This window comes from Seriola dumerili, unplaced genomic scaffold, assembly GCF_002260705.1.
Source record: "Seriola dumerili isolate Sdu_G_001 unplaced genomic scaffold, Sdu_1.0 BDQW01000381.1, whole genome shotgun sequence".
In the NCBI taxonomy this organism is placed as follows: Eukaryota; Metazoa; Chordata; class Actinopteri; order Carangiformes; family Carangidae; genus Seriola; species Seriola dumerili.
In genome coordinates, this window is record NW_019174636.1 from 1 (window position 1) to 112260 (window position 112260).

At 40.0% G+C, this 112260-nt stretch overlaps 5 protein-coding genes and 3 gene segments (V, D, J or C); 7 read left to right on the forward strand and 1 right to left on the reverse strand.

Moving 5' to 3' along the window:
- The first annotated feature begins 1552 nt into the window (after window positions 1-1552).
- LOC111233222 lies at window positions 1553-2207 on the forward strand. The segment is given in 2 exon segments: window positions 1553-1753; window positions 1861-2207. Coding segments are annotated over 2 exon segments (423 nt in total).
- Window positions 2208-4870: 2663 nt separating this feature from the next.
- Window positions 4871-5528, forward strand: LOC111233221. The segment is given in 2 exon segments: window positions 4871-5056; window positions 5164-5528. Coding segments are annotated over 2 exon segments (423 nt in total).
- A 3120-nt stretch (window positions 5529-8648) lies between these two features.
- On the forward strand, window positions 8649-9279 carry LOC111233224. The segment is given in 2 exon segments: window positions 8649-8840; window positions 8948-9279. Coding segments are annotated over 2 exon segments (423 nt in total).
- An 8890-nt stretch (window positions 9280-18169) lies between these two features.
- On the forward strand, window positions 18170-28527 carry LOC111233216 (CD209 antigen-like protein C). Its single transcript, XM_022760982.1, has 6 exons — window positions 18170-18423; window positions 20908-21036; window positions 22154-22321; window positions 23148-23320; window positions 23981-24096; window positions 28054-28527. Exons 1-6 carry the CDS (start codon window positions 18315-18317, stop codon window positions 28232-28234), a joined length of 876 nt encoding a protein of 291 aa, XP_022616703.1. The 5' UTR covers window positions 18170-18314; the 3' UTR covers window positions 28235-28527.
- Window positions 28528-36228: 7701 nt separating this feature from the next.
- LOC111233212 (guanine nucleotide-binding protein G(I)/G(S)/G(T) subunit beta-3-like) lies at window positions 36229-44830 on the forward strand. Its single transcript, XM_022760977.1, has 9 exons — window positions 36229-36466; window positions 39283-39399; window positions 39868-40013; window positions 40588-40651; window positions 41335-41491; window positions 41579-41645; window positions 42242-42443; window positions 42954-43170; window positions 44089-44830. The coding sequence occupies exons 2-9, from the start codon at window positions 39331-39333 to the stop codon at window positions 44193-44195; spliced, it is 1029 nt and encodes a 342-aa protein (XP_022616698.1). The 5' UTR covers window positions 36229-36466; window positions 39283-39330; the 3' UTR covers window positions 44196-44830.
- Window positions 44831-46648: 1818 nt separating this feature from the next.
- On the forward strand, window positions 46649-51941 carry LOC111233213 (triosephosphate isomerase). The gene is made up of 7 exons (XM_022760978.1): window positions 46649-46870; window positions 48029-48152; window positions 48540-48639; window positions 49379-49496; window positions 50382-50467; window positions 51213-51300; window positions 51726-51941. The coding sequence occupies exons 1-7, from the start codon at window positions 46759-46761 to the stop codon at window positions 51842-51844; spliced, it is 747 nt and encodes a 248-aa protein (XP_022616699.1). The 5' UTR covers window positions 46649-46758; the 3' UTR covers window positions 51845-51941.
- A 2476-nt stretch (window positions 51942-54417) lies between these two features.
- On the reverse strand, window positions 54418-77359 carry LOC111233211 (gamma-enolase). The gene is made up of 13 exons (XM_022760976.1): window positions 77331-77359; window positions 66390-66475; window positions 65359-65454; window positions 64643-64701; window positions 62913-62982; window positions 61366-61499; window positions 61131-61222; window positions 60903-61033; window positions 60523-60720; window positions 60197-60398; window positions 57498-57606; window positions 57249-57307; window positions 54418-54623 (listed from the first exon to the last, which is right to left on the reverse strand). Exons 2-13 carry the CDS (start codon window positions 66472-66474, stop codon window positions 54554-54556), a joined length of 1305 nt encoding a protein of 434 aa, XP_022616697.1. The 5' UTR covers window position 66475; window positions 77331-77359; the 3' UTR covers window positions 54418-54553.
- Window positions 77360-82307: 4948 nt separating this feature from the next.
- On the forward strand, window positions 82308-99893 carry LOC111233205 (cell division control protein 42 homolog). Its single transcript, XM_022760966.1, has 6 exons — window positions 82308-82370; window positions 86291-86395; window positions 93925-93997; window positions 94270-94379; window positions 94907-95104; window positions 96527-99893. The coding sequence occupies exons 2-6, from the start codon at window positions 86291-86293 to the stop codon at window positions 96614-96616; spliced, it is 576 nt and encodes a 191-aa protein (XP_022616687.1). The 5' UTR covers window positions 82308-82370; the 3' UTR covers window positions 96617-99893.
- The last annotated feature ends 12367 nt before the right edge of the window (window positions 99894-112260 follow it).

Here is a 112260-nt window from a genome sequence, read left to right on the forward strand (position 1 = left end):
CCATCAGCTGTAGGACCAGTCAGAATGTTCATGTTTATAACAACAACCATTATTTAGCCTGGTACCAACAGAGAGATGAAGAAAAACCTAAACTGCTTATTTACCATGCTACCACTCGAGCATCAGGGATTCCAGGTCGTTTTACAGGCAGTGGATCAAACTCTGACTTCACTCTGACCATCAGTGGAGTCCAGACTGAAGATGCAGCAGTTTACTACTGTCAGAGTTATCACTATATCAACAGTCAGCATGTGTTCACACAGTGAAAAAGCGTCGTACAAAAACCTCCCTCAGTCAGACTGAACAGAAACTGAACTGACACAGTTCACTGAGGACACACACACACACACACACACACACACACACACCCTGTTTCATTATTTGTGAGGATCGTCATTACCGTGACCTCAATCATCACAAGAGAATGCCTAACCCTAAAACCGAGTCATACGTCTCAAACCGTCACTTAAACTCTCAACAACATTCAATTTTTCAGACATCACAAGTATGGTAAAATGTGTTAACATGACGCCACACATTCCCTAACCCCTTAACCTTACGCTAGCCTTCACAGATAAATGTCTAACGCCGACTTAATTCAAACCACAACCCTAAAACCAAGTCTTGGTCCTCACAAAGCACATTGAAGCTGAAGATCGGCCCAAATATCCTCACAAGTCTAACACGTCCTCACAACGACGAAATGTCCTGAACTGCTTGTGGAGATTAAACATCTTTTTTAACTCTACATTTTTAGCATTCATGTTCCCTCCTTTCACAGATTAGAAACTTTCTCATCAAAATCATTAAAGTCTTGAGTTTACATGACTTTAGTTTTCAGAGGAAACAAACAAAAACATTAAATAATCTGACCACCATCAAATGTTCTTCATCATCGTTTAACAAAATGAGTTCCAACTACATTGGAAACAATATATAACACAATAAAAGAAGTATAGAGTCTTTGAACATTTTCATAGAGGAATCTTACATGTAAAGTTTAATTGAAAAAAGTGAATCTTCATTAATTTAAAATAAAATTGTAAATTTAAAAAGTCATAATTAAAATAGAATAGAAGTTTGATCTTTTCTACAGTTGGACTTAAACTTCAGCACGACAGGAATGTGTAAAGAAATTTTAGCAAAGCTGCTCTGGTTCTCCTCCATGATGAAGGAGGAGAAATAAAAACATAAATACTGAGAGTCTTACAAATAAAACGAGATCATTTCATCTGCTGCAAATATTTAGGAACTGAATTTAAAAAAATATTGTAATCTTTCGTCTGCTGGCTTAAAAAGTGACAATAACACAGGAAAACAATTTTAAAATATGTAATTTTTCCATATTTATTCATTTGAAAGGCAAAGCAACCTTTTCCTGCAATTAATTAAAATACAAGAAAAGACAATCAGAATAAAAGTTACTCAAACACATAAAACCTTAACCACACTAAAATAAGTATTAACACTTCCTGATCAATACTCTGATCAGCTGATTGATCCATTGATAAACAGCATGATCAGAGTGATCCAAGTCCCTGCTGGAGTCAGTCAGAGCATTTCCATAGAGAGCCACTTTGCATCAGCAGCACCATGCTCCAGTGCTCTGGGAGAGTTTATAGTCCTGAGAGTTGAAGACTGGATGACTGACAGCTGTCCTTCATGACAACAGAAGACACAGAAATCCTCCTCATCAGAAACATGACTTTGGTCTCCGTCCTCATCTGGACTCTCCTCTGCTGCTGCTTCACAGGTAAAGTCCAGAGAATCAAACTCCTCTCCTCTATCAACATCCGTCCCTCTGAAATGAAGCCGACAAAACCATGACGCTGCTTTATGTTTCTGTCTCTGTGTCCTCAGAGTCCAGAGGACAGGTCACAGTGACTCAGTCTGGAGCAGTGAGCTCTGCTCTGGGAGGCTCCGTCACCATCAACTGTAGAACCAGTCAGGATGTTTATGTTTATAGCAACTACCATTTGTTAGCCTGGTACCAACAGAGAGATGGAGAAAAACCTAAACTCCTTATTTACTTTGCTACCACTCGAGCATCAGGGATTCCAGTTCGTTTTACAGGCAGTGGATCAAACTCTGACTTCACTCTGACCATCAGTGGAGTCCAGACTGAAGATGCAGCAGTTTACTACTGTCAGAGTCAACACTATATCAACAGTCAGCATGTGTTCACACAGTGAAAAAGCGTCGTACAAAAACCTCCCTCAGTCAGACTGAACAGAAACTGTACTGACTGCTGCAGCTGGAAGCTACTGCAGAGACTGATACAGTTCACTGAGGACACACACACATACACACACACACACACACACACACAACACACCACACAAACCCCCCACACAAACACACACACCACACACACACACACACACACACACACACTTGTACTTCTATCTTTGCGAGGACACTAATTGATATAATGCATTCCCTAACCCTAACCATCAGAACTAACCCTAAAACCGAGCCAACATTCACCTTCAACTGTATTAATCTGTGTATAAAGTTTCACTGACATCAGTATCTTTTTGATCCATGATGTATCTTATTATACACTGGTTCCCCTGTCTCTTCCATCATGATCTATACCAACCACTCAAGACCATTCACATTCTACTATTCATCACAACATAATCTTCTTCCCAACTCCCAGCCTCAAACCTGATCAGTAATCAAAGCAGGTCTTCTGGATACACTCACTGTTTTATATGGACAACATAGTTTAAACAGTCTGAAATACAGATGTTAAAATGTCATTCCTCTGACTATTTCTGACACTTCTTCTCCACATTGCTTTGAACTAAAAAAAAATCCATGACAAATGGACAAACTCAATCTGCTGAGGAAGATCATGTTATTTAATCCAAAGCTCCAGAACAGCTGGAGTGGACTTTTGTTGAAATAGTTTTCAACATGAACGAGACGTTGTTCAAGTGCAACGTGAAGACCTTCAGAAACCTCACGTTGCTGCTCACAGCTGTTGCTACATGAACTTGAGACAAAAAAATCTGTCCAGCTGTGACTGAAGATGACTTCCATGTGTTGTAGAAAAAAAGTCCAGGTCTGGGCCAGAGTTTCAGTCTAGACCTCTTCACAAACACTTTCTACAAAACTGCACTTTTACTGGAGTCAGAAAAGATTCAAAATAGAAGTCACTGGATATGATCAGAGTCCAATCCAATAGAATATATTCTTTCACAAGAACAAAAGTGAAATCAGATCCAGATCTGAACTGAAGACAGAGAGCCTGTGCATCATCATGTATAGTTCCTCTTTACCTATCAACACCTTGGGAACAATGGTGTTCAGCCCCATGTGGACCCTCCCCAAACCAGGCATGCCAGGGCATAGTAGTAGTGCCAGGTGTCCAGAAGCCTCCTATCTATCCCCAACCTAGGTCTCCTGTCTATCCTCAAAGTCTCCTGTCTACCCTAAAGCTAAGGCTCCTATCTATCCTCAACCTGGGCCTCGCTACAGCTGCTACTCCAACACCATTGCTCTCAGGGCCCTTCAGACCATTTCTTTTATTTTATTCCCTCCAGCTTCCGTTCTATAACAATCCTACTTCAGCAAAGGCTGGTTCACATACAAATCTAACCTCAGTTGTGAATATAGCTATTTCATTGGATTAATGTCAGTTTAACAGTCAGTATATTTATAATGCATAGTATATTTTAGTGAAAACTTCTGTCCCAGAGGTTGGTGGAGTATTTAAAAACTGCACTCACGTACAAGTACTGTTACTTTGTAAAAACAAGCACTCAGGTGAAAGTAGTCATCAGAGTAACTACTTGAGTTTGAGAACCAAAGTAATGACTGAAGAAACAACTTCAGCATCAAGCAATTTAATAAGAAAACATACCAGCACACCACCGTCTTTAGCTTTTCTTTTCTTTGATGTGGATATGACTGACATCAGCTCTCCCAGGTCCCCGCCTTAGCCTGCCTGTGTGGCAAAGAGACTGAACCCAATGCCAATGACATCCACATTTTCAGTGGGTGTTGGACTCCGTCAAGGCTGATCTTTGTTTCTGATGCTGTTTGTGACAGTGGACAGGATCTCAAGACACAGCAGGAGTGATGAGAGTGTCCGGTTTGGGAACCTCAGAATTGCATCTCTTCTCTTTGCAGACGATGTGGTTCTGTTGGCTTCATGAGACGGTGACCTTCAGCACTCGGGCAGATTGCAGGCGAGTGTGAAGCGGCCGAGATTAAAGTCAGCACCTTCAAGTCTGAGACCATGGTCCTCTGCTAGAAGACAGGATTGGGGGTTAGTAAAGGAGTTTAATCGGGGTCTTGTTCATGACTGATGGTGAAATGGAGCGCGAGAACAGAGTCATGAGGGGCGTGGCCTAGTGGAGTAGCAGCAGACCTGGGATCAGCAGATCCTCAGCCTCTTACTGGAATGTGCATGAGTGCATGAAGCAGTAAGTGAAAGCAACATAATGAATGTGTTGGCTGCATTAAAACTACTCCAACATGTAACAGATCTGTAAGTCGTTACCACCCACTTCTACTCACCACCATGAAATGAATTTATCTGCAGATGAGAATCAACAAAATATTGTGATACCATTATTTTCTCCTCTTTTAGCCCAGAATCTGATCAGGAACTAAAGCAGGTTTTCTGGCAACTACCATCTAATTTAAAATACACAGAGTTAAGATGTCCATCACACACACCTGTAATCTCAGCATAGTATTGGTTCTACTCTCTTTACAATGTACTGATCAGATCACTGGTCATGCTTACACCATTACCGTTGGCATTTTTTTCTTTCACGTGAATCATTTTACATGTAACACTGTGTCAGCAACAAACAACCAAGTCCCTGCTGGAGTCAGTCAGAGCATTTCCATAGAGAGCCACTTTGCATCAGCAGCACCATGCTCCAGTGCTCTGGGAGAGTTTATAGTCCTGAGAGTTGAAGACTGGATGACTGACAGCTGTCCTTCATGACAACAGAAGACACAGAAATCCTCCTCATCAGAAACATGACTTTGGTCTCCGTCCTCATCTGGACTCTCCTCTGCTGCTGCTTCACAGGTAAAGTCCAGAGAATCAAACTCCTCTCCTCTATCAACATCCGTCCCTCTGAAATGAAGCCGACAAAACCATGACGCTGCTTTATGTTTCTGTCTCTGTGTCCTCAGAGTCCAGAGGACAGGTCACAGTGACTCAGTCTGGAGCAGTGAGCTCTGCTCTGGGAGGCTCCGTCACCATCAGCTGTAGAACCAGTCAGGATGTTTATGTTTATAACAACAACCAGTATTTACACTGGTACCAACAGAGAGATGGAGAAAAACCTAAACTCCTTATTTACTTTGCTACCACTCGAGCATCAGGGATTCCAGTTCGTTTTACAGGCAGTGGATCAAACTCTGACTTCACTCTGACCATCAGTGGAGTCCAGACTGAAGATGCAGCAGTTTACTACTGTCAGAGTCAACACTATATCAACAGTCAGCATGTGTTCACACAGTGAAAAAGCGTCGTACAAAAACCTCCCTCAGTCAGACTGAACAGAAACTGAACTGACACAGTTCACTGAGGACACACACACACACACACACACACACACACACACACACACACACACACACACACTTGTACTTCTATCTTTGCGAGGACACTAATTGATATAATGCATTCCCTAACCCTAACCATCAGAACTAACCCCAAAACCAAGTCAACTTCACCTTCAACTGTATTAATCTGTTTATAAAGTTTAACTAGACATCAGTATCTTTTTGATCCATGATGCATCTTATTATACGCTGGTCCCCTGGTCTCTTCCATCATGATCTATACCAACCACTCAAGACCATTCACATTCTACTATTCATCACAACATAATCTTCTTCCCAACTCCCAGCCTCAAACCTGATCAGTAATCAAAGCAGGTCTTCTGGATACACTCACTGTTTTATATTGACAACATAGTTTAAACAGTCTGAAATACAGATGTTAAAATGTCATTCCTCTGACTATTTCTGACACTTCTTCTCCACATTGCTTTGAACTAAAAAAAATTCCATGACAAATGGACAAACTCAATCTGCTGAGGAAGATCATGTTATTTAATCCAAAGCTCCAGAACAGCTGGAGTGGACTTTTGTTGAAATAGTTTTCAACATGAACGAGACGTTGTTCAAGTGCAACGTGAAGACCTTCAGAAACCTCACGTTGCTGCTCACAGCTGTTGCTACATGAACTTGAGACAATAAGAAATCTGTCCAGCTGTGACTGAAGATGACTTCCATGTGTTGTAGAAAAAAAGTCCAGGTCTGGGCCAGAGTTTCAGTCTAGACCTCTTCACAAACACTTTCTACAAAACTGCACTTTTACTGGAGTCAGAAAAGATTCAAAATAGAAGTCACTGGATATGATCAGAGTCCAATCCAATAGAATATATTCTTTCACAAGAACAAAAGTGAAATCAGATCCAGATCTGAACTGAAGACAGAGAGCCTGTGCATCATCATGTATAGTTCCTCTTTACCTATCAACACCTTGGGAACAATGGTGTTCAGCCCCATGTGGACCCTCCCCAAACCAGGCATGCCAGGGCATAGTAGTAGTGCCAGGTGTCCAGAAGCCTCCTATCTATCCCCAACCTAGGTCTCCTGTCTATCCTCAAAGTCTCCTGTCTACCCTAAAGCTAAGGCTCCTATCTATCCTCAACCTGGGCCTCGCTACAGCTGCTACTCCAACACCATTGCTCTCAGGGCCCTTCAGACCATTTCTTTTATTTTATTCCCTCCAGCTTCCGTTCTATAACAATCCTACTTCAGCAAAGGCTGGTTCACATACAAATCTAACCTCAGTTCTGAATATAGCTATTTCATTGGATTAATGTCAGTTTAACATTCAGTATATTTATAATGCATAGTATATTTTAGTGAAAACTTCTGTCCCAGAGGTTGGTGGAGTATTTAAAAACTGCACTCACGTACAAGTACTGTTACTTTGTAAAAACAAGCACTCAGGTGAAAGTAGTCATCAGAGTAACTACTTGAGTTTGAGAACCAAAGTAATGACTGAAGAAACAACTTCAGCATCAAGCAATTTAATAAGAAAACATACCAGCACACCACCGTCTTTAGCTTTTCTTTTCTTTGATGTGGATATGACTGACATCAGCTCTCCCAGGTCCCCGCCTTAGCCTGCCTGTGTGGCAAAGAGACTGAACCCAATGCCAATGACATCCACATTTTCAGTGGGTGTTGGACTCCGTCAAGGCTGATCTTTGTTTCTGATGCTGTTTGTGACAGTGGACAGGATCTCAAGACACAGCAGGAGTGATGAGAGTGTCCGGTTTGGGAACCTCAGAATTGCATTTCTTCTCTTTGCAGATGATGTGGTTCTGTTGGCTTCATGAGACGGTGACCTTCAGCACTCGGACAGATTAATTTCACGACTGAGCAAGGACGTGAACCCAAATGCACGACTCAAGACCCACAAAGTACAAAATAAACAATCTTTTATTGATAAAGTAACAACACAAAATCACTCGTTCAGAGGAATCCAAAAAGGTAACAAAAGTAGCAACTCAAAATCACTCTCAAAGGAGGCAAAAACTACTAAGCAAAGTACAAACAAAAATCCCTCTTGATAGAGGAAAACAATTGCGTGACGGAAATAACAAGGCCAAAACAAGAACTCAAAAGAACCTGACATGACTTGGACTCAAGGTGAGGAATGGCTTGGCTCTCTGTATCCAAAAAGACGAACTAGCACAGGACAAAGGGAGACACAGACTCTAAATACACACAAGGTAAGGGGACACAGGTGGAGACAATCAGGGAGGGGCAGGCAATCAGACTGTCAGGAAAAACACTGGGGAAAGGAGCAAGTTATCTGAAATGAGAGGGAAGTAAGATTTCAAAATAAAACAGGAAGTCACGAGACAGCATGAAGACAGGACAACACAAAAGTAACTTCACATAATTTCTTGGACATGAAAATTACAGGTGAGTGTGAAGCGGCCCAGATTAAAGTCAGCACCTTCAAGTCTGAGACCATGGTCCTCTGCTAGAAGACAGGATTGGGGGTTAGTAAAGGAGTTTAATCGGGGTCTTGTTCATGACTGATGGTGAAATGGAGCGCGAGAACAGAGTCATGAGGGGCGTGGCCTAGTGGAGTAGCAGCAGACCTGGGATCAGCAGATCCTCAGCCTCTTACTGTAATGTGCATGAGTGCATGAAGCAGTAAGTGAAAGCAACATAATGAATGTGTTGGCTGCATTAAAACTACTCCAACATGTAACAGATCTGTAAGTCGTTACCACCCACTTCTACTCACCACCATGAAATGAATTTATCTGCAGATGAGAATCTACAAAATATTGTGATACCATTATTTTCTCCTCTTTTAGCCCAGAATCTGATCAGGAACTAAAGCAGGTTTTCTGGCAACTACCATCTAATTTAAAATACACAGAGTTAAGATGTCCATCACACACACCTGTAATCTCAGTATAGTATTGGTTCTACTCTCTTCACAATCTACTGATCAGATCACTGGTCATGCTTACACCATTAACGTTTTCATTTTTTCCTTTCACATGAATCATTTTACATGTAACACTGTGTCAGCAACAAACAACCAAGTCCCTGCTGGAGTCAGTCAGAGCATTTCCATAGAGAGCCACTTTGCATCAGCAGCACCATGCTCCAGTGCTCTGGGAGAGTTTATAGTCCTGAGAGTTGAAGACTGGATGACTGACAGCTGTCCTTCATGACAACAGAAGACACAGAAATCCTCCTCATCAGAAACATGACTTTGGTCTCCGTCCTCATCTGGACTCTCCTCTGCTGCTGCTTCACAGGTAAAGTCCAGAGAATCAAACTCCTCTCCTCTATCAACATCCGTCCCTCTGAAATGAAGCCGACAAAACCATGACGCTGCTTTATGTTTCTGTCTCTGTGTCCTCAGAGTCCAGAGGACAGGTCACAGTGACTCAGTCTGGAGCAGTGAGCTCTGCTCTGGGAGCCTCCGTCACCATCAGATGTAGTTTCAATCACAATGTTTATCTTTGGAGCAACCAATACCGTTTAGCCTGGTACCAACAGAAAGATGGACAACCTCCTAAACTGCTTATTTCCTATGCTACCACTCGAGCATCAGGGATTCCAGGTCGTTTTACAGGCAGTGGATCAAACTCTGACTTCACTCTGACCATCAGTGGAGTCCAGACTGAAGATGCAGCAGTTTACTACTGTCAGAGTTTTCACCGTGTGAACAGCAAAAATATGATCACACAGTGAAAAAACGTCGTACAAAAACCTCCCTCAGTCAGATAGAACACACACACACACACACAAACATACATTTGATTGATTAGATGACTGCTCTTCACGTCCTCTATCTGTAACAACAAACTGACTTACAACAGAGTCTTCAAAAAAATGTTCTCTATCTCCAAGAGACTTTGCACTTTTTTTAGGCCCTTTTCATTTTATTGAAGAATGAAAACAGTGCATAAAAAATAGAGACACAGTAGTTGTATACACAAACTAAATAAAAGTCACTAAAAATGTAGTTGTTTTGATGCTTTTTACCGCAGTTTCATCTTTTGTCCAGTGGGAGAGTTGCAAAGTTTTAAAGCCACAATCTTAAAGCCAAGTAATATTTATATTTAAAAACTGTATTTATGTAACACCAACAAGCTGTGATCATAGCAAAGCAGGACAGAATGATAAAGATACCATGAAGCACAGTGTTACCGCCCCCTGAATTTGCCTCCTTTCTAAAATACTCCCTTTTATATTTAGGGTGTTTCCTCATAACACCCCAAACATATTACATAAATTCTTGTAAATGTTGATTTGTCAATTGCATTGTGCATCATGGCTTGAAATTATTGAAATCAATAGACAACAATAGTGAAGATCTGCTAATATTTACTACTGCAATACTACTGCATTCAAAATTGAACTCAGCCTGCATATATTGGCTTACCTTCCTACATAGTATTGCTAATTCAGTTAGAAAAATGCAAATGGCTAAAGAATGTTTCCCTTATATTTAGTGATGCTCATAGTTCATTGTCATTAGTCCCTGAAAGCAAATAGACACATTAACTATTCATATAAAAACTGAATTTATTTTAAACCTGTGCTTGTAAAATGAAAACTTAGATCAGTACAGAGATATTTAACTGATACAGCCCACCTTAAAAAGTAAAATTAACTCTAGCATATATATTTCTGTCCCAAAAACAAACATGTTATGCCTGTTTTTATTTAACACATCAAAAGAACTCAACAATCATAATATTCAGGAACGATTGGCTCTCCGACCTCCACATGTGCATTGACTTTTATTGTGGAGACTCATAGGCTGTTTGCCTGGAGATTGGCTCACTTCTGAAAAGCTGCTAGGTAGCAAATGGCTTAGAGATACAAAGGTTTTGTGGTGAGAGGTGGCTGAGTTGTGATCCATGGCCTCTGTGAGTCGCTCCAGCCTCCTGCTCATGGACCACAGCAGGGAATGTGTATGGCTCTCCATCTGATGGAGGCTCCTCTCAAAGCTCAGCCTCATCTCCATCAGCTCCACCTGCAGTTTGTCAAACCAGGCATGCTGAATGTCCAAGAGCTGCCGATTATCCGGCCGTGTGTCCCTGTCCCTCTGTGTTAAGATGGTTTGTGAGAACGTGGTGGTATGTAGGGACATGAAGGTATCTGTGGATGTGGTTTTATATGGTGATGTGGTCATATGTGAGGACATGGTGGTGTATGGGGACGCGGTTGTTTGTTAGGACATGGTGGTATATGGGGCCATGGGGGTATGCAAAGACATAGTCACATGAGAAGTTCCTCACCTTCCTCCACTGGTAGTCCTTTGGGTGCCGCTGAAGCTAACAAGAACATTTGATCATTGTGTCAATATCATATCAGTATAAATTCTGATTTAGTGATTTTTTGGAATTTCAATTTAAAGCTGTTAAATAATAAATTAACCAGACAACTGTAAGTGTAAGTATCAACACAGTTATCAACTCAAAGTTAAATCTACTTTGATAGTTATGTTTTGGATAAAAGTTGAATCACACATATTGGTAGAATTAATTATTTGACTACTATAAAAGTTTTTTAATCTACTAGCTTTGAATAAGGGGTCACTCTGAAGAGTCAATAAAGATAGAGGTAAAGGTTTTTTTTAAAAAAAAGAACAAGAAATAATCTTTTCTTTACATAAATATATTTATATATTTACATTTATATATTTATGTAAGAAGATAAGAGGGAAGATAACGCACTGAAAATATTATAAACATTTAAATGGATATTGGATTGTTTGGGTGGGCGTCTTTTAAAAGTGTCTAAAACACTTTTTTTGTTGGCCCTATGCACAGCAGCACATCTCTCTGCTAGTGTGCTGTGTTCCCTGCTGGCTCTCCTAACTGGCAGCACGCTAATCCTAATCTACTGCAGATAATACATTCACTATGCAAGACTACCTCCTCGTCAAATAACCTGAAATATCCCATTAAGCAGATTTCACCAGTTTTAAATCTATATCTCATTGTTTTAATTATTTTTCCTAATACGTTTTGCTGTTGACCTGGCTTTTACCTAATATCTACAAGATTTTTTCTACATGATTTTTCTCTGAGGGAGTTTAGGTAATATTGTATATGTCATTACCAAAATACCTACCAGGTATAGCTGGAGGTTGTGTTGTCAGTACAGATGCAGGTGAAGGAACTGAAAAAAGGGACAGGAAATGATCTTAAGATTTCAGTTATTGAAACAGTGCAAACTAACTGTGGTAGTTTCCATCTGTAGTGCATCACATATGAATCCCATTTGTACCAAGCTGTCGCTGGAGTATCATTGTATCATAAATTGTTTGATGGTGACATCTTCTGGTCCAAAAGTATCATTGCAGATGTTTCAACAGGGCACACAAAGATCCCCACAGCAATGTGGTGAGTGAGCTGTTTTTATCAGACCGGACATTGTAGTATGTGGATACTTGTGTTGTACCAGCCATTACCAGTACCATCAGATAAAACTCTTGGTAAAACTCAAGAACTAAACTAGCTGTTAATGCAAACTGTAATGGAACCACAACAGAACAATCAAATTTTATACAGATAAAGTAACACTAAACATGCCTGAAAATCCTATTTAAAGCATATTTAACATCAAATTAACTAACACCTCTGGTTCTCTGGTTTAAAGTTTGATGTTTATAGCTTATCTAACCACATTTTTGTGTCAGTTCAGTCATGTCACATTGTACTGACACACCCTGGAGTACACTTGTATGTCACTTGAAAAGTTAAACCACTGGAGGTCAGATTTACAGCTTCTGTTGAGTTCATAAACTGTATAAATCTAGTAATTTACATATATGGTACTAAGGAATTGAAAATTGTATGCAAGCATTCTTACTTTAAATGTACGATATTTTATACTTTTCCACTGTTTTATTTCAAGTGTTGATCTATAAGAAGATATATTTATGGTTTTAAGAATCAAAAACCATCTCATTGCAGTTTTACATCTCCTCTCTCAGGCTTCTCTCTGGAGCTCTAGTAACAACAGGTGGGAAAGCCAATCACACAAGGGTTTGAACCTCTCTTCTGATTGGCTGACCAAATCAATCATTAAAATCATTGAGAAACCAAATCCTGCAAGGTGGGATGGTTGGCTGGGCTTGGGGTATGGCTGAGGGCAGTGACCTCTTTGTTGTGACATCACAAATTACAGAAGTCCTGATGGCTCATTTTAAGGCTCAGTTTCTGAATACAGGCTGTGTGCATTTCTCTGTGGACTGAGCGCTTTCATACTTTCGCAGTATTGATACAGAACCTAGACCTGCTTTGTAATCAAAAAAAGACATGGAAATGTGCCTTAATACTATATGGGACCTTTAAAGTATCTGAACTTTAAGTATCTATCATTATTTAAAACCACTGCTACAGATGACGTACTCACAGATGACAGTGAGGTGGAGAGGAGCGCTCCTCTCCACCTCCAGATGGTTGCCAGCAGTGCAGTAGATAGGACCAACCAGGTCTGAGGCCTGAATACCACAGATAGTCAGCGTACTGGATGTGGCTTCCTGCAGGATAGAAAATGAATAGAAGATAAATTGGCCAAATGATCAGGAAAATGAATAAATAAATTCTGATGTGATCAAAATGCACATGAAGTCTCACCTCTTTAATGGTGAATCGTGTTTTGTCTGCCACGATGGTATTGGTGCCATTGGCCCAGGAGAATCTGATGAATGAGCCCTTGGCAGAGCAAGTGAGAACCACAGTGCTGTTAAACTCTACTGTCTCAGACATGTCAGTCCTGATGGTCTATTTTAAGACCAGCTCTGCAGATAGAAACAAGGTAACTTGACTGGTGAGGTGGGGCTGAATGGTTCACTGCATGACACCAACATTTCCAAGGTTAGTGACTCCTCTTCTATACATAAACTCATTTTTGCTGTACTAAAACTGTATCATACCTTGTGGTGTAACTATTGGTTTACAGTAAAAAATAATAAGGAGGTCAGAACACACCCTTGTGAGAACCAGTGCAAGCTGCTTGTGTAATGACAAGACTAGACAAGCCTTGTTCAGCCGGGCGATGAACAGAGGCTGTGGGGAACAACATCAGATACAGAAACTTTTGACACATGACCTCCTGTGTATAATTGCTAATTGCCCTTCTTTATATGTAGGCTCCAAAAGATATTCCCTAAATATTTAAAGTGAACGTCAAAAGGGCAACATAGGACATGTTCCAAGGGTAATGTGGCGTGAAATGTGCATGTGCCAGATTTATAGATGCATTACAGATAGTTGAGTTGTACCTTTATAGAACTACAGATTCTTAATGATTCTTTCTTTTTAAGAAACCCTGGATCAGGATCCAGAACCAATAGCTAATTTGTTGTTGCAGGACTCCATCAACATCTTGATAACTAATAGTCAAACAGGTCTGAGAGTGAACAGTCAGGCTAGCAGCGCAGTGGTGCGTTGAAGTAAATGTTAGCGTTAGCATGCCATCAGTTTGTTATGTAGATAATGTTTACCATGTTCATCATCTCAGTTGAGAGTGTTAGTAAAGTGAAGGGAAAACCAAAGTCATTAGGATTCATCATCTGGGAACCATGAATGTCTGTACAAAATCTTTCATCAATCCATCCAGTAGATGTTGAGATATTCACTGGAAAAGTGAAAACTTTGACCTCCTGGTGGCACTAGAGAAAAGATCAGGGGGCCACCAAAGCTAATAGGATTCATCCTCTACATACCATGTATGCTGCATCAAATTTTATGGGCAACCCATCCAACAGTATTGAGATATTTCAGTCTGCACCAAGGCAGTGACCAACTGACTGAAATCGCCATCCCTAGAGTCCTGCAGCTAGCACAACTGACAACGAGACTGAATACACAGCCTCCCAGGTGGAGGTAAAACACAACAGCTCACCCAAGAAGTCTGAGATTGGTCTCTCCAGTCTTCACCCTTTTGGCGGTAAAGATGTTGACATAATAATTCCCGTTGTCCTTTGCCGCCAGAGACCCCAGTGTCGAGAACCCGCTGGTTTGGCTCGCCATCACTCTACCCTGGTAACCCTCGAACACAATGCTCTCACATTCTCTGTTCCCAGTGACGACGCAAATGAGCTCAGTCCCGTTATTGAAAAACCAGGCTATGGCATCAAACTCCTCTTTGGGATCAATCAGGGTTTTGAAAGTTACATTTTTCCCCGAGACTGCAGCCACTGGACCTTCAGTCAGTGCGTACCATTCAAAGCATCCTAAAATAAAGAACACCGGCTTTCAGGTTTTGGAAAATGAGTCAAATTCTACTCTGTACTGGTCTGTTATTAATTGACTCTCACTGATTGATTTGGGTCCCATATTTACTTTCCTTCTAAGCTCTGGTTTGGTTTCCATCTCCTGCTTAGCTGCTAGATGCTCTACTATGTTCACCAGCAAGTGACTAATTTATCTTTTCAGAAATAACCATGGTAGCATAATAATACCCCCTGTCCTTTGCCTCTATTCAAGAAACCATTGGTCCGGTTTACCAGCATTCGCCCCAGGTAACCTTCAGCCACTGTCTCCCCTGTTGGCGTCACAGTGACAATGGGTACAAGCTCACTCCTGCGGTTGAAAGACCAGACAAGGGTGATAAAGTCATCCTTGAGCTCAACCAGGGTTTGGAAAGTGATTTTTTTTCTCAGAGCTTCCTCCACTGGAGCCTCCAGCAGAATATCCTGTGGAGCATCCTGAAAGAAAGAACAGGGTCTGAGGGGAAAATTATTTTTGCTGATGGTGTCTCTAATGGCATCTGGAGGTTTCAGTCTTGATTCCAGGCTTACACAGAACCAAAAGTGAAATAATAATCTGATAAGAACATTGGATATGTGCCAGCAAAACCGAAACTAACTGACAACTATTTTCTTGTGACTTTAAATTCTTTTCTAATTCCCACAAAATATATAATTCACTTCATTATCAGTAAACAAATTACAGAGACCAGCAAAAGAAGAAACAAAACTTTACATAAAGCAGCTGTACAATTGAAAAGTGAGTGAATAAAAGTGTTATTTTTTACCAATAATGTAGATCAGACACAGAATAGACTTCATCATGAGCAGATCCACTGTGGACAACTTGTACCTTTCACCACAACCCTCTTCTTTTAGCAAGACACACCCAGGAAAGGTGAGCACACACACAAAGACATACTCACAGACACACATGCTTAATATAGCCTAAAAATATTCCATGTATAACACTTGATCTCACTTGATCTCATTTATTATCATTTATTGTCGTTCAGTTCACAACGCCCAACATGGGTGTGTTTTGGTGAAAGAAGATCCTGGGAACATTTCAAGTGGCGATGGTGATAAAAAAAAATAAATAAAAAAACAAGGAAATAAAGGTGAATAAGAGTGAAGTCCAAAAGCTGACGTTTCCTGCATGGAGTTTGGTTTGACTTTGACTAAAGACTTTTGACTGAATGGCTCATCCTGCTGTTCATGCATGATGAATTTAAATGGGGTTTTCTCTCATAATGGAGTGTAAACAACTACACAAGAAGAGTTGTATCCAAATCCATATGGTATATTCATGAGAGAGATCCTGTAAAATCTCAAAAAAAGTCAGTCCACATACTGTTGTCTCACAATACACTGCCTCGAAACTGAGGCTGTCCTCACATCAGCAAAATATAGAATAAATTGCAGGTTGTAATGAGACATGTCTCTAAATATCTTGAAAAACAAGTAAGTATAAAATGTTCTTTGCAACATTTGGTTGGTATAGTTAAGCTCTAAAGTCACAGTTTGATTGACATGTGAAGTTATTGCATCACATCACAAAAACTGTGCACTTGAAATGTGCACAATATATTTATTGCTTTATTGTGTGTGTAAATCTGTATGTGTGTATGTGTGTATGTATGTTTATGTTTGTGTGTATACATATGTATGTATGTGTGTAGCCTATATGTATGTGTGTGTGTGTGTGTGTGTATGTATGTGTGTCTGTGTGTGTGTCTGTGTGTGTGTGTGTGTGTGTGTGTGTGTGTGTGTGTGTGTGTGTGTGTGTGTGTCTGTGTGTGTGTGTGCATTATTTTATTATTTTTTTAAAAGCATATGTTGATTTTCCTCGTTCATGTTTCAGTTCCTGTGATATTTAGAGTAATATATATAATAATAAAGCAGCAGTTGTTTCTCATTAAAAGATTATTAACATATTACTTTCACAGCTCCTCTTCATCTTCATCAGTGCTCTTATTGTCACTGATTCTTTTTTATCTTTCACATCCACCCTTAAAAACAACATCCATTGTACATCCTGATCCAGATCCTGATCTCACTCCTCATCCTCAACTTTGGTTCTCTTCATCATCATCACTTTCATTTTCATCCACCTTCATCCTTCTCAACAGTCACATTATTTTGACCCTCATCTTCACTCTTATCCATTCAGTTTAGGGTTAATGGTTGTTTCTTAAAATTGTAAATTTAAATCACACAATTAATAATTTGAATATTTAACTATGTATTAAAGACGTGGATTTTCAAAAACAGATCAAATCAAGCAACCATTTATCACAACAGTGTATCACAACACAAGCATTTTCATTTCCATCCTCAGTCAAACTGATCCAAATTAATTTTCATTTATTCTTTATTCATTGAAAATTCATGTGATCATGAATTGATCATCAGGAGAGAATGAATTGTTTGAACAAGCCCTGACACAGACGGAAAATCCAACAACATATATTTGACTTACAAATACCACGACCTCTTACACATGTTCCCGCAAATCACACAGAATGGGGTTTACTGTCAACAATTGTTGAAAAATAATTAAATAAATAAATGAGCTACATCAAGCTCGACACAACAACACCGGAAAACATCCGAATTTACCTTCAAAATAATAGCCCTAAATGGAGCAGTAAAGCTTATATATAGCTTATATTTGTTGTGTAGGTCCATCTAAAATAATTGTGGGAAACAATATATGTAAATATATATGTGTCAATATTTCATCGCATCACTTTGTGCTCAAGGATATTATGATGAGCATTTTTCACTGGTGTTTTATAGACCAAATGATTGATCAATTAACAGACAGATATTTAGCAGATTAAAACAAAGCTCAGTATTTCATACTAGCCTACATATTCTGAAGGGCATGATAACAAAAAATGGATTTTCTTGTATTTTCTTGTACATAAAGGCTTATGTGGTAGTTCCTTTACTATTATTATTATTATTATTATTATTATTATTATTATTATTATTATTATCATTATTGTTATTATTCTGTTTTGTACTGTTCCTGTTTTATGTTATATTGTAACTGCATTTTTCTAGACAAAACAAAACAAAAAAAATTAAATGCAATATTTGCGTAACTGTCTAAAGTTGTTCATGGCCTAAAGCGTCATAGGCATCCATCCATTTGTACATCCTTTATTTTGTTTATAGCACCTCAAAATAGTGGAATATTTTTGTTGTTAATATCAATATTAATATTATTATTAGGCTATGTGTCTTCTCTGTTGATTATTATTATTAGGCTACATGATTAAATTAACAACCGCTTCTTGTTAGGGCTTTTATTTTGAAACTGCACCTTATTCAGTCTGTGGCGCTTGGCCGCAGCGCTGGGGCGTCAGAGACAGTTTATAAACAGCAGAGACTGAGCAGGGGGAGCAGTGATCCAGGGCCTGGCCGAAACTTTGTTGTCCACTCTTACGCTTCACTGCAACTTTATCAACTTTATTAACCGTCGCATTTTCCTTCCCGCGCTGACATGACGGCCACGGGGAGCTCTCCGGCCTTCGACGGGATCTACTCCCAGCTGATAGAGGACGAGGGCACTTACGACGAGCTCCACCGCAAGACAGATGTGAAACACAGCGGTAAGGACTCTTCACCACAGAGTAGCTGCAGCTGTGACAGCTGATTAAAACCACCTGTTGGTTTTCTCCCAGTTTATATTTGAGTTCATGATGAGCTTCTCTCTCTCACTCTCTCTCTCTCTCTCTCTCTCTCTCTCTCTCTCTCTCTCTCTTCTTCATTAACTTTCTCTTTTCATGCTGAAGACACAATCTGAGACTTAACTCACTTCACAAATCAAAACAAAGCACTGTGCACGGCTGCATTATGTAACCTAATAAGATTTAACACTGTTTAGATATAGTGCCAACTCTGACATCATTTTCTAGTTTAGAATAATTAGGGCTGTAATTAATGACGTTTAATTATGGAGTCATTGTTTACTATGATAAGAATTAATAGGATTAGGAAACAGATCATTAATCTTATACATCTTTTTATCAACGAATCATTAGTTTTCTTATATTTTATAGACCAAAGAAAAATCACTGTTTCCTCAAATTCAAGATGGCAAAGATATTAATATAACAAAAGCAGTACACCTTCACAGATACATCAAACCAGAACAGACAGTCACAACAAAATACTTATAAGACAGATTTAAAAAATGGTGGTGTAGTTTCTTAAAAATATGAAAATACAGAAAAATGCCCATCACAGCTTCCCAAAGTTCAAGGGGGCGTCTTCACACATCCTGTCTGAGCAACTGTCCAAAGTCCAAAGATGTTGCAGTTACAGTGTTATAAAGCAGATAATCGATTTGCTCCAGTAGAGTTCATATCCATCTGTTGAGGAGCTCACAACAGACTGTCAGAACGGGAAAATCAAATGTATTACAGTCATACATGAGAACCTGCACAGAGGTGCAGGCTGCTGAGAAAAAATGTAAATGTTAGTTGTTTCCCCTCAGTATATAGAAAGTGGATAGTGAATAGAAATACAACAACATATATATTTTTCAATGTATACATTGAAGAAAGTAGTCAAAAATATCACAGTTTCTCAGGAGTGAACACAACATCTTTAAATCACTTGTATATTTTCTGACCAACAGTCCAGAACACAGTTTACTGTAGAGAAGGAAATCCTCACAACTGTAAAGTTGGAACTGGGAAAAGTTTTGTATTTTTGCTTGAAAAATGACTTAAATAATTAATTGATTATCAAATACGATTTTTTGCCACTTATTAATCAATATTAATTAATAATAATGTTTACCTTTTATTTTGAAGTTTACTTTGTAAGTAAAGTTAACGTACATTCCAAAATAAACAAAAAACAGATGTGGTGATAGGAGAATTTTGTTTTCTATGGACTAGAAAACTAGAGCTAGAGCTAAACCAATAAATGAGTCTATATTTGCTTGTGTAAATGATTAATAACAAGAATTTGCTGGACGGAAATAGCAAACTAGTTTTGAGGTAACCAGAGAGCACTATAGAGTTGATCTTTTACACCATAAAAATGTTCATAAGTCCATTCATATGGTACTGTAACTAACAGACAACAACTAATAATAATTATAAATAAATAAATCTTCCTGTCCCATCCAAACAAAATAAAGTCACTTCCCTCACTGCTGTCTGCTTTGTTAGATAATTATGGTACCTTTCAGATTTCCCACGGCCCAGAAGCTTGTCTGACATGTCTGATATTTACAAGTCTGAACAGAGCAGAGGACATTCCTTTGTGAATAAAAGGCTCCGCTTCAACAAAATGTAAATATATTATACAGAGTTAAAGACACCATGAAATAGCATTATTTCATTATTTTTTGAAAGCACATGTTGATTTTCCTCGTTCATGTTTCAGTTCCTGTGATGCGACAGCACAGATGTGATGTTAATCCCATCAAACATCATCACGTCTTTCTTTCAGCTGACTGGACAGTTTCTGTCAGCACTGACGAATCAGGGGTTGATTAAGGGCATTTGTGTTTAAAACACTTATGCATACATTAAATATATAAAAAATACTCACTAGCATTATCTTAGAAGTGAGAAAACAAGAACAGTAAAATAAATGAATGTTCCTGCCCTGTTTTTTTTTGATGCAGTAATTGATTAATCTAAAGATTATTTTTGTGATTAACCGTTTGGCCTATGAAATGTTAGAAAATAGTGAAAAATGCAAAGTGACATCTTCAAATGTCTTGCTTTATCCGAACAAAAGTCCAAAATCTGAAAATATTCTGTTTATAATGATAATAAACAGAAACAAGCAGCAATTACTCACATTTAAAGAGATGAAACGAGGGAATTTTTGAAAAAAAATGATGATTTAAATCATTATTTGATCAAAATAATCAACTTTAGTCTATAATGAGGTATGTTGCTATAATGAGGCATTTTTGTGAAGACGATTTGTGATGAAGTAGCTTGATTTGTCAGGTATTTCATATGTCTGGACTAAACAGAAAACTGAAAAGAGGCTGAAAAGGCTGAAAAGAGAAAAGAAAAGTTGGTTTATTATTTTGATAACAATCTTTCCCTCTTTACCACCTCCAGCTCACCCAGTCTCCCGAGTCATGCTGCCCTCCGGGCTGAGCGGTTCCAGGCCCTACCGCCTCGCAACCATCTGCCTGGCTACGCTGTGTGCCATCCTGCTGATCTCCATCATAGCTGTTACTGCACACTGTGAGTACACAACTGTTGAGAAATGTCTTGATGAGTGGTGTCTTACATTGTTTCACCCGTTCGACCAGAGCACACATATGTACACCATGAGCAATGGAGATGGTGTGACGCACTTTTCTGCAGAATATTAAGCAATTAATTTAGATACTCAGTGGCAGTAATGCCCCTTTAAAAGACAGAAGTGCACCAGTTACAGAGGAGAAGAAGACTGCAAGCTGATGTAAAAAAGTGCAGGTTTCAAAACTTTAAAAAAAGTCTTCACAAAAAAGTGTTGTAGAAAATATAACAAAGGCCAATAACATGTTTGTTATCTCATAACTTTGCTTACTGTACATTGTACCATGGTAAATAAAACTGTTTAGTGGCAACATTGCTTATACCTGAATACAATAATGTAATTCTAAATTGTAAAACACCTGAAACATAAAATAGAACAATATAATTATGCATTATTAAAAAAGAATCATCTGAAACATGCACTGAAATACAATAATATAATTATGTATTGTTAAAAAAAACAACTGAAACATAAAATACAATAATATAATTATAAAAACGTAGGCAGCAAGAAAATATTTGACAGATAAAGAAAAGATATTCAAAAGCCTCCTGAGCATCCTGAGCTGTTGTTCATTAGATAGGCATTCATCATCTGACGCCATCACACTCTATTTCAAAGTAAGTACAGTGTTACCCAAGACATACAGTAATCACTGGTATATGTTGTTATCAGTGCACCCTGTGAAACAGGAAAGTTCAAAACTGCCAAATGAACAAGTTTCAGGTCAGAAAAGAGGATCCTGTGGTTTGAGTCTTGCAACACAGACTTTTCTAAGGAACATTGACCAATAGTATGACTTGAGTCTTGTGTGCTCGTTATGTTGAAAAAGTCACACAATTAGGAGGCTGAAAAGCTGCTCGTTAACCTTGGCCTACACTTGCAGACATTTGCACTTAGCTCAAAGCTCTGCTGTAAGTGCAGCCTCATGGACCTGTTTGTGTGTCTTAGCCTTGTTTCAACGACGTTCTTTCAGATAAATTGTACCCATAGACTGTATATAAAAAGACTGTACCGTGTCTATTTATTTACTCGTTAATCGTTCCACGTGTTCCACAGATAAAAACAAACCTCAGGTCAGTGGCCAAGTGGTACCAGAGATACAGAAGCATACGGAAGACAAGAACGTGTCGGATCTGACCGCTACCATCAACAAACTGCAGCAGGAGAAAAACCAGCTGCAGAAGGAGAGGGATGAACTGCTGGCCAAACTGGCTGCTACTAAAGGTACACAACTTCATATTTGAATATGGATGTCTGCTCGTTCTCACAGAGTCCTACTGTGACTGTCGCAGATTTAGATCTGTGAAATACAGATATTGGATCATTTGCTTTTTTCTTTTAAACAATGAAATTATGGCCATATTTAGCCAAGGCTGGATAACTAACCAGGCAAAGCAGTTAACTAACCAGGGTCCCCAGACCCCCGAGGGCCCCAAAAGCCCCAGGTTTAATCCGGTTTACATAATTTAGTTCCTCTGTTGTAAAGATATGTCTCAAATTGATTAATTTTTTTCTTTGTCAAGTATTTAATTCACCGAAAACCTTGGGCCAGGTGAGATTATGCGTCACATGAGAACTGTAAAGCTGCAACCAACCATCATTTTCATTATCAGCAGGTTAATTCATTCATCTTCATTAACTGATTGATTGCTTTGTCTATAAAATGGGTCAATAGGGGCCCAATAACAATTTTTTACCCCAGGGCCTCCTAGGAAAGTAATTGAAAATTTACCTTGGATTTTCTGATCTCATTTATGGAAACACAGATTTTCTGTATGTTCTTTTAAAAAGTCCATACAGTGGAATTAAGTTTTATGATATCTCTACCAGTCAGTATTTTATTATACTACAATAATTTAAAAGTTTAAACATTAAATTACTGCCCAGCCATAGTTTGGGGTGTGCAGAACTTTTTGTCAATTAGAATCCTTTTTCTCACCAGTCTCTGTTTGCGTGTGCGTGTGCGTGTGTGTGTGTGTGTGTGTGTGTGTGTGTGTGTGTGTGTGTGTGTGTGTGTGTGTGTGTGTGTGTGTTGCCTGTCATTCATCAGCTCCTCAGGTGATCAAACCGACAGAGGCCGCTATCGTCTGCCCCGTGGATTGGCAGCTCTTCAACAACAGCTGTTATTTCATCTCCAGAGTCCGAAGGGACTGGGCAGAGAGTCAGTCATACTGCCAGAGCAAAGGAGCTCACCTGGCCATCATCCACACGGCCGAGGAGCAGGTACATCATGACATGTTAATCCCAATGCTGCCATGTTCAGAGGATTGTCATTAGATTCTGTGTTGGCTGGAGTTTATTTAATCAGGAAGAGCCACTTCTATTCCTCTGTTCACTTCAGAAACATGTCAACAGCGCCAACAAAGCTTTTCAACTGGATATCTATAAACTTAAAAGTTGATACAGTGTGATCAAACACATAGCTATTTGTAAGTTTTGCTATTGCTCCATAGAGTAACATTAGCATTAGCAGCTGTTTACTTACCAGTCTAGAGGAGACGTTGCGAGTTTAGAAAGCCTCTTGTTTGGCTTCTATTTCTATCTAACGAGCTAGTCCTAGACGTTTTCATCACTTTCCGATACCGAGTCACTGTAGTGTCCAGGCTGCGCTGAATAAGGAGGGGCCCAATAACAAAACTTGTTAGTAGGATCAATTGATTGTTGATTCGTTACCAATAAGAAAAATATACTAGAATACCACTTACTTTTTTTCAAAAAACACAATCATCTTGGGCTTCGGCAGAATCAGATATCATCATCCTCTCTAGTGATAGAGCTGGGATATTAATCATCACTCTAATCACAAAGGTACAAAAACAATCAGTCATGATTGTCTTCTATGAATACACCTAAACATTTCCTTTTGTTTTTCTTTCCTCTCAGACGTTTCTATGGAATCTTCTTCCCAGAGGTCATTGGAACGCCTACTGGTTTGGGATCACAGATGCACAGACAGAGGATCAGTGGAAATGGGTGGATGGCACTCTACTGGTCGGAGGGTAGGTTCACTTCTTTCACAACCAACCATCCTCCAGCAGCACGTTAGTAAGTCTGAATCAGTCATAAAAACAGGGGATTTCAAAGGCAGAGAATTTGGTCCCATTGTAGCTAAAGTGAAGAATCTGGGTTTAATAGTACTACTAAAAATACTACTAAATACTAAAAGCCTTTTGTATGTTTTCGTGAACTGCAGCCTGGCCTTTGTTTTTGAGGTTTACAGGGGTTTGGATCTCGTAGTGAATCCTCTAAAGTTCTGATCATGAAGTCTTCTCATTAACAAGGAAACATGTCTGCCTAAATCCTGGAGAGCATTCTTGTTTTGTTGTGCAGTCATGAAGGTTTTTTTTTTTTTTTTTTACGCCAGACAAAGGATTTTCTAGTTTTCCTGTACAAACCTGCTTTTTCAGAAAGTACCCGACTGTTCACTGACCTTAAAAGTTGATACAGTGAATTATTTATTAGTATTAGTTATAGTATTAGTTTATTTAGTATTATTTGTAAATAATGTTCTGTTTGTCAAAACAAAAAAGGCATTGAACATTAAAGGAGCTAGCTGTAACTTTTGCTATAGCTACATAGCCAACATTAGCTTTAACAGCTGTTTATTTTCCAATCAAGAAGAAACATTGCGAGTTCAGAAAGCCTCTTGTTTGGCTTCTATTTCTATATGATTTTCCTGTCGTCCACATAATTTTCTAGTTTTGCTGTATTAGAAGGTATCTAAAGTGTCTCTGATAGCTTTTGTTTGAGCCTCATTATCTTCTTCTCTTGCATGTTCACCTCTACCCTCCTCATATTGACAGACGACTCCACCTCAATCTAAATGCCGATTCTCAACTCTCCGTTAACTCTGAGCCACGTCTAAGCTGCCCAACAAACACTTGGTGACCAAGTGTCTAATCACTTTTGAACCCTTGAAATTTGGGCACTATGTGTTAAAAGAGCTTTATCTCCCACACAGTTCATTCAATAGTGACATAAACCTACTCAAATTAAACCCAGGACTTGGAACATTAACGTAATATGCATTATTTTATTTCAAATTGAATTTGCTGAAGCTCAGAGCCTGAAGAACAAAGAGTGTGTAACTGTCCAAATACTTACGGCCTGGACTGTATTTCCCTCAGCAGTTGGTGGAAATCAAAAGAGAGCTAAAAGAGAATGAATATTGGACACAGATTGTTAGGCAACATATGAAGCTCAGCAGCACTGGATGTCAACTGAGGAGGATTAAATAAATATGAATAAAGGAGTAAATAGAGGGCAAGTGATGTACACGGACACTGTGTATACTCCATATACTCTGTGAAAAACTGTATTAATGCTAAACAATTAAAAGGACCATGAGGACCACTATGTACCACTAAAACCTACAAAATACACAAAAGTATACAATATATAAAAGTAACTCATTCAGTGTTATTATTAATATGAAGAAACAGAACAAATGGATTAAAAAAACACAAGACCTGAAAATTTGCCTTGAAAGATATGGAGGACTTTGACTCTGTTGGAGGACAAATGAGTTCATTTTTGCCCAAACTATGACTCTACTCCTATAGATCCAGATTGTTGTACACACAGACATAGACAAACACACACACACACATAGACTGAGAGACTGACTGACTGACTGACTGACCAGTGGACTTTAACATCTGTTGAACATTGATCTTTTACATGCCTGCAGCTGTAGCGCAGGTTCTGGCCTGTGAGCTGCACAGACACGACCGAAAAGGGGTGGTAAACTTCAATCCAGTACTTCCTATTTCACTGGAAAATCATCCCTCGGTGCAGAAAATCTTAGGAGGGAAGAAACCGAAATAGGAAGTGAAGTTTGTTGACAAAAATATAAAATTGAACTTCCTCAAAACTATTGTGGGTAAGAAAACAAAGCAGTAATACAGGGTGCACTATGGTGGCAATGTTGTTCCGTCGATCACTTTGGTTCAGACTGAGATCTCACCAGCTTCATTCATAGTTCCCAGATGATGAATCCTACTGACATTGCTGATTCCTTAATTCTTCCCGCTACTATCAGGTCAATCAAAATTTCAATTTGTCCTATAAAACTCGGCTTGGTTTATGACCAAACGCCTGCAAAAATGAATTACATTCCCATCAGCCTCAGCTATACTGTGTGTTTCGTGCCTTTTAAGTAAGATGGTGAACATGATTAGTATTATACCTGCTAAACATTAGCATGTTAGCATAGTTGTTTTGAGCATGCCAACGTTAGCATTTATCTCAAAGCACTGATGTGCCTAAGTGCAGCCTCGCAGAGATGCTAGCATGGCTGTACACTGTTAGGCTACGTCCACCCTAATATGATTTTATTTTAAAAGAAAAATGCTACTCTGGGCATACGCGAGTTGGTGTAAAGAGGGCGCAGATTGTGTTCTCTGCAATTAATTACTTGCCAAAATACTATGAACGAGGAACAGCAAAGGCTCTTGTAATTCGTTATCCATGTTGCTTTCACCACTGGTAGTCGTAACTGATAAGACCCGATCAGGGTGTGATGTTAGAGTGTCAACGTCATTGTTTCCAAAGGTCTCTGTTTTCTGCCCGTCCAGACAACAACACAACTCCTGAGTTTACAGCCTAAAACAGGACCAGCAGCATTTCCAGTTGTCTCCATTTTAGGTGTTTGAACTCCAGAGAAGAATGGACACTGCCTGTAAAAGTAGCAAAAGAGATTTTAAAACTAAAACGTAGTAGTGTGGATATAGCGTTAGTCTTTTACTTGATAAATTACTTAAAACAATCAATCAATTGATAACTTTGTTAAACAGCCTAACTCCTCCGCTTGTGCTTTATTCACCTTCTTTAAATATGATGAATTAATAACAGAGTATAGAAGATCAGTACAAAAACATGGAATAGGAAAGAGTCACTATAGAGTTAAAGGTTCAGGTTCCAGATGTGAGATAACAGCTGGAGGGAGGCCAGGATCTTGTCTGCCTGCACTGCACTGCAGGTGACCGTGACCTCTGCCTCTGATGAAAAACAAATGTGTCTGACCGCAAAGAGGGAACAGTGGAAAGAGCAGTTCCGCTTTAGTAGTGTAAAATCATGAGGCATTTTCATCTTCAGGTTTGTCTTCAGCTTGGCTCAATATTTCTTCTTCTGTGTTTGATTTGCTGCATATTTTTTTCTTCTGCCTCAGTTTTATTCATTTGCCTTTGGGGGTTTTACAGTCTGTACAGCAGCAGACAACTCCCTCTGTCCTTAGACCTAGAACTCTAAAGGGGGAAAAATGGAAGAAACCTCAGGAAGAGCGTCAGAGGAGGGATCCCTCTCCCAGGACAGACAGTAGGGACAATCAGGGTGACAACATTATAGATAAATTGTAAACATATATGCCAACGAGACCTTAGCCACACGACCTCTTCTCCACCATGAAGACCTGGACAGATCACACATAACATACAAGAGAAAAACTCAACCGGCCACACTAATATTTCCTTTCCTGTCAAGTGCCAACTCCACAGATTTTCTAATAAGCATCTGATTTTGCTTCCTCATTTTTGTAAACATTTGTTGATGACTAACCTTTTGTCATTCATCTTTGGCCCCCTCACTCCCTACCTCCCTCTTTTCCTGCTGAGATATTTGTGGTTCTGACTTGGCTCTGCCCTGATTCATCAGAATGATTTGACATTTAATTGTGATATTTAAGGTCCCACATTTTACACCTTTCCTTTGTTTGATTTTTAAGTCTATTTGAAGTTCCAATATCCACAAGTGTCCAACTTCCACATCTTCACGCTCCACATTGATATATAAAAGGCACACTACTTGCATTGGCTCTAAATGTTGGTACTGGATGTATATAATGAGTTTCATAATTCTTCTTGATTCTGGACAGCAGTTAAAGCTGAAGTGTTTAGTTCATTAATTTAAATATACTGTTGACCAAAGTGAATTCTCTCTCTCTTCCCTCCGAACTTTAGTTTCTGGGAGGTTGGTGAGCCCAACAACCACATCAACGAGGACTGCGGCTACATTGTGAAAACCCGCGTGTTGACACGAGTGCCGATAAAGAGCTGGTACGACGCCCCCTGCACAATGGACTTACCCTACATCTGTGAGAAAGAAATGAGCGCCGGTGCCAGTACCGCCATTCCACACTGAGATTTCAACGTCACTCTGATCATCTGAGGTAAACAAGGGAAGAAGTTTACCCATCCAGTTGTTCATCAGGCTAACAACCTGATGCGTGAATGGCTGATATTTTGCAAGTACAATTCCACCTACTTTTTTTGATTGATTTTGTCCAGGGTTTCTGCCTCTCAGGCAACACACAGGCTGCACTATCTTCTTGGTGGAGGTCTTTGGGGCTGTTTCCAGAATTAAAGGTCCCATTTTTTATATTTGTGGTTTTAAGAACCAAAAACCATCTCAATGTAGTTTCACATCTCCTTTCTCAGGTTTCTCTCTGGAGCTCTAGTAACAACAGGTCAGTGAGCCAATCAGAACAGAGGAGGCTCTGAGCATCGCTTCTGATTGGCTGACTGTTTTCTGAGTGATCCAATAAAAAATATAGCAGATTTCAGGTAAACACACAGGGAAAACAAATCCTGCAAGGTTGGATGGTGGGTCCCGGTGGGTGGGGCTTGGGGAGTGGCTGAGAGCAGTGACTGCTTTGTTGTGACATCACAAAATTACAGAAGTCCTGACGGCTCATTATAAGGCTCAGTGTCTGAATACAGACTGTGAGCATTTCTCTGTGGACTGAGCGCTTTGATACTTTCACAGTATTAATATAGAACCTAGACCTGCTTTATAATCAAACAACACATGGACATCTACCTTTATACTATATGGACCTTTAAATTGAAGGCAGGAATCAAGGCTAAAACAAAAAAGGTACTTCGACCTCATTTAATCTATACTATCATTTTCTATTAATATGATATACTACCATTATTATGAAAAGCAAAAAATTTGAATATTGACCGATTTCATTCATTTGTTATTTGGTAAATTGAAAAAAACATTGATAAATGCAAGAATAGCATTCAAATAGCATTTTAAGAACCCCTGACTTCATTGGGCCCCTCTTACTTTTCTACTGATAAAAAGTATCACAACTAACCTGAAGGTCAATGGCTGCACTTGGTTTAGTATTCATTGTAGATATATATTTTTTTCAACATATGAGATGCGTTTTAGCCCAAGAAAACCTCAGTTGAGTCACTTTCTGAAGGATTGCAGTGCCTTAGTGATTTAATATGGTCAAATGTATTACATGGTTGGGATACAACAATGTATTTGTGCCTTAAACCACATAATGCCATGTTTTTATGTTGTCATTTATTTCTTACATGTGAATGGGATTTTTAGGAATGAATAGTGTTAGATTTATATTAACTGTATATAAAGGAAGTGTCATGATGATAAATATATGGGAGTATGATTATCAGTAAAAATGATCAGTTTGAATTTGATACACTTTTGCTCAGTTGATTGAGTCTTAATTAATCGAATATGTGAAATTGCAGAAATGTGTCCTGTGGATCCTGTAAATAAATAATTAAAATATTGTTTTGTATATCTTAATTTTCCACCATACTTGACCCACTTATGAAATACCTTATCTGCTTAAATCTGCTTTAATCAGTATTTTCAGAAGATTAAAGTTTATGATGATTTATTGCAAGCTATTTTGCTGCCCCTAGTGGCCAAATAAAATCCAAATCCATCCATCCAAAATCCATTAGTGCAGCTTTAATGTGACACTAGATTTCTAGTAATTATACAACAAAGATGTGCAAACATGTTTGTTTAGTAAGGTCTAGTTTTTGTTTGTTTGTTTGTTTGTTAGTTTGTTTTTCATTTATATGTCCTGCACTTTTTTTTAAAACAGTTTTTTTCTAAGAGACTATTTGCACTAGACCTACCAAACTTTTATATAAATATAAACTTTCGTCCGTTAATAACCCATGCCATTTAAAGACAAAACATGTTTCTCATTCTCTGTGCTATTAACTTATGTTTACCAGTTTTTCGGCCTGATACAAAAGTGTGAAAATTGCAGATATTAAATAAAACATTAGGACACAAATCCTTGCATAGAGATCATCCTATAAAATCTGACACCATTTAACAACATGTAATGGTTCAGTGTCTTTAACGTCTCCTCTCCGCATTGTTGTTGTTGTGATTGTTATTGCCCAGCAGGTGGCACTGCACACACAAACAACCTGTAGTCAACATGTTGATATGTAATGGAGGTCTGCAGGTCACACTGACCAACGGAAGAGCTGGAGAGGAACTAAAGCTGATTTTAAAATTTTTCATTATGAATTAATGTTAAGTATTTCCCCCTGTTGTATTTTTAGATGAGAAAGTTTCAGTTTATCTGTATAAATGTAAAAAAGAAAAAGAAAATATAAAATATAAATTATTATTATATTATAATTATTATTATTATTGCAATTTAAACAACATAGAATCTCTTAACATTTTTCCATTTGATCTCAGATAAATAAAAATAAATTTAACTTAACTAATATTCAAATGAGGTCATTCGTTTGTTTGGAGTACAACAGAATACATGGAAGCAACACAAAAATACACCATCACACACAATCCATACAGGTAACAGTACTTTAACCTTCAACTTCAGCTTTTCTCGTGTAAATGTCTGCTTTTATGTTTTGTCTTTATTAATGAGAGCAGCTGTATACATTTTTTTTTTCATTTAAAAGGCATTAATGTAAATCCCCTATACAAACTAAGAGTGTCATCTCCCCCTGACATGTCATCTCTTCTTTGAGCTGAAAGACGTACATTCAGTCTTCCACTTCCTGTCTTGTTAAAGTGGGCTTAGAGCGTCCCTGAATGAAGAAACCAAAGGTGGAGGGGGTTTGTTGAGTTTATATTCCTGCCTCCCTCCTGAGCTCGTTACCTCAGGGAGTTATCAGGAAGTCAGCTAGCCCTCTTCTGTCACAGTTCATTAGCCCGGATTACAGGCCAAGACTTAGATGGAGAAACACTCAGGCTCGTTACTAAACTGTAATAATGTCCCATCGCCAAATCAAACAATGAACCAGTGAGCTGTAAAGACAGATTTAAGTTTTCAGTTTTAGGAACCCTCAACAACACTGGAAAGAGACAGAAAATGTCTGTATGTAAAGCAGAAAATTACACTGCACTGTGAAGCACAATTTATGATCATGAAAAACAGCAAAGAAGAAACCATCAAGTGATCACTAAAGAAGTCTGAAAAATTATGCTTCAGTAATTTAGTTGTTTCAGTCATCCAAACAGTCTCCTTTTGATTTTTCCTCTTTAAAATTGAAGAAACTTTTGTGTATTCTTTCTTTTTCTTTTTCTTTTTCTTTTTCTTTTTCTTTTTCTTTTTCTTTTTCTTTTTTTTCACCAAAGACAAAATGATGTGCACCTTTGTTTCAATATTTGAAAGATTTGTTCATAAATTACATTTTCACTGTAGAAAGGTAAAAGGAAAAACTAAAAGTAGAGAAAGACTAAGACAAACTACTGGTTGAGAGGAAGCTCATCTGTTTGTGTCAGCGAGTTGACTTCTAATATGAATATCATTACTTCATTAACTCACCCACAGTTTAATACACTTCCCAGAATCCTAGTTGAATATTAAATGTATTTTTTCTGGCCGTAGCTTTAATAATGTTGAAACAAATATCAGATACTGGGGTATTGGAGAATATTGGGACATTCAGCACACAGTGCACAACCTCATACAATGCAGCTCTCACCCAGAGAATAATTAAATATAAAGCTCAGATGAGGGTCTGTATTCTATATTTTCATTTTTTTTTTGTCTTTATTTATTCAGGTATGTTTCTCTCAGAGTAAACCTCTCCTTTCCAGAACGGTCCTGTAAAAAAAAAGAACCCCATAGGTCGTGTGTGCAAGCAGCTTGTTACAAACCATACTTAAGCGACCTCTAGTGGCCGTAGTGGTTATGGCAGGAACAAAGGAGAAAGTTTGGCAAGAAAGTTTGGATGAGGTTGGAGTTCGTGGATAGACCGTTCCACAGCCTTGACCGCCTGTATGGTGCTATGGGTTGTATTATTGTTACCATGACAATGAAGGTCGCTACTATACTCTTTATTCCCTGGGTTGTATCTGAGGGTAGGGACAAACAAATTCGGTCATTTCGGTTCGAGGACTTGTTGCCCTGGTAACAGCTACAGACTGTAGGTCCACACATTCACACCTGGAAGCTGCCCAGCACAGTCTGATCTGCTGGTCGCTGAGCAGCTTCACTGCAGCAGTAGTTTGACCTCAGGACACCTCACTTTTATGATCCCTGCTAATCCTGACAGTCCAGGGATTGATCCGGCGACCTTCAGGTCATAAGCCCTCTCAATAATACCAGATCATGATGAATGATGAAACAGTGGAGTAGCACAGCAACCTGCACAGAAACTTAAAGGACGTGGAGACAATAAATCAAATCCAGACAGAGTCAAAGAGGAGTCAAATCAAAGCGGGTTGACTCGTTGCTCATTAGAAATATCTGGTTTCATCCGTCCAATGATGGCGTGGGGTGGTTCCCAAATAAAAAAAAAAACAAAACATTAACAAAATCCAAAAAAAAGAAATAAAAAACTAAAAAGAAAAATACCTACCTGAAAGAGGAGAGGAGAGTAGTTCTGAGGCAGAAGCTGAGCTGTGGATCCCCACTGAGCTTCCTCGTTTCCCCAACTTAGTTTGAAATTCAAATTTACAAAAGAGTATTCAACAAGCAGACATAATATCAACCAAAATACTGAAAGTATTTAAACTGTATTTTGACATAGTGAAGGAGAGGTCTTCAAGATTAAGCACGGATGCAGAAGTCGTCTCAAAACCTTTTCCATTTTGGTTTATATTACCAAAGGTCCTCAGCTGGTTTTGACTTAGAGACTTTGCAATTGCAGTATTCGTTAGCTGCACTACTGTGATGCTGGACTTCAATTCAACACATTCTCATTACATAAAAATGTGCCTATATACGGAGTGTACTAACTTGATTCATTGATTTTACACTGGATGAGCTTCAGTGTCAGAGAGTTAAATAAACTTGAGTAGGAAGGAGTGAGCTGCCTTTGACAGAACAAATGTTTCATTTTGGACCCTGCAGGCATTAAAACTGTGTGTGTTTGACTTATGGATGAAACACCAGGTCAGACAGGGCTGCGTCACGGTGATGCTGCTGTATGATGTCACCAGGCCTGAGCCAAAAAACCTGTTGCTAAAAAAAGACGCAGCCGGAGGAGAGGCTTAATCTGAGGAGGCCATCAAACATCACCGACGATCTCAGCGTGTGCCCGTGATGCACGACGGCAAACGGTGGATAAGCAGGATATTGAACCAATGAGGACAAGACTCGGGACTCAGGGCTGCGGTGTAGTAACTGGGCTACATTACCTGAGCCTGAGCACTGAGGTAAACATTTCCCATGTGTTTTAGCATCTCAACCAGACAAACAGCCAAGTGGCACGATGCCAGTAAGAGACAGTTTAGCTCATCTAATGATTTCAGTTTACCCCTCAGTGTCCTTATGTGCACAAACACAGATCTGCAGAGCTCACTCCTTATATCACTTGACCTTAAATCTTCCTTTGTCTGCGATTTGTTCAGCAAATGTCATCACCCTTAAGGCTTCCAGTGCATTTTGAATATCTTCCAGATGATATTTAGATCAAGTTTCAATAGCGCGTTCAAAATAAATGTGTATTTTTCCATTCTGTGGTTTTGGGTTTGACACCGATAATCCTCCACCAAACAACCAGAGTAACTACTGTGATGTGAGCTCTTCACCGCAGAAAATGAACTTTGGATGTGTTAGTGCCACTTAAAATGAACCTGACTGCGACACATTTGTTGTTCAATGCTTTGTGACTTTTGAAGTTAAAAGCATTGAACAGCAAGTGCATAAATGTATTATAATACATGTATTATAATACATCTATGCACTTGCTGCGTCCCAGCCGGGTTCATCGCTTTTTCTGTCCCATGGAAACACTTTTGTTGTGTTTTGGGAATTTGCACTGCATGTGTTGTCAAATTGATAAAAATGTTTTTCAGAATTTCTTTGTGTTTTGTCCATTTGCATGTGTTTTTCTTAAGTTGCAGTGCGTTGAGCTCTCAGGGTCACCGTAGCTACAAGCTAACAAGCAACATAAACAAATAAAAGATGCCAACTACGCTAACGGTTCTGTTAAGTCTGCTAGCCGCCGATTTTGGTGCACAGGGCAACAACTCACAAACACGATCCAGGTTTATCAATGAGGAAGTAAGAGCAGATGTGTTTCCTGCCTCAAGTTTTTCACTTTTTATGTGGGAAAACCATGTTAAACAAAATATTAATCATAGCAGCGTATTTTTTGCATCGTTTAAAACATTTCTGGCGAGGAGCTTTAAACATATCAGGTCACGTCATGGTTTTTTCCTAATGAAAACAACGCTAACAACCATGCAGGTTAGTATTGGATTCAGTCTCTACTCCCAACACTCTTTGAATGTAATGGAGTGACTGGGAGCAGCCTCACATGTTGTCTCTGAACTGACTCTGATGTAACGTGACTCCGACAGCAGCAGCCACGGTTCTTCATTTAACAGGAAGAATGAACTTTTCAAACTGAGTAAACGAACAAAGACAAGCTTCACACAGCAGACTGCGTCTTGTTGAAAGAACTACTGACGGAAAACAGATTTAAATCAAATAAACTCAACAAAGGTTTACGCATCCAATTTAATGACGCTGCACCAGATTTGCAAGTTCAGACCATCAACCGAACTAGAGGAACAACTTAATTTTCAGTAATATTTTTATGTTGAAACAACACCTTATATTTCAGTGTGGAATGTGGCGACGGGCCAGAAAAAACTAAGTACTCCTTTGGAGATCTAATTAATATCACATTATGGCAGCTTATTACCCAGGTGGACTTCCCCACCACACACCTTTCCTAGGAAAAAAAAAAAAAAAAGGAAATCTCCTCACAAGCTACAAGTCAGATTACAGGATGTCAAGGGGGGGACGGGCCAAACCCAGATCATCTGTCATCAGAGACCAATCCCTGCTCTGCTTCGGGTTGTGGCTCGACCCAAAACCTCCCTCCTGTGCTACCTCACTTTTGGCTTCCAGGTTTATCCGACCTCCTGCGTTTCTACCTGTCTCCCTGACCATTTCATATCCCCATTCTTCAAGAGGTTATTATCTCCAAGGGGTGCAAGACTCAGTGTGTAAATTTGTGAAGTCATTCTTTACAAGGCGCCAGAACCTCTTTTAACTTTCAGCTATTGTTTAAAAGAGCAGCAGAACTCCGTGTTTGACTCTTGATCCACTTTTTCGTTCGTTTTTTCGTGTGACGCATGTTTAGCTTGACCTGCTCTAATTCCCTAACGAGATTGGCCGTCCCCGGATATCCCATTAGACCCTGATTAACTAGGCTCAGCTCATTAGCTCTGACAAACCAATTCACCCCTGTCAACCTCCGCCCCAGACTCTCCATCCCTGCTCCTGCATCATGACGAAAGAAACACGCACCGCAATGCCGGGAACCCGGCACATAATGTCATACATGTGTCCTGCAGATCAAACAAGAAATAAAAATAATGTCTTAAAGGTGGGAATAAGTTTCTTGTTCTGCTTCCTAAATCAATAAGAGGTTGTTTGAATCCGACTCATTTTGCCTTCTCACTTTATCCAGGCTTTTGATTTGCTGTCTTTGCACCTGAAACTCATCAAAACTGCCTGGTTATAGCTTTTAAACAAGAGCATGTTCTATCATATTTAAATATGTGCATGGCTGATGTGTCAGTTTCCTTCCTCTGGCACCGACTCATTGTGCAACAGGTGTAATTTGTCTGCAAACCTCCACAACCCTTTTCCCTCCTCGCCTCATATTCTCACATTTCATCTCCACCTGTTCCCTTTCTCTTCCTGCCTTGTTCTTTCATTTCTTCACCTGCTCTTGTCTTTTGACCTCATAACCTGATTTTCTGCCACCAATTGGTTTACCAACCACCTCTCGCCATGCTCCCTCTCCCTGTCTCTCTCTCTCGCTCTCTCTCTCTCTCTCTCTCTCCTTCCCTCTCTATTTCCATCTTTGAGCTTTATCCCTTCATCCCTTATCTCCTTCATCCCCTCCAATCCTCATCTGTTCTTCACTGTTGGAGGAAGGGAGAGAGAAAGAGAGAGTTTTTCACAAGTAAGCTGATAGCAGTCTGCCGGGTGAGAGCGTCGGAGGAGCCAGCGAGCAGGTTGTGCGCCCTGGGACTGTTGGGATCTAAAAAAGCTCACAGGGGAAAACGCAGAGCCGGAGGTGTCTGGAACCAGGAGCTGCAGAAGAAGAGGAGAAGGGACCACGCTGTGTGTGGGAAAAGGTGAGTTTCTTACTTTTTTGCCCCTGTAGCTGCACTCTCTTCAGCTGCTTCCTCTTGCTGTTGGAGATCATTTGGAGCTGCACTGAGCTGCTCTGAGGCAACTTTTTTTTTTTTTTTTTTTTTTTAAAAGAAAGACAGAAGAAGAGTTTTTTTTTCAAAAAACTGTTGTTGGACTTTTGCCTAAATGTGCAACACAGGGGATTTGTGGGAAACTTAATAGGACTCTTCTGCACATGCCTCCAAACCAAGAGCTGTAGTTCCATTTGCATTTGCAGTGATTTGCAGGAGCTTTCCACCTTCACTTCTGAGTTGTTTTATAAAATGCAGCTTTCATGCACGAGGGCTGCTCTACTCCAAACTCTCCCTGCATCTTGAAGCATCAATTCCTTGTTGTGAACAGAATAATTTATCAGTCCTGTGTAAGATTGAATCCAATGTAATGATTACTTAAACCCTTTGAAGGTGATCTTTGGATTGTGGGGGAGCTGCCAAAGAGGATTGGTGCCTCAGGTGTAGCAGCAGTAAGCTGCAGCCTGATCTGTCACACAAGGCCAAACCTCATCCAGCTCACTTTGTCTGCACATATCCTCCATCGTGTTTTGGTTTTTCTACGGCTGCTACTTCAAACTTTTGTCTCTTTCTAGCACAAAAAAAAAAAAAATCCTGATGATTTCCAGCTCTGGGAATTCATTTCAACTGAGGTTGTACAGTAAATACAATTGTTGAAACATAAAGGTGTCATTAATTCAAATGAGAGAACAGGCAGAGCAGAGGAGGAGCTGCCTGACGTTTGGACTATAACAGACCCTCCACATCTCCCACCGTCCACATCGCCCTCCCTCCTTCTCTCTCTCTCTCTCTCTCTCTGATCCCGAGGTAAAGAGCGGTCGGTAATCGGATGACAGGAGATTTGACCGGTAAAGCTTCCCTTAAGATCTCCTGCCGGGATTTAAAACCCTGTAGCAACCCACCCCAAACCCCACCGCTCCCACTGTCACCACCGACACTGGCCCCTCTTGTATCCTCTACATCCTGTATCCTGCCACAGGTACCTGCACATAGGCCACGTCCTGAACCTTCACCTCTGCTGTTAAATGGATCTGACCTTGTCATGCAAGACACATATGTGGGGCTACGAGTTTGTATTTTAAGCATTTAGTCTGTGAAATATCACATTTTGCCTTCATCATGTGTTAAACTTAAGCTAGTTTTGTTTGACAAACAGTCTGAAACTTACAAATATTTAATTTGCAATGATATAAAACAGAAAATCATCAAACCTGAGAAGCTGGAGCCAGTGAATGTTTGATAATTTTGCTTGATAATTTTCAAAATTGCTGAGGCTTCATTCCCAAATCATGTAAAAGTTTTTTTTTAAAGTGTCTCTGGAAACTATAGTGTTGCAACAGTTGCAAAGAGCATTTAAATGGGAAGTGGTTGAAGCTCTGTGTTCACTTCCTGTAAGACACAGATTTCATTTTTTGCATTTTAACCTTGTCACCATGCTAGCAAATGATACTCTTTGAGCTGTCTAGTGCTGGACAAAGTTCCTTGGCAAGAGCAGACTCAGCGTTAAATGAGTCCGACGTCAGTATCCTATTACAGAGTATAAGGCACTTACACTGAACTGCAGCAAGGCTTTTAAGAAATGATGATTATGTCAAAATAAAAGAACCACAGGACGATGAAGACACTGAATATGAGGTGAGGAGTTTAAGGTTTTGTCTACGTTAAATATTAGAGACTTGACCACTTGACTCCTCACTCTTTGTTGTGGCTTGACTGTGATGCTGCTGACTGAAAACTTGGCTGACACCAAAGAGGAGAGGGACACAGATTCCTCACAGGGAAAACTGTGATGCAAAACTTTGACTGAAAGAAATTCAAGTGTAACGTTCGAGACAGTTAACGAAAGCTAAAGAGTCTCAGTTCTTAAATGAGCATAAAAAGTCAGAGATTACTTTTATATCACACACTGCATGTGTTTTATATCCAGGGACAAATCTTCTAGTTTCCTTCTTCACTTCCTCCCTTTCTTCCTTCCTAATTCATTCATACTCATTCCCCTCCTTCGTTCCCCTTCCTGCTTTCCTTTAGTTCCTTCTTTCACTCCTTTGCTTCTTTCCTCCATAAACCTAGTTCTTCTCTTTCCTCTCCTTCCCGTCTCTTCTACATTTACACTTTAAAGTTATTTCCTATTCTCTGAGCAATCTTTCCTTTCAGCCTTCCAACCATGAAGACTATTTTCCCTCCTTCCTCCTCCCTCACCCTGTCTTGCTCTTCCTCACCTCTCCCTCCCTTCACCCTCTGCACATCATACCTGGGCATTTGTATGAGAGCTAACAGCATTACAATTTTGGTTCAGGGGAGGGATTACACCTGTCAGGTATGTGTCTAATCTTTGCTCTAGATTTGATGGTGTAACGGCAACCCAAGTGATCCAGATCAAGGTATCAGGGCCACTGAGTGATGTGCAGGCCGGTCAGTGGATCTGTGCGTACCTGTGCAGGACTGTAATGTACTGCAGGGTCAGAGCCGAGCTGTCAGGGTCACACGTGAGAAGGAAGTGGTCTCATTTCCAAACTGGAGCTTCATTATTGTTGTTGTTGTGATGACATGCTGATTTCTAGCATAATTAGCTTCATGCAGGAACAAATACAGATGTTCTCGCAGTTTGTATATGCAAATATGTCCCATCCATACGCAACTGAATTTGAGTTCAATCTAGGGTTTTCGCACTGCCCCCCCCCCCCCGAGCAAGAATGAACTCGTGTTTTTTGTCCTTTTCCTCTTTTTTTCCCTGTTTTCTGTTACAGAGTGACAGTTTCGTTTTCCGTCAGTAACATCCCCTAGCAACTGTCGCCATGGCAGCTGAGAAAGCTGAAATAGATGCACTGAAAAAGGAGTGCGATGGCCTCCGCACGCAGATTGAGGTGAGTACTTCCTGTTGCGGGTTAACAAAATATGTTGATGCGTCACAAGGACGCAGACAAAGCAGCTCTGGATATTTTCATTTACTTGACAAGTTCAATATAATCAAAACTGGAGATACATGGTTTTTTTCCTGGACAAAGAAATACCTAAAACTGACCTAAACTGGAGATACATGCTTCTGACTGCACAGGGATGATAAGTAAAATAAACTAATACCTCTAAACTACCACTAGTACAGTTACCATCTACTACTGCTGATGCTCCTCTACCGCCTCTAGTCAAGAGCTTTAACTAAAAACAGAAACAAAAACAACACAACAAGCAAATCTTTTCAATTATTTTCTATTGCAAAACACAGAAAAATTAAGCCTTGATGAAATTTGTAGACCTGAACATCAAACTGGAGTTTGACCTCCCTCACTCTCTGATCTCTTTCCCTTGCTTGTCGTTCCCTGTGTGGCCACCAGGCGGCCCGTAAGGCCGTGAATGACGGCAGCATGTCAGCATCTGCAGGGGGCGTGGCCGCGGTGGGCCGAGTGCAGCTGAAGCTCAGGAAGACGCTCAAGGGTCACCTGGCCAAAATCTATGCCATGCACTGGTCAGCTGACTCCAGGTGAGTGGTACTTATACAGGTGCGGTTCTCCTGGTTTGCTGCAGCTTTGACAGTTCAAGTCCCCTGTTAGCTGCCTGTGCTCAGTTAAATGTCAGAGAACTAGCAACATCTGAGCAGGTCAACAGCCTAACAAGACTAGACAGGTGCTTGACATTTGAAACCTCAGATCAGCTCAGATCATTTATCTTGGCTACATGTTCAACTCATGTTTTGGTCCAAAGAAAAACCCTAGCGGGTCTGTCTGTGTGGAGCTTAACATTTAAACAGGTTTACTGCTACATTATAAGAAAACAGATGATTGATGTGAATTTATTCATGAATGAAGTGAGATGTAATGTATTTGGCAGCAAAGATGAGCTGCACTGCCGATAACAGTGACTGATTGATGTTGATTTGTGTTTGAATCAATAATCGAGAGCCAAATCTTAGTCTGCAGTGGTGTTTTTGCTCTTTTATAACATCTTTTGTGACATTAAAGAGAAAAACAAAACACGACTCTCCTTATTTAAAATGATACACATTTTTAAAAAATCTTCACACAAACTCGTATGGTATCATCCTGTCTGTGTTGCAGGTCAATGGTCAGTGCATCACAGGATGGTAAGCTGCTCATCTGGGACACCTTCACAGGGAACAAGGTGAGATCATCTATGCTGGGCAGACACTGGAATTTAGGGTGTTTCTATTCCCAGTTAATTTTATTTGTGACGTAGATTCTGACATTGCGCTAGTGGGTGCAGTAAACAAAACAGGACAATAATGGAGAGGTGCATGAGATTGTTTATTGTACAGCATGCCTCTAAAATGAGCATCATGGCTCTTCTATGTATTCCTCAGCAGTCACAGCATTTTTAGATGAGGTTCAAGTAAGAAATGGGAAGTTACTTCGCTTGCTGAAATTGTTTTATTTCAAATTCACTTTGCAGGACATTTGTTTGTTGCGAGCAGCGTTAGACATGCAAGAGATGTGCCTTTCTTTGCTAATTTTATTTAGTTAAATATCTCCTTCATCGTGTTTTTGAAAATCAGTAGTTAAAGGAGCTGAACTGAAGCTTCTGATTGGCTGGAGCAGTTTACCCGCAGGAGCTTCTAATCCTGAAATAATTACATTAGTCTGGATTTGAGTGGTGAGTTAAGTATGGAGTGATGGTTTAACTTCTGTTTCCAGCCTGTCAGGAATGAAATCATGGTGGGGAAAAGTGACTTATAATAAACTTTTGAAGATGTTGAATATAAACCGCTCTGGTTTCAGTCACTCCATATCAGTTATACCCTGATATGTGAAGCAGCCTGTAAATCAACTGCACCTTTTGCTCCACAGTTGGTTGCTGTCCCACTAAAGTCAGCCTGGGTGATGAGCGTCGCCTTCGCCCCCTCTGGTAACCTGGTGGCCAGTGGTGGTCTGGACAACATGTGCACAGTCTACAACATCAAGTCCGCCAGCCCCAAGACCCTCAGGGAGCTGGATGCACACACAGGTGAGGGTGATGATACGGCCTGGATGAACTGATGGATGGACGGATGAGGATGCTGACTGAATGCTCGGCTGTCTCTCTCCCTCTCAGGTTACCTGTCTTGCTGCCGTTTCCTTAGCGACACCGAGATCCTGACAGCCTCTGGTGACACCACCTGGTGAGTTTATCACAGATCATTTTTGCTTCTTGTAGCCATGTGTTTCATATATACAGTATATACAGTACATATATATATATATACAGTATGTACTGAAATTACACTGTGCTATCAGCACCCTAGTAATAAACTTAGTTTTGTCTTTTAAAGAAAATTTGAATCAAACTATAACTTTTTTTAACTAAAATACTTGTTTGTTTATGTTTGTGCAATCTTACAGTCCAACAATTTTTCCCAGCTTTCAGTACATGTTTCATTTTGTTGCATTTTAAGACAAAACACACAAAGAACTAGTGATTTTTATAACGATTGACGTATAGAATATCTAAATATACAAAAATATGAATGTTTAAATATGACTTTGGTGCAGCTGAAGTTACTTTTTCATGGCATGGTATGCTAGAGAGTGAAGGTGTTTTGAACCTGATGCATAATGGACTCACTCAAAACTGTAAAGTTATAAAGTAATTTTCACACAAAAAGAAATCTGATCCAGAACAGTCAGACCAGAGCCAAAAATAGACCCAATGGTCCAAAACGCAGTTCCCTCCTCTATACCCCTCTGTTTCACACCTCCTCTCCCTCTCTCCTCCCAGCTGCCTGTGGGACCTGGAGACTGGCAAGCAGAAGATTATCTTCACCAACCACATTGGAGACTGCATGTCGCTGGCTATGTCCTCCGACATGAACACCTTCATCTCTGGAGCCTGCGACTCTCTGGCCAAGCTGTGGGACCTGAGGGAAGGGACCTGCAAGCAGACCTTCAGCGGACACACCAGCGACATCAACGCCATCTCTGTGAGCATCCTACCAACCATCACACACACACACATGAGAAAATAGAAACCCTTCTGCTGCTTCTGCTTGTTAAAGCAGGGTTGGGGGGGGGGGGAGTTAAGATTTAGTCAAGAGCTTTAACTTACAGAAAAAAAAACCTGCACAAATTCATGACTAAACTCCTGTGGTACTTTGTTTGATGACATTTTGCATCGGGTTTGTGTTACTGGATGTAAACACACAACAGACAATCCATGTAACTAGGTGACATCATCTTACCAACAAACCAATAAAAAAATAAAGAAACGATCATCAATAAAAAAGAATACTTAGATTTTTAATGTACAAAGGTAAATTTAATCTAGTTTCTAGAACCGCAAAAGCTAAAAGAACATAAAAAAATCTAAGACAATGAAAGACAATGGAAACTTCAACCGATGTATTTGGTGACTGGTGCAGAAAGAGGCAGGTCAATAACAACCAAACGTGCTGATAAACACCCATCGTTTATCTTTTTCTCCCCTGCCTCAGTTCTTCCCCAGTGGAAACGCCATCATCACAGGCTCCGACGACTGCAGCTGCAAGATGTACGACCTGCGTTCCGACCAGGAGGTGATCGGTTACCAGGACAGCAGCCTGAACGCCGGCGTCACGTCTTTGGCTCTCTCCAACTCAGGCCGCCTTATCTTTGCCGGTTATGACGACTTCAACTGCCACATCTGGGACTCACTGAAGGGAGAAAAAGTTGGTGAGTAATAAATAACAGCGATGGCCATTTTACACTATTTTTTATTTTTATTTTTATTTTTTTAAATCAGGAACTAACAACAAAATCAACAGGAAGATGAAGAGGAGTCATAAACAGCTGAAGTTTTAACAAAATAAATAATAGAAATAAAATAAAAAAGACACACAAAGATGATGAAAGCCTGGTTGTATTTTTGAAATATCTTTTAAAATCAACATCTTGATCTCCTGAGCTGAGGGAAAAACTCAGTCGAGGTTGTAGTGTCCTGGTAGCAAATTCATACGGAGGCCCTGAGAGCTCAACGCCCCGCAACTTAAGATAACACATGCAAAGACACAAACGCGCCGCAAATTTCAGAAAAACTATTTGACAACACATTGTGCTGCAAATTCTCACAACACAACGGAAGTGTTTCCAGGATTCACTAAAAAGTGATAAAAGCATTGAATAACACGTGCGTCCCAGCATGGTTCATCACTTTTTCTTTTTTTTTTTGCCTTAATTCCGATAGCAAGAGTGAGAGAGAGAGAGAGAGGACAGGAAAGGGCCACGGGTTGGACTTGAACCCGGGTCGCTGCGGTCAGGATTAGGCCTTCATGGTTTTTATCTAAATCTGTCATTTTCAAAAGACCTGATGATGAAAAAGTCCAATTACTCACAGATAAATACAGTAAACATGTCTAGATAAAGTTCTCTCCATTCCTTCTCTCTCTTTTTTTTGTCTCCTTTCCTTTAATACTTTCCTTTTATTTTCCGTTGCCTTGTGTGTTTCTTTTCCTCTCCTCTTTCCTCTTCTTTGCCTGTCCTTTTCTTTCTTTTGGGTTCTTTTCTCTTTACTTTCATTTTTTTCATTTCCATGCTCTCCCGTCTTCTCTCATTTCTTTCCTCTCATTCCTCTCCTCTCCCCTCCTCCTCCAGGTGTGCTGTCTGGCCATGACAACAGGGTGAGCTGCACTGGTGTCCCCGAAGACGGTATGGGCGTCTGCACAGGATCCTGGGACAGCTTCCTCAAACTCTGGAACTGAGGCATCCCAGCGGAGGAAAACACCAGGAGGAGAGGAGGAGGAGGGGGAGGAGAGAAAGAGGAAGAGGAGGAGGAGAGGAACTGGAGGAAAGGGGGAGTAAAAGGCTGAAGACAGGGAAGGGAAGTGAGGTTGGAGATGTTTGGTGCAGATGTTCGAGGACAGGCCTTCCTCTCTTCCTCTCCCCCTCTCTTCCTCTTCCCCTCTTACTCATTCATGTATGCAAAATATGAGAGGCTGCGAGTGAGTCACATTGTATAAATGGCATCAGGTGAACAGTGAGCGATGCATCCTGCTGTATGTACAACAGAGTTTTATTATGACGAGACGATGATTTAAACACTGAAAAAATAAAAGCGTTAAAAAAAAAATAGCACCTAATTCAAAATGATTACTGAGCAGAAAAGAAGCTCTTATTGAGAATGTCAATTAAACACAAATAGATTTTTGACAATAAAAAAAATAAAGAACACAAGAATATTGAAAATAAGACTATAGCATTACAGATTTATTTTTATTGTCTTTGACCTGTAAAAGAGCCCTGGACTTATTTAGATGAAAGATTGATATGTACATTTATTTCTATTTTATAGGTTAACACACTAGTTTATGTACAGTGTCTTTTCTTTTTCTTTTTTTTTTTCCTTTTTTTTTTTTTTTTTTGGGGCTGCACATATCCAGAATATATGTGTACGGTAGGGCCGCCATCTTGGGTTCCCCTGCTAACAACCAGCAGACTTTGATCAAAGATGGCCGCCTGGCCGCCACTGTTATCTGTCTCAGCATGAAAAATAAAAATCCGATGATGAATAAAGGTTTAAAGATGGAGCCGGGTTGCCAGGCGGAGGTCTGGTCCCCCCTGTTGAAACACTCTGTAAAGACCTGTAAACTTTGTTTTGCTCCCCTGGGTTCAGCTGCATTTTGTAGGACTTTTACACTTGTGCAGTTCCTCTGTAAAAAGACAAAATGTTTGTTGAAAATCTTTATAATAAACATAGAATTATGCATTAACACCATGTCAGAGTCTGTGTGTTTGTGTGATTTTAAAGTGTTACACTCGTGATAAGTGACATTATTGTGAGTGTACAGTCCTCTGACCTGCCGCTGGAACAGGACGTACAGTACGTGTGCAAAATAAAAGCAGCCTTTTTCATTTGTTCCTTTAGTTGCAGAGCTCTTGATCTGGAGGACGAAACAGTCTGGAGGGAAGTTTTATTAACAAGGTCGACAAACATCGGCTGCATGAGTCACACCTGCACACGACAACACACAGGGTGAACACACACATCGGTGCAAAATCGGGCAAGAAAACACAGCAAGGCCTAATATTTATGTTTTATCTTCGGTCTGAAATCTGTTGCAACATGTCCAGTGGGAATAAAAGAAGATACACAACCAAACAAAAACATGGACTCATAAAGCACACATCACCAAAACCTTTTTATATAAGTGTTGATTTGTGTCAAACTCTAGCAATAGGTGGATATTTTACAGGTTGATTCCAGTATTATCCGAATGTTGTGTATGTTATATAGATTTGACAGAATATAAATATACATAGATCAAATATTTTTCCACCAAACAGCGTCTGTTTTTATGTTGGGGAATGAAATTTATAGAAACTTTTCTGAGTGGGAGGAGGAAATCTGTGTCACAATATGAGAAAATAATGGACTATATGAGCAAAAGAATGTTATTTATTATAATGTTATTTCCTCTGCTGAGTTAATCATGTTTACTGATTACACAGCATGAGGTATCACTATTGTTAATACCCGCTGTGTAATGACTCAAATAATCACTGCATCTGCTGAATAGTCACTATAGTGAAGAGACAAATATTTTCATCTGACCGTTAAATATTTTTGGTAACACTGACCTTATAGCTGATAAATACAGGGACCTAAAGTCCCAGTTTATTCTATTTATTCATCATCAATTCAATGCTTGATGTTCATGTTATAAGGAAAATGTTTAATTTCTTTGGTTTTACACATTGTTATTGTCCATAAAAAGACATATGTCATTACAAAGCTGTGTATTTTACTTTAATAGGGACATAACTGACCTGTGAAATTTCAAACTATGATTTCCAACAAAATATTATTTCCTCGAGAAACATGGAGTGGTTATATAAAGTAGTAATAGTAGTAGTAGAGTATAGACAATAAGAAAAATAGACATACTGATTTGAGGAAAATTGACCTACAAACAGTAAAAAAAAACAAAAAAAAACAAACGTACAGCATCAGAATAAATAAATTTAATTACTGTGTGTGTGTGTGGGTGTGTGTGTGTGTGTTTGTGGGGGTGGGGGGGTCATCCTTCCTAGAGGACATCATGTCACCAGCAGGGGGCAGTAATGGGCCTTAAAGTTGTTTGACTCGTTATAAACCCAAACCAGAAGAAGAGAGATTTTTTTTTTTTTTCCCCGGTGATGAAATTTCCGACGGCACCTGACATACACACCAGCGCCTGACTCATCATCATCCTGCAGCAGCAGCTGATCCTGCTCCGGACCTCCACCGCCTCTCTTCACCGGGTCTCAGCCACCGTCAGCCGGGCCATGGCGTCCAGGAGCTTCTTCGTGGGAGGAAACTGGAAGATGAACGGGAACAAGGAGAGTCTGGGAGAGCTGATCACCACCCTGAACACCGCCAGCCTCCACGACCAGACCGGTGAGTGGCGGATCCGGGTCCGGTAAAGTCGCTGCTGCAGGTTAACTGTCATCAGCTGGTGAAGGTTTTCTGGTGCAGAGATACACATGTGATCGATACCGTGGGATTCAGATAGACACCGGGGGGGGTGTAGGGGTGATGCTGCTCAGATGACACGGTGACATTGGGACTCATGTGACCAGGATGAGTTGCGTAAAGGCCTCTGACGTAAAATAACTACGTATATTTACTCAACTACTGTCCTTTTAAGTTTATCTCCATTCCTGCCTCTTCAAACTTCCACTCTCACTTATTTCAAATGACATTTTTACTCAGCTATTTTTAGTGGTTAATTTTCAAAGTAAGATTTTTTACATAAGTGGTAGCTTTGGTTTGCGGCCCCTTACAAAATAAATGTCTGTACATAAAAGATCAATTTTACCTTTTCAGTGACAAACTTCTTATTTTGTTTTTCCATTTAATTTGGTGAGGGTATAAATGAGACTAAATACAAGCACCTCTGTCTTAGCCCTTCACAATAAGGCCTCTCCCCCTATAGCCCACACCTGTACCCCATGGCTGCAGAAAGGTGCCTAGCTGCTGAGCCAAAGAGTAATATTTACACTTATATTAGGTTTTAACAATCAATTGCAATATTACTGAAATCACTATATGGCCAAGTGCAATATCCAAATCACAGGAGCGGCAATTTTTTTAAATAAAGGCCAAATGTGTCACATCCATTCTAAATGAAGCATTGTGGTGCTGCAGAAACACCACCGACGGAACATGGTTGTTTGGTTTAGACCCCAGAAAAAACCAAATCATCATCTTTATGTTTTTTTTAAGTGGAAATCATCATTCCCATTAAAATGTGGGTCATATCGCAATATCTGTCAAAATAATTGTAATATGTTTTTTCTGCATGTGTTCAGCCCTGATTTATATGATGTGTTGCAAACAAACAAACAAACAAAACCTCTTCTTATGTAAAAGCTTTGTGTTAATTAGTCATTAACATGAAATGTGGAAGAACTTTTTCATCTTTACAAGAGAGGTTTCACCTGTAAACCTCAAATAGTCTCATTTAAATAAAGAGGAAAAGGAAAAGACAAATGGAAAAAAAACGTAAAAAAAATAAATAAATAGATCAATCTTTTTCTTTTTTCTACTTTGCAGAGGTGGTGTGTGCTGCTCCCTCCATCTACCTGGACTTTGCTCGGTCCAGTCTGGATCCCAAGATCGGGGTCGCCGCCCAGAACTGCTACAAAGTGGCCAAGGGAGCGTTCACAGGGGAGATCAGGTTTCTGACCCACTGACTGAACACACTCACATACAGTATTCATGACGCGACCGGGTTTTATTAACTGGCCTGTAGACTTATACACAATCTCAAAATGTAAAAATCTGCTGCTTTCATGTGATTTATGTCGTAATTGAAATAAATCTTTAAGTTGAAGATGGTCAGACAAAACAAGTAGTTGATTCATTGATTTATGTAAAGAATTATTACCAAATTAACTGATAAGGAAATGAATCGTTGGTTGCAGACGTACATGGATGGATTTGTAACTTTGGCGTAGATACAGAATATTTATATATTCAAACATGTCAACTCCACATATGACTTTTTACACCAGCTGAACAGGTGACGTGCCAGAGATCACTAACACGTCTGCTGTCCCTGCAGCCCGGCTATGATAAAGGACTGTGGGGCAGACTGGGTGGTCCTGGGACACTCGGAGCGCCGTCATGTGTTCGGGGAAAGTGACGAGCTGATTGGCCAGAAGGTGAGACGCTCGCTTTCTCTCGTTGCAGAAAAATTTCTTCTCCGGCTGAAGATGTTTGCATCCGTGCATCAGAATTATTTGTGTGGCAGCAGCAGGAAAGAGAAAAAGGCCACAGACACCAGAAACTATAAGCTCCGTCTTTATGTAGGCTGATATTTAAAGATAAGGATGATATCACTGATCTTAATTTGGAGTTTTATAAGTTTATTCTCATGCCAGCAGCTGCATCTGCAACTGTTCAAACATTAGTGTTGATCTGAGGTTCAGTCTCTTCAGGTTTTTGCCTTCACAGTCAAGTCAAGTCAGGTGGTCTCAACTTAGACGAGTCCAAGTCGAGTCTCGAGTCTGCAGCAACTAGTCATCCATCGTTTCTTGTAAACTGGACCGAACTTGGTTCATACTCATCTAGATCATATATATAACTCGTCAATGTCAGTAGTTGAACATGTTTTAGGTTCCACAGAATTTCCTGCACGTATTTCCTGACAAAAGCTGTATCATAACAATTAAACTGTTAATGATGTAGCACACCTGTGCAGGTTTATATATCTGATGCAAACACAGTAATGGCAGCGTGTCTACTTCCACCTGCGCTCCACAGATTAAGAGGTTCCACTGCTAATCTCCTGAAGTATTCTTTTTTTTTTTTTTCGTCAGGGAATTAAAACCTGTGTGTCGTCACATGTTGCTCATGTCTCAGGTGTGCAGGTCCAGGTAAATCTCTGCTGTTGGTTCTCAGGTGGCTCACGCTCTGGAGAGCGGTCTGGGTGTGATCGCCTGCATCGGGGAGAAGCTGGAGGAGCGGGAGGGCGGCACCACAGAAGAAGTCGTCTACGCTCAGACGCAGGTCATTGCAGGTAAACAACAACTTTTTTTTGTCTTTTTTTTTAAATCTAATTTTGTTTTATTCTTTCATATTCCTTTTTTTTCTTTCAGCTTCACGCCGATGCTCACAGATTTGTACGTCCATTAGTTGTAAATAAAGTTCTTGGAAATATTTTTTTTACATTATTATTTTTTCTTGAATATATTTTGGAGGAAACTGAAGCAATAACTTAAAGTTGATCAATCAGAAAATAATAATCAGGAACAATCTTGATGGACTGTGTGAGTCATTTAAGCAAAAGGTTCATTGGTTTCAGTGTCTCCACTGTGAATATTTGCTGGTTTTCCTAGTTGCCTGTGATGGTTAAATTGAATATTATTGGCTTTTATAGTGTTGGTTTATTATAGACCTAAATATTACATCAATTAATTAAAGAAATAACAATAATCATCAGAATAATTGATGATGAAAACAACAATAATGGTCAGAAATATGCTCATTATTCAGTCCTCTTGTATCCGATAGTAAAACAACCTCCACAGCTCAGACATCACAGGATTTAACTGATGCTCCTTCCTCTGGTCTCAGCTCGGCCTCTTGTAGCCTACTTCTGTGCTCAAAGTAGGCTACACCCTGATTTAAAATGCAAATGGGTCAGTGGTCTCTGCTGCTGCAGAAACTTAGAGAGACACAGTCGGTCGTCTTGTTCCTCTGTTCACGCAGGATTTTCTGCTCCGACAGAACTGACGGATCTTTGTGGTGCTGCTCTGCCTTCAGGATGTTTCTCGATCTCAAAGTGAACAAAATAAAATACTTGCTGTTGTGAAAGGCTCCTTGTTGATTCTCCCTCGGTGCCGGTGTTTGCGTGGCTGCGTCACCGCGTCGAATGTGACGGAGGTTTTTTGTTGTGTTGCAGAGAACGTGAAGGACTGGGGGAAGGTGGTGCTGGCATATGAACCCGTGTGGGCCATCGGCACAGGAAAGACAGCCACACCCGAACAGGTAACACTGACACCTTCGTCGGCGTCAGTCCAACACTGACCTGGTTAAAGCCAAAATAACCATGAATCAAAAGATGATGACTCACAGTTTGATTCGCACTGAGGTCATTCAAACACACAGTGATTTTTTTTTTTCCAGTTTACACATTTATTTATTTATTTTTAGTCTGTCAGAAATGAAAAGTACAGGCTCAGAGGTTAAAGGAGCAGCATCATTAAACACCAGCTTATTTGATCACATTTATTCAATCATTTTTTGACATTTTTTATTATTAAAATCTGTCATTATTTAAAGTGACAGACTTTAACAGACTTCAGAGGATCATCACGGTGTGTTTACTGTGACGGTGGGTGCGTTCAGTCTTCCTGTTTTCATCCCGTCAGTAACAGCGCTCAGATCTGACTCCTGCAGATCCAGTATCTCCAGTAAAACTCCGGGTGGCTGCCACAGTTTTCTTCACCTCAACCGGAAACACGCAGAGCGCCGCAGGCTGCGCTATTCAGCTGCTGTTGTTTAAGATCATTTATTTTCGCCCACATTCATTACTGGAATGAATCTGAGTCTCAAACTGACAGAACAAATGTCACATTTGACAGTTTACAGCGCTCGTCAATACCTTAACATGTTGGACTGTAGATATTTAAACAATGGGCTTGTTGCATTTTGCAGTTGTTTCATTGACTTTAATACAAGTTAGTCTCCATGAAATTAATGTGTGTGTGTGTGTGTGTGTGTGTGTGTCCAGGCTCAGGAGGTCCATGAGAAGCTGAGGGCGTGGCTGAGAGCCAACGTCTCAGACGACGTGGCCGACTCCGTGCGCATCATCTACGGAGGTCAGAGATGATTCTTCATCACAGTCGTCAGCTGTACTTTGTGTGGAGGATGTAAACGTTCGTGACTGTGTATCATGTTTGTCTATTGTCAAATGTCGATCCTTTTTCTGGGGTGGAGGTTCAGTTTGAGACGATCAAGGTCCACCAGTCACATAAAAAAGCCATATGTAGCCTGGCAACCATAACCCAGGGCAGAAGAGTTTAAAATGTCCTTGCTGCTCGTATGGTAATCCCACTGGGTGTACGAACATTTTTATCAACTCCTAGCCTAGATTTTAGTTTTTCATTAACAAAAGAAACGTGTCATTAAAGGAAATTAGTTTAATTTTTGTGCATTTTTTAACATAGTAAATAAAGTTTGATCTAACTGGTTGAATTTAGTCTTAATTTCCCACGTATTGATCCTTTTCCTCTCCGTCCTCCAGGTTCAGTGACAGGAGGGAACTGCAGGGAATTGGCGTCTCAGGGCGACGTGGACGGATTCCTGGTGGGCGGAGCTTCTCTGAAACCGGAGTTTGTCGACATCATCAACGCACGTGCCTAACGGAAACACGAACAACGGCTCCAGCAGGACCAATCAAAACCACTTTGCCCTTTAGATCATCATGTGTCACTGTGTGTCTGCAGCCGGGGCCGACTGATCCACAGACAGATGCTTCACAAAAACACTGATAGAATAAAGGAAATAGTAAAAGTTTTTTTCTCTTCTTTTATTCTTCATTTGTGGGAATTTTATTTGTCATATTAAACAGTAAAACTATTTTTTTCCTTTTTACCATTAAGGCTAACACTTAAAATACATCTAAATTTTAATATCTGTGTTGATTTTAAGGATTTAGTTTTTCCCATAGCAGATCAGAGAAGTGTTACTGTGTTGTTTCCTAATGTCAGTTTTGTGGTAAAATGACAGATATAGAGGATCAGTCAGTCCAGGTTGTTTTGTGTGTTTGCTAACATAAAGTGTGTCTCACCTAACTGCACTAACTGTTACTCCAGGGTCTGTAAAAAAAAAAGCTGTGGACAGAATGTAATTAAATATATAATGCAATGTGTATACAGAGACAATCTGTCTGCTGGTACTCGGTTTTGAAGAGTCAGGGACTTTTATTGTGAAGTCGTCACAACAGACACTAAAGATTTATGTGGTTTAACACTTAACATTGCTGCTGTATGTTTAACACTGATTAATGGGGGGGATCAGGATGTCTGAGCAATGGAGGAAGTAAACAAATAAAATGATAATGAGGAAAAACTAAAATTTAATTTTATCTTTCATTGACTCTTTGTATATATATGTGTATGTATGTATGACTGTATATATAGTATATATGTAAACTACCAGTGAACCCAAGTCTTAATGAGTTGTGAGCAAGTCATGCAATCCTATGTTTATATGTAAACTTAGAAGCAAACCAAGTGCAGCCATTGACCTTCAGCTTAAGTGTGATAGTTTTTATCAGTAGAAAAGTAAAAGGGGCCCATTGAAGTCAGGGGTTCTTAAAATGCTATTTGAATGCTATTCTTGCATTCATATGTTTATTTCAATTTACCAAACAAGAGATTGTCATACAGTTAGTTAGTGTTCAAATTGTTTGCTTTTCATAATAATGGTAGTATATCATATGAATAGAAAATGATAGAAGAAAGAGAGAGAAATGCACACAGCCTGTATTCAGAAACTGAGCCTTAAAACCAGCTGTAACTTTGTGATGTCACAACAAAGCTGCTATATTTTTATTGGATCACCCAGAAATCAGAAGAGAGGCTCAGATCCTCCTCTCTTCTGATTGGCTTACTGACCTGTTATTAATAGAGCTCCAGGAAGAAGCCTGAGAGAGGAGATAAATAATATATATATATTATATTATAACTAATAAAACTACACTGAGATGGTTTTTGGTTCTTAAAACCACAACTATATCTTCCTATGGATCAACACTTCAAATAAAACACAGGAAAAGTGTAAAATATAGGACTTTTAAGGAAATTTATCAGCATCTTTTCATCAGTCCCCGCAAAGTTTTAATGTCACACTCAACTCATAAGAACAAAAGACCACAGGTGTTTGATTATGAGGGAGTCAAATTCATTTTTACTGTTTTGTTGGTTTCCTCAGCAGTTGGAATTTTTTTTAATGACCACAGTTTAAAAAAAAGAAAGAAAATTTGGGTCTGTCAAAGGTTTTAGAGATGGAAATCACGGGTTCTGCAAAGGTGTCACTGGATTGTAGGAAAAGCTTCTGAGTAACAAACAGACACACAAAAAAGACAAACACCTTATTTGTGATTGAAATTGTAAATTACCATCTTTTTATTTCACATATTTTCACATTATTTTCAATGACAAGCGTTCTGTAAGTTTATTTTTTTTAAATTCTCTTTCTTCTTTTTCAACACAGCTATTCTATGGACATTCAGGAAGAACCGAAGGAACAAAGGGACTCGAGGTTTAGTGCTTTTTTTTTTTCTTTCTTTCTTTTTTTTTCTTGAGGACAGAGTTGGGACTTCGAGCATGAAGAACAAATAATCAGAATCACATCAGGGCGATAAAGAGAGTTTGAAACTGAGAAACAGACACGACGAGAAGAAAAAGGAGACAAAAAGAGAGAGATAGGGTAGAAGGTCAGAAGTGGGTGGAGTGCAGGTACGTCAGTGTCCAGGTGAGTGTGTGACACCACTGAGTGTGTGAGTGTTCAGGTGTTTGTGTAGTTTTTGTTGTTTTCTTCACTCAGTCCCTGAAACGTCTGTTTTGTGTTTCTTTCTGCAAATGCATTGTTGTTGTTTTTTTTGGTGTTGAAAGTTTTATTCATTTTTTATTTTTCATTTTTATCTCTTTCAGTTGCGTGCTTCAGTCTACATGATTCTATAATATTTCTACTTTTGTATCCCTCTGTTTTTACAACAATAATCTTTATTTTTGCAGGTCTGTGCTCTGACTGTACATGAACTATTCCTTTAAAACTACAGTAACAGTGCATGTCTGGCTTATAAATTTTAATATTTTTTATAATATTCCCCTGCATGTGTGTGAGCGTGTGTTGCATCTTCGTACTCTGTGCATGTGTGTGTGCATACAGCATCACTTCCCCTACCTATACGTCCAGTGCATATTTTATTCTTTTTTTTTTTTTTTCATGTGATCGTTCTTTGTAAATGGCTCGATCCCTGTTTGTCATGTGTCAGTTTTTATGTCTCCGCGTGCACGTGTGTTTGGGTGTGGGTGTGTGTTTGAGTCATTCGTCTATCTGTCAGTTTCACAGGGCGCTGGGGTTCCTGAAGTTATGGCCTGCAAAGCGAGCCTGGTCTCCTAACTCCTCCTCAATCCTGCAGAGAAGAACAGACAAAAAGAAAGAGTGGAGGGAGATTCTAAATATCGAAATCAAAAGTCGCTCTACAACAGAGAAAAGTTCCTCATTTTAAGCTCTTTAGTGACAGATGGTTGGAGATCTCTGAGAAAGTGACAAATCAAAACTTCCTGACTTCACCCTGTCCGTGGCTCTCAGCTCCAGCCTCACTGGTTACTACTGAAGATGTAAAATTTAAAAAAAAAAACAGTTCACAAGTACATAGTTTCATTTTTGAAAAAGTCTCAGTAATTTCTGGTTCAGCATCTGGTGACTAATTTTTGTTCCTCAAACTGCAGGAAATCAGGCATTTATTGGGGACTATTTTCAATGGAGGATGAATCCACATTTGTTGCTCTACTTAGTATACAGGGTAGCAGGACAGTGTGTGTAGGACTGAGTCAGAATCATCAACTGTATATAAAGATGGACGTACTCTCTGTGACGTTTCTGAAGAGCGGTTTTGAAGCTCAGAGTGAGCTGCTCCACCGTTGCCATCTTGGCAGCACCTGACTCCACCTAAGGAATCCCAGCTAATCCAAAAATGAGCAAAGAGGTGGGGCATGTGTGGAGCCAAGACTTTGTGCATGCCGGTTTATAGCAAACATACGCTCACCCACCTGTCACTCAAAGCAGCCATGCCCTCAATTATGCAAAACTCTAAGCATGATTAAAAATTTAAACTGGGGAATTCACCTCCCGTACAGTTGTCATGAAGGAGGAAATGAGTTACAAAGGCCAAAACTGTCTTTGAACCAGGCTGTAAACATGTTTATTTCTTCGTTGGACATTTGGGGATTGAGCCTCAAGTGGTCATTAGAAGAACTGCAGTTTTTGGCACTTCCATGTTGGCTGCATTTTTCAGCCCCGCAGGTTGCTGTCTGGTCAGAATGAACAGTGTGTGTGTTCATGGTGATGGAGGAACATGTCACTCAATGCAACAGTGAATATAATATATAATCTATTTTCATTGCACAAGGAAATTTGCGTGCACCTCCTGAGAACGTTTCACACATTCATCCATCAATACACACACCTGTCCATGCAGGTGAGCGACAGCAAAGCATCCAAAAAGCAGAATTAAAGAAGTTTTAAAAGATTAAATGATGTACCTAAATGACGTGCAATTGCATCTATGAGATGTATAAATGCAAAGTGTGCAGATGTTATTGCACATTCACGATTATGTGGCTCATTGATGTGTTTCTACTAGTTTCTGGACAACAATGGAGCTCTATGGCTCAGAGGAATAAGACATGTCAGGCTGTGAGACACACACAATACTTTTAGGAGACAGTCAGTGATGGTTTGGGTCTTTTCATTTAAGCAAAATGCAGAATATGACCCTTCCTCAGGAATCGAGAACAAGAATAAAGCTTTTGTTTTCAGTCTTTCTCTGTACATCTTTTTGTTTGCACCTGTTGGTATGGCACTGAATTTGAATTTAGCACCACATTTCCAATAATTGTGTTTACATATCTGTTACTGTATAACAACTTCCTACAGTATAAATAGCTAATTTCCTTCTGGTGCGTGTGTGCACGCGTGTGTGTGTGCACATGCTTGACTGCAGAGATTAGCGTTTATCGTTGGTTAATGCTCCGTAAATCTCTCCACCCTCCACCTCTCCTGCGTCTTCTCAGCAGTCCGATGGGATTACAGCAGTTGAGCTGATCCCACCTCCTCCTCCTCCTCCTCCTCCTACTCCTCCTCCTCCTCCACCTCCACCTCCCCCTGCTGCTGACTGGCTCTTACGCATGGGGTGACACCAGCGCCGTTGTCGCCTGTCACGTCAATTAGCTCTCTGATGCTAAGCGCTAAGACAGGGCGGGCACCTGAGGAGCGTAGTTATAGCTCGGCTACTGCCGGATTGGGAGCCAGAAGAGGATCCAAGCAGTGATGAATGGCAAACAAAGTGAGAGTTAAATATTAAATCAGGCGGGATGGAGTACGCACTGTAACTTTAAAGCAATGCTAAAGATGTGATTTAATAATAGATCCAAAAGACTCCAATAGGAGTTACTATATGTAGGTTTGACAAGTTTTATCAAGTCTTGATCCTGGAAAGACAAAGTTTTTCTCTATTGTAAGTATTATTGTGACCTTCCACCTGGTGCATCGTCAAGGCAACTGGTTGCACCTGACAGATGGGAGTGGCCACGTGTATATAAGCCCTGCTGCCCCTGGGTTTTTCCAGACAACATCATCGTCCTGTAGCTTGTTGGTTCCCCTCTCATTGTATTTTCTTTGCTCAATAAGTTTAATTAGCAACAGTTAGCATGAAGTAATTAACATGTAAAGAAAAAAAAAATCTACATGAAGTGGTTGGAAAAGGAGTCTGTGCCCAATGATCACAAAATGTGGAGAGGGAAGCCACTTAAAATGGCCAAATTCTGAAAGATTTAGAAAACACTATTTCCAACAGAGCTTATTAAAGCCACCAGAGCAGACAGGAAACAACATAACTAGTATTTCTCACTTCATTAAACCCTCACTGACCTGCCAGTGGGTCCGTCATTACCAAACATCCCAATAAAGCTTGACTGAGCTGAAGAATTGAACTGATAAGTTTACATGTGTGTTTCAGAGGAAGAAAGAGACTGACCTCATGAGCTGGTTGTACTTGGCCAGTCTCTCAGATCTGCAGGGGGCGCCGGTCTTAATCTGCAAGAAAGAGAGAGAGACAGAGAGAGAGAGATACTGAACATACTGACCTTTTACACTGATCTTTTATTATGTTATGTGTGTGTGTGTGTGTGTGTGTGTGTGTGTGTGTGTGTGTGTGTGTGTGTGTGTGTGTGTGTGTGTTTGTTTGTTTGTTTGTTTGTGTGCGTGCGTGCATGTATGTGTGTACCTGTCCAGTGCACAGGCCCACCACCAGGTCAGCGATGAAGGTGTCCTCTGTCTCTCCTGAGCGATGGCTGACCATCACACCCCAACCATTCGCTTGAGCCAGTTTACACCTGAGCGACAGAGACAGAGAGGGGACAGATAAGACTTTATGGGTCCCTGGAATCAGGCATTACCATAGCTGAGCTAGAATGTGAAAGTATATACCTAGAATAAGACTAAAAATATGATAAAATATAGAATAAAATACAGAATATAATACAAAATAAAACACAAAGTGTGCAAGAAATGCAACAGTCATGCAGGAGGGTGGGAGGTGTTGTCCATAATGACAACCGTCCTTCTTTCTCACACCTCCCTTAATGACCAGAAAGCATCCCATGACATTACAAGGCAGTTTTATTTGTAAATTCTCTTTTCTGATGGGTAGACGCAAAAACAGAACATATTTTAAACAGGAAGCAACGCAATGGACATGTGACTGAAAACCTGCAAACATCTCCTGTCACAAGATCCACAACCAAGTCCCTCTGGCTCCCGGTCTGTCGAGTCCACTGTGAGATTTTTTGCCCCATTTCATTAACTTCATTTTCACAAGACTGTGGAGGGATGAGTTAAGGACATACGCAGATGCAGATTGTGAGTGAGTACAGATAGTAAAAACATCTCAAAAACAAGTTGTCAAGATGTTTCAGTAAAAAAAACTTACTAATGGTGGCAGGAGAAAAAGTCAAGGAATTATCAGGATTCATCATCTGGGGACCATGAATCTCTGCACCAAATAATCTATCTAATAGTTGTCGAGATATTTCATTCTAAAAAATATGGTGAAAATAAATTGACTTCACTACTTTGAAAGCAGCCTAGCAGTCCAACAGTATCATCAATACCCGAAGACTAGCATGTCTACTTATAGCACTAGCACAGACTGTAAATAAAGATGGGCGTGGCCTCGGTGACGTCACCCATAGGTTTCTGAGGAGCGGTTTTGAAGCTCCACCACTGCCATCTTGGCAGCGCCTGACTCCGCCTAACTCCCAGCTAATCCAAATATGAGCAAAGAGGTGGGGCGTGTGTGGAGCCGAGACTTTGGTGCATGCCAGTTTGTGGCAAGCATTCACTCGCCCACCTGTCGCTCAAAGCAGCCATGCTCTCAATTCTGCCTTAATAAAATGTAAACAGGTGAGTTATATAAACATTCAGTCATCATGAAGAAGGAAAGTAGCTATAGAGACCAAAACTGTTTTTTGTACCAGGTTGTAAACATGTTTATTTCTGCTGTGGGAGTCTGTGGGGATTGACTCACTGTTGGAGCCAGACTCTAGTGGTCATTTGAGGACCTGCAGCCCTGGAGGTCGCCACTTGAGTACAAGATGTAAAACTGTGTTTCACCTTCATTTTACCTCTGCTAACTGGATGACAGCATGTCTTATTATTATTTTATGTTTATTGCACAGGTTGATGAATCTGATTGTGACTTATGCTTAACTGCAGCTCATCTGACACATTACTCTGCTAACGACAGGAAAATGAGAATCGTGCGTTGATGCCTCGGGTCATATTCCAAACTCCTGCAGTCCTGTTGAGATACTAGAGGAATATATCAGATTAACGACGTAGGAAGCTTTTAATGTGACAGACACAATACATCACTTTTACTGTCATCAGCTCCATCATTTAATTTTTCTCACCCCCTCCTCCTTCTCCTCCTCCTCCTCCTCCCACCTCCTGCTATATTCCTGCTTCACTGTCATGACTGATAGCTTCATAACCCTGAGTGACGTTCTGTTACGTCTGAGACTGATGACACACACAGTCAGGACTGGAGTACCACTCTCTCCACAAAAATATCAACAAATAAAAGATCGGTCTCGGTCGGCTGAATCAATCCAATTGATTGACAGCTAATCTTCATACTAAAATCCCATCACTTCCTGTCCCTCATTTATCTTCTGTTAAGGTCTGTTTGTCACTCCACGTCTGTGACACAAGGTCAACACGGCTGACAGGTACCGAGTGATGTGACTGACAACATGCTGACTGCCTCTGTGTGTGTGTGTGTGTGTGTGTGTGTGTGTGTGTGTGTGTGTGTGTGTGTGTGTGTGTGTGTGTGTGAGTGAAGGCAGAGCAGCTGTGTCTCTCTGTATCTCCCTACAGGCCTCTGTGTCGTCTCAGCCAAGATGGACGACCTTCTTTGGCCAGTCCAAGGTCGCCGACCTGCCCTAGGCGGCCATATTGGTTTCTTTTTCTTACTGAGAAGAGATTAACAGTTTGTGGAACATGAGGCCCATGCTGCGTTCACGGCATGTTGGACTGATCATGATGAGTCGTGTCTGTAGCTTTCATTTATCATTACAGTAAAATATTGAATCTGTTTCTACATTAAGTGGTTTTATGTCGGTCCACACAAGAATTTGTTTTCTTGTGATTACTTTCTACAGCGTAAATGGTCCCAAGTATAATTGCTGAAGATGTGTTTTTAAATGTTTTTCAAATTTGTGTGTACTAATTTCTTTGCTTTGAGATATTTTCTCAACCCTAGACAAATAAAACCAAACCTACCCAAGGGAGAAAAGGTTTTTGATACCTTCACCTACAGTTTAACTGCTCTGACATCTGAGACCTGACAGCCACTTGTCCAGTCTCTGATCTCGAGCCTTCTCATCTAAAAATCTCGTTAACTGTTAAATAAAGCGGACGTACGCCTGTATGGCCTCGGTGACGGAGCCAATCTGGTTGACTTTGAGCAGCAGGCAGTTACAGGCTCGCTCCTCAGCAGCTTTCTCTATCCTCTTGGGATTGGTCACCGTCAGGTCGTCCCCGACAACCTGGATCCCAACCAGGGCTGTCAGACGGGACCAGGCCTCCCAGTCGTCCTGGTCAAACGGGTCCTCGATGGACACCACTGGGAACGGGGGAGGAAAGGAAAAATGTTTCATTATATTATCATCATTTTCAAGTCATTAAATGTCATGAATGATTTTTATGTCTCTGACTGAAGATTAACAAATCCAACAAAGATCATCCACCTGGGTAGTTGTTGACAAAGCCCTGGTAAATGTCAGCCAGCTCCTCTGCAGTGATGTGTCTCTCCGGATCTGGAGGGGATTTGAAGTCCAGGTCGTACTTGCCCTCGCGGTAAAACTCTGAGGCGGCCACATCCATCCCGACCACCACCTTGTCTGTGAAGCCGGCCTTCTCTATGGCTGTCTGCAGCAGCTCCAGAGCTGAGGAGGGAAGATGGACACACAAAGAAATGAAAGGTAAGAAATTGTTGAAATGTCAGATTTTTTTTGCCAATGTCTTCAAATCAAAGTTTTTCAACAACTTCATAACGATAACTCTCGTAATCAAAGAGCATTAGTGGTGATGTGTGACAGCGACAGTGGATTTTACATTGGAAACTCACCCTCGCTGTTCTCAAGGATGTTGGGAGCGAAGCCACCCTCGTCTCCCACATTGGTGGCATCCTGGCCGTATTTCTCCTGAATCACCCCCTTCAGCGTGTGGTACAGCTCCGACCCTATCCTCAACGCCTCCCTGAGGGACGGAGCGAGGAAGGGAAGAAGAGAGGATTGTATGTGATATAGAAAATATACAAAGTTCACGCAATAATTTGTAAAAATTTAATTTTTACTTGAAAGACTCGGCTCCAACAGGAAGAACCATGAACTCCTGCATGGCCAGTTTGTTTCCAGCATGAGATCCTCCATTTATCACATTAAAGGCCTGAAGAGGAGAGGAGAGGAGAGGAGAGGAGAGGAGAGGAGAGGAGAAGAGAGGAGAGGAGAGGAGTATTAGTATCAGTTAAAAAGGTGTAGAGACGTTTGCAGCTCTGTGTGTAGATGTTGTGCAGTGAGTTCGCGTCTTACAGGAACCGGAAGCACCAGCTCTGTGTTTCCAGCTAGGTCGGCTATGTGGCGGTACAGGGGGACATCTTTCTCTGCTGCACCAGCCTTGCAGATGGCGAGAGACACCCCCAGGATGGCGTTCGCCCCAAACTGAGCTGTTTGACACAACAAGAGACAGGAAGTGATTCATGTTAGCTTTTTTTATTTTTACTCGTCAGTCTGTATTTGTAAAATGTTGGACTGTTTGTATTATATTTCAATTCCAGTTTGATTTAACTTTCTGTATATCACGGTTTTGGACCTCCAGGTTTACGTCAGGTCCAGTTTTAGCATTTTAAAAGTCCCATATAGTATAAAGGTAGATTTCCATATGTCGTTTGATTATAAAGCAGGTCTAGGTTCTATATTAATACTGTGAAAGTATCAAAGCGCTCAGTCCACAGAGAAATGCACACAGCCTGTATTCAGACACTGAGCCTTAAAACAAGCCGTCAGGACTTCTGTAACTTTGTGATGTCATAAAAAGCAGTAACCTCCCTCAGCCACGCCCCAAGCCCCACCCACCTGGACCCATCCAACCTTGCAGGATTTGGTTTCTCTGAGTGTTTACCTATATTTTTATTCAATCACTCAGAAAACAGTGAGCCAATCAGAAGAGAGGCTCAGAGCCTCCTCTCTTCTGATTGGCCCACTGACCTGTTGTTACTAGAGCTCCAGTGTAAAATAAATTAGGTAAAATATAGGACCTTTAAACCTGTAATACACATTGTTGGAGTTGTTAAATCAGATCTTCAGATCTTCAGGTAATGTGTGATACTAATTTAAGTGTTGTTGGTTTTTCTCTTTTCTTTTTTTTTCTTTTGTATTTTTTAATTAGTTGGAAAGTAGTAGTGAAGGACAATAATCTTCCCCTACAAGTAAACTCTTAAGACTTGTTGCCATGGATATATGGTCAGCTAAATTAATGACAAGAATTTTTTTTTTTTGTTTGTATCATTAAATAATAAGTAAGGAATTTCCAAAGTAGTTGTTTGTTTACCTTTCACATTCATACCTCACATTATAAACTGAGATAAAACTTCAAGCTGTTTGTGTTTGTGTAAATCCTGATATAATTGTATTTATTTGTACATGGACTTTTCACAACACATTCAGTCTGACAGGCTTCCTGTTCTGGCTGAAATTAATTCCCAACACCATCACTTTCACGGCTGTTTACCTCCCTGCCTGAAACGATTAGCCAGCATGATTAAAATAAATGAACACTGCATTTATTTATTAAGGATGTGAGTTTGCTTTGATCCTGCCAAAACCTGTTTGGAACAGGGATCTATTTGCTCTGTCTTGTTGCGTCTGTATTTATGCCTCCTGTTGCTCTGCGCACCACTTTGTCACCACGGTGCCTTTGGTAAAAACATTTTGTCAAAGTGTGTGCGTGTGTTTGTGAATGTGTGTGTGTGTGTGTGTGTGTGTGTGTCTGCGGCGGGGAGGTTTCCAGCTGGCTGGTACACACTATGATGATGCAGAGTTAAGTCATCCCGACTCGCTCCCGTCTTGTTTTGACTCACACTTGTTTTCTGTGCCGTCCATCTCGATCATCATGTTGTCCAACTGCTCCTGCTCTACCACACTGATGCCCTGCACACACACAAACACAGACACACACTGTGAGACTACACACACACAACAGAGGCACATCTTTCATATTAAATTCACAAAATGTTATGACAGTATTTTTCCTAATATCCTAATTGTGTTTGTAAATTCATTCACTCAGTTTTTCCAGACACTTACTTGATTAAGTGTTGCTTCTGTTTTTGTTCTTTATGGAATTATGCTCAGATATGTTGTACTAACTTATGTGTGTATTATTATCACACATCATGTTCATGTTGTACGGATCTTTGCTCTAAGTATAGCGACTGTATGGATCCTTTAAAGCCAGAAATCATATATATGATACCACTCAAGGCTGCACAGGTAACTTAACCACCGGAAGTCACAGTTTTTCTCTTTTAGGCTGTAACTCATTGTAATGTTGCAGGTACATGTCATATAATGGTAATATGAGATAGGAGAGAGAACAAATGTTCTTTCTCATCTTAAAATCTGATTTGATGTTACTGTATTAAGTATTACAATACTTCTGTATTGTAGTAAAAATACAATCACAGACATCACTAATAAAACTAGTTTTCTGTACAAATGCAAATTTACAACAGTACCATAAAGTTAATATCCTATAACATGCAATCATGTGTGTCAAGCTCAATATGCATTTTCCATCTTTGTCAGAAAGAAGGTTTTGGTTTTAAAGGAAGAAAATATTTAAGTAAATGCTTTTTATTGCTGTGAGAGATCTGTTTTAAACCAACAGTTTTGTTGCTGGTTTAGTTTTCAGACTGTAGTTAAATGCTGCACCTTCCAGCCTGTTCTGAGACTCTTGAAATGCATCCTGGGAAAACAATCACTTCCACACAAAAGTTTACAAAAAGCAGGCTGAGTGTAACAGCAATCAGATTAGTCATTTCTTCTTGAACTACCTTAGTATTTAGCTTTATTATTTTAATATCATAAACTTTTCATTATGACTTTGACAGGCTTTTCAAATTTCTGGTTGTTTTGATCTTTTTGTTTGTTTGACAAGTGCTGTAAAGAATAATGACACCACAGGCGCACACACACACACACACACACACACACACACCAGTGTGCAGTACCGATCAGTCTCCCTGATCTGCTCTGATGCGATGTTCAGGAGCTCAGGCACTCGGCTGTTTTTTCCCGCCTGGCTGATCAACGAGATTAATTTCCCAGCATCTGCTACTGGAGCAAATTACCCATGCTGCACTGCTTCAGATGTCTGAACCATACTATTGTACACTTCCTCCTGAATCTACTCTTAATGTCAATCTGACCATAAACAGTAAAGGCACATGAATACAGCATCCCTGACATCACCCAAAGGTCTCTAGAAGGACATTTGGAAGTCTAGAGTTTCAGTTTAGTTACTAGAGCCTGAGTAAAAACATTGTGCAGCCTGGGTGGAGCTGAGCTGAGGACCAGGACATCAGATGAAAAACCTCTTAAAAAATGCAGATGTCCCCATGCATATCTTTCTTTTACCAACCTAACAACCTGTATCTACGACCTGAAAAAACCACCCAGTTCCCAAAAGTTGTTCCTTTGACAACAACAACTAAAAACCCAATTTGAGTCTCAGCCCTTTAACCGAGTCATTATAGCTTTAAATATGATTAATGACAAATTTACTGTGTGAATATTTTCAGTGACTTACAGAGGCTATAAGAGCTGGACCCAGAGTATCATTGATGTGTCCGACTGCCTTCAAAACACCTAAAAGAGGGAACAAATAAAAACCAAGTGAGTCAGAAAATCAACCAGAAGAGAAAAACAGAAATGAGGTTGTTCATGTTTGTTCATGTAAATCTGCTCTTTATCTAAAGCCAGCGTTCACAGATCCTTTTGATTAACACTGACTCTGGTAGGACCAATCCCACAAAGAATTAATACAAGCTCTGCAGCTTAAGGCAGGTTTTAGTCTTTTTTTAGCTTCATATTTTGGATTTTCAGATTCAGTCCCAAATGTTAAGCCATACACAGCAACTTACACCGGAAAGTAGGAAAACATGTTCCTGAAACCTTAATAAAGGTAAATTTATGTTTTCTCCTGAACTGGACAGTAAAAGTTCAACTGAAGTGAAATTTTCTTATTTTAACCAAAAGAAAACAATAAATATTTTGTTAGCATAAAGTATCCTTTAGCTATTAGCCATTCGAATGCTGTTGGAGAGTCATGGGAGTCACAGTTGTTCAATGCTGACACATTTTAAAGTTGCATGGGACTGACATGTTCAAGCTTTAGTAGATGTAAATGAAAACCTTCTAGCTAGTAGAGGGCTGAATCAGTAACAAATCCATTTAATGTAGCTTCACGTTTTTTTTTAAAGAATGCAAACACAACACATTCCCACAGCTGATTTGTCTTCATACCTTTGCCCTTGTAGCGGCTCTTGTCTCCATCTCGGAGCTCCAGAGCTTCATAGATACCTGTGGACGCCCCGCTCGGCACTGCAGCCCTGAACAGACCTGACGGACAGGCAAAGAGAGGGATAAAGTACATGTTTGAAGGAGAGATGACTTGTTTGGATTAAAGCTCAGCTCCATATCTTATATAGACAAAGATCTATATAAGATAAATCTTATATGCAAGATCTGGAAATCAAGCTAACGCAAGCCAGAGATTTGAAACAGTTGGTGCAGTACATTTTCTCACACAACTGGTATTAAAGGTTTTATTAGAGGTTTTATTTATATTTGGACCGGATTTGAACAGCATTTTAAAGGAGCTCTTTTTAAGTTTTGCTATTACAAAACTTACCAAGAAGAAATTTGCAATGAATGTAATTACTTCCAACCTGCTGAGCATGACAACAATGAAAGACTCCTCCCTCTGTCTTTAACATGTTTTTGTTACCTGTCTTGTGTAAAACTCACTAAGAAGATTGACTCCCACCCAGTGAGTTTGTATCTTCATCATTATTATTATATGACGGTTGTGGATCCGAGCTAATTTATTATTCTCTGCACCGATTTCATCCTCAACTGTAACTTCATTCATCATTTAGAGAAATCTTACTAGTTCTTGGTAAATAAAATCTTAAGGAAAACTGATTTCATCCATTTTAAAATCCATTTAACTGTTTTATTATCATACTTATTATTTCTTTTGATGTGGTTGAGGTTATGGAAGCATATTTATAGTGTTTACTGTCAGCAAGCAAGAAGAGTCTTAGCCCCAATCCTCCCTTAACTGAGAACTGATCAGTCTGGACAGAGGTCAAATGAAGGTCATTTGATGTCAGAAACAATCCACATTTACAGCAGAGATGCGGTTGTGTTGCGAAGCTTTCTTAACGCTTTTAGGCAAATTTCTGACATGATGAATCTTAGCAGACGTCCTTGTGGTGAAGACTGTGTTTATTTTCCCTTGGATATTTGCAGACAGGCTTGTCCACGGTCACCTTTCTCTGTGCGAAGGTCCACTTCCACGGTGGGGTTTCCCCGGGAGTCCAAGATCTCCCTGGCAACGATGCTGACGATCGACATCCTAAGAGACAGAGAGACACACAGAGGGAAAGCGGCTGTTATGTAACTGCTTCACAGGTGAACTCTGCTGGAGACATGGTTAATTTTTGAGAGCTGTATTGGTTATGTCAGCATCAGAGGGAATGAGAATAATAGAGGACTCATGGGTAAAAAGATGTTTCGACACTGCACCTATACAGAGAGCAACCTGTCAGAAGAGACGACATCACTGCAGATTCACTGTGAAAATCAAAGCTCACCACACAGGACTGGGTAACCTCACACACACACACACACACACACACACTGCAGTTACTGTTTCTGGAAGCAGGTTGCAGTAAAAGTCCTCAGCAACAGAGAGCAGTAAATTATGCATCAGTTTGCCACTGCTTTCATCCAGACTGGAAGCTGCCATTGGTCGTGATCTGGGGAAGCTGCATTGAACTGTTCTTTATTTTTTCTTCAAACCAACAATGAATTGATCGCACTAACAAGTTACTGTGTGTGTATCTAAGCTGATACAGTACATCTTATTCCTCTGAGCCACAGAGCTCCACTGTTGTCCAGAAGATATTAACAACACATCAGTGAGCCACACTGTTGCACTGGGTGACATGTTCCCACACACACACGCTGCAGTTTACTTTGACTCAGTCTCACACACACACACACACACACACACACACACACACACACACACACACACACACACAGCATCCTGCTGCCCCAAATACTCACTAGAGCACCAAATGTGGATTAATCGGCCGCTCAAGAGAGTCTCCAGCAAACGCACTATTTAGTCCTTTTTGATAAAAGCTACAGTGACTAGCTGCTTTAGGGGTCTGAAAATGAAACCATATATGTTTGAGACGCATTTAAAGATTTACGTCTAAAATGGAAACCAACATGCTCAACAAGCAGAGGGCCACAGACAGGGAGGCAAAGTCAGAAAGTATTGAGCGACAGATTTAATACATTATCGTAAGTCAAGTAATGGCACCTTTATCCTTAAAAGCAACAAGCGCTTGTTAGCTCAGATTAGGCAGCCAACACTAATCAAATGAAAGCTGCTTCTGTGTTTGAATGTAAAACAATGACGATTCTGCAGTTGAACTTTACTTTACTTTTTGCTTCTTCACACCTGAAATCCACAAGAAAACATTTTAACTTGCTGGCTGCCTCTCCCTGTGTCTTTACCATATGTATTTATTTCTAAAGCAACTTTCTTACACCAGAAACCAACAAAACTATCACAGACTCTCAAACATCCACCTGTGCTTCTCGTATCAGGTAAAACTTCCCACCTCACGCCTGCTGAGGTGGCACGGTGGTGTCAAGTCAGCTACACCTAACTATGCAAGACTGTCACTTTCTTTCCTTTCCAACAGCCCAACCGCTGAAACTGCTCTTGCCTGTGTTATGTCACAACCATCAGGGGATGTATTAAATTATGGCTGGATGAAACTATCAAAATGCTGTTTTTTTTTTTTATGACTGTGGTAAAAAAAAACGAAAAAAGGGCCAAGGATTGTTGCTACAAACTCAAACCAGTGACCTTTCAGTTACACGACAGTCTAAAAGCAGTTCTGTGCTTCAGACTGAGTGCTTGTCAGCTCGTCACACAGAAACCTCCCTCAACCTTTCCAAAGTCAGGACTAGGGGGGGTGGGGGTGGGGGTACACTGTCCAAGAACTTCTACGACTCTCTGAAAGTGACAATCACCTCCTCTTCTCGCAGCAACTGGCTGTAGTCGGCTTTTGAAGGGTTCTCTGAAGATGTGTACAACCAAGTGCAACGCCACGAATACCTGTGAGGAAAGCTTGTCCCAGAGTGTGGGTCATGATCCTCATTTGTGTGATTCATCTTGTCTCCCCACTCCTTATGACGGCCGTTTTTTTTCACCTCGCCTTTGACTGTACCCACTGTGAGACATATTGAAATGGACTGTGTATGAAATGCTTTATATATACACAAATTTACCTGCCCTTGCCAATGTTCTCTACATCACTATTTCCTCTATCAGGTATGGTTCATACCTTAGATATCAGCTGAAAACCCCCATTTGCAGTCCAGAATACATTTAAATATCGTATTTGAACAGGTCTTTCTTTATGTGGTGAGATACAGGTAGAGGTTCTGAGGGTGAATCTGATCCGTCTGACCCTGGTTCTGTTTTCACAGTCATTGTAGGTTCTTCTTTCTATCACTGCTGTTTACTGTTGCTGCTTCTTCTCTCCCAGGAGAGACCGATCGGAAAATCCTGCAGTGCTAATGCAGGAAAGATGTATCTCTGGGTGCCATTCAGCTCTTTGAAAAACAGCTCCATCACAAAGAGCATCCACCTAAGTGGGCCAGTGTATGGCAGCACCAATCTCGCACTGTTTTTTCTAAAAACAAAAACCACCCAGCAAGTAGGCCACCTTTATACAGTGCTGCAATGGCCCCAAGCTGCATCTCCATGTTTTTGCTTGAATCATTTTTTTGATCGTTGTTTATTCAGTTGCGTCATAAAAAAAAAAAAAAATGAGTACGATGAAAAAAAAACTGTTACTAAGTGGAGATTTATTCTTTGTTAAATTAAAACTAGTTGTACCACATAACAACATACATTTAATCTTGTTAGTAATTATTTGCAACTGCTAACTGTTGAGTAGCTAACTGAACCAAATGCCAAAAGGAGCGCTAATGCTAATATGGTCGACACACAGATCTGATTCTTCATCAAAATACTTTATGCTATGTAAACTGGTAATATTTTAAATTACATGTCACAATTAAAGAATTACTAAACGTTAAGCTAACAACATTAAACTCAGCAACTGTCAGTAACTTTAGCGTACAGTAATCAAATTCAATTTAACCTGCACAAATACTTAAATACTAAATCTGAAACATATATATTTGTCCACGTATGCATAACTAACAAAGTCATACCTACATTTACAGACTTACAGTTAAGATTAATTTGTCACATTAGCCTACAGCTTGTGATGCTGCTGTGACTTCATATGGTTGATTGCTACATCCTAAACAACCATTTTCACCGTAAAGTACATTCTCACATTCATTTCTACTGGACGACATGAAAGGAGTCATTTCTCTGTCATATCTCTCTCTTAACAACTGTATTAATTCTGTGCAAAGATGCATTCAAATTTCTGGATCACCGTGACATCATTAACTTTCACGAACATAAACTCCAAAACACCGGGAGACTCCATCCTCATTGTCATTTCACTATCATCCATATTAATCTACTCCATGGGTGTTTTCCCTCTTCCCCCCCGATTGATATTCCAGGCACGCAGCGCTGCAACAATATGTCAAAAGAAAAAGGCCTTTTATGCCGTCCTCGTCTCCGTACGGTATGAATACTTCATTGATCTGTGAGGAGCTAAATCTGGCTCGTTGCTAGCTTGCAGAAACCTGTCACTGCTCTTTCCATATAGGCCTACTAAGTCAGAGCAATGTGCAGTAAATTCAAAGAGGGTAGAGGGTGTGTTGACTGCTTTTACAGCGTATTCATCAATGCAGCACTGCACTGTGTTGACTAAAGAATGCACATGAATTTATAGAAACACAGTGTAAATAGGTGAATGGTTCAATTCCACTTAGGGTGTGAGTCCCTGCCAGCTCACACCACCTCCATCACTATCACTGAGTGGTGAAACAAACTAATAGGTGTCTGCAGTGTCTGTTTGTTGAATGGTCATGGTTTTTCTCATGGACACAGTATACGACTCACTCTCCACTGCTCTGGTCCTGCTTGGTAACAGAGGCATTCTGGGATGGAAGCTCCTCAGTGTCAGTTTATAGCTTATCATGGAAGTGACTATAGGGATGCTTCTGGCCCCATGTTTAAACATCCCACTGTGATCACTGCTTCTGATTATTATCTCAATTAATTGATTATGTCAGAACATATCACATCACAACTTCCTAGAGCCCAAGGTGTCGTCCGGAAGTATCTTGTTTTGTCCGTCCAACAAACCCAAATATATTCCATCTACTATCAGACAAATATTTATATCTGTTATGTAACGCCATTAGTTTTTGCTGGTCCTGGTTTTTTTTTTTTTGTGAAACTTCCAGTTTGTACAAAACTTTAAAACATAAAAGACAAACTTGTCAAAACGATACCGATTGTTGTCTCTACAAAGAAACAGAAATATCTAGATCACTGTCTCTTCTTCTGTGTCTTCTTCTGTGACTTTATAGGCCGTTCCTCGTCGCTTTCACTTCTACTCAGGCTTCTGAATTTATGTCTGAGCTGAGAGGATGAGGTGACTTAAAGTTATAATGTTCGTTAATTTCACATTGGCTACCATTTGCTCAAAGTAGGTGTACCTTTTTATCAGAACAAATTACGAATATCATATCGTGTTCTTTTTATGTCTTTAAACCCATTCAAATCCTTATTGAGTCAATCTACAGTGTACAGTCGTATATAAATAAATATAGATACATATCTATATTTATATATATGTGTGTGTGTGTGTACATATACATATCACTTGTAGTACTCTTGTGTAAGATCTTTTCCTTATATAATCTCTTTTTTCTTTTCTTTCTGTGTCTTTCTGTCCTGTAACCTGACTACCAACACAGATACATGCATATTTATGTTTATGGATATTTATGGATATTAAAACAGTTTTCATGTGATCTGAAACTAATGATATTCTCGTTGGGCTTTGTAGCTTTTTTAAATTTCTCTTTCTCTGCATAATATTTGTTCCTTTGTTGTCTCGTCGCCTCTGTGATTTCCCCCTGGTGTTGATCTGACTCTCAGCCTGAAAGCAAACACACACACTGTTTTATGTGAAACCTTCCTGAAGCCACATTTCTTTCTTTTAATAGTCTCCCTGTCACCTTTCTTCTCCTCCGCTGGGACATAAATTCCCCCGTGTGTTCCTTTTAACCTGCTGGAAAATCACATTACTCCATCTGTCTCTGCTCCTGTCCTCTCAGCACTCCTCTATCATACGGTACACGATCTTTCTGAGCGACTCAGGGATATTTTCCCTCCATTGTCACAGCGGCCTTGTCTTCCGTCGATTACAACACTGACGACCTGCGAATTTGTGCTTATTCAGTTCTTGTACTCGTTGTAAGTCACAGGGGATGAAAGCGTCAGCAAAATGTGTAAAATGTATAAATGGTGCTCAGCATAAGAAGGAGCAGATAAGGTGCGTGAGTCGCCTCCAGGATGCTGGAACATCCACACACTCAAGAGTAAAGGGGATTGATGCGTGGGTGATTTTCTCTCCTGGCCTCTATTAATTTTTGTTTGTTTTTTTATTCTCTCTCTCTCTCTTTCTCTCTGTCTCTCTCTCTCTTTTGATGCTGTTTTGAAGCCCCACCCTGCAGTACTGCAGTTTTTCCAAACAGTATCTCCTGAGGGTGGAGCAGCAGCAGTACAGCGGGAGCATATTAGAAATTCTGCTATTTCTGCTCTTTTTCTTCTTTCCGATCACATCCTCCAAGCATCAAAGCAGCACGCTGATACATATTCATTAATATTTCTGCACCAATGAAACTTTAGACAGCATGCACAAATCTCTCTGAATGCCACCTGGACCTGAAGTTTACTGTCATGCTTGTGGCTCTGTGAGGCTGGACTCAGTGCTAGTGCACTGAGCTAAATGCTAACATCAGCATGCTAACATGCTCGCAAATATAATGCTAACATGTCGATTTTTTGCCAATAATATTTACTACTGTCACCGTCTTAGTTGAGTGTGGTAGCATGCTAACTTTCGCACCGAAGAAAGTACTAATGAGACCGGTGGGAATGTCGTTAGTTTTGCAGATATTTGGCCATAAACCAAAGAACTAGACAAACTAAAGTAGCATTTAAATCGATTAGAAATGTCCAGTAAAGAGTTGAATCATCTGTTCAGCTGCGAGAGTGTGATCCTTTCCCTAAGTTTTCGAAAAAACCAACAATCCAACATTCACACCCACCTAACTCTTTGGTTATTGGTCAGCTGTGTGGGCGTGAGCAACTTGTTTCTCTGGTTCTCTTTATTCATTCTTTACACAGTTATTTCTGTCACTTTCCATGTGAACAGCTGACTACAACACTATGAGTATCCTCCCATACAGAAATGTAATATATGACATATATGCCCCTACATCAAGAGCGATGTAGCCGTATATGTTAACTGTGAGGGGATATATTATTATCATATATATATATACATCCTCTGGATATATTAAGACACAATTTTTTAACATACATGAAACACCCACATAAAGGGTCATATTTGTATGTGTGTATATCTACAGTATATGATGAATTTTTATATGGTATAACATGTTGCAGCCATATATGTTAGTGATATATATATTTAATTTATATGCAAATTTCTTAAAACAACATCCATATAAAAATCTATACTGTTCCAATTTCTTATAGGTTTCATATATAATTTGTTTTTATTTTATATGTTTTATATTTCATATATATACATGTATATATATATATATATATATATATACATATAATTATTATTATTATTACATTATATATTGGTTCCTGGAGAGACAGTCTGACTATATGCTCTGTTATCTTCTTATTTAATCAATATCACATCTTCCCCTGTCTACAACAACCGGCTCAATACAAGCATAATACAACACTTATGGTTCCTGTAATCCTGTAGAAACCTCGACACCTTTGATAAGCGATGGCTCAGTTTACAAATCTGTATAATTATTTCTTAAAAACATCATAACACTCATTTAGTTCACCTTTAGGTCTTTCTGGCCTAAATGAAGGGAAACTGGTTGCGGTTTGAGGAAACAGTCATACGTCCTTTTCTTTATCTCATAAAATGGTAACGTAACCTTATTCCAAACACAGGTGGTGGCTCATTGTGCCACTGAAAAAAAAATTGAATTATCTTGTCATGTTTGAAAAGATTTTCTCGAAACTTTCATGATCTTGTAGATATATCAGAAACATCAGATTGACACTAAGGTGACTGATTTTAGTAAAAGCCTTTAACATTTACAGATAAAATAATGAAACAGGCTTGTGATTTAAAATACTTTGAAGCCTCAACATTTTGTGCCATTTCATGCAGTGGAGCAGTAGAACCTTATTTATTTCCATTTTAATAATAAGCTATTTGAATCCTTATCAAATGAAACTTATGTATTCATGACACAGTGTTTCTCAATATTATCTCATCTCATATCCATAAACACATGTTCTTCCTTCCCAATCTGTCTCTATAACTCTCTCATCTCCATCCCTCTATGTCTCTCTCACCTCTCTCTTTCTCCCTCTATGTCTGTGTCTCTCGCCCGGCGCTGTTTGTGCACGTTGCCGTGTGTGTGTTACGTAAGCTCTACAGCAGCAGCGGCAGCAGCAGCAGCAGAGAGAGGGAGGACACCCATGAACGCACCACACCACACCTACCAGAGACTGCAGTGCTCAGCAGAAAATACACCAGCACTGAAAACACACACACACACACACACACACACATATGAGTGGGCGAGTCAGGCAGAGAACGAATGAGGGAGAGAGAGAGAGAGAGAGAGAGAGAGGGATGACGGCACGCAAGGAAAAGGAACAGGGAGAACAACATGTATATCATCCACAGTGTATCATCTAGCTGGGTTAGAGAGGGAGGATGGAGGGATGAAGAGGGAAAGAAATGAACATACAGTAAAGAAAGAAAGAAAGAAAAGATAGGGGGGAGCAGAGGGAAATTTGGATATATATATTAGGATGGATATTGGCTCTGATCTCCTTGTTTGTTTCTAATCAATTCGGTTTTGAGTCTTTAAGATTAAAGGGAGAGTCCACCAGTGTTTCACATCAAGACCAGTTCACCCATCATGAGGAGACTTTCTCCTCAGACTGGGACAGTTGTATAATGTATAAAGCTTTCCGTGTCTCTGAAGGGAGCTCTCCGAAGAAGCTTGGAGACTTTATAGCAGAGAGCCTCACAAACTGGGACATTGAGTTTGAAAGGTGTGGCTATTTACCATGGGTCATTTACTGTATATGGCCATTTATGCAGCAAGTTGCATTGTGGGAAATGTAGGACCCTATGTGTGGCGCTTAACCTGAGTGAACGCCAGAATATCTCGGCCTTTTGACCGTTCTGTCGTTTGCTAATCCTTCTTTTATCAAAGTGCAAAAGTGGAATCAGATAAACACATAAAGCATATGTGAAAGCAACTCTGAGAGTTTGTTGATTTAGATTTGACTTTGATTTATTTACAAATATGCAAAAATGTCTAATTGACATGTACATAGACAACAGAGAATGTAATGGAGAGGTGCAATAAACCTGGATCAGGACACTGTTCTGAGAACTTGCATTTCTTCAAGCAAGAACCTTGTTTTCTGTGGAATGTAAACTTGATTAAAGGCGCATTTCACAATAAAGTTATTGAAGCGTGAGCAGTCACTGGTTTGACAAGTGTTTCTTTCTTTTTTTTTTGTGATATCATCAACGTTCCTCAAAATGTTTTAGCACTTTTGTACAAAACACAAAGTCATAGTTGCTAAATTCATCCAAAACTGACCCAGGATCCTAGAGTGAACTGATATTTAAGTGTTTAAGTTTAAATGTTGCCCCAACAAAGTGTCATCTTTCACTTCCACTAGCAGTTAGTGGTTCACACCACAGACCAATTATAAGCCATTATTAATAACAGTTTTGGATTGCGATTGGTTGGTCGCAGATGCACAATATGAATTGGACTTTTATTTCTGTAAGCCTGGACATCTATAATTCTTCCACCTCAGAGCTTTGATGGTAAAAAATAAAAGTGGACCATTTATGACAAGTAACCACAGTCTAATTTAATGGAGAAAAGTCAACGATGCAAAGATTAATTCTGGGATTATAAGAGTCAGTATTGTATTATTCAATTAATAAGAAATTCTTTTTTTGTACCCAGTCCAAGTAAATGTTTGAAAGGGAAGAGAGAGTTAGAGAAAGACCAGGAGGAAAGAGAGAGAGAGAGAGAGAGAGAGAGAGGAGAGCTGTGGAGGATGAAATGGGGAGTGGAAACGAGGCAGGGCGAGAGAGATAGCGAGATAAAGAGAGGAGGAGAGAGAGAGAGATAAATAATTAAATGACCTTGTTTGGCTGAAGAAGAGAGAAGTGGAGGGATGAAGAGAGGGAGGAGGAAGAGGAGGAAGAGGGGGAACAGAAGGCTGATCATCGCACGCAGTCACACTCATACACACACACACACACACACACACACAGAAGTGGAGCAGTCTTACACATACATGATGCTAATAATGTGTCCACAGTTACACACACACACATATAGCTTCAACTCGCAAATTATCACAAGTACTGTCACACACACACACACACACACACACACACACACACACACACTTCATCCACCCACACATCACATTTATGTGTCTGCTGTGTAACACACTCACACATTTGATAGACCGGGGACTTGACCATAATTGAGCGTGGGATCACACACACAATTTTCTGCTGCCAAAACACACACACACAAACACACACTTTACAGCCAATTTTTTCCCATTTGAAGAAAGTGAATGAAGCAAAATCACACATACACACACATATATATGTGTATATTTTTTACGCCTACCATATTAAAGGAAATTAACTATCTAACACACACACACTTCATATCAGGACTTGATCATAACCAAAACACATAAACAAGCATGACTACACAAACATAAACATAAACATGCAAACACACACACATGCACGCACACGCACACAAACACAAACATACATTTGACAGCCGTTTTCCAAGAAATCAGAGAAAAAAAAGGACACAAAAAACACACAAACACTAAAAAATGAAGCACGTACCTCTCTGACACACACACACACACACATGCACACACATATATCCCAGTGCTACCCATATACACACATTCCTGTCTCTGTCATATTGAAAAACATACACCATCTAACACACACACACACACACACACACACATATGATAGACCAAGGACTCGATTATAATTGACTGCAGGATCCCCTCACACACACACACGGACTCGAACATAAGTCACTGCATGATCCACTCACACACACTCACATAATATTCCTGACACACAGAAACAAGATACACACACACACATATTCCTGTTTCTTCCATATTAAAACACATCAGCCATCTAACACACACACAAGGAGACGACCACTGTCGACTTCACAATCCCTCACACACACCATATTTCTGCAGACAAAACACACCCGACCACACACACACACACGCGCACACACACACACACACACACACGTTCCCGTGCCTGCCATATTAAAAGACATTCACCATCTAACACACACACACACTTGACTGCAGGATCCACTCGAACACACATATAATGTAACTGCTGCCAAAACATGCACTCATATCTTCATCTTCCTCCTTTCACACACACACAAACACATTCACACACATACATTTGACAGCCGTGAAGCAAAATTGCATTCATGCACGCACAGCGGCACCTAAAACTGACACACATATATGCACACACACATATGTTTTCCTGTTTGTTTTCACACACAAACACACACACTCCTGACAGCCATTTTCAGAGGTGTCAGAGAAAATGCATGCATCAAAATCACACACACACACACACCACACACACACACACACACACACACACAGGTACAATCACACCTAAAACTGAAGAATTTCTGTCTCACACACACACACACACACACACACACACACACACACACAAGCAGCATCCTCCTGCATCCTCTCTGCACTGAGCAGCAGCCGATCAATACGAGATCAAAGGAGAGAGAAAAAAACAATGGATGGAAAAACACAAAACCTCTTGTGCAGATGAAAAGAGGAAGAGAGGGTTTCCTGCCTTTACCTGCCGCCTGCGTGTGTGCGCTCTGCCTTTCACGGCCACCGAGAGAATACTGGAGAGCCAGAGCGAGAGAGAGGGAGAGGAAAACAGGAGGGGGGGGGGGGGGGGGGGGGGGGTGGTGAGATGTGTGACAGAGGGGGGAGGGGAGATGACTCAGAGGGAGATGGAGAGAGGAAGAGGAGGAGAAGAGGAGGGTTAATTAAAAAGGAGGAGATGGACGGAGGGTGGGATGAAGGGATAAGGATGGGGTGCAGAGGTAAAAATAGACAGAGGGGAGGACGGGTTCTCTCCCTCTGTGTCTCCCTGTCTTTCTCTGGTGCTGCAGTGGGGTTCAGTCGATGTATATACAGTTACATAATCCATCCTACTCCAACACACTCAGACATGATGATGTCTAGGTGTGTGTGTGTGTGTGTGTGTGTGTGTGTGTGATCTGAAAACAAAGCAGCAGCAGAAACCTCTTTGAAAGCAGTAAAGGTGCCAAATGATCGATTTATTTTGATTTTGGCAGGCTGCTCTGTTGGTCCAGTGATGTCCAGTCATGCTCAGCGTGACCTTTACACAAGGCACCTGGCTGTTCCAGGTGAGCTACTGACAACCTCAAAGACCAAAATTAGCATGACTGTCAACGTACAATCTTCATAAAGGATAAACTCCGACTGTACGTTCAGACCGAAAAGAGGCGAAAACGTCAAAAGTGACCGGAAGTCATTGATTTTCTGTGAGTCGGCATCTTTTGGCGGCGAACAGTGGCGCAGCAGCCAGCCCAGGCAACCTTCTGGAATGTATAAGTATAAGTGTATAAGTCCTTCGCTCTGAAGAACACTAGAGCACACAATCGTGTAAACTTTAGTTCCCATCAAACATTTGTTCCCAAGCACAACGGAGGAGATTCTATAACTGTGGCAGCGGGTCTCCCCATCCTTTACGTCCTGTCCTGTCCCTGTTTGCTTACAGGGACAAATTCAACAAAACAATGCGTGGACAAAGGTGTCTGACATTGTAGGTGGTGAAGTGTAGTCTATAATATATTTAGTAAGAACAGGAGACAATCGCATGCTAACTAGCGTCATAGCATGCAAAACAGTTTCCCGAACGTCTTATACGTCAGAGCCCACACAAACTTCAACAGCGTCCTTGAACATGCGTTTGGTGTGAACGTGCGTGAACAGGAAATCTTCACTGTGAACTATCGCTTTTCCACAATGCACACAGAAAACGGCCGTGGCAACGTCGTCGATGGTACGTCAGACGTATTCAAAGCTTTCTGTTATTGCTGTGATAAATCCAAAACTCGCTGCCGATCTTACGTCCTGATACTGATTTCTGAGGGCATCCACAGCCAAGGCTTTCCAAGGTCGTGCAAGGTAGCCAGAATGTGCACGTGAAAGCGTCGTTTGAAGCAAGTGTATCATTGACCCGGCTTACAGAGGAAGCAACACACACAGAGACTGTCGACACCATCTGTCATTTCAGCAAGTGCCTAAAAGTGACAAAAAAGGCACACAGCATGTTTTTGCTCGAAGTCGTAGGAGTGATGACTCTCGTTTGTTGGGACCAAAAGGAAACATCCAAAATGTTGAACTTTTACACAGGAGACCGTTTGTTTCCTGTTTCCTTCTGACAGTCACCGTTGGTCTCTTGTAGCTCCATCACACCATGGTCGATCTCCAACTTTAAGTGTTTATTGCCGTAACCACGACAACAACCGTCCCCTAACCTTAACAAAGTAGCTATTTTGACCCTAAGCAGTTGTGTTTTGACTTGAGCCTAAACAAACCTTAATGGTGGCGTGGTCACGTCGCCTTCACAGCCTACGACAGTGGCCTTCGTTGACCGGGTCCTCCGAAAGATACGTCCCCTGAATTGGGACACAGCTAGTGAATGCAGAAAAAAAGTATTGTTGCTATGGTAACCTGCATTTGCTGACTTACTATTTTGGTTGAGCTGTTAACCAGAACTACATTTAAGAGTGCCCTCTTAAACCATCTAATTGGAAATCTATATGTCTCATTGCTTTGCTGTTTTTACATAGGCCTACTAATGTAATAGATACTAGTTTCTTATATTCATTATAACTTACATAACTCACAACAGAGCTATAATGATGTATTGATGTTTGTGTGCTCTTTGAACACAGCACACAAACTGTAGCCCTCAACACCTATCAGCTGTAATAAAACTGTCTTCAGTGTGTCTGAAGATTCCTGCACATTTATCCTGTTTGTTAGTGTAAACCAGTAACAGCCAATGAGCTCTGTGGAGCTGTGACCTCCTTTGTTTTACTTCCTCTGTGTAGCGCAGAGTCGCGTAGTGCTCTGTCCTTGCTGCTCTAAAAACAGACTGGTGAAGTTGTTAATGCCGACTGGAGGGTGACACTGATACACACTGACAGGGCAACAGGGTGAAGCTAGTGTGTGTTTAGCGTGTGTGTGTGTGTGTGTGTGTGTGTGTGTGTCTACATGTCTTTGTGTGGGTTAAAATGTCTTTGCATTAGTGAGTATTATCTTGGCGAAGCAGTCTCTGCATTTTTATATTTTTATGCATGCACATGTGTTTGTGTGTACCTGGATTGTGTGCACAAGGCAAGTGCGGAAGTCTACTTGTGTGCATGTTTCTGGGTGTGCATGCATGTGTGTATGCCTGTGTGTGTGTGTGTGTGTGTGTGTGTGTGTGTGTGTGTGTGTGTGTGTGTGAGTGTGTGTGTTTATGTCTGTTTGTGTGTGAGATAATCTATAATTAAATTCCTGAGTTTAATGGGATTATCTTTGGGAGACAAGCAGCACAACGTCCTTGACATCCATCCCCCTGGTTAGCCACGGGTGAGCGACTGATAGAGACACACACATACAGAGAGAGAGAGAGAGAAGGGGGAGAGAGAGAGAGACGAGGAGGTAGCAACAAAGAGAAGAGCGGTGAGGAGACCAAAGTGCAACGAAATGCTTGTGAAGTGGGAGAAAGAGAGAAGCCATCCGGAGGGAAAGGGTAATGGAGAAGTGCTTTGCATTGTAATTATCTCATTTTCTGCTGCGTTACCACTGAAGGTCGACTGGCCTTTCCCTCAGCAAGATCCCCCCTCCACCTACAGCACATCCCTGCTGCCCAGGCCGGCCAAAACAAAAGAACATAATACAGAGGGTCTTTCTTATGTTCTCTCTGCTTTTCATATTGTTCCACTGATTCCCAGTTGATGAACATGCTATCACTGCTCATCCTAAACACTCACTTCCTTTTTTAGTTTAACCAAAATAAACCACCTGACAATCTCTTTTATTTTCTACTTTTATTTCCTACAATATTCAACAAAAAATATGTCCTGAATATGAAGTTATTTTTATCATTTTGTAGTCATTCAAGGGAAAACTCGAGGATAGAATCACAGTTATATGTAGTTTATGCATACAGTACACACACATATGATGTGAACTGTTTATCCACAGTTGAACAATAATCTATGAAGATGCCTGAAGCTGATATCAAATGAATGCCCTGTATCTCAGGTTGTCAAAACTGCATGTCGGTACTGTAAACAATGCAGTGCGTTAACCCTGAAAATACCAATAGTGCGCTTCATCTCCCTCTGGTGGTCATTCAGAGACAAGCCTGTCTTTCAGTCTGTAGCGGTACTCAATAGACACTGCATCAGAATGACTGTGGAAATACTGTAAATATCCATTTTTGTTATGTTTACTGTTATGAGTGGATAATTGTTATAATACATAATCAAATCAAAGGCGAATTATTTATGTCAAGCAGCTGAGCAATAACCAGAGCATTTAATCAAAAATATTTGGTTTAAAAACTGAAGTGAACCAACGTAAATGTTAAATAGATCCACAGATGTTGCTGACCAGACCAGCCCTGATGCTGCCTTCAGGGACTGTTCTACCACACCAAATTGGGACAACTATTTAGGTTCAAAGACTTTTTATTATTCCACCATTTTTTTGATTCATATTTCCTTCTACATGCTTCAACACAGAAACTCCATTCAAACCTGATAGTTTTGTTCATCTTAATTGGGACATTATCATCACAGTTTAGCTTCAGCTTGAGCAGTGGTAACAATTCTTTCTAGCTCTTTATGGAGCTGGTTTGTGTACAGGGGCATTTTTGGCATGTAGAAAGAGAGAAAGAGCAAAACACAGACTGCTGCCACAAGGTTATAAACATGTCTAACAGATCATGTTGTGGCCACATAGAGGTTTATTCTCAGTCTTTGGAATTTAAATGGGGGTGGACAAAATGTTAAAGACACCTCTCAGGATAATCTAAAACAATTCAACAGCACCACAAACTACAGCTGCCAATTAGTTTTCTGAAATAGTTTCAACAAAAAATGAAAATTTGGCCATAATTGTTATTGTTATTGTTATTGTAATATTGTATCTGGCCATATATTGTAAGTGCATCTACACAATTAAATGGTTCCTTGCTCTATAATGTAGTTGTAGGCAGACATGACATTCTCCTATGAAGATATATTTTGTACTCTTACAAGTGTGTTTTACTAGGCCTATATTGTAATTCATATCAGTCTATAAACCACCCTCCACTCTGTTCCCACAGGATTTTAGTTGTTGATAAATAGATTAATAAACAATTAAATCTGTTTACAACTACATAGTATGTTATAAAACATTGATTGATTATATACTGCTTTAAAATTCTTTATAGGGGACTTAAAGTACAGGGATACCAAGCAAATTGAACAGTTATGTAAACAAAAATAAGACAAAAAAAATCAGGGGGTTTAAAGCCTTTTTAAAGTCATAAGTTTTAATGATATAAAAGTAAAGGTTAAATTCTTTTTTTGAATTTACAAGGTGAAATTATTTGTCTTTTTGTGAAAATAACGTGAACCAGACACCACGTGTTGAAAATACCAAGTCATTACTTTTATTAGCAACAATAAAACCAGAGGAACTCGAACATACCACAAGTAACATTTCCGACTTCCGCACTGGGGGAAGTGGGAGTTTACAGGAAGCACCTGAACGTCGCACCACATTACCAGCACTCCGGCGGCTGAGAACAGAGAAGGTAGGAACTGTCACAGTTTTTAACTGTGATTTACCGACGTTAAATACTGAAATATCACCGCTGAAATACTGTGATTCTTCAGAGTGACTCTTGTCATTGTAAAATCTGTGACTGTTAGCCCGCCGACGGCTAACTCTGCTAACCGGCAGCTGTCAAAACAAACCATTTCCTTTAGCTAACTTTCCGCTAGCTTGGCTGTTAAATCTCTGCTGAAATTTACCGGTCTGTTTTCACTGGTTAACCACAGCAACAGCAAGGCTAATTGTCTCTTAGGCAACACTTATGTAGGCCTTCAAGGTGTTATTTTGTGAACGTGTTTATTTTTAACTCATTTCAAACAGGCCTTTTTGTTGTGGGTGGGGGTCTGGCGGATGTAAATTAGCTACCGACCCAACTTCGCTAACGTTAGCTAGGTTCGTAGGAGTGAACTTTTCAACATTTAGTTGCTTATAAATCCTGTCAACAGGTTGTAACATACTTTAATAACTTTTAATTATATACAAACAAACTAACCGACAAGCTGATCTGCGAGAAAGGCATTAATTATGTTTTTTGTAGGTTATCGCCACAGTTTTCTATGCGGAAGTGAGCGAAAAGAAATAAAACTTGTTTCGAATGAGATGGATATCAGACAATGTGTGGCTTAACAACAAAAATAAATAAGTTAGCCGTCTGTGAGACTATTAAAATTCGTATACGATATGTCAGTCAATTAACAGCAATGTTGAAGGAAATACAGCTTTTATTTATTTTCCTATAAGTAATATCTTACCGAAAATTGATTGATTCCAGTTTTGATTATTGATTTCATGTACATATATAGATTCATATGCAAAACGTTTGCTTCTGTCTAACATTGTGACGATTTACTTGCTGTTTTCATTATGAATTTATGGAGCTGCAACAATTAATCGAGTAGATGATATATGGAAAATTAAACTGCAAGTATTTTGATAATCAATTAAGCCTTTTAATTTGAAAATTTCTTCAGGCTTGAACTGTAAGTCAGACATAATAAAATATTTGAAGACGTCACCCTTGGAGTTTGGGGAATTTCGATGGGTAATTTTTGCAGTTTTTTGACATTTTATACACTAATTGATTGAGAAGTTAATGATCAGATTAATTGATAATGCCAATAATCATTAGTTGCAGCTGGAAAGGAATGCTTTCGATTTTTTGGCTGTAGATCAAAGTTAATTAGAGCTGAAAATGTTTTGGTTGATTTATCAGCAAGATGATTGATAGAAAATGAATTGGCAACTATTCTCATAATCAGTGAATTGTTTTTGTCATTTTTCCACCAGAAATGCCAAACATTCTCTGGTTCCAGCTTCTCAGACACATGAACGTTTAGTTTTTCTCTGTTTTTTTGTATAACAGTGAGCACATTATTTTTGAGTTTGAAATTCTGGGTGGAATTTGTTTTCACAGCCTCAGTGGTGCAGATACATGCAGTAGGCTACTTGCAGGCAGTTATTGTCATCATCAATTAATCTACATATTTTCTCGGTTAACTGCTGGTTAAATAGCTTTGTCTATAAAATGTCAAAATAGTGTAAAATTGCGCATTAAAATTCCCCAGAGTGCAAGGTGACAAATTCACATTTCTTAAAAATTGGGTCTGGTAATTATATTTTCAGATATTTTGTGAAGAAATCAATGGATCAGATTAATCAAGAATATAATCCTAAATTAGTTTGATTTATTTTTGGATTGAAAAATTACTTTCACCTGATATCTTTTAAATCATAGTTCATAGTTGTAGACAAACAAAGTAGGAGAAAATCCTCACATTTGAGAATCTGAAAATGACAAGTGCGACATTTTATGTCACATTTATGTCACAGTTACTTTTCTGTCATTGCACAAATCGATTAATCATCTAATCTTTTCATCAGTAAGCCGCTGGTAAATTTCATAAGAGTTGGTGAGCAGTTGTTCAATTTCAAAAAAATTAACCCCTATCCAGTTAAAGAGTGGTTCATTAATTAAAATAAATGCTGAGCCAGTAGTGAAAATAATCTCTTTCTGCATCTCCAAGCGCTGCTGATTGCAAAACAGAACCACCTCGATGAAGATAATAGTGTGTAGAAGAAACAATAGTGCATTTAAAAGACATGGCTGCCACTAACCGCCGCATTAAAAATGATCACTGTGGAGTGAATTGTTCTGACATAACTGGTGTCATCGTCCCTGCAGATGACCAGTTAACTTGTCCCTGACTCATCAGAGTTCAGCTGAGTGCTGCCACTGCCAAATGGCTCAAACAAAGAGCCAGTGATGAAGTGGCAGACCATACCCCTTTACCATTGTGCCCCTTAATGAAGCAGCAGCGTGGGTATGCGAGCTGCTCGGCGTCAGGGTGGTCACAGGATCTCCAGACAGTGTGTAGTAAACACTGCATTACACAGCTACCACTGTTTCCATCAACTGTCTCTCACTCAGTCTGCTTACAGATGCTCATGTCACCCCAGGTAACCTTGACACAGACAGACAGAAGGCTGCAGCTTGTTTACATGAAACTTACAAGACAAGACGAGGAAAAGTGGAGAAGGAATTTTACTATCTGTATACAGGCTACCCGCTTTAGTTACCAAGTATTTTCTTGATTGATAAATGTATTGTTTGGTCCATGAGATGTCAGAAAATGCTCATCACACTTTCTTAAAGCCCAAGTTGACAAGTCTTCAATTCATGTTTTTCCCTGCCAAGAGTCCAAATCCCAAATTGATTCATTTTAAAAGCATAGGAAACTAAGAAAACTTCCAAATATTCACGTTTGAGAAGCTGCTTAAAAATGACTTGAAGGATTAATCGTTTATTAAAACATTATTTTTCTGTCAGGTCCCTGTAGGGTGACTGACTAATCATGTCAGTTCTGCGAAAGTCAGAAGTTTCAAATGGGACGAAAAAGGAGAGATCATACTTTTAACCTTAAAACAATAAATAATCACTTACACGCTGCTTTTAACTTGCAAATGTTATCTGTGATTTTGGATTTTAAGAGTGTCTGGGACATTTTGAGAGCAAAGAAATAAAACACAGAAACTGCGCAACACTGGATACAGTGTTCACTTATGAAAAGGAAAAAGATTCATTTGGTTGAGTGTTGAAAAGGAAGCCTCTGGCACAATTATGTAATCTAATTATTAAATCCCAACTGGAGCAAATGATTACTTTAATTACCAATTAATCCAGTGATTATCCTCTTGATTATTCTGGTAGTTGTATATTAGTATGAAAAGCAAAGTGCCTATTACAAGTTATAGGGTGTTGAAATTGCTTATTTTTCCTTTCTTACTGCCTTAAAGACAAATTGCAGAGAACTCAAATCAACCAATATGAAAGTGAAAAATCAAGAACCTCTCTCCATATGTGAAGCTGTAATTATCAAATATTTGTCTGTTTAGAATTTACTTCTTCAAATTATAATTTACTATGAAATTTCTCTTACTCAAGTAATCAGTTGAACTAATTTCCATCAGTAAATTTCATATTATTCATGTATTTTGGAATAAGTGTCTTAAATTCAGCAGATGTAAATAAAACCATTAGATGAAATAAAATGAATGGTTCAGATAGGTTATGGTTTGATAATTTACATGTAGGAGTAGTATAATCTGTTTTAGCATAAAACAAAAACAGTGTTTTATTCAGGCAAAGTTCTTGTACAAGAGTCTGACCAAGCACTTGATGCCAGCTTTTGTACTTGACGGTTTTTGATACTTAAAGTTACTGACACTTTTCAGTCAGTCATCAAAAAGTAGTAGTGAAGTCCGACGTCAGCCCGAGCTATGGACGGTTTTTGTCTCCTCGCCTAATTAGAGCTTTTCAGTCAAAAAGTGTGAATGACCTTCTTCTCTTTCCCTGACCTCCCTGCCTCACCTTCACTCTTCCTCTACCTTCCTCCTCCTCAGATGCAGACTATAAAGTGCGTGGTGGTGGGTGACGGTGCGGTGGGGAAGACCTGCCTGCTCATCTCCTACACCACCAACAAGTTTCCCTCTGAATACGTCCCCACGGTGAGTAGAACTAATAACGCAAACAAATCACCTGACACTTTTCATTTCACTGCGGCAAACTGATCATGACTGACATAGAAGTGACACTCTGAAGTAGTTACGTCAAAGTCCTTATAGGTGGGTCTTGCCACTCGGCAGCCATCTTGGCACCGCCCTGAGGCAGTTATTTCAGGCTAACAAGACCAGGGGAGAGAGTAGGGATGGGTATCGTTAAGACTTTAACAGTACTACTGCTTTTATCAATACCATTGTACTTTAACAGTACTCTTATCGGTGCTTTTTGTTATGTTGTAAGGGGAAAAAAAACTAAGAACAGAATTAATATTGCTTATTTTTCTCATTTATACTCGATTAACATTAACTCCAGGGTGACCCAGAGCTGCCCCCGCCCCTCACACACCCAGGGTCAGAGAGAGAGAGAGAGAAAGAGAAGTCTCTCCTCTGGATTAGGAACAGCGAAAATGCATCGTTCATAGACGAATGTCTTGATCAGAAACGGAGTTGGCGAGATAAAATTTGCGAGAACTTTAATGTCGCATCATATGACGCAATAAATTTTCTTAATTTCTCAAGTACTGAGAGCAGACACCGATAATGTCGGAGCTTATCGATACTCCTGTGTTTAAAAATTTAGCCCGGGGGCCCGTTTTTAATTCCAGGTTTCGGTACCCATCCCTAGGAGAGAGCCATAACGTCACTTTCAATGGTCACCAGGACATAAAAACCACATGTACAAAATCACCTCAAACCTGATTTAAAAAACTGCTTGAATAGTTTGGTGACTTTGCCCCAAAATAAGGTTTAGACTTCTACTACACTACTGTTACAACTGTTGTAAACCTCATCTGTGCACTTGCATCAGTGCAAGAACACGATTGGCTTGATATCGGCTGTTATAAGGCACATGATTGGATGTTTCAGAGGCGGGGCGAGACTTGTCATACAACAGCCATCTTTGGGGACTTTTCTCTTCTTTAAGTTTGTTTCCTCCCTAATAATATCTCTGATAACGTTTTCCATTTACTGCTCTGAACACTCTGTAGCTAACACCTGTAGCTGTTTCCTGTCACACAGGAAGTTGTGCTTGTTTATAGTTTGTCTGGACTGAACAGACATGAAAAGGACGGTGTAGTGTCACCGAAACTAAAAAGGCCTTTACAGTAAATCTAACCAGTACCAGCACTGCTGTACAGCACGCACACAGCTTACTGTTCAATGAGGGATTGTTACTCACTTCTCAGATGTACTAACATTTGGTTTTACCTTCAATAAAAATTGTGCAGAGCACCGATAGGAAGAAGATTGATACCGCTATCATGTCTGCTCATTAAATATGAAACTACAGCCAGGGGATGATGAGCTTAGCTTAGCATAAAGACTAGAAAAGGGGCAACAGCTGGCCTTGCTCTCTCCAAAACTATCACAATCTGTTTCGGCATCTCTAAAACTCATTCATTTTAAACAAGGAAAATGTTGAACAATTCCTTTAATGTTACATTGTCAGAAGGCTGGACCATGTCTGTGCTTTTGAGAGACATACATTTATGAAACAGGAACAGCATTTGAAAAAAAGAAGTTGCTGTTTTTCTCACTCACAAGTGTGTTGGTGATGTTTTCCCAGTGTGTTTGGTTCTTGCTGTTTGGGTGGATTCTTAGGACTGCAGCCTGTTTTTGTGTGTTTGTGTGGGTTTATATATGTGTATGTACAGGACTGTGCGAAAGCTTCTGGCCCTACAAGCAAACTGAGGACATGCTTTCAAAAATAATGTCATGAATAGTTTTTATTGATCAGTTAACTTCATACAAAGAGCAGCAAACAGAAAAAAAAACAAATCAAATCAGCACCAGTTCTCTTCAGTACACCTGCACTCACTTCTTCAGGTTCTTGGCAGGTAGGTTGTTCCAGCATCTGCCACAGTTCTTCTGTGGATTCATGTGATCCCAGACTGACTTCATGATGTTGAGATCAGGGCTCTGTGGGGGTCAGACCATCTTCTGCATGACTCCTTGTTCTTTTTGTCTATGAAGATTGTTCTTTATGACTCTGGCTGTGAGTTCTGGGCTCATTTGTCCTGCTGCAGAATGAATCTGAGACCTCCTGATGATGGAATAGAATCTAAACATCTAAAGTGCCTTAATATTTTGCACAGGACTGTATATGTATGTGTACATGTACAGTTGTTTACTTTCATGTACCAGCAAGTTACATCATCTGAGATCCTCTGGAGTTTGTCTCCCTACACTTCCTGTTTGACTCTTCACTATTCAGAAGTGTTGTGTCATGCTGAAGCAGCACAATGAGGGTGCAGCAGCCTCAAAGCCTCTGGAGACTGATATAAAATCCAGACTGTCGCCTCAGCCTCATCGATCCTGCAAACTCTGACTTTTTGGTTTGGGACAGTCAGAAAACAGCTGACCGACTGTTGACATGCAGGACCGTGCTGCTGGAAATATCTGAAGTATCCCCAATTGATGGGCAGCTTCACCGAGCGGTGGCTGCTAACTGATGAGTAATTCTCTACTGTTTTCTATTGGTACCACATCGCTCCATCTGTCAGTGGTCAGCACAGTGTGATCAGAGGATTACAGAACCAACAGTGCTGACTCAGCTTTATCTTCTTCTTCCTGTCTGACTGTCTCACGCACCTCGTTCCTCCTACCACTGTTTTTAACCATTTGCTTTAAATGTGTCAATACACTCTTGGTTTTTCATCAGTGATAAATTCATAGTTGGATTTAAATATGGAGACATGTCACTTATTCATATTTACTATTTGAAATGGGCAACTAGATAAAGTACATTTACTCACAATACGTAATAATATTGTAATATAATAAAAGAATAAAGTTACAGTACTTTAAAAATAAAGTTGAAATATTTTGAGAAGTAAGTTGTAACGTTATAAGAATAAAGTCATAATCTCAAGAAAAACGTCATAAACATCAACTTTATTCTGGAGAGTTTGAATCATTCTTGTCTTATCAACAAGCAAAAGTTGAAAATAACAAATAATTAAAAAATAATAAAATAAAAAAGTTTTATTATTGCGGGATGTTTATTTTGATACTTTGTCATAGTGAACAATTAAAAAATTCTTTACTTTTAAAAACTTTATTCTTGAAATAAATGAATATTGTCGCATTGTTTTGTGACCCATTATTATTTTTATTGCACACTTAACATCCTGCTCCTGCCTGTTGTATCCCGTTGTCCCCATGACAAATATTGTAGATTTATCTTAAACCTTTGAAACCAACAATCACAACTGATGATTTGATTCGTTGTCGTGCAGCCCTGAGCTGACTGACCAGCAGCGCTGAACAGAACACTAAAAACTTTCAACCTTTCAGCTGCTCGCCCTTTAAAAAAGATTATTGTATTTAGCGAGAGCTGCTAATGTTTTTACACACTGTCATCCTCTTCTTCATCCTTCTGGCAGTCTCAGCACAGTGTCAGATATCAGTAGAGGAAGACACTGACTTCTGCTCATTCTCCTTAAGTGTGAACAGCTGTTACAGAAATAAATTCATACCTGTGAACATACACAAACTTTTTATTTCGTCTTAACGCTATTGTGTGTTTGTGTTGTTTCCTGTCAGTCAGCTGACAGCCACCACAATAACAAATCAGGAGAGAGGAAGAGGAAGTCTCCTCTAGGAAATAATTCCTCAAAAACATGTGGCCTCACAAGAATCTAATGTCACATCTGTAACGTTTCATCTGGACCTTTGCAGCTCTAAATAACACAAATACTCTCTGGCTTGTGTTCTGTGTGGCTGCAGCTCTTTTCCACAGTGACTCGTCTGTGTTGTGATCAGACTGTTTCCAGCAGCTTCTGTAGTCTGAGCTCCATCCAAACACATTATCATCACAAAACTGTATCTGCTTCTGTGTGTGTGTGTGTGTGTGTGTGTGTGGCTTGTATTTTTATTGAACTCTATGAGTGTGTGTGTGTGTGTCTCAGTGCCTCACCCCTCCGCCGTGCCTCAACATATCACACTATGTTTCTGCTAAACTTGAACTGACTTGTACTTCGTCCTCTGTGTGTTTGTGTGTATGTTGCTGTGCATGTTTGTGCGTTACAACCTGAACTGTCTTGTCGTTCTTTCTGAGTGAAGTCCAAAGCTTTCTCTTAGTCTGGAAAAACAAAACCTGCAAGTTGTTATGATGATATATTTTTTAGTCATGCTTGCAGCACAGCTCTAAGGATGGTGATGTCTGTCAGTCGGTTGGTCCACTTCTTTGGTCCAGACTGAAATATCTCAACAGCTATTACCATGAAATTTTATACAGACGTTTACAGTCCCCTGAGGATGAATTTTAACAACTTAAATGATCCTATGAGATCTAGCACCACCAGAGGGCCAACATTTTAATTTGTCCATTTTTTTGTGTAAAAAAAACCTGCCAACCTAATTCTCGTCATTCCCCTTCAGCCTCAGCTGCACTTTGTGTTTAGTGCTAATTAGCAAATGATGGCATGCTAACAGCCTAAAGTATGATGGTCAACATGATAATCATGACAGCTAAACGGCACTTCAGCATTCATTGTGAGCATGTTAGCATTAGCTTGGTACAGCCTTATGGACCATGCTGGTTTTAACTCTGGACAGGTATGATTGACAGGTATGGATCTTCTCATTAAACTCCAATAAATGTATGCCCCTAAATGATGAAACTTTCATTTTGAAATCAGGTTTAAAACGATGAGGCTTTGTTTGAAGATGCTGGAACTTTTCAGTGCTGGTGCCGATAGCATGCCTCACCAGCTGACAGAAAATCATCAGCCAGCTATTCTGACATTTTATTAATTGTTTGTCATGTTTTAAAGGAAAATGCCAAAATTAGTTTTTCTCAAATTTGTTTGTCCCCCAGTTTTCAATGCTAGTAAATCCTAAATGTTTTTTTTTTTTTTTTTACTGTTGATCAGGTGAAAAAAAGACATTTAATTATGTTCATTTGAACTTCGGTGAATATTCTCTGACATTTGATAGACTAAACAATCAATTATTATCAAAGAAAATATTATAAATCTGAAAAATATAAATAATCATAATATGAAAATACTTGATAATTAAAACAAATAAATTGCAGTTTCATAAAACAAAACTTTACAGCAAACGTAAACAAAAGCAATAAAGGTCCTAATAGTGGATTTTGACAAGAGAAGGCAACAACATGGAGGACCTGTCACTGTTAATATTCTACTTCAGTGGTACAAATTACATGGCCCCAAATCATATGGAGTAAATCTGAGGCTTTTGAGGCCCCTGGGAAGTTGCCCACTTTGCCTGGTTGGTAATCTAGCCTCGTCCAAAATTCTAATTTAGCAAGTGCAGAAGAACTTGCCAAAAGAAAATCTTAAACTGGCAAAATAATCATTTAAATCAGAGACTATCTGATTAAAGATGCCAGCTTTCAGTGTGTTGATAGCTGCTGCTACAGACAAACTGTGCAACCAGCATTTCCAGTCACCCACTGTGAGCCTGCCTCTGTAAATAAAGACCAAACAGATACAGGAGGAAACACAGCTTAAATCCATGTTTGTAACACTTGATGTACTTTCCTATCCTACAGGCTACATCCTGTAGTTCATCCGGAGCCTGCCTGTGCTTACGGAGCGTCATTAAAATCAAACGGTGTCTGCAGGTTACAGCGGGCCACAGCAGGTCGACATGTCGAAGCCGTGCTGTGTATTCAAGCAAGGCACAGCGACTATAAAACCCTCCCTGCTTCAGTTCACCGCCCCGCTCACAAAGCTGAGGTTAGCAGGCACGTCGGGGCCGTGCTGTTTGTTATTGCACATGGCAGCAGCCTGAAGGTACGACGCTGATGAAACAGGGAGGAGGGGAGCGAGTCTGTTCACCTGAACAGCACCACAGCAGTACTCCCTTTGCCAGCATTCAGCTTGTTCACATTCTTCAACACCACACGGATTCTCTAATCGTTCTGTAATGTGGATATTTACAGACATTTAAAATGGTTTGAACTTGATTATGGTCAATTTAGCTGCTGAATTGAATAAGATAATACGTTTACATGCCTTATTAGTTATTGAGGCCCTACCTTTGGAAACAGGTTATGTCCCCTATTCCCACAAGCCAGTAACAATTTAAGAACATAATTGCGATTTTGTCAGATTTATGTTGCCAGAGAGACACACCACTGTTACTGTGAAATCAAGCAGCAGCCTGATTGCAGACCTCTAAACGCCCACATCGCTAAATGTGGTCAGTGATTCAAGCAGGTCTGAGGTTGAGCTCCTTGACTGTTGTTTCCCACAGATGATGAAATAATTGACCATATAATCGGAGCTTTGTAGGCAGAATTAAGACCATAGGTCATGTGTGTGTGTTTGTGTTTGTGGGTGTGTTTGTGTGTGTGTGTGTGTGCGCACGTGTGTGTGTGTGTGTGTGTATGTATGTGTGTGCGCCAAAGCCAAAACAATAGCAGCTGATTAATCACCACAAGTGTGGATGTTACTGTCGCAGCTGTGCAGGTTGTTGAAACTCCATTTACAGAAATGTCAGCGCTTAAATCAGCCTGTCTTTGCTTATTGTGAAAAGTGTTAATTGCCCCTAGCACCAGTTACACAATTTATGAATCAACTGAATATGACACATCCGTCCCACAAATGCTGCATCATGTGTTATTCATTGTTTAGGATTATTGAAAACACCCCATCCCGTAACAGCGAACATGAACACATCGGTCCTGTTGAATGAATAAAGTGGGAAAAAAATGATAAATAATTCAGATTATCAGGCTACTGAAGAAGCAGACTTGATTTGCTTTAATTTTATTTTAATATTAAAACACACCCATAGATAGATTACTGTTATTAATATTTGGAGAAATAAATTGACTGTTAATAAATCTTGATCAGTTTGAAAGAAAAAAACAACAACTTTTTTTTCTATCTTTTTGGAAAAGACACTGATAAATATTGTTGCATTGTCCCAGTATTTACACACCTACACACTTCTGTGAATTTACATAATTAAGGTTTAAAACCAAAAGTAAGAACCAGCTACTCCAACACTTCCTGTCCTTTCTTGTACAAAAAAGGGGAAAACAACAATGGGGGGGCTACAGTGATGTGAAACCGTGTGTGTGTGTGTGTGTGTGCGTGCGCACGTGTGTGTGCTGCCATCATTGTCAAGCATGAGTTTCAGACCTTGACAGAATGGACATTTTTGGAAAGTGAAGACATTTTGTCTGGTCCTCACTTCTTCTTCAAAGACTGTTTTATGTAGATTTAAATTTAAGGAGTGAATGCTTCATGTCATTCAAAGTCCTTACAAGTACAAGTACAGAACAATGTGTGTGTTTAAAAATGAGAAAAATATTTCCTGTTTTGTTCTGAAGAAGATCTTAAGTCATACATCTTTTCACATATGTACTTCCTGTTTCCCCCCTTTCCTTTGTGCTCTCTCTCTCTGTCTTTCTCTCCAACCTTTACCTTCTTATTATTCCTCATTCTGCCCCCCTCCTCACCCCTCTCTCCTCACCCCTCTCTTTCTCTCAGGTGTTTGATAACTATGCAGTGACTGTGATGATCGGTGGGGAGCCATACACTCTGGGACTGTTTGACACTGCAGGTAAAAAATAAAGCCTGCTTACAGTTTATAAGGTTGTGTGTTGATTAATATTAATTAATAGAGCATTATTAATATTAGATATTAATGGAGTATCTGTTGTAGTAGCAGAAAGCTAAAATGCTGGAGCAGGTTTCATCAGCTAATCTCAGGATGCTCTTGTTTCAGCTGTAAAAGCGCTGTCTCTGTATTTTAGCTTTACTTGCTACATTTCGTTCAGTGTTTGTTGTTGTTTGCTGTTAATCAGAGTTTGTTGTTGTTGTCTCCCCCTTCAGGCCAGGAGGACTACGACAGACTGCGACCCCTCAGCTACCCTCAGACCGACGTCTTCCTCGTCTGTTTCTCCGTCGTATCACCCTCCTCCTTTGAGAACGTCAGAGAGAAGGTTTGTTTAGTCACTCTCTGTCACCTGGTCACCTTTTCAATAACCAATAATTTCCTGTTTAGTTTTGTGTTGTGTCCGGATACAAGATAAAATGAATAATCCCACAGGGAGGAAGACAGAAATTCTAAAAAGTGGACTAGAACAACAATCTGTTTTTTAACTAGTTGTTTTTTCGAACTGTTTTGCTGTTTAACAACCACAGAAACAACTTTAAGTTTAACTTTCTTACTTATTTACTGTCTCAGTGTGTGAAAGTTACTGTCAACATCTCTGCACATGTGGATGATTTAGCTTTCCATTAGCATTTAGCTAATCAATGATCCAGATTTGGAGCAGGGATTTTCAGTAGTTGCAGTAAACCTTCAGCACAGGTACAGTGAAATTACTATTTATTATAAATTAAATTTCCTCAAGCAGGAAAACTGAAAACATTAGGGGAATAGAGAACAGTATGTTGGAGCAGAGTTGTGCTAGATGGCTAGAGACAGAAACTGTGCCCCAACATAATCTGACATCTGTCTTCACAGTGGGTGCCAGAGATTTCACACCACTGCCCGCGGACGCCATTCCTGCTGGTCGGGACTCAGGTGGATCTGAGAGACGACAGCAACACTCTGGAGAAACTGGCCAAGAACAAACAGCGAGCCCTGACCTGTGAGAGCGGAGAGAAGCTGGCTCGAGAGCTCAAGGCCGTCAAATACGTGGAGTGTTCAGCTCTCACGCAGGTAGAATCTGCAGCTGTTCTCTTGTAGGCAGGTCATTAAAAGACAGTAAAAAGAAATATCTTCAACAATAACAATGTCACAAGAATTTATTACACACTTTTGTGAATTAAGAAGCGGATAATTCAGGTTTCAAAAGCCAAGTGTTTAGTTAGTGTGGAAACATCTAGTTACTAAACTGATTGCAAGAAGAGACAGGTGTGGATTAGACTGACTTAATGCAGCAGACAGTGATTGATTGATCACGTCTTATATTTGCTTTGCACGGTGTCAGAATAAACAGGAAATATTCTGACGTTTTTTATTTATTTAGAAAAAAATTCTGACAAACGTCTCCATCAGTTACAGTTCGTCCGGGGTGGGAGAGGAAAAACTCGGCTGCACAAACAAAAGAGGCAACGCCAACTATTGTAGATTCTTACAGTCTTACAGTCTGCAGCTGTCTTAATAATGATTAATTGCTTACGCCGTTTTTCAAGATAAAATGCCAAACATTTGATTGTTCACTCTCTATAACTGAAGATTTGCTGCTTTTTATTGTTTTACTTTTCAATGAATTACTGTTGATGAGACAAAACATGACATTTGAAGACATCACACCGGATGCTAGATGACTATGAGGGACATTCTTCACTAATTTCTTCTTTTTTTTTTTTTTATCAACCTAATCATGACTCGTGGTTAATACGTGTAACACATGGGCGTAAAAACACTGAGCAGCAAGTTCCCAGTTCAACTCCAGTCTGACCAGACCATTTACTGCATGTCACGCCCCCGCTCTCTCTCTCCCCACATTTCCTGTCTGTCGTAACTGCCACTGTCAAATAAAGACATAAAATGCCCAGGAAAATAGCTTCCAAATGTACTGTATATATAACAATAATTGGCAGATTAATCAGATTAATCAGTGATTGAAATAATAAATTACAGACCTCATAGTGAGTTTCAATGTCATTGAATGAGGATGATCAGTCACCCTTTAGATTGTTGCATGAAGTTGCTAAATTTCAACAGAGAGAACTGAAAGATACTGAAGGACTTTCAGAATGATTCGTAGAGCTCCTGTCTGGAATAAAACCAGCTGTTCTGTACTCACCTGACACATCTGCTCCTTTTATACTTTATGTTTTCTAATGGAATACAGGTCTGTGATGATCCGTAGCAGAATGACATGAACGCTTTGTCTGCGGTAGAGGAAGAAGAAACGGGCACGACAGAGTCAAAGTGTCCTTGTAAAACATTTTTCTGTCAGCCTTTATCACAGTTTATCTTTAATGATGAACTTTTCCACCTGAGCCAAACGGAAAAATATTTTTGCTATATTTTGTCTTTTCTTGTTATTTCTGGCGTTTCCACTCAGTTCTTTGTTTTATTTTTACGAGCAAACAAAGCTCATCAGTTTTTCTCTCTCTGTCTTTGTCTCAGAGGGGACTGAAGAACGTTTTCGATGAGGCCATCCTGGCAGCTCTGGAGCCTCCAGACAACAAACCCAAGAAGCGCTGTGTCCTGCTATAGACGCCACAGGAGGAGGAGGAGGAGGAGGAGGAGGAGGAAGTGGAAGTGGAGGTGGACGGGGGGGAAGAGATAAACCCAGACGGGAACAGAGGGAGGGAGTACCGAAGGGAGGGGGGAGGGTGTGAAGGTGGATGTGGCAGACACATGTTTTAACAGTGCCTTCAGCCTTAGTGACTTAATGCGGGTGTGGTGTTGGAACGGACACAGGCTTTATTTTTCGTCATAGATACGTGTCGCCATAACAAAACTAACACATTTGAAAAGCACGCCTAACCAGGAAACAGGCTTTTTGTTAATAGGAGGAGGCAGGTCGCGCAGTAGAGAGGTTTGAATCTCAGATTAAAGATACAGACAGTGGATGGAGTCACGGTTACAGCTGAACCTGGGAACCACCTCAGAAACTCTCTTAAGCTTTCAAAAGCTTCCAACACAAATTATAAACATCTTCAAGCTAAAGAATTGTATAAAATACGTGGAATAAATTTCAGAGGGAAAAAATGTGTTTGTTCAGTGAACACAGCTGTAGATCACACTCCTTTTTTGCCGTTGATGTGAGTCCTGCACCAATCAAATTTAGAGAACTAATTTAGGTCTTTCAATATTAACAAAAATAACATGTTTCTGATATTTTGTCTTTTCCACTGCAAACTGACCCACTATCATGGAAACATAGTCCAGAAGCAGAGAATGGCTGCTTAGATCATAACCATTATAATTCTAATCACAATTAAACCCAAGTAGTTAAGTCCTTTCAAAAAGTTTGAAATCGAGCAAGCTGCTGTCATCACATTTACAACTGACCAAAGTTAGAAAAATAATTCTTTGAAGCATAACACACATACTGGTGTAATCGCATCCTTTCCACCTCTGCTTCTGTTAGAGTTTACATTTAGAAGATAAAATCTGGACAGTCAGAAGAGAAGGCATCATCAGTGATATTTGTTACCAGCACAAAGTCGGATTAAAACGAGAGAAAGGACACAGTCCTTAAGCAAAAAATAATGGTGCTTAATTTAAAGATGCCCGAAGCGGAGACATGATCCAGCTGATCTACATTCCCTGCAGCCTCGTAGACCAGAGGTTCAACAGTCGACAGTGTTGTTGTTAAAAAAAAAACAAAAAAAAAAACATATCTACTAATCAGTGGTGACTATAACCTGACTTCATCTATATCAGTAGAAAGAGACCAGAACTGGTAACCAGTGGGGCTTAACTGACATCTGCTTTGCAGTATAAAAGACAGGTACATGATGCAGTAGTTAATGATGATGAATATGCGTATTTGCAGTAATCTAACAACAAGAGAGATGAGCGTTACAAGTTACAAACCTGACTTCCTTGCTGTCATGTGATAAATGCTGCTTTCCAAAATGTCAGAAATAAATAATTCAAACCTCAGAATTTCCTTCAAATGTCTGGAAACATGAAAAACGTGTTGAAGTCACAGGGTTTTCACGTGACAACACAGAGGGTGATTATTTGGCAATTCAAACATTTGCACATAACAGCACTTTTTTTTTTTTCTTTTCTTTTTTTTTTTAACTTCTCTGTCCTGACGTCTCGCTGGGGACACGTCCCATCCTGAACCGAACACTCCAGCTCCACTGAGCTGTGAGTCACACTGTCAGTGGAGATCCAGTACGTGTTTTCCTGAAAGCTAACAACCACATACAACCTAATATAGAGCATTGACTGAAGGTGTTACACGAGGAATTTTAACATCATTAATCAACACAACATGAGTTTTGCTGCAGACAAACAGAAGTCTCAGAGCTGGACTTTCTGCTGCACGTAAACTTTCAGAGTTTCTGGTGGCGAAGAAGAGTGACGGCCTGAAAGTCCAGAATTGCATGCTTTTCTAATCTGTAATTGAATGCTCCAAGTGGTAATTAACCCCAGGAATTGCAGATAAAAGGACATCATCTGATAAAAGTAGTCATTTTTAAAGTGCAAAAAAAAAAATTAGAAATGCCTTCATGTTACTGCATCATCAGTGACAGTCTTAACTTGTTTTGTTTGTCCATTAAAACTTCCAGCTGCTACAGAAGTTGACTGTAAATGCCTTAAAATATGCCTTACTGCTGAAAACCAGTCAAATCCTACAAAGTCAGTCCACACAGCAAAAGGTTTGAGGCTTAAATCGAATCTGCTAATTGAAATGTTTGTCACTTTTATTTTGAAATCCATATGTAAAGCTGTTGTAGTAGATGTGGCTGAGAAGCAAACATTTCACACCCACACGCGTGCACACACACACACACACACACACAGGACCTCCTCAAACATTGTCCACTCCTTCTTCTCTCTCCTGGCCCTACTGGAACCTCAAGTGCTCGTTGGTGTGTTAGCACCTCCCGGAGGCCTTAAAGGGGAAATGCGGCTCAGTTTAAAGGTTCATCTGTGTTGTGCCTCTGGTAGATCATCAGTGTTTGAAGCTCAGATCTCAGACCTGAATTCATAATGTCACAAGAAGCAGCTTCACAGACAGTAACTTTAGATTTGTGTGAGGAGTTTTTGCACAGATGAGCCTTGTTTAAGTTGCTCTTATAATTTTCAAATAAGAAAATGCAGGTGATAATAAGATCATACATTTCTACAGTAGATTCCTAACACTGATTGTCCTGTACCGAGGTGGTAACAATTTCAATCTTTAAACTGAGGGTATTTCCCATTAAAATGAACTAAACTTCCACTCTGCTTATATATTTTTTCCATTGTTTTGGAGATGACGGTTTATTCTGATTCATGTATGAATGATTACAAGTATTATATTTTTTTTTTTCTTTGCTCCTAATTGTTTCTTGAGGAACATTATTTTAGCTTCTTTTTTTCTTTTTTTTTGGACACTTGAGTTTTTATTTTCCTTTTTCTTTTTAGATATTTGTACCATTTACTTGACAGTTGAGTGCCAACAGCTTGAGTGAGTATCACTGGCCTGGTTTGTCAAACTAAACAATCCTGATAATAAGCTTCTAATCGCAGAAAAAAACAACAACATAATAACAGCTGAAGCAATAATTACAGATGTGGAAAACTCTGTATTGAAAGATGAATGTTGGAACTGGTGGGTGTTTGGAAATAATAAAAACAGTACTTGAATGTTGTTTCACTTTGACTTGATTCTATTTTTCTTATCTTACAGTTTAACCACATTCCTCTGCTCCACCTTTTCTTATCATCTGCATCAGGCAACTCACGCCTGATCACTTGTTGATTGTGTCTGTTTTGTTTTCTTTCATTCTTTATTTGAAATAAAACTTTCTTTTCATGAACAAAATGCATAAGACGTTGACTAGTATTGTTGTATTGGGTAATTAGTTAGAAATCAGAAAACGTGTCCAATGACTTTTAATAACCCTCCAATTTAAAAAGAATTCAAAATGTGTCTTTTTTTTTTATAGTCAAAGACAATTTTCATATTCAAGAACTTTCCACAGCAACGGGAAGACAACATTTTTGGTTGTGAATTTGTTTTAAAGAATTCTCAAACTCAAAATTTAAAAAAGAAATTTTAGCACAAGCCCAAAAATAATGTTCACGAAATAATTTTCATTGCAGTTATAACCATGGTCAGACTAGAAAGGTAACCTTTAAAGATTTACAACTGATGGTGACTTGACTTTATTCTTTCTCTATGAGGCCTGTAGTAGTATATTTTGTGTAGAAAACACTTAAGAACTAAAACCACCAGTCTGAACCAGTGATATGCGGATCCTAAAATGCTTTAGAGTTCTCAAGATTGTGTGGAGACTGAGTTAAGAGTGTGTTTTTAAAAGGCAAAAAAAAAAAAAAAAAAGGATTAAGCACTTTAGAAGTCATAACGGAAGATACAGAGAAACGCAAATTTAATGCTATGACAGAAGGGCACGTTTGGAAATAGATTAACAAAAGTAAAATTTTAGTGTTTTAAAAGGGGAAGGGGAAATTTGTCTTGAAGCTCAATGAAATGAAACGCAAAGACACAAACACAAAAGATTTTTAAAAATACATAAATCGTATAATAAAAATATATGTGATGTAAAATAATCTCTCAATTAATAGTTCTTCAACTACATCATTTAATTCCCTGATCATAACTAATTATTTTAAAGTGTACAATAATTTCAGTGGCACCTTTCAGACTCCATACTGTCTGCTCACATGTGGTCGGTGGCTGGAGGGTTAATGCAGTACCCCATAGTGAACACTAGGGGGAGGTGTTCCACTGGTTTTAAGTGGGCCTCGGTGAATACAGTATGTAAATGACCTGGGCTCATTTTGATTGGCAGTCTAAAATGGATCCTTCAGACCGACATGGCGTGGAGGATCCGAGCCACTCGATCCTTTGTCTGACTGACGGCAGCGACTGAGCCTGAAGCAGACTGAAGGAAACTGTTGACTGTTCATTCACACCGCAGTCCGGTCTGTCTTTCCCCCCTGCCCTCCTCTCCAGCCCCCTTTTCCCATCATCCCTCTCTTTCTTCTTCTTCTTCTTCTTCATCTCTGATTGTTTGAGGTTGGAGTCTCCTCAGCTTCACTAAAACCTTGAGTCGCCCCCATTTCACAACAGTCCCAGTCCACAGCGCTCAAAGGGAGTTATTCTTATTATTGTAACACTTATTGTTCACAGGCATTTTATTTGCACTTAATCCCAGTGTTGTGTGTTGATTTGGGAATATGACTGTAGCTCTGTTGTTATATTAAAAGACAATAATCAGGTTATTTCATCCATCTAAATATTTGACTATAGCCTCCAAAAAATTATTTTATTCATTAATTTAACATGTTAACTACTTCCTGTACATTTTATCTCCCTATCCCAAATGTTGCTTTTCTATTGTCATGTATTCTGTTGTAGAATACTAAAACTCTTTCATTCTGATTTAATAATATATCTTCAATTATCTGTCTAAAACCAGTCAGATTTGAATATATTTAGTCTAAAAACTAGTTTCTCTCTTGTCTGTTAATTTCTCTTTTTTAAAAAAGATTTTGAACTTGATGATAAAATAAACTTTGTATGTCAGTTTTCTCAGATGCAAAACAGAATTTAGTGTTTCCTGCGTTTTTGGCCGCGGCGTTCTCTTTTTAAAGTTTGGGGATTTGATTTTTAAATCAGGCAGACGTTTGGTCTCCAATCTTTTGATTCATGGCATGAAAATCATTTAACAGATTCTTTACCACTTGAAAACGAACATTTAAGTCTGCACCCATCTGTTTGTTGGACAAGGACTGTGACTGTATTTTCCTTACAGACAGTGTTTTTCTGCTGAGTCATTGTTCCTCCTGTCTTCACCTGTTCCGTGTTGAGGTCTGATGTCTTGCTCTTTTCAAGAGGACGACACTTCCTGAAGCAAAACACTTGACTTTTTAATGAACTGGTTAAAAGTAACTAATTACTTTCATTCTAATTGAATAATTATTTCCACTTGAATGCGACACTTTCTGCTCTGTATTTAAGAAGGAAATATTTTTACTCCACTACTTTTATTTAATAGTTACATTTCAGATTAATTTGTTCATCTTAAAACGTTTGATAATCTAATCCAGCTCAAGCTTTTTAACATCAAGGACCATAAACCGACACAAATGAGACCACAGACCCCCATCTAACAAGAGCTTTGCTTTTGGATGTTTTATTACAGAAAGTGTTTGAAACTCACGACCAAAAGAGTCCTTCATTCTGTCATTGTGTTACTTTATTATATTGAGTAATTACTTTGAGAAACCACTGATCCGATCAAATCCAATGCATTGTAATAGATTAAACTACCCTTCAGTATAAAAACTAGTTAAATCGGCTCCACCTTAACCAGTTACAACAGTAAAATGCTGCTTACACATTAATGCATCAATATTTATGACATTACAATATTTGTCTACTTCTACTTTTGATACATTTTCCTGATAATGCGTTTAATTTTTTTCCACAGTAAAATGTTCCGCTTGTAATGGAGTGTTTTCATTGGCTTGTATTGGTGATAATAAGTAAGTTTTCACATATGCAACATGCAGTTCTCAGATTTCAGTTAAATAACTTCTGAGTCTTGATGCTGGGTCTGAAAATAAAGACAAGAAAATGTATTCAATCAATAATTTAAACTTTGATTTTGGTTCCACGTCAGTGTTGATCGCTTAAACCGTCTACATTTAAGTCATTTAAAGTTTTGCTCAAAAGAACAAAAAAAAAACAAACAAACATTCTGAACATTTTTTTGAAATAAAAAGAAAAGTTTTTAAACTGAAACTAAACCGGACAAGTCTGTCACATTTTCAAAGGTGGTTAACCAGCAGGTTAAATCAAAGGAGAGCTACAGTGAACTGACTGACGCTGGATCAGTTTCAGTTTTACTTTGTGAGACTTTATTTATGTGGCGGCCATCTTGTCTTGTTGCTGATTCAGCCTCTGACACTTTGACTGCTGTCTGTCCCAGCGCGCCTCGCTCTCTGCTGCTGCTGGTTCGCCTGGTGCATATTATTGGATGTCCATCTGACCTCATTATAAGTGCGTTGCCACAGGCAACCAGCCTGGAGAAGAGGAAGGACGGGGTGAGGGTGCGTGGACGGGGGGGAGAAGAGTTGCATCATGGGATAGAAACCTGACCTCTCTCTTTCTCTTTTTTTTTTCTTCCTTTTTTTTCTTGCTCTTCTCTCAGAGGACGCACATGTGCACAAATGCACATGTGTACACGTGCACACATGCAGCTCATGCAACTGCACACACGCGCACACACACACACACACACACAGACATACACACTTTGTCTAAACAAAGATACATCAGGGAGGAGGAGAAACAGTGTGTCGAGCCTCTTCATTCTGAGTCTGAGCAACAATACAACATTTGTTTCTGGCTGAATGTAAAGAAAAAACACAACAACAATGTACAGACACACTATGAACACTATTGTTGAAGAAAACCGACTCTGCATGTGTCCGTGTTTGTGTATTTTATGTGTCTGTTCAAGGTCAGTTTAATCTAGTTCTCAAGTTGAACTTATTTGTCCTTTAAACTTTTGTCTTTGTGATCGTACGATAAACTTAGCGTGTCTGCGTTTGCATTTGGTGTGTGAGTGAGTCTGCATGTGCAGAGTCTGTATGTGATATTGTGTGTTCAGCGCTGTAGTCGTGATTATACGTGTGTGTTCAATTAAACCCAAAAGTGTTAAATAAAGCACGGTGTAGTGGAGAAAAGTTGTGCGACGTGTTTTAATGTTGATGCACGTGGTCTGCAGCTCTTGTGGTTGTGTGTCACAGTTCAGTTTATTTTGTGTGTCTGCGCGTCATGAATTTTATGTTTTATTGCGTCTTCAGTTTTATTTCCGTGTGCGTTTGCCTTTCGTGTGATACAGCACCTTTAAATCTGTGTAGATGTGTGTGTAATGTTGTGTGTCTGTGTGTGTTTCCTGTAGTTTTTGTATTGTGTATTTGCGTTGTGAACTTTGTGTATGAGTTTGCCTTGAATTCTGAATTCTTTATGTGTCTACGCTTTTGCCGTAATGCTTTTATTTGTGTGGTGTTTTGTTTTATGAAATTTGCGTATTCATGTGTTTTAATAGTCAGAGTGTCTGTGTGTTGTGTGTCCACCTCTTGTCTGTGTGTTCAGTTTTGTAGTTGGTGACCCGTATACTCCATATTTCATTTTGTGTCTCTGTTTATCCTTGTTAATGTATATTTTTGAGTGTGTATTTTGTTGTGTACTTTTGTGTGTTTGTGTTATGTTCATGTCTTTAATCTTGTGTGTCCGCCCTTAGTCTGTGTTGGGCTCGTGTTTTCTTATGCGTCTGTGTTCATGTATGTTTTTTGGGTGTATAGAATACTTTTGTGTCTTTCTTTTGTTAACATGTTTCATTTTGTGTGTCCAGCATATGTGTGTGTGTGTGTCTTCATATTGTGTACTTCTTTTTGTCTGTCTGTGTCCGTGTATTGTTACTGAGTGTGTACGTTTGTTTCTTTGTGTTGTGCTCACATCTATAATTTTGTGTGTTCGCCTCTTGTCAGTGTGTTTGTAACCCACATACTGTATATTTCATGTTGTGTATCTGTTTATCTTTTGAATGGAGATTTTCGAGTGTGTGCTTGTGTTTATACGCTGTATATATTGTGCGTCTACATTGTGTCTTTGTTGATTTTGTGTCTGTTTTTTCATCTCTATTGTCTGTTTGTCTTCATGCTCTCTTTGTGTCCATGTGTTTAGTTTTGTGTGTGTGTGTTGTGTTCTTTCCTCAGCTTCAATGTTCTTGTTCATGTGTGTCATTATTTATATGGTTGTATACTTTTATGTGTGTGTTTCTGGGTGTGCACATGTGGCTGCGTGAACGCTTGTGTGTGTGTGGATGAATACCCGTTAGCCTGTAATTTTGTATGTCTGTATGTTTTCGTGTGTTTGTGTGTGTGTGTGTGTGTGTGGGAGGTGTGTATATGTGGGTTTGTGGAATGTTTGTGTCTAAATTTGTGTATCCTCAGTGTGTGTATGTGTGTGTGTGTGTGTGTTTATTTATGTATGAACAGAGCATTATCTGCAGACACACATCTGTATGTATATGTGTAATTGTGTGTGTGTGTATGTTCATATATACAGTAAAGCACGCACACACACGCACATACACACACACACACACACACAGTGCCTTCATCTCTGACATAACTGGTTTCCATGCATACTGTGCGACTCTGACTATTATGGGGTGTTCTTTGTTTTGTCACAACGTGCCCTGGTATGGAATGGGAGGGGGGAGGGGAACAGGGTGTGTGTGTGTTAGCGTGCACGATTGTGTGTGCATGGAGGGGGAGGGGGGGGGTTGCAGACGTGCGCACATACAGGTATATGTGTGTTTTGGTGTGTTTTGGTGTGTGTGTGTGTGTGTGTGTGGAAGGGGGGGTGCAGCAGGGAAAGGGTGTGTGTGTGTGTGTCTTTGTGTGTGTGTGTGTGTGTGTGTGTGTGTGTATTTGCATGTGTGCGTCGAGCAGAGGATTGGGTGGGGGTTGGGCGTGCGTGTCTGCGCGGACGTGCGAGCATATAATGTGTGCATGAGAGAGAGCGAGAGAGAGAGAGTGCATGCATGTGTTTTTGAGAAGGTAAGATAAAATGGCGGCTGTGTGTGTGTGTGTGTGTGAGTGTGTGTGAGTGTGTGTTGGCAGGCCTCTAAAAACTCAGTCCTTCTACTTTTGCTCAGATCACTGTCTCTCTATTAAGCGTGTATTTAAATATGTGTCACGTTTAAGATGTTTATTCTTCACTTTAACATGACCTCATCCAGGAGAGGACTTAAATAGGAATTAATGGTGTGATCATGGCAACACAAAACTACAACACACTCAGGGAGAAGAGCTGCCAACAGTTCTCTGCTCGTACACCTAGAAACACGCTGTACCACCATCACCACTGTAACTTCAGTGTGAGGTCCATTTAAACCACCACACTGCTGATTTTACACGTGTTAGACCCTTTACTAAACACCAAGAATACACTACCACTGACAATTTTACAATCACTGCTCTTGTATTTTAGATTCTTTAAAGTATTGCACTTCCTTCCAGGCATCCATCGCTTTCCATTCATTTCTGTGTGGTATACAAAGTCACTTCACAGGCGACGGGCCCTTGGTTGACTTGTGTGATCGATCAAAGTCCATCACATAAGTCTGATTAACCTTTTAAGTTACTGGTGTGAGAAACACACTGCAGACTTTTCAACTTAACACATGAGCTGCATTACCATTGAACTGCACAGATTGATGAAGACTCTGTGAAGTGACTTTCTACACCATACAACAATGAATGGACGACAAATGCCTGAAGTTAACACAGTATATTCAACAATCTTAATCTGGAGTCCGTCTGTGGACACTGTTTTATTTATATATTAGTTTGTCCCTCTGACAACAAATAAAATAATCATTCAAAAAAATTGTATGGTGGCCCCCCCTGCTGTCAGATGGCTGGTGTGCTTCCGTAGAGCCGCCCACATACTGTCTGTTCCTGACCTCGTCTGCGGTGTCTTTGGCTACGTTCACACTACTACATTTTCGTTTTAAATCCCATTTCTTTTGCAACTTTTTCGCCTCCTGTCCACACTACTCCGAATTTTTCGAGCACCGAAAATTGAGACTTTTGGAAACACTGCAGGACTCGTTTTCATTTGAAAACTCTGGACGGACGAAAACGGAGACCTTTGGAAATGATGACGTAGACACCCGCGGGCGCTCCCTGATTGGTTCTCATCAGACTCGACTACCAGTGTGAATACAACGCGGATAAGTGTTTCTGACCTTGTTGTCTTTGCTAGCAGCTGATTAGGAGTTAAATTCTGCATCTTAACACTGCAGCTGACTTTGCTGTTCCTCGTTCGTTTTATTTTTTGATAAGTAATCAACTGCAGCGAAGACAATCTGCTTCCTGTTTACACCGGCTCGCACATGCCCAGTGTACGTGATCGCTCAGGTATGTATGCGTTTTCAGGTGTGTTAGTATGGACAGAGGTCATTTCTGATACGAAGCTAAAACGGTCGTCTGGACGGAGATCGTTTTCGTTTGAAAACGCTGTTTTAAATGAAAACGTAGTAGTGTGGACGTAGCCTTTGTCTGAAGTCTGATGTGACGACCTCTGGGGAAATTATGTGTGGTGGGCACCTGGCTTTTTGGACTTAACACTTGGATCAGGTCTCTGATAGATTCTCAGTTTTAGACACTCTGAACAACCACCAAATCCTGCTGTTTAAGCCAAGACACGTCTGTCCAGCAACTGAAATAGAAATCCATTACTGATGTGCAAACAGACAGACAAACTGGTCAGAAAATGTGACCTTCTTGGAACAACATCAAGCATGAAACAAGTTTAATATGTCAAAGATTGAGGTGTTTATGTGAAAAACCATGCTTAACGAATCAAGACGATTAGAAAGCCCATCACTGATGAGTTCTCTCTTGGAAATGAATGCAGGCTTTGTCCAAAAGGATGTAAAATCACCCTAGAGTGACATGACATGATAGCACAAGACTTTTTTCATGAGGTGGGATTAACAACCCAGATGAGACCCAGAGTGGAAGGAAACAGTGAAAATATGATGCCTGAATGACTTCACATGAGATACACCGTAGCCTACAGACTCACGGATAACAGGCTGTAATATATAAAACGCTGCAGGCTGGTGGGGACGGGCGATTGTGACAAACCAAAGGGACTAACATCCAATTTCCTGAAACTGTGTAAAAATATAAATAGCATCCCCGGGTGACACCACACTCGACCTCACAGATTGAGAGAGAAGATATCATTCAACACCAGCTCCTGCCTCAGCTGTTGTACAGCATCACTGCACCACCTCTAACAGACTTTCCCATCAGCCACTCTGTCATTGATTTCTTCAGTGATCAGTATGTACAGCTCTGTGCGTCCTTGCACCGTGACTTTGACATTTTGATGCAGCCGCAAACGAGTGGATCAGTATATAGCGGCTGCACCTGGAGGATCCGTGCGACTCTGATTGTGATATATGGTTTGATATCAGGCAGATTCGTGGCCGCAACAGATGTTAAAGATGTTGCCGTGTAATCGAAACCAGCGACTGCACAGCGCAAACATGTCCGTGGCTGTAAATAGGTAATGTGACCTACAGTCGGGCCTGTTTATAAAGTCCCAAATGCAGTCCTGTGTATAACTGTCAGATGTAAACCGAACCTTAAACAGAGTTATGGCCACGGTTTGGAACCATAGGTGAAACCAAACACCCCCTGACATGCACTGCAGGCCGGACTAGTCGACTGTATCGAGAAAAACTACTTATTAATGTTAATGTCGACCAAAAAGTAAATGTTCCCTCTCACACTGTTGTTTGAAGAATATCCAGAATTTCACAAGAAAAGGGGAAAGATTATTAGGGTTAAAGGTTATCGACAAAATAAGCTCACTTCATGGTCCATGCTTTTCTGGTGCTTTCAGTCATATCACATGATCTTCATCAGGTGTTTTTTTTAATTAAGTTTTTAACACTTTAGGCTCTCAGAAAAAAGACATTTAAACATCTAGATTTCCCGGGCAAACTCTCATATCACATGAAGATCGTGTGATATGATCGAAAAGCTCCAGAAAAGCTATCAAAGTGAGATCGTTTTCACAACTGCTCTTTCCTTGGTCAAGAATGAATTTTGAACCTCACCTAAACATCATTGTGTGATATTATTTTGAGGTACATCTCGGAGGTGTCTCGATCCCTAGGTCGGGAAACCATCGCCCCGACGTAACATTGACCCAGCATGCCACTCGTGTTCAGGTCCGTCCTCACATGTCAGTTACAGGATGACAGTTTACCAACACTACCAAGAAGTCATCCATGTGACTCTCTTTGAGATTGTGTAATAATCAAGCCACAAAAAAAAAAAAATACAGCATGACGAACGTGTCCTCTGTGGTTGAGACGAATGAAACAGGCTGTATCTTGTATTTGTATCAGCAATGATCTGTAGTACTGTGTGGCTGTGGGAGGGAGAGAGAGAGAGAGAGAGAGAGAGAGAGGAACCCCCGGTTGACGAAGTGCGATGAAGACGTCACAGATGGGAAGGCTGGGTATTTTGAGCCTCTTTAAGTGGCTGCTGTTTGGAGAGACATACTGTACTCTGCACTTCAGGAACCTATAAGACAGGAAATGATAATGGCAGCAGCAGCAGCAGTGGGGGGGTGGGGGGGGGGGTGAGGACAGACAGACAGACAAGAGAAGAGAGAGAGAAGAGAAGAGAGAGAGAGAGATTGGAGGCGAATTAGCAGTGTGATTATTATGGAGTGCAGCCAAGCGGTGAAGAAAAGAGGAGGAAGGTGGTGTGTGGTGGTGGGTGGGGTGCGGTGGGGTGGTGGGGGCAGGCAAATGCATATTATGGGTATTGGTCTGTGTTGTCAGGCGGAGAGGAGGAGCAGAGGAGATGAAGTAAAGGGGGTGGGGGGTGCTATGTGTCTGGCCTAGGCCTGATTATTTTGTGTGTCGGTGCCCCCCTCCACCCCACCCCCACCCCCCCTACCCCTCCCACCTAAACATGCGTGTGTGTGTAATGCGCGCGTCTGTGTGTGTGTGTGTGTGTGTGTGTGTGTGTGTGTGTATGTGTGTGCGCGCGCGCGCATCGACATCACAGCTCAACGTGCGCAGACTATGTATGTCAGGGAAATCGTATCTATCTTCAGGTGCAGAGTGACTCACACACAAGGAGGCATCGAGGCCCGAGAGAGGAGGCAGCACAAAGGCAGAGAGGCAGAGTGGCAGCTGGGAATTCATCAAAAAAAAACTTCACTGGCAAAGTATCTGAGCTGCACACTGAGCACAATACACTCCCTGTCCCCTGTAATGTAAATTATTGAGGCAGCGATGGAGCAATGAGCGTGTTTATGTGTGGTGGTTTGCCTTCTTTGCTGCCAAAACTAGATCATTTACAGCGTCCTTTTGTGCTGATGAAAATGTCAGCTCATCTCCAAATTCATCACATCCACTGCAGTTGCCCGTTAAACTGATTCAGTTATACGTTAGGGAGTTTTTACGTAACCTGAAATGGATTTGATGATCTTGATTGGTATTGACAAAAAAAAAAAAAAAAACTAAAAAAAAAAAAAATGAAATCTTTGTTCCAGTCAGTGTCACAACTGGATTTTGGCTTTGGTCCCGGATGAGTGCTGTTCCCACACTATCTCCACTGGAACCAGTCAGACTGTGACTAGGAGGCACAAGGAGTGCTCTAGCTGTGACAGAAAAAAACAGACTGGTGAATTGGAAAATTTCCATTGCTGTGCAATTAAGCAACAAATTCCTGGAGAAGCAATCTGCAGATATTCAGTTTATAATTGAATAAAACAGAGAAAAGCAGCAGAAGATGGACTGAGGGTTTGCATTTTTAGGGCAGCAATATACACCATCCTAACTGCTTGTCAGCTGGACGAATCCCTTCCCCCTCACCTTTCTGATGTCTGAATTAAACAGCCTGTGTCCGACCATTTCTGTAACTTAAGTCGACAATTGGACGTTCATACCAACTTCATGTAGCAGCCAATACCACTCTCTCGTTTTTATTCCTTACTCATCTATTTCTGTAAGGCTACCTTTCACACTTTTCACGTGAAGAACCAAGGGCAACACTCTTTTCCAGAAGAGACTGTTAGAATATACGCTCCGATATTGCATCTCAACACTCGATATGACGACCGACTTTTCACAATGTCTTTCAGTATGACTGGTCAGAGTAATAACAAAACCACCTGTAATTTCCAATGTGGTCAAAAAGCTCGTCCTGAGTTTTCAGGGTGACTCTGTGAATGGTGGTTGGCCGGTCTCGCTCCTGATCAAGACAGCTTTCAGTCGGATTGTCAATGAATTTGAAGATTTTCCTCTAGCACCACCATGAGGTTAATATTTTTGGTTTGGAGTGAAATTTCTCAACAACTATTGAATGGATTACCGAGAAATACGGCACAGACATATTCATGTCCCCCTCAGGATGGATTGTACCCCTCAAAAGTTAGGTCAAAATGGTAATTTGTCCAGCATCAAACACAACAAGACATTTTTTCCTCATAAAAGACCCCAAATTGGTCTTTTATTATCATTGTGAGCAGGTTAGCATGCAGACATTAATATTTAGCACAAAGCACCACTGTGCCTTAGTACAGCTTAGCAGCACTGCTAGTGGCTGTATTTTTTCTTTAGGGTCGGGTTGTGCTAGAAAAGAACTATTTCGCACAACGTGAAATTAAAAAGTGTTTACACTTCTCTGAAGCAGCCGGAGCCGAAGTGGGAAAACTTGAGAGTCATAGGGAAGGGTGAGAGGTGATAACGGTTTAACCATGACGATAACAACTCACATTTTCAGACAGAAATAGTTATGAAAAGAATGAAAAAACAGTGCCTGAGAGAAAAGGGAGAGAAGTTCAAACTCTGCAAATCTGTGAATGTTGAGTTGCCAGTTTTGGAAAGTTATAGAAATTCTTGAATCCTGAATTCTAATGGTGTGGGGGGGGGCGGGGTTACGGATGTTATTTGAGCATGTGACAAGCACTTCTGATTAAACGTTCTGGCCCCTTTAGTCTTTATTATAATTATTTGTTTTCTGTCAAACAGCTCCTTGTTTTAACACTGTGCTTAATATAAAAGGAGTGAACTGAACAGACAGGTTACACAGTTTAAGGATGACAAGGTGTGAAACGCATGAAAAGGTCACAGGGCAGATTTGAACCCCTTCAACATCGCCGGCACATCTGAAGTATCTCGAACATCCGGACACTCCTGACGTACCATCATCTAATTTTTCCTCTTCTTTTTGTTTCCTCGCTCTGTCAGCCGCGGCTGCTTGTTATCTCATGTGGCAGGCGTGCTGGGTCTGATCAAACCCATTTGCACCTTATCTGGTGCAGCTTCAGAGCGTGTACTGTAGGGCAGGATAGGTGCAGCATAGATGGTGTCTGAGGACGGGGGGGTGGGGGAGGTGGGGGGGGTGGAGCAGTCAAGAAGTATTATGGTATGCATTTTGACTTACATGGTAATTTGACCCCGCTTGTAACCCTCCTCCCCCTGCCACCACCACCACTACCACCCCTCTGCTTATCTCCATGGCGACCAGCAGCACAGGAGCACTATTATGGTCTGTACCCCCCACCCCCCACCTCCTCCTTTTTTCTTTTTTTCCTCCGAAAT

Bases quoted from the DNA above. Each gene is read 5' to 3' on its own strand.
- LOC111233216 (XM_022760982.1), top strand. From the start codon at position 18,315: ATGACGGCCACGGGGAGCTCTCCGGCCTTCGACGGGATCTACTCCCAG. The intron at 18,424-20,907 runs GTAAGGACTCTT...TACCACCTCCAG, and splicing joins GACAGATGTGAAACACAGCG to CTCACCCAGTCTCCCGAGTC. The intron at 24,097-28,053 runs GTAGGTTCACTT...TCCGAACTTTAG, and splicing joins GGCACTCTACTGGTCGGAGG to TTTCTGGGAGGTTGGTGAGC.
- LOC111233212 (XM_022760977.1), top strand. From the start codon at position 39,331: ATGGCAGCTGAGAAAGCTGAAATAGATGCACTGAAAAAGGAGTGCGAT. The intron at 40,652-41,334 runs GTGAGATCATCT...TTTGCTCCACAG, and splicing joins ACACCTTCACAGGGAACAAG to TTGGTTGCTGTCCCACTAAA. The intron at 42,444-42,953 runs GTGAGCATCCTA...CCCCTGCCTCAG, and splicing joins GCGACATCAACGCCATCTCT to TTCTTCCCCAGTGGAAACGC.
- LOC111233213 (XM_022760978.1), top strand. From the start codon at position 46,759: ATGGCGTCCAGGAGCTTCTTCGTGGGAGGAAACTGGAAGATGAACGGG. The intron at 48,153-48,539 runs GTTTCTGACCCA...CTGTCCCTGCAG, and splicing joins GCGTTCACAGGGGAGATCAG to CCCGGCTATGATAAAGGACT. The intron at 50,468-51,212 runs GTAACACTGACA...GTGTGTGTCCAG, and splicing joins AGACAGCCACACCCGAACAG to GCTCAGGAGGTCCATGAGAA.
- LOC111233211 (XM_022760976.1), bottom strand. From the start codon at position 66,474: ATGTCGATCGTCAGCATCGTTGCCAGGGAGATCTTGGACTCCCGGGGA. The intron at 61,500-62,912 runs GTGAGTCAAAAC...TGTGTCAAACAG, and splicing joins GGACGGCACAGAAAACAAGT to CTCAGTTTGGGGCGAACGCC. The intron at 57,607-60,196 runs GTACGTCCGCTT...TCTGTCGCTCAG, and splicing joins GTCACCGAGGCCATACAGGC to GTGTAAACTGGCTCAAGCGA.
- LOC111233205 (XM_022760966.1), top strand. From the start codon at position 86,291: ATGCAGACTATAAAGTGCGTGGTGGTGGGTGACGGTGCGGTGGGGAAG. The intron at 93,998-94,269 runs GTAAAAAATAAA...CTCCCCCTTCAG, and splicing joins GGGACTGTTTGACACTGCAG to GCCAGGAGGACTACGACAGA. The intron at 94,380-94,906 runs GTTTGTTTAGTC...CTGTCTTCACAG, and splicing joins TTGAGAACGTCAGAGAGAAG to TGGGTGCCAGAGATTTCACA.